Raw genomic sequence first — 144179 nt, 5'->3', positions numbered from 1 at the left:
GAGTGAGGATTTCAATTCATGAGACAATTTGTAGGAAAGCTAGAGTTTTTCCCTAGAAACTAAGGTTTTGATTTTGGGGGTGAAAAATCACAAAATCTTGATGTAAAAACCCTAAACCATAGGAGATTTTGATGTACTTACTTTCAAAAGAGGTAAACTTGGAAATTTGAGGTCAAATTGGTGTTTTGAGATGATTTTTGGCTCTCCCGGGCAAAGCGCAACGCTACCTACAGGAGCACAGTGCCGGCCTGAAAGCGCAACGCCCTTGTATTTTTAAACCACAAAAACTTGCTAGAAGCACAATGCCTGGTTGAAAGCGTAACGCCACCTCTCAGAAGCGTAGCACCACTCCAAAACTCCAAAAACACAACGCTTTGCTCTATTTTCTCAATAACACTTGAAAATCGACCTTTGCTTTCATCTTGGCTCTTTAATATTCAATAATGAAACAATGGGATGAAAAATAGGAGGATGGGTTTATATAGTTTCACCTTTTGATTTTTTGTTTGTGAAAACCCACTTTTATAATGTCTATTTGTCTTTTATAATGCTCTGTTTTTCATGCTTGTTTTCTTTTGCTTGGCAAGTGAACTGATGCTCAAAATCACTTGATTTTTGTAGTGGTAGGTACTTGGCAGCATCACAAGCTTTAGGAGGAGCTTGGGAACAAATATTACATATAGAAACAATAAAATTACATCATGAAGAAAGATAAAAAAACATAATACTCTGTTTTCACCTCAAAACAAGTTTTGAGGTGAGAACTACATTAAGCTTTCAAAATAACAAATTTATCCATCATTATTGGCCTCCTCATGTGCTTGCTGACCATTATTAACATATAATGACTGAATTTGACCATGGAGGAAACGCTGAGACCTAATGAGACCAAACCGTAGGATTTGATGAAATGGATTGCAAAATGAACATGAATCATGACTAAAAAGTATGAAAGAAGATCAACAAGTACATATCATGAGGGAAAAACTAAAGTAAAACCTACCATCAGTGAATCCATGACCTAATGGAATGACTCATCAGTATGGGACTCCTACTATGAAATGCAAAAGAGAGATTTTTGATCACTGATGGTAGTGTGAAGACACTGACACTAACAAATATCAACAAAGATGATGGTTGGAAGTTGAGTAGGAGTTCGATTCTGGCCCTCTCCTTACGATCCTATTGTCTCTTCCCCCTTTATTTTTATTTTTTCCTTCCTCTCCCCTCTCTTTATCCTTCTATTGATTTTATTTAATTCTCTTGCTTCTTAGTTCTTTACATTTTTCTAGCCTATATTACCCCCCTCCTTGTTACCGGGAAAAGTGTCTATTTAGAACTGCTCTATCCCACTAAGGTGTGACAGTTGCCTTAGAAACAAACAGAGAAAAACTACTTTTGTATTTCCTTTATGAATTATAGATAGAGAAGAATAGAAAGAACCAACCTGTGTCTTGCGCTAATCCTTTGATCCAATCCTTCTCTTCTTTGATAGTCTCCAGCTACCTGCTCTCTTGCTTGCCCAGCTTCACAAAGTACCTGTAAGATCACAGAAGAAGAGCACTATACAAAGACATGGATCTATATTCATAAACAACTTAGGATCAGATTTAAGTTAACCATACGAAATGTAACAAGTATCAATGATACGAAAGCATGGAGGAAAGCTCAAATAGTTTTTATTGATAAACAAGAAAAGATCCAGGAGGAGTTACAACCAGTGGTTCCGACCCAGCATCAACCTCCTAGCAAAGAAGCCCCTCTTCACCTCAAACAAAGCATAAATCACCCAACAATCTGATGTTTGTCTCTAGAAACCAACAACAATTCCTTACAATATGCAAAATTCCAGCCTCTGGATCTCTGGGATGAGGGATCCATATATAGATATCTGTAAGGAGGATGAGTCAGCTTGTGATTTGATTAGTGTCTTCTCTCTGTCATTTCTTTCTTCCACTTGGAGACTGAAGGCCTATTACTCATCCTTGGTCGAATTCAGTGGGGCAAGTGTCACAGGAGAAGATTCTGGAAGCTTCCATTGTCTCTCCACCTCGCGGAATAACACTGCCATTTGTCATTTCTCGCCCATCGCACCCCACAGAAGGGACTTCTGAAATGCAATTCACCCTCACAGTGTATTTAGGTGCAATGCAACGCACCTAGCCAATGGAGCAGCTGAAATGATCCTGTTTTGACCAATTCTGAGCAGTTTCTGGTGGAGAACTTCTGGGAGAAGCTATAATCTGTTGACCTTGTTCCTTTAGGGGTTAGAACAACACTTTTAGGGACTTAGGAGCCCTTGGTTTATGGACATTTCATGCTTGGAGTTGTAGGGCACAAAAATGTCTATAACAGTTGCCCCTTAAAGTATGAGGCCGCTAACCTTTTGGTGTCGGGTGAAATGCTTTATTATGAGGATCCAAAGTTCTTTCAATGCTGTGAGGATACCTGTAATAAGATAAAATACAATACATTATCTTCATACTTTTTTCATGATCTAGCTGAGGTGGGCATTCCCATGCTCAGCTTTATAAATTCATTTCCATGTACATAGGACAGACAACCGTCTGAGTGTAGACTGATGATTCTGATAGAGCCATCATCCTTTTGGTAGGATGATTATCTGTGCTGCAATGCTGTACATTCAATGTCTTTATTTCCCTGAATATATATCGCAGCCCGGATGGATGAAACTAGATCCGGGGTCTTCAATCTCGTCCGATCTTCACTCAAAGTACAAGTCGATCGATGTGATAAATGTTCTGAAGTCGAACATGGAAAGAAATCGCTTGATTACCAGTCAATGATGTAAACCGTTAACAAGCGCGAGAGGAATCACCGATAATGATAATGATCCTCAAGGTACTGCCGTACAATTCACGTGGTGTGAATAAAGGACTTGGCGTCGAACACCACGCAAAATCTTTCGATCGAAGGCCATTGATGTAAACCTGTCGCCGGAAGTGAGAAACTTGCCATTGAGGCATGCAAGCTTCAAAGTACTGAATGGGGTGTTCCTAGATCAACTTCTTGGATAATGAGCTGATGTCGACAAGAAGTGATCCATCACTGGAGGGCCTTGATGAATCCCACATCAATGACATGGAACGGAGCAAATGATTTTGATGGAGGTGAAAACGATCTGGTGATATAAGGTTCAGGGCGGTGGTCATGAAAGAATGGAGTATAATGTATGGTAGTGGGTGAGACACAGGTGACTTCTCTGGATGATTTCTCTTGAACATATCGGCGACACTAATGTGATGGATTGGTAGCATTAACCCCAAATGTGGATGGTATGGCGTGACCATGGCGATGTGAACAGTGAATGAAACAACCCAACCCGACTCGGACACGGAGTGGAAGTGTCATGTTCAAGAGCGACTTGCTACCAACAAAGTTTCTTTGAGTTTTCTTCCCAATTTTTCCCCAGTCATTGCTGACTAGTACCTCTTATTTTTGTCAAGCTTGAGGAGGATAACATATGCTTGTTCTATAATTTTCCCTTCGGGCAAACCCATCGCTATGTTTTAACGAGCCTAGCGATAGTGAAACTCGTTCTCGTCTATAGACAAGTTTGTCGCTATTAATCTTTTTAACGAGTTTAACGACAAAGATAACTCGGTCCTTTTCATTTTTAGAGAGTCTGAAAAGGGACATAAAGGTAACTCCAAAATTCCTTTTTGTCATCTAATCCCTTAAGTCCAAAAAATTATAAAACAATACAGAAGGGATGAATTTTCGATAATTTTAACGAGCCGAACAAAACAAGCGCTCGATCGTTTTGTGTAATAATCCCTCAGGTCCAAAAAGATTAAAATCTACAGGAGGGATAGCACTTCCTGTCCCTTTAACGAGCTGGAAAGGCCAAGGACTCGACAATATTTTCATATTTTACGAGTCAGTTGAAAAGAGCTTAAAGGAGACTCGTCTTTTGAGGAACGAGTGATAAAACGGGTAGCAGCTGATTCCAGGTAAGGTTTGGAATTTTCCAATCATGGCAGTGTCACAAGGATGGCTAGTGAAATCACTCTTCGCAGTTGTTCCTCAAAATGGGTAAACAATCAAATGGAGGTGAATGATCGGCCAATGAAAAGTGGAGGTGATGGTGCAAACACGACCAAGGCTTTAATGGCTGAAGTACTACATTCACGATGGTTATTTACCGGGGAATAGTTCATTTTTTAATGAGCTTAAACGCGGGTGGAAACATTTGCTCATGTCTTATGTTTATTTTTTAACGAGCTTGAACTATGTGCTAAAACTGCTCGATTAATCCAGTCGTATGATAAGAATGTCTCATATAAAAATGGAAACTTTTAGAGTTTTGCCCCACATCCTTTCTTTATGCAAGTTAGGAAACGACCAATCCTACGGGTTTAAAGGGTTAGAGGTCCTAAAAATTTTTAAAAATAAATAGTCACTCTTCGCTTGCATTCCAAAAGGTTTGCATGCCCCCAGGTATAAAACAGAGTTTCAAGGTTACCCCTTCTTTAGTTCGTTAAAACATTTTTTTTACCGAGAGAGGCCTACCTCTTACAGGTTACCCAAAGATTGTTCTATTCACAGTGCAAACAAAACACTTCTTCGGCGATGTCTACCGAGATAAACAAAGGTGAGCTGCGGTGCTCGCCGACTCACATAAATTTGACAAGAGAATCTTGTTCCAGTCCAACTCCCTCTTCCAATCACGGACGGGAGTACGGAGGTCATATTCTCTCACGGAAACCTATCCTATACACGAAGTTTTCCTGCTGAAGCAGACCAGGGTGCATGTCCCCTGTGTTTCAGTCATATCCCTCCGAATCACTCGTGCTCATCGGGAGGACGGATTGGAAATTGAGACATTTCTTGCGTGAAAAGACCATTCAGGGATGGTATATGACTATTTTCTCTGTATGATCCGGGAAATGAAAGCTAGTCCACGAGCTTGACCACTCTTCCTTCGTGCGGAAAACACATTACTCTAAAGAGTGAGAAGACAATTGCTCCCATGCAATAAATATATTCTCGTCCAAGGAGTAGATTGTAATCCAGGGGTCCTTGAACTACCATTACGTTCATGTGAACTATTTTCCCTCTCAATGTTATGGGCACATCGGGAAGGATCCCTAACGGTCGACTGGTTCCTTTATCAAAGCCTGTCAGATTTCTCATCTCAGGCAAAAGCGATGGTGAACCAAGCACTTTCCAAGCAGTTGAGGAAAGGATACTCACAGAAGCCCCCTCATCTATGATGGTACCAGCCATAACCATTCTATATATTTGAACAATAATTTGGAATGGTACACTATCTGGTAAACGGGGTCTGCCTAGTTGATTCCAGTCGAAGGAGACAACTAGGTTGCTTGGAGGTGGGACCGAATAGACGACCGGGTATGAATCTGATGAACTTCCTTCCTGCGGTAAAGGAATGGGTAAATTGTCCCCATGTTCATTGGAGTCTGTGCTTATGAAAAGAATTTGGACGGTGTCATCCTTGTTCTCTTCAGTGATTGTATCATCTGAAGATGGAACCTCTGAAGGCAAGACCGGGTCAACTGCCGCCTCGAACTTTTGACTTTCGTCTGGCGTGGATTCAGATGGTTCATCTTCAATGATATATGCTTCGGCCGACCACCTGAGCAGGTCAGCCGGATTTTCAACTAGTGACGGACTCGAAAAGAGTTTTTTATTCCAGGAGGAAGTCATAACGGTGAAACCGGATGATCATCCAAAACTCTTTTAGCTTCGTCTAAGAAGGGACAATGGTGGACGGCATGATCGCCTTCGCACAGTTTATAAGGAAATCTACATTTCCCTTTTTGTCCTGGGGCTTCACTTTCACTAGTTGACGGTGTGTTTTCAACATGATCATCAGAGGTTGACGACACCGGGTTGTGCAAACGAGGAGACCAGTCCCTTAAGATCCGAGGGATGCAAGGACAATCTCTGTGAAAGTGGTCTCCTTTGCAAATGACACATGGTGATTTAGGCCTGGTCAGTGCAGTGTGTGGATTTTCGTTAAATGACACTCGTTTGCCCCCATTCGCTTTTGGCTCCTTCTTCTTCTTCTGTTTCTTCTTCTTTTCCTTCTTCTCCTTAGGCACTTGACTTTTGGCTTTACCAGCCCCATCAAGTGAAGAGGAAGGAGGAGAGGAAGAATTAGAGGAAGTAGAAGGCTGGTGGGCAATTCTGGACTCGTCTAATTGCTGATTCGATTGTTCAGGAATAGTGGTGTTCTGAACAACAGAGGTTGAGAAGAGCCATACAAGCAAACCAATTGTCAGTCCTGGAAGCGACAATGTGGCCATATGGGGTGCACCAACATCTCCCCAAGAGGAGAAGGGACTAGGATTTCCTCCAAGGGGAATTCCTTGGTTGGTTGACTCCATTTTCTCAACCCAAGATCAACATAGGAAAGGGGTAATGAATATTCTGTTTAAAATAAATTTTTATACGCTTTGACACAACTTGTTTTTTCAGTTTTTAAGAGTCGAGAAAAAACAAAAGATGACTCTAGTCTCCTTCGATTTTTAATGAGCCTGAAGTGACAAGTGCTCAGATGGACCTTTTCCGTTAAGGAGTCTGAAAAGGAATGAAAGGGACTACTCTGGAAGTCTAGGTAGAGGGAGTACCAAACCAATCACAAAACTGTAGAATACTTTTTACGGTACGGCAGTCAATCTTCCCGAATGCTGTGTTCAGTGCATTGCAATCGATAGGGCGGCAGACACGGCTTCCTATGGATAAAGGATTTAAGCCTATAGGGGTCTCCCAAAATATACTCGACGGTACGTGGGAGCACAAGTCCGTACTGGCACTTATTGTCTCAAAGTGGAGGAATCACCCAACCATCAGTGAGGACAACAGTTACCAGGCTTTACGACGCCAGAATACGTCTCTAGCCTAGACCTCTAAATGTTGTGCGTTAAGTTCCAAAGCGTTGTTAGATTCATTGAATTTATTTTAAGTTGATCTTGCTTATGAAATTTGCCTTTTGGGTTCACCACGAGATGTAGATGTAATTCCTAAAATGCAATCTAAAGATGATAAACAAACTTTTATCTCTTTTGTGCAATGAAAATCCTAGCTACAAGGGGAAAAGAAAGACACAATCTTTTCACAAAGAGCAAAGAGCACACTGTAAATGCACTTTCCTAAATATGGCCAAACAGACTGTCTATATGCAAATGCACATGCATGTATTTGTTTTCGACTTTCTTAGTATTGATGCTAAAAAGAAAGTTGATGTACAAATCTGAATTTCTTTTCAAGCGACAAATATAAACAAGCTCTTTTTCCGAAATAAAAAACAGAGATGATTACGACACCTTACGATTTTGAAATGAACACTTGTTCTTGACACTAGAAAATCACAAATTCAGACCAAAGGCAATAGTAACAGTATAATCGACCATCAACAGCAATCAAACTTTCTCCTATGATCAAAATCGACACTTACGACAGATCCAAATCAAAGGACGACAGTACGACTATTCTTCTTTTGCAATGGAAAACTGTAAATGACTCAACAAACACACAAAAACATCTACAGTTATTTTGTACAAAGGAGGCGGAATAACAGCAAGGAAAAGAGGTTTCAAACAGACATATACTGATCACAGGCAGCAAAATCCAGGGATAGAACTGGAAAGAATGAAGCACAAGAACCACAGCTGCACAGAGCTAGTCTGATCAGCGCACTTGTAACACAGAGAATCTTAAATGTAGCGTAGGTTGCCCCTTCGGGAAGTGCGCTGAAATTCAAAATCTCTTAACAGTACCTACGCTGGGCCAGAAATGAGACTCTGTCCTGGTTCTGGGTCACAGTTTGCAGTTCAGTCCTTGGTTTTTGGCCGAGTAAAAAGCAATCAGTAATGTAACAATCAGGGGTAGATCTAAGGAGGGTCTAAGAGCTATCACAAGGGCAATCAGATAGTTTGTGAATCAGTTATTTAAATCATAAACAGATCCAGTGAATGGATTGAAGCAGCAGTTATCTACTTTGCATTTGTTATGGCAAATGCAGTTCGAAAGCTACTTATAAGTTTATGAAACAAACAACAAAGAATGATACACAATCAAACTAATTAGACAATCCCCAGCGGAGTCGCCATTTTGTTACCGGGAAAAGTGTCTATTTAGAACTGCTCTATCCCACTAAGGTGTGACAGTTGCCTTAGAAACAAATAGAGAAAAACTACTTTTGTATTTCCTTTATGAATTATAGATAGAGAAGAATAGAAAGAACCAATCTGTGTCTTGTGCTAATCCTTTGATCCAATCCTTCTCTTCTTTGATAGTCTCCAGCTACCTGCTCTCTTACTTGCCCAGCTTCAAAAAGTACCTGTAAGATCACAGAAGAAGAGAACTATACAAAGACATGGATCTATATTCATAAACAACTTAGGATCAGATTTAAGTTAACCATACGAAATATAACAAGCATCAATGATACGAAAGCATGGAGGAAAACTCAAATAGTTTTTATTGATAAACAAGAAAAGATCCAGGAGGAGTTACAACCAATGGTTCCGACCCAGCATCAACCTCCCAGCAAAGAAGCCCCTCTTCACCTTAAACAAAGCATAAATCACCCAACAATCTGATGTTTGTCTCTAGAAACCAATAGCAATTCCTTACAATATGCAAAATTCCAGCCTCTGGATCTCTGGGATGAGGGATCCATATATAGATATCTGTAAGGAGGATGAGTTAGCTTGTGATTTGATTAGTGTCTTCTCTCTATCAGTTCTTGCTTCCACTTGGAGACTGAAGGCCTCTTACTCATCCTTGGTCGAATTCAGTGGGGCAAGTGTCACAGGAGAAGATTCTGGAAGCTTCCATTGTCTCTCCACCTCGCGGAATGACACTACCATTTGTCATTTCTCGCCCATCGCACCCCACAGAAGGGAATTCTGAAATGAAACACACCCTCACAGTGTATTTAGGTGCAATGCAACGCACCTAGCCAGTGGAGCAGCTGAAATGATCTTGTTTTGACCAATTCTGAGCAGTTTCTGGTGGAGAACTTCTGGGAGAAGCTGTAATCTATTGACCTTGTTCCTTTAGGGGTTAGAACAACACTTTTAGGGACTTAGGAGCCCTTGGTTTATGGACATTTCATGCTTGGAGTTGTAGGGCACAAAAATGTCTATAACACTCCTACCCCGACCTTTTTTTTAGTATTTCATATAAAATCCTAGTAGTGGTTTTTACATCTTACTCTAAATCCTCTTATTAATTTATGGATTATTCTTAATAATAATAATTTTTAACTTAAATTTATATTAGTAAATAATATTCTCCCTCATATAATATTTTGAAACTTGTGCTTGACCTCTTTATACCCTTTTCCTTTTAATTATATAACTATGTTTTTAATTCTTATAATTTATAATTTATTATGATTTAGTATTATTTTTAGTAAATCTTATCCTTATTCTCGTTATTAATTTTCTTAACTATATTCTTATTATTCTTATTATTATTATTGGTGCTTAATTTTAACTATAATATTTTATTAAATATAATTTATAACTAATAAATATTAAATAATTCTTTTTTAGGATTTCTGGTTACCTAATCTCCAACAACTAGTCCTCAACAACTAGTTTTAACCTTGGACAATGATGCATCCTTACTATTCAATCATGAAGATTGTATGATTTTTTCCACCTTGTCCTGAGGATGAACCACATTAGTTGGTTTGAAACGTCGACCCAATCCTGAAAATGTGATTAATCCGAAAGACATTCATCTGAATTAATCTTTTATTGATAACACCTGGTGAAGGAGATCTACAGATTGGTCTATAAGTCTGCCTCCATGGGATGGGTCCTTTGATATCCTTGACCCTTAAGAAAATTGGTCCTCTCTCTCAATGTGAAAAACCCAAAACAAATTGAAGAACTCAAAATGGGAGCTCTGAAAAATGACAATAATGTTGACGATGATAATGATCATGGTGAAGAATGAATGAAAAACCTCCTTTATATAGAAAAATATGGATTTAATCTCGAAAATGGAGAATAATATAATATTATTAACCAAATTCAGATCTAACTACTTTCAATACTTTATTATATTTATTAGAGAGGGAAAATGAATTTAAAATTGTTAAATACCTTTATTTATAAATAATTAACAAATAAAATGATTTGCTAATTATTTCGCGAGAAACAAGGAAGGTGTGAAATCAAAACAATTATTAAATAGTGATTTAGTAATTGTTCTAATAATGGAAATAAGGAAATTCAAATAAATAATGATTTATATAATTATTCTCATGGGGTTTTTTATTTAAATAAAAAAATAATTTAATAAAAGTGGTTTAATAAATTATTTTCCATAGTGAAAGCGATTTTACTATGGTAAAATTAAATCTACATGGTGTATTTTGACCCACCTAGTTAGAAATGGCTAGGTGATCATTTTTTGGTGATAATAATAGTTATGACCATAAATAACAGAGAATTAGTGGAGGCTAGAAAATAACGGGAAGGTTGGCAGAGGGGAAAGTGGTTTGTGGGGCGTGTTATATGCCATTTTGTCTCATTAGGTCAATATGGATTCAATTGGATCAATCAACATCCTGTGACCCCTTTTCATCATCCTTGCACAAATCCGTAAGAATGAATCATTCTAATCCCTGAGTTTCTACCTGAAAACAATTTGTTTCAGTCATTATAAGGACCAATACACCCTGGCCCCTTACATGCTAGTGTTGTCTACAAGTTTTCCCTACTCTGCACCTATGATGATCACAAATAGTTTTCTCAGTGTTGGGGGTGCGCCGATTCTATAAATTTAGGAAAAAAAATATCTCGAAGATTCCTCTTATAGAAGCTTCTAGGATCTCTTCTTACCATTCACCTCATATAAAAATCTTGAATCCTATCCTATCCTACCTTCGAGTTTTCATCCCTTATCATTTGAGCTCATTCTTCGATCACGAGTGGATCTCAAGCCCATATTAGTAAAAGGATAAGAATTCATGAACTAAATCCTTCACCTATATATTTACTACCATCCATAGGCAAGGGGTTGGATTTTGGAGAGTGATTTTATCCTTATTTTGTTGTTGTGAGAGATATATTTCCATGCATTAGGGTGATTAGAGGTGCACTTTGTGACAAGGAAAGGAAAAATAAACTTGGAGGAGCTCTTCTGCAGGATCAACACCTATTTTTGGTTGTAATTCACTCCATTTCTATTAATGGAAAGAGTTCTTTTTTCCTATATATGATGTTATTGTTTGATATATTTCAATACCATGTTGATATATTGAATAAAGTGATTAAATAATGTTGCATAGATTCCGTAGATTGTTGGCTTGTGTTAGATGTCTGTGTAGGTTCTAATTATAGCACTTAGAGCTAGGATTGGAGCATTCAAGCCAAGGAAGGAGTGAAGCATATGATAGATTCCAGGTAGGCTTCATCCTGTTATCTATTTAATTTAAGGAAAACATTAGTCCCTTTTTCCTTCTATTGTTCTAGGTCAGTCCACTAGGCCAAGGGAAGATACTTCTGTTCATAGTCATAGATTCTGCATAACAAATTGGCGACCATACTGGGGAGAGGTGTATTCCCTTGGTGGTTTCTTTGTCCATTATGCTTGTCTTACCTCTTCTTTAGACATTTACTGTCTTATTCAATTAAGAACAAACCTAGGAAGGCCTTTCATTGAGTCTTAGTTGTAATTATTGTGTCAGAACTTTGCATCCCTAGACCAATTCACCCTATGGTCTTGTGACAGAGCGTTTCACCCTAGCTGAACCTTCTTTGTGCCTATGTTACACAACACTTTTCCCTCCTTTGCACCTACGTTGGTGCCTATTCATGCACAATTTTTATTTTATGTTGATTTTTCTCTCTGATCATTCTTGTTCCAGTTGCTCTTCCTTGAGTGTTTGAGTGTCTTGTGGTCCTTCTGAAGCCTCCATTTGGTTTGCTTTCATTTTAGTACCTTTGGTAAGGATTTGTTTAAATATTTTCCTTTGTTATTATCATTAGGTCATTTACAAACTGATTTTATTTGATAATTGAGTGCTTAGATGAAATGGTGTTCTAGTCATCGTTTTTAAAAGCTTGTTTGAATAAGTGATTATACTTTGCATCTTAGTTTTCTTCATCTTCGAAAATTAAGTGACTTGAAAAGAAAAAACTTTTCATTGGAATTTAGGGTTTTATGTGTGCATCAAAATTGGGACAATTGCATTTAAAAGGGAGTTACATTTTGCACATTGTTTGTTGCATACTCTTTGTCTCTTCCCTTCCTTAGATTTTCATTGAATGAGAAAGATTTCATTTCCTCATGCTAGTTTGCATTTTAGGATATTCAGGTGACATTCATGGTGAGCCCTAAAATTGAAACTTAATTGAAGATAAACATTAAACTTTATTGAATCAACCTAAGGAGCATTTGTAACATTAACACAAAAATTTAGAGATCTAGGTTAGGGACGTGCTCCAATTTCATTAAACGTAGGAGCTATCGTTGTTTTCCAGTGTTGAATCTCGGGGGTGAAATCTCATTACATGTATGTGAGTGTATGAGATCATTCTCCACATACCTTTAGGTATATTGGATGGTGCTCCACACACGTAAAATATATGGGAATGCTTTCATCAAATGGTTACGCATTAGACAACACTAATACAAACTGCACTTCCACATACCATCAAGTTTATTTTGGAAGTCCCCTATAGGTTTCTATCCTAGCTATAGGTAACCAAGTCAGATGCCTTGTCTACCGTAATACACCGAACATAGCATTGAGGGAGATTTCCTACATATAAATTAAGTACTTTGTTCGCTAAGGTGTATATTACAGTTCACGGTTACTTGGTGTTGGGACAGGGTCATCTAGGGTCAATTTTGGGGCAAAAGCCCAAGTTTTGGGGCAAAAAGGCCAAATTTTCTTGTAATGAATGTAAAGTCTTCGAAAGATGTGGTTTTAGAGCGTGTAGATAGTAAAGTGTCATAAATGGTTTTACCCTTATTTTATGTAAGTTGTGTCGGCTTTAGTAGATCTACCCATGGTCTGCAGAACATGGGATTGTATAAAATGGAGAGTCTTAGAGATTCTAAGGCATAATAGATGTCAATTAAGATGAATGTAATGGGTCAATAGAGGAAACAATGAATAAGTCTCAGAGTAGAAGAGAGGCTCTACAACTATGTTTGCAAAGGCCTAGATTAGAGCCTACAGCTGAGTGCGTAGATCCCTGCAGTTGAGTGAACATGGAAGTCTGGAGTCTGTGAGAAGAATTGAAGTATTAATAAAGAGATTATTCTAGAAATTCCTGTGTTTATCTATTTTCTTTTGTTATGAATGAATGCACTATTATGTTATCATGAATGATGGGTTTATGAATTATTACTGTATTGATACGTGATTTTACCTGATTTATATTATCATATGAATGAAAGTAATAATAATTGTTTACGTGAAGAATATCTTGTTGCATGTTAATGTTATTGAAAACTTAAGTCAATCTGGGTAAATACAGAGTTACGAGTAATCACAAAGGTGCGTAAGTGGTTGATTCACCTATTTAGGGTCCGCAAAAGGTAGTCGTAGACCTTCGTGAAGGTCTAGAGGTGAGTAAACGAAAGTTATATCATTAAGCCTTAAGGGCATATCAATCTGTGCAAAGATAGGTTAAGGGCGTAAACGACATCACACTCATCTATGGGTGTGGAAACTTGGTTCCAACATCCCCCCATACTGCTTCAGCTGAGACTTTAGTCCGCGCTCTACGGGTTGATGCTGAAAGGACCAGTAGTGTAGGGATTTGTTTGGAAAACTTAACTCTGAACCTGGGTCAGGACCCACTAAGCCAACAAATGGTTACATTTCCTGGACATGTATTTGCATAAATAAATGTGTGATGTCGCATTACTCGAATCCAGCAAAGAGAGAAATTGAGGAGTGGTTGGATAGAAAGATCCACGAATTCACAACACAAGGAAACAAAATCCACGATTGATAAAAGAAAAGTAGTTGGACAGGTATTGATGAGCACGAGTATTGCAGCAAGGATGCTGCAATGCCTGGGCTACCAGCTTTACTTATCAACCCAGGCTTCGTACAAACATGGAGGTGACAGTGCTGTATGCACAAGTAAAAGTGATGGTTTTTCTTGTTGTCATTGTTCAGCTGGCGAGAGATCACTAGGGTTCCAAGCCAGACTTCTATGGAGTCAGAAGAAGCTTGATTCTTTGATGGAAGAAAGGTAAATCTACTCGAAGAGAGTTACTCTACTATAGTAATGGAGAAGGCGAACATGTGATGCTAAACCACACCATACCCTAATTAACCATTTAAGAAGCTATGCTAAGCAGAAATTCTAAATCAACATAAAACAAATGCTACTATCTAAGTTGCAGAAGTAAGAAGCATCAAACAATACTAAGGTGTAAGTAAAGAAACCAAACTAAATCTATTTTCATTTTTTTGGTATTTTTATGCAAAATCAAGTATCCAAACTAATTGTTCTTGTGGATGTGACAGGTGGATTAAGGGTGTTTGACGATTGATAGAAGGTTTATGAAGTGTTTGGATGGTGCAGAGGGTCCCTAGGAGGATTTTTGTGACTTCCTAGAGGATTTCACTCAATTTGGCCTCAAAATAGGCCGTTTCAGGAAAACCTATAGGATGTTCTAGAAACCTATAGGATGATCTAGTAGGAATTATAGGAAACCTACCGGATACAGCCGAGAGCTAAATGTGAGGTGTTGGAGGTGATGGGAGGCTTAGGAAAGGTGTTTGATGGGTGGAATGGAGTGTTATAAGGTCTAGGATCATTCAGGAGTCAATATCCAAGATGATAGATGGCTAGATTCACTCAGCGTGTTTGGGAGACTTTTAATGAAAAATGATGAAAAACTAGTGAGGGTGATGGTGAAAACAAGGGATGGCTAAGGTGGATGAAGTGGAAGGCGGTTGCTGGCTATGAATTCTTAGTCTCCTCCTGAAGCACCTGCTCTGCATAAAACATGTGTGTCTTCCAAAAATCTATGCAACAAGATACATTTTCATAAACTAGAAAAGCATAATTAATGAGTCAACTACCTATACTATGTGTGAAGAAAGTTGCTAAAAGGAATGAAAGAATGAGTGAGATCTACTGTAGAATTGGACAATGAAAAATATGACAATGAAATATACCTTGAAACATTAACCAATTACTAAATTAAAGACAACAAACTCCAAAGCTCATAAAAGAACTAGAAATCTGTGATTTTGGGGTTGCTTAAGGGTCCCTTCCTCAAGTCATGGTCCCAGAGGGAGGAAGTGAGGCCGAGAAACCTGCTAACAACCTTGTGGTGATCCTTTTTCTCCTTGCTAACTTTCTACTTGAGATAAGGCACAAATGGAAGCAAAATATCACACAACCAATCTAATCTACACTACTTGTAATGGAAATGCATCTAATAAGCAAATTAACAATTAAGCTATGAATCTACACTAAACATACATGTACAATCAAGAGGACCCTTGGCTGATAGGGTTGGGCCCTAACTAAAGAGCTTTATCCCTTTGAATTAACTCAGTGATGGCTCAAAACAAAACTCATTCTTATTACCAAAACAACAAATTATATCCAAAGAACTATCACAAGTTTTGCAGCTCGAAAATGGAGTAGGGTTTTACAATAAAAAATCCAAATCCTACTGAGGTCCTAGGCCTCTCTACTTATACATATGAAGTCCCCAATGACTTACTTAAAATTAAGGAGACTTGACTCCCAAACTCAAGATAAATTGGTGCTTTGTCTCTCACTTGCTCAGTTACCTTATAGTCCTCATGATTTGGCTATTTACACTCCCAGCTGAAGTGATGAATGGAGTAATATTCGAATGGAGTAGTAAATGAGGAGGATTTATCTCCTATAATCCCTCTCCCTTGTCACATTCGAGTTTTGACCTTCATCTTTGCCCAAATTCCTTGATTTTCTCCTTTAATCCTACATTCAACGCATATTAGACCACAAAGCATAATATCCAACTCTAACTCACCTCATAAACAAAATATAATAAAAAACATGTAATACATTTTGAAAAAAGTTGGTTTGACTAAGCTAGAAAGTGAATTAAGGCCCACATAATTACCCAATGATGAGGCTCATTATCACCCCCTACTAAAAGTGTTGCTCATCCTTTGAGAAACTTAATCAATATACATATCCTTCATGGCTCTAGTGGCCTCTTTGACATCCCATGCCTCTGCTGTGGTCTCCTCTTCTTGTTCATAGAAGCCTGCTTTCTTTTCTACCTCATCCCCCTGCCTCCTTTCTTCTTCTTCTTTTCCCCCTTCTAGCATCCCTAAGAGTAGTGGTGGACTGGGTTTTAGGCATATCCAATTGACCTTCAAACTTTCCATAGATTGCTTATACATAGGTGTCCTATTGAGTCCCTCTCTCAACCTTTGAGGAGAGTGATATTCTCTTATCTTTAAGCTATATGGCAGGGTGTTCCCTCTCCACAGGCAAGCATGTATACTATCATCTCCTAGCAACCTGAACATGTCCTCAAAATGTGAAATTGCTTGCTCTTGGATAGCAAGGTATCTAGGTGCTAGCTGAGGATCATTTGTAGTCAAATTATGGGTACTGATGAGGGCCATGGGATTTGATTGTTTAGCTATGATCAGAAGAGGTTTAGTTTGCTCTCTTGCCAATATCCTTTTCATCTCTGCAGCTCTTGACTCCTCATGTTTCATCCTGTTAGCCTCCTGCTGCAGCAGGTTAATCATCTTTCATGATCGACTTTTTTACATGCCAAATATGTCGTACTATGCATGCTGCAATGCTCCATATTTGCTACAGATGGCCAGAGAAATATCCATGAGAATGTGCTAGTCTAAATGCCACTGTTGTGTTCCATTTTTGATAAGTAATCCATTTTGATTAGTTTTCAGTTAAGGGTAGGCCAAACAGCTTAATCTTGGCCTCCCTAGGTTTCAATTTCCTGTTGTAGAATATAGAGAATGAACAGCTGTCCAAACAGCTTAATTTTGGCAGATTTGTAGATAGGTAGAGAAACAAGGGTGCTCAACAGCTTAATCTGAGCCCCTGGATGCAATAAGTATAGAGTTAGATAGGAGGACAGCAAGAAGAAAAGAAAAAAAACCTGGGTATGCCAGTTCAAGTGCACCCAAACCAAAAAGAAGAGAAAATGCTAGGTGAGTAGGTCGGGTAGGTAGCTTTGTGGTTGCATAATCATGGCTTGTGATCCATTTCATATTGTCAAGTGTTATATCTATCATATCACAAGTTGAAGGCAGTTGTTCAGTTGGAGGACTTCAAGAAATGCATGTCTAACTTCCCCTTCTTCCTCTTTCCCCAAATCACTCATTAATTTCCCCTAAAAGAGGTCAAGATCTGCTTGATACCTTTTAGATTCATCATGTTCCATATCATCTGCCTTGGTGAAGATCTGCTTCACTAAAGGAATGTTCACACTTCTTCTATCAGTCATTTTCCCCATTGATAGCCTAAGACTTCATTCTTAGCGCTTTTTCTAATCACTATCATATTAACTACTAACTTTATTATGTAACTCCCTATCTCTTTTCCCTTCCCCTACTAAAACTATCTCTATAACTCCCCTATATACTTATCCCCTCCCCTTGGTTGAAAAATAACCATATACATCCTTGGGAATTGCTAAGTTTATCTGAAACTCAGCAAGAACCCTCATTGACCCCTCTAACCATCTTCCAAATGCAAAAGGACTCATTCCTTTGCATAGTTTACCTTCATATGTATAAAAATCATCTCTTTGGCCTTGGTTTGCCTTTATAAGGCATGAAACCCTCTTTGGCCACTAAACCCCCCTCAAAACCACATCACTTTCCCCCTAAGTGCCTTTGGACTCCTTCCAAGGCATAAGAATACAAAAACCATGCAAAAACCATGAAAAACCTTCAAAAAGGGATAAAATCCTCCGTTTTGGCTATCGGACCCCTTCCGATGCCTTAGAATCCATGCCAAACTATAAAGGAACCCTTCCGATTTCCCAAAAGACTTGGCAGTTCACAAAAACATGGGTCCGATATAATAAAGTTTCATTTGGACCCCCTCCGATGCGATATCGCTATCGGGAGGGAGCAATCATATGTTTAAAACATCATATATAACCCTGCCGTATCGCTCTTCCATGTCTGCGTCCCGTCATCCATCGGATCCGGGCCCTCCCATCCGACGGTCCTCGGCGATTTCGGACCGCCCCCGATCGCCATCCTTTAGCGCCCGAAAAGTGTCAAAGGGTGACGTAGGGCCTGTGGCGTGTGTCAACTTCTTGTTGTATCGGGCGGCTTCCGACACAAACTGGGCCCGTACCAAAAGTGGTTCGATAAAACCGCTTACAGCCAGTCCCTTTCTGCTGATGGGTCGGACCCGAAATAAAATAAAGAGGGCCTGTATAACTTATCGGGTCTGATAGGTTTCGACGTTTCTATGTGGAAACCCCATGACCCCGCCGATAGCGAATTGCCAAGTTAATCTCAGCCGCCAATTCAGGCCCAGAGATCAACGACCCATATTTAATCGCATCACTCCTATATGGCTTCGACCAGCGGAGCCGAAAAGTAATAAAGCAAAGCATAAAGAATATCGGGTCCGCTTACCCATTTTTACCAAATCCGCCGATATGAAAGCTCCGATGGGCCAGACCCGATCTCCATAAAGAAAGGGCATATAAGCATTTCGGGTCCGTGGCATTTCGGAGATTTTATGTGTTGGGGCCAATGGTCCGCCCCGATTTGATTTAGCGCCAGCCATTGGATCTGCCCTCGCGCGATCCAACGGCCAGGATTTAATCTCCGCTACAGTGCCGCTCCCGCCTATGTTTTTCACGAATTTTACATAGAAATTGGTCTTTTTCTGTGTAAAAGAAAAGGCAGCATTTGTTCATATTTTCACATATATGCCCATGCTCGGCTCCCGATAAGGGAATTCATGCATCCCTAAGCTTTCTCAGATCGCTCCAAAGCCCAGTTTTGCTTCAGATAGCCAGTTTCAGCCTCGGTGCAGTCAGCAGCATACAAATCCTCCTTTTTGCGGCATTTTTTGCAAGGTTTGATGCTATTTTTGATCGGCCAAGCGCCGATAGCATTCCAATGGCCACGGAAGCATTTGCAGTAGTTATTGTGCATTAAAAGGCAGAAGGGGGTGATGGGACAGTTTAAAGAGTATCAGCGGTGAGAAAAGGCCCAGATTTAGTGCCAAAGTGTATCAGAAGCGGCAAAGAGTATCAGTCCAGTTTCCAAAGCAGATGAAAGCAAAGCAAGCCCAGCAAAGTCAACAAAGCATCATTCAGCCATTAAGGCTCACCAAAACTTCTTTTGTTGCTTTAAAAGCCACCTAAAGGCATAGATGAAGGCTTTCAAGGCAGAGTTATTGCAGAGACATTGTTCCTAGTCATATTTTTGGAGCAGCGCTGCTTCCTTAAATGCACAGTTATCACACAGAGGACAACACGTGGCTCAAGGAACTCTTTTAGTCCATTTTTGAAGCTGCAGGACCATGCGCAGCCCTAAAGAGCCATTTTGATGAGGCTGCTCCCTCATGAACACCTGTTTTAGATATTTTATTGCATTTATTTCCAGCACAACTTAGCATTAGAAGCAATTATTGCACAGATCTCTTTTGAATCTATTTTGATAGATATTTTGAGATATTTTCTCCCTTGACACCTGTTCAAGGGATGCTTGTAAACATTTTCTATTTAAACCGCCCTCTGCACTGTTTTAAGGGTTGGTTGGTCGATAACTTCCTCTAGACTTGCATTGTATTTTCTGAGAGTCTCTATAATCAAAGATCACTAGAATGTTTGGGAGATGAACTGACTGTTGTGTTTTGATGTCTGAAGAGTGACTATGGAATCCTAACGCTTCTACATAGCCCAATAAGTGTTTCTTATCTCTGTTTATAGTTTATATGTTTTATGCCATCATGGTTTCACTATCTAAATAGCATAAAGAAAGAATGGTTCAGACCTCACTTAGTTGTATTCTGTTCTCAATTTCTGTGATTTATCTATGTTTTCCTCTGAATTAGTCCTGAATATGAATACATATTTGCTCATATTTATGCTAGTTCCTTCATATATGAATGTTGTTTAGGAATCCTTGACTGCTCCTATATAAATGTTCATTCACCTTCCCTCTGTTAGCACAATGAGAGCTACTTAGTTGCTTTTCATTCACTGACATTCATTCCATCCTTATTCCAGCTAGATATTGTTTTATGTGTAAGCAATCCTGCTCTGTATTCCTCTTGTGACCAAGAAAACGCAACAGCAAGCCTAATCCATGACTCCATGCCCAATGGTTTGAACTTCTCACACTACACATCCCAACTCTGTTTGAAAGAATCCTCCATCCCACCAAACTCAAAAAAAACCCATGTGCATCATATCTAGCCTAAAATCATCCCTTAAACAAAGCTAAATCCTAAAGAGAGAGCCCTCTCTGACTACAGGTAGGCTAGGACCTGCAGTTCAAAGATTGGTTTGTGGTTACCTTGGTTGTATCCCTTTGGGAGTCAAAAGGGACAACCTGAGTGATCACATAATGGCGACTCCGCTGGGGACAAATATCGTTTTCTGGAGAAAGTGCTCCTTTTCTTCAGAACTTTTTCATGTTTAGTTCTGATCTTTGATGGTGGACAAAGATCAGGCACTTCAAAGTTAAGTCATCCACCTGGCAACTCCACATCATTTTCAATCAAGACTCCACTGGAGGAACGAACCTGAAAGAGAAAATCTTTAAGTTTCCTCTGAAACAGTTCAGCAAAGCTATATTCCAACTCCTTCTATTATTTCCTCTTCCATCCCCGCTGTTCCAGCTGTTCTGTTTCTTCCTGCTGTTCCATTTTTCCCGGCAAATATGGCGAATCGTTATACACCTTTACAGTTACCTGCAAATCTAGGGGCTATGCCTCAGGATTACCAAACTAAAATCACTTATTTTGAGGGAACTGGTTCTTACACAGCCCTGCAACATACCAAAAAAATGCAGGACTATTTTGAGATTTATGAAATAGATGATGATGCTATAAGAATGAAGATTTTTGTCCAAAGTCTCAGAGGTGATGTTAGGCCCTGGTTTAGAGCTCTTCCTGCAAATTCCATAGCTGATCCAGAGGCTCTTTACCAAACATTCCTTAACAGATGGGAGAAAAAGAAGGATCCCCTGCACATATTATCAGAATATGATACTATCAAAAGAGGCCCTCAAGAGGCTGTCTTCGACTATTGTGCAAGATTTAATAATGTTTATAATGCAATCCCACAGAACCTCAGACCTCCACCTGATCTTGCTATGTATAAATTCCCAGATGGTTTTGATACCGACATGGCATATCAACTAAGGGAAAGAGCCCCTCAAAGCTTAGCAGACATGCAGAATATAGCTGCTAGTGTGGAGGTAAATCTGATTGCCAAGCGAAACAGAGAAAGAACTGAAAGAAAAACTACTTGCAAAGATGAAACTTCAGTTTCTGAGCAATATATGGATGAATCTCCCAATCTATTGTATGAGGATAATTGCTCTCCTTCTTTCAGTTGTTTGCCCAAGTATCACCAATATGATGAAGATTATGCACCCAATGTCCAAATCAGCCTTGCAGAGGAGTCAGAGCCTATTTTGGCAGAAAGCACAGTTCAGGATCAGCAGCCTGAACCCAGTGGTCAGCTTGCCTGTTTCAGCTATGAAGAGGAGGTGGAAAAAGCAGAGAATTTTGATTTCAGCGAAGGAACTTTACCTTTTTGTTTTGAATCTTTTCAGTTTATCAAGGATAATTATCATGCAGTTTGTAACCAAGTATCATCAAGTGTTGATATTGGCCATCTAGAGGAGAGTCAAATCCTTGCTCCTGATGCATTACCTCTAGATTTGCAGCCCCAGAGTGCCATTGAATGTCAGATTGAAGAAGAAGACTCGGAAGCAGCAGCATGTGATCAAGAAGTCCCAGATGATTCTCTGCCGCTTTGTTTTGAATCATCTGAATTATTTAAAGAAAAGGAGGAGCAGCAAGTGCAAATCTGTCAAGTGCCATCTGAGCCTGTTTGTAATGAGTTGCAAGTATCGCTCCAAGTTTTGTGCAATCCATTAGATGGCAGGCTGAGTGATGAAATAAGTCAGTGCTCTTCTCCATTAGCAGGCTGCAAGGCTCAGTATCAAAATGTTGATGGTTTCCACATTCCAAGGCATGATAACGATCCTAAACCTTTGTACAGTTGTTTATTTCAGCTCAGCACTATTGTATATATGTTGCAGGACCCTTTTGTATAGTCTTTAGGTTCAGCGAAGGAGATCAGTAGCTTCCTAATCTTCTCAAAGATTAACAAAGCCACATCAGATTGCAAAATCTCAGTTTTTCTCACCGGCAAGCACAAGCAGCAAAGCTCACTAATGTCTATTTTGCTTAAATGGTTGCATTGGTTATTTCACTTCACCTAACAGCAAAGTAAGTGCTGGTTAGGGTAGGTAGGTTAGTAGGACCAATAAGGCAGCCAGCTAAGGGAATTTTGCAGAGCACAGCAACAATTGAATACAAGGCAGTCTGACCTGCTGTTCTTGGCTTGTCACAAGGAAAAGCCATCCCCAAGTGGAGCCACTGTTAGCCTCCTGCTGCAGCAGGTTAATCATCTTTCATGATCGACTTTTTTACATGCCAAATATGTCGTACTATTCATGCTGCAATGCTCCATATTTGCTACAGATGGCCAGAGAAATATCCATGAGAATGTGCTAGTCTAAATGCCACTACTGTGTTCCATTTTTGATAAGTAATCCATTTTGATCAGTTTTCAGTTAAGGGTAGGCCAAACAGCTTAATCTTTGCCTCCCTAGGTTTCAATTTCCTGTTGTAGAATATAGATAATGAACATCTGTCCAAACAGCTTAATTTTGGCAGATTTGTAGATAGGTAGAGAAACAAGGGTGCTCAACAGCTTAATCTGAGCCCCTGGATGCAATAAGTATAGAGTTAGATAGGAGGACAGCAAGAAGAAAAGAACAAAAAGCTGGGTATGCTAGTTCAAGTGCACCCAAACCAAAAAGAAGAGAAAATGCTAGGTGAGTAGGTTGGGTAGGTAGCTTTGTGGTTGCAGAATCATGGCTTTTGATCCATTTCATATTGTCAAGTGTTATATCTATCATATCACAAGTTGAAGGCAGTTGTTCAGTTGGAGGACTTCAAGAAATGCATGTCTAACTTCCCCTTCTTCCTCTTTCCCCAAATCACTCATTAATTTCCCCTAAAAGAGGTCAAGATCTGCTTGATACCTTTTAGATTCATCATGTTCCATATCATCTTCCTTGGTGAAGATCTGCTTCACTAAAGGAATGTTCACACTTCTTCTATCAGTCATTTTCCCCATTGATAGCCTAAGACTTCATTCTTAGCATTTTTTCTCATCATTATCATATTAACTACTAACTTTATTATGTAACTCTCTATCTCTTTTCCCTTCCCCTACTAAAACTATCTCTATATCTCCCCTATATACTTATCCCCTCCCCTTGGTTGAAAAATAACCATATACATCCTTGGGAATTGCTAAGTTTATCTGAAACTCAGCAAGAACCCTTATTGACCCCTCTAACCATCTTCCAAATGCAAAAGGACTCATTCCTTTGCATAGTTTACCTTCATATGTATAAAAATCATCTCTTTGGCCTTGGTTTGCCTTTATAAGGCATGAAACCCTCTTTGGCCACTAAACCCCCCTCAAAACCACATCACTTTCCCCCTAAGTGCCTTTGGACTCCTTCCAAGGCATAAGAATACAAAAACCATGAAAAACCTTCAAAAAAGGATAAAATCCTCCCTTTTGGCTATCAGACCCCTTCCGATGCCTTAGAATCCATGCCAAACTATAAAGGAACCCTTCCGATTTCCCAAAAGGCTTGGCAGTTCACAAAAACATGGGTCCGATATAATAAAGTTTCATTTGGACCCCCTCCGATGCGATATCGCTATCGGGAGGGGGCAATCATATGTTTAAAACATCATATATAACCCCGCTGTATCGCTCTGCCATGTCCGCGTCCCGTCATCCGTCGGATCCGGGCCCTCCCATCCGACGGTCATCGGCGATTTCGGACCGCCCCCGATCGCCGTCCTTTAGCGCCCGAAAAGTGTCAGAGGGTGACGTAGGGCCTGTGGCGCATGTCAACTTCTCGTTGTATCGGGCGGCTTCCGACACAAACCGGGCCCGTACCAAAAGCGGTCCGATAAAACCGCTTACAGCCAGTCCCTTTCCGCTGATGGGTCGGACCCGAAATAAAATAAAGAGGGCCTGCATAACTTATCGGGTCATATGGGTTTCGGCGTTTCTATGTGCAACCCCATGACCCCGCCAATAGCGAATTGCCAAGTTAATCTCAGCTGCAAATTTAGGCCTAGAGATCAACGGCCCATATTTAATCGCATCACTCCTATATGGCTCCGACCAGTGGAGCCAAAAAGTAATAAAGCACATCATAAAGAATATCGGGTCCGCTTACCCATTTTTAGCAAATCCGTCGATATGAAAGCTCCGAGGGGCCGGACCCGATCTCCATAAAGAAAGGGCATATAAGAATTTCGGGTCCGCGGCATTTCGGAGATTTTATGTGTTGGGGCCAATGGTCTACCCTAATGCGATTTAGCGCCAGCCGTTGGATCTGCCCTCGCGCGATCCAATGGCCAGGATTTAATCTCTGCTATAGTGCCGCTCCCGCCTATGTTTTTCACGAATTTTACATAGAGATTTGTCTTTTTCTGTGTAAAAGAAAAGGCGGCATTTGTTCATATTTTCACATATATGCCCGCGCCCAGCTCCCGATAAGGGAATTCATGCATCCCTAAGCTTTCTCAGATCGCTCCAAAGCCCATTTTTGCTTCAGATAGCTAGTTTCGGCCTCGGTGCAGTCAGCAGCATACAAATCCTCCTTTTTGCGGCATTTTTTGCAAGGTTTGATGCTATTTTTGATCGGCCAAGCGCCGATAGCATTCCAATGGCCATGGAAGCATTTGCAGCAGTCATTGTGCATTAAAACTCAGAAGGGGGTGATGGGACAGTTTAAAGAGTATCAGCGGTGAGAAAAGGCCTAGATTTAGTGCCAAAGTGTATCAGAAGTGGCAAAGAGTATCAGTCCAATTTCCAAAGCAGATGAAAGCAAAGCAAGCCCAGCAAAGTCAACAAAGCATCATTCAGCCATTAAGGCTCACCAACACTTATTTTGTTGCTTTAAAAGCCACCTAAAGGCATAGATGAAGGCTTTCAAGGCAGAGTTATTGCAGAGACATTGTTCCCAGTCATATTTTTGGAGCAGCGCTGCTTCCTTAAATGTACAGTTATCACACAGAGGACAGCGCATGGCTCAAGGAACTCTTTTAGTCCATTTTTGAAGCTGCAGGACCATGCACAGCCCTAAAGAGCCATTTTGATGAGGCTGCTCCCTCATGAACACCTGTTTTAGATATTTTATTGCATTTATTTCCAGCACAACTTAGCATTAGAAGCAATTATTGCACAGATCTCTTTTGAATCTGTTTTGATAGATATTTTGAGATATTTTTTCCCTTGACACCTGTTCAAGGGATGCTTGCAAATATTTTCTATTTAAACCACCCTCTGCACTGTTTTAAGGGTTGGTTGGTCGATAACTTCCTCTAGACTTGCATTGTATTTTCTGAGAGTCTCTATAATCAAAGATCACTGGAATGTTTGGGAGATGAACTGACTGTTGTGTTTTGATGTCTGAAGAGTGACTATGGAATCCTAATGCTTCTACATAGCCCAATAAGTGTTTCTTATCTCTGTTTACAGTTTATATGTTTTATGCCATCATGGTTTCACTATCTAAATAGCAGAAAGAAAGAATGGTTCAGACCTCATTTAGTTGTATTCTGTTCTCAATTTCTGTGATTTATCTATGTTTTCCTCTGAATTAGTCCTGAATATGAATACAGATTTGCTCATATTTACACTAGTTCCTTCATATATGAATGTTGTTTAGGAATCCTTGACTGCTCCTATATAAATGTTCATTCACCTTCCCTCTATTAGCATAATGAGAGCTACTTAGTTGCCTTTCATTCACTGCCATTCATTCCATCCTTATTCCAGCTAGATATTGTTTTATGTGTAAGCTATCCTACTCTGTATTCCTCTTGTGACCAAGAAAATGCAACAGCAAGCCTAATCCACAACTCCATGCCCAATGGTTTGAACTTCTCACACTATACATCCCAACTCTGTTTGAAAGAATCCTCCATCCCACCAAACTCAAACAAAACCCATGTGCATCATATCTAGCCTAAAATCATCCCTTAAACAAAGCTAAATCCTAAAGAGAGAGCCCTCTCTGATTGCAGGTAGGCTAGGACCTGCAGTCCAAAGATTGGTTTGTGGTTACCTCGGCTGTATCCCTTTGGGAGTCAAAAGGGACAACCTGAGTGATAACACATCCATGATGTCAAAGCCATTACTTTTAGATCTCCTAGCTTGGCATTAGGGTCCCATACATTCATGTCTGTGAGGACCATGTTGTGCAAATAAAACTCAGCCATTTTGGACCTATCCTCTAGTGTAATTTGATCACAAAGATCAATAAACTTCCTGTAGTCCTGAAATGGCATGGTTCCTATATGTGCTAGGGTCTTAATCTGAAACTGCAACCATTGTTCTTTGAGGTAGAGAGCATAGGATTTAGCTGGCATCCTACACTAGATTTCTTCCAAATAGAGACTGGCCATACATGTCAATTGATTCTCTCTTTCCTGTAGCTTTCCCCTCAACCATGCATTTTCTGTCTCTAGTTGATTTCTCATTATATCTTCTCTGTCCCTCAAGCCACTTAGCTCTCTTTCCATCTCCTTGAGTTTCTCTTCCATGTGCCCAATTTCTTCCACCCCCTTTGATTTGGCGATCTACATCCATCGGTGAGTTCTGGCCCACTCCTTCTCAAGCTCAAAGAATAGTGGGATGGAAAAATTTTGAGGTATGACCCTACCTCCTTTAATAAACCACTAATAAGAGTCTAGGTTAGGTTGAGGACTGGGTTATTTTGTCTCTGGGTCCTCTTCTTTAGTTTCTTACTGCTCCCCTACCTTTCTTTCCAATTTATGTGCCTCCTGTAGATTCAACAGAGTATCCTGTAGGACTGTTTTTGATTCCTGTAGATTTTGTTGTGTATCCTATAGGATTTCTTTTCCCTTGGATGAATTGAATCTAGTAGTAGGCCTCCTCACATAGGTGATAGGGGACTTAGGGGAAGGAATTTTATCTTTTTGTGTAGGGGAGTATTCAATCACAATAGGAATTTTGGTTGATGTTTGGGGCTTCCGCTGTCTTATTCTTGTGCTCTTTCTCGTCTTGAAATATAATGGGTTCTGTGTCTGCCTTTTTCCTTTTTTCTTGATTGGGGTGCTAAAAGCAGTGAGGGAAGCTATTGCCTCTCTCTCAATGGCTTCTGGAGATACCCTAGGTGAATCCTCCTTGTTTTCTATCCCCTATTTTCTATTGCCTTCTTCCTCTATGTCCTTCTTGTCTTCTTCTTCTTGTAGATGTTCATCATCTCTATCAGTTTCCTCCTTAATTTCTTCCTCTGTTTCTTCATCATCTTCCTTCTCTTCTCCCTATTCTTCTTCATCTTCATCACATTCCTCTATGTTAGCTCCTTCTTCATCCATCTCATCCCTATCTCCTTCTATATATTCCTCTTCCTATTTTACTTCCTCTTCACTGACAGCAGGACTAACATCATAAGTGAGAGCTTTGATGTCATCCTCTGCTGGCATGTCTCTGAACACTGACCATGTTATAGGAGTTTTGAGGTTTTGGAGGGAATATTATATGAGGATCCTAATCAACCCATGGTGAGATAACTTTTTGGAATTCCCCTCCTTCACTTTGATGCTTGAGTCTATGAGTGATTGAAGCTGGAAGTATGGTATGTTGAGCCTTTGGTGAGGGGGTGTTTCTGGTCCAAATCTTAATTCTTCAATGATCTTGAAATTATAGCCATAGACCACACTATACCTACCCTCACATGAGATGTATTTGATCAGTTGGTAGCCTATCTCATTCCATGGATATGGTAGACATTCCCTCCTTACTCCATTTTTATCCTCAGTGGGTTCCTCACCTTCTAAAAAGAATTTTCTTTTGGCAACCTAGCTATCTCCTTTGTCTTTTTTTCTCCATGGTATTCCTAGGGGGAGTGTGGTGACTCTGTTGATGAGCTCGGGGGTGAGATCTATAGTGAGGCTCTTTATTACAACAATGGAATGAATTCTGGTGAGTGGAGCGAGGGAGAGAGAAAATTCTTGAGCCACCTCATCATCATACCCTCTGAATTTTTCGAAAAACCCCATCCAATTATGTCTTGTGAAGATTTCAAGCACTTGAGGGTGTTGTTGGATTCTCACAGTGTTTGTGGGTTCTCTCCTATTAAACCCTATTGTTATCTTGCTGGAGAAGCTTGAGGAGAAAATGAGAGGGTTGAAACAATTTTTCAAATGTAGAACCAAAACGGAGATGACTGTGTATGTAATTCCCTTCACATAGTTGATAAATTCATTCAAAGTTAGAGGATTGTTGGTTCATTAAATTTCAAAGAGGGATGTAATTATAGAACCTGCCTCTTTAGATTGTTTGTAGTGGCCAACTCCCGTGATATCCCTTCTGAACTCTTCTCTGCCAATCTTGTAGACAGTCTCTGTGTATCCTGTAGGAATTCCTGTGCATTCTCTTGTAGGAATTCCTATGTAGTGAAACGATGGAGTTTTACTTCCAGTGGGTTACTTGGGTATGAGAGTGACTAGAGTGAGGGAGTTTCGAGGAGGTGAAATGCATAAATGCATGTGAACGATGTTTTATTTCCTCTTATGGTGATTCGGGGTGAGGTGGTGTGCTGGCAGCAAAGGTACGTTTCCATTTTTGGACCATTGGTCCCCACTACCACCTCATGATTTCCCACTCCTCATAATCAGCTCCCACCTTATGGATTCATAGTTTTAACCACTTTTTGTCCTACTCCTTCTCTATCTTTGAGTTTACTATAGCCACGTGTGAGAGGACACCCGATTGTGCATGTGTTGACTGAATGAAGGTGGCCAAGTTTACTAGCCACCTTTTCACTTATAAATCAACTATCTTGTAACCCTTAATTTTTTTGATTACATGATGCATATGAGAGAGCGAGCGGGATACTTACCTATGGTTCCAATGCTATGCTGCAGTTGTTGAAGACCATAGGTGCTACTGTGTGTATTTGTTGCATGCTATTCTTCTTCCTCCTCTTGTTGTCTGCTAATGGCTTCATTGTTTTTACAGGTACCTATGGTTGAAGATATGATGGTGCTGCTTTGGAGCTCCTGGATCATCATGGTGAAGACTTGTTGCTAGTGTGATTGGTATTCTGTGGGATAGACTGCTACAGGATTTCCTACAGGATGTCCTGTAGCTGCTTCTCCCCCATAAATCTTTAATCATTTTTATTGCTGGGGCTGTGAGGATGGTGACATGGATGGAAAGAAGGAGAGGGAGTGTGGAGAGCAAGGAATATTCAAGTGATGCTCTTTATTCCTCTTTGTTTCCCTTTTTACGAAGGCTGAAAAAAACCCTTGAAACTGATATTTTTTTATGGTGAGTGCAGGGATGATGATGGTGGACAAGGTGTGGTGATAGATGATGACAAGGGTGAATTTTATGGGCCTAGCAAGTCCATAATTTGCTTTCAGACTACTTCTGTATGATTTCTAGGTCACTGTAATTCCTACAGGATCATCCTATAGGTTTTCAGGGGATCTTGTAGGAATACAGGGGATCATATAGAAAACAAAAATTTTTTATAAATTGAATCAATGGAGTGGAAAAACAATAGAAATCATGGAGGGATGCATGGTAATGAGTAAAAAAAATAAATATGTGAGTGGCAGGGGTCTCCTTGGGATCCTCTTTTTCTCCTTGACCGTCCTTCTTTCCCACCTACAAATGGAAATTTCATGATTAATATATATATATATATATATATATATATATATATATATATATATATATATATATATTCGGAAAACAACTAGGCTGCCTCTAAGAGGTTTTCACCTAGGGATCTTTCTTATTCTTTTTTTCTTCTTTTTTTCTTGTTTTTTTTGTTTTTTGCTTCTTTTTTTTTGGTTTTGACACCACTTAGCCGCCTCAAGAGGTTTTCAACCCAATGATGGGACTTGGGCGCCTCATGGAGGTTTTCACTAGAGTCCTTATTCTTTTTTCTTTTTTCTCAGTGATTTGATGAGGGAGGAGCTGGAACTTGCTCCACTATAATCACTGTTTTATTGATATCTTTAATGAACTCTTATTTTGATAAAGGTCTCTTGTAAATTTTCAATCAGTGTCCATTAACAAGAAAAGGAATGGATTCTTCATCTATGGTTCTGATTTGCAATGAACCATTATCATGGCATCTTTCCACAACATAAGGTTTGAGCCATCTTGTCCTTAACTTGCCCTTGAAGTATTTATACCTAGAATCATATAACAATGCCCACATTCTTGAAATTACTTATTCTTGATATTTTTATCATGCCATATTTTCCTCTGAAGTTGAACTACCTCTGTATGTAGGAGGGCCTGCATTCTAAATTCATCCAAACCATTCAACTGGAACAATATCTCTTTCTGTGCACTGCTAAGATCCAGATCTAGTTGGGTTGCCATCCTTAATGTGTTATATTCAAATTCAACGGAAAACAAGACCTTTTTCCCATAGACCAGCTCATAGGGTGTGAATCCAGTGGTGGTCTTCCATGTTGTATTATAGGCCCATGTGGCCTCAAGTAGCCTTTCTGCCCAATCCTTCCTGCTACTGCTCACCACTTTGGTCAAGATGCCCTCCAGTGCTTTGTTGGTCACCTCCATTTGCCCATTAGCTTGTGGATGATAGGGAGTGGAGGTCTTGTGTTTGATCTTGTGATGGTTGAGCAAGTATTCAATCATGTTGGAGGTAAAATGGATGCCTTGGTCTATGACCATCTCTCTAGGGTACCCAAATTTTTATAATACATTCTCCCTTAGGAACTCAGCCACCTTCTCTTCTGTTGCTGCCTTAATTGCCTTGGGTTTAGCCCACTTAGTCAAATAATTAGTGTGCACAATAATGTACTGTTTTTTCTTTGAAGGAGGGTCAATAAGTCCAATGAAGTCCATGCCCCACTTGTCAAATGGCTCGAAAGTCACTTGAGGCTGCAGAGGCATTTCATCTCTTAGAGTAGGCCTTCCCATCCTCTGGCACATATCACACTAACTAGTGTATTTTTTCACATCCTGATGAAGAGTGGGCCAATAATAGCCTGCTTGTAACACTTTCAATGCTTTCCTCTTTGCTGAAAAGTGACCTCCACAAGGCCCATCATGGCAGGTCATAAGGATGTCAAAGAATTCCTCCTCCCTGACACACCTTCTCAATATTTGATCTTGGCCAAGTTTGAAAATATTGCCCCCAATCCAAGTGAAGGGGGTGCTTTTCCTGACTATCTTGATCTTTTATTTGGAGGACAAGTTTGGTGGGAACTGTGCTAATACCAAATAGTTTTCTATATCAACAAACCACAGAAAAAGAACTGAAATAGAAAATAAGTGCTCGTCTGGTTACTTGTCATCCACCATTCCTTCTTCACCTACAAGCAGATTTACTCTAGAAAAAAAAGTCCACAACAACATTTTCCTTACTAGGCTTATCAACAATGGTTAGATCAAATTGCTGTAATAAAAGTAACCATCTTATAATTCGAGCATTCACATCTGGTTTGTTCATTAAATAATTGATTGTAGCATGGTCAGTATGCACACACGTTTGATAGCCTATAATATAATGACTGAATTTGTTTAATGAATGCACAACAACCAGGAGTTCCTTTCCAGTCACTGTATAATTTAGTTCAACCTTTGATAAATTCTTACTAATAAATAGATAGCATAAGGCAGTTTCATCTATCTAACCTAGGGCTGCTCCTATGGATTTGTGTAAGGCATCATCATGAATATGAATGGGGAGGACCCAATATTACCCTCGGAGAATCAGTGCAGTGGTTAACTTATCCTTTAGGGCGTCTAAGGCCTCTTGACAACTTTTTGACCATATAAAATCAGAGTTTTTGGCCAACAAACCAAATAAAGGAGAGGCCAACCTGCTGAAGTCCTTCATGAACCTTTGGTAGTATCTAGCTGGCTCTAGGAAAATTCTCACATCTCTCTGATTTTGAGGAGGTGGGACCCTTTGGATGATAACTATTTTGTTTGGGTCCACCTACAGTCCCTGCTGACATATTGAATGACCTCGCACGGTCCCTGCAGTCATTAAGAATTCACATTTTTTAGGACCGAGAGATAGGTCCATTTCAATGCATTTGTGCAGTAATTTTCATAGTTTAGATAGGGATTCTTGAAAATCACAACCATAAGGTGTAAAATCATCCATATAAATATCCACCGCATCATGAAATAATTTGGCGAAAATACTCAAGACTGCTCCCTGGAAAGTGGCAGGAGCATTGCATAGGCCAAAAGGAAGGAACCTACAGGCAAAAGTACCCCAAGGACAAGTGAATGTGGTCTTATCTTGGTCTTCTGGGCAGATCTAGATTTGGTTGTACCCACTAAATCCATCTAGGAAAGAGAAAAACCTTTCCCTGGCTAGGGCATCTAGCACTTGGTCAATGAAGGGTAGAGGAAAATGATCCTTCTTTGTGGCTTTGTTCAACTCCTTGTAATCAATACAAATTCTCCACTTACCATTTTTCTTTGAAACTAACACCAAAGAAGACACCCACTCACAGTCGGAGATAGGGTAAATGAATCCTGCATCTAGTAGTTGATGAGCCTCATCATTGAGTAATTATATGGGCCTTAATTGGGCTTAATTCACCTCCTAGCTTAGTCAAACCAACTATTCTCACAACTTATTGCATACTTTTGATTATATTTTGTTTATGAGATGAGTTAGAGTTGGATATTTTTCTTTGTGGTCTAATGTGCATGTAATGTAGGAATAAAGGATAAAAGCAAGGATCTGTGGCAAATACCTTGGTCAAAACTTGAATGGGACAAGGGAGAGGAATTATAGGAGGTAAATCCTCCTCATTTAGCACCCCTCCATTCGAATATTCCTCCATCAGCCCCGAGTGCAGATAGCCAAATCATGAGGACTAAATGATAGCCGATCAAGTGAAAGTGACATAAACCAATTTTTCTTGAGTGGGGAGCCAAGCCTCCCTAATGGGAAGGAAGTTGTTGGAGACTTCAGATGTATAAGTAGAGAGGCTTAGGACCTCAATAGGATTCAGATTCTTATTGTAAAACTCTACTTTATTTCTGAGCTGCAAGACTTGTGACAGTTTGTTATGTAATCCATGGTTTTTATAATAAATATGAGTTTTGTTTTGAGCCAACACTGAGTTAACTCAGAGGGCTGAAGCTCTTGGTTTAGGGCCCAATCCAAGCAGCCAAAGCTCCTCTTTATTGTACATGTATGCTAGCATAGATTTCTGGTTCTATTCATTTTCTTAAGTAGCTCCCTGGTTTTCTGTTCATTTGCTTAAGTAGCTGCATTTCAATTACAACAGTATAACATAGCTTCCTGGTTTTTTGTTCATTTTCTTAAGTAGCTACATTCCCATTATAGTAGTGTAGAGTTGATCGGTTGTGCTCTAGTTTACTTCCATTTGTGTTTTTTTCAAATAGCAGGTTAGCAAGGAGAGGAAGATCATCATAAGGTTGTGTGCAGGTGTCTCGGCCTCACCTCTTCCTCTGGGACCATGACTTGAGGAAGAGACCCTTCCATAACCCCAAAAACATAGGTTTCTCGTTCTCGCATGAGCTTTGGAGTTTTTTGTTTGATGCAGTTACTTGTTTCATTTCATTATCATCATTTTCCCTCACTCTCGGTCCACCCTCACCCTCATTGGTTTTTCTGTCGTTTTCATTAGAAAGCTCCTTCAACACATTCTTCATGCATCGTTTCCTCACTGTCCAATCCACAACAAACTTGACCAATCACTGTCTGAATCATTAGTTTACCCAACGGTCATCGTGCACGAAGTCTTCCACCTACTTTATGTGCTCTAATCTCCACCGTCGATCTATCTCTTGATCCAACGACTATCGTGTCACCTCAATACTTTATGCGCCCCAATCTCCACCATTGATCTATTTAGCTTGATTCGACGGCTATCACGCAATCTCACGTGGATTCTTGCACGACCATTATCCACTTGAGAGCACATGAGAAAGGTGGTTTTCCCCTGCTACGTGTCACCAAGATAGGCTAATCGCGTGAAATTTCAAAATATAGCTTACAACTTTGAGGGAACGTGAGAAATTGCTTACTGCTTTCGAAAACCCACTCTATCATTTCCACACATTTCTTTCGCGATAATATCTCCACTGTTCATCTGCCGATTAACCTTGTTCGTCCATCCATTCACTTAATTCCTCGCGATAAGACGTCCACTATTCATCTGCTTCGTTATCTTGTTTGTTCACCTATTCACTAAATTGGCCACGACAAGATCTCCACCGTTCATCCCATTCATTAACCTTATTCATCCATCTATTCACTTAATCCCCCGCAATAAGATCTCCACCGTCCATCTTCTATTCGTTGATCGATCCAACGGTACCTATGCAGTACTGCATCCTTACATCCTCCTTTCACCAATTTCAATCTCCGACTGCTCTTCCACTTGAAAATAGATTTAATTTAGTTCCTTTGCTTATGCCTTAGTATAGTTTAATGCTTTTTACCTCTGCAACTTAGATAGTAGCATTAGGTTAGTTTTGATTTAGCAATTCTGTTTAGCATAGCTCTTTAGATGGTTAGTTAGGTTATGGTGTGGTTTAGCATTACATGTTGTTTTCTTCATTACTGCAGTAAAGTAGCTCTCTCTTAGAATAGATTTTATCTTCTTCCATTAAAGAATTAAGCTTCTTATGACCCTATAGAAGTCTAGCTTGGAACCCCTGGGGTCTCTTGCCAGATGAGCAGTGGCAACAGGTAGTACCTTCACTTTTACTTGTGCATATAGCACTGTCACGTCCAGGTTTGTACGAACCCCCGGTTGATAAGTAAAGCTGGTATCCCTGGGAGTTGTATCATTCTTGTTGCAATACCTAGGCTCATCACTTTTTGGCACCATTACCGGGGAGGTGTCAAAGTAGAATGTGATTACTACTTTCTTCTATTTCTAGTCTCCAACTTTCTTTTCTTCTACTTCTTATCCTCAATTTTCTTCCATTAGTTTATTTCTACAAAAGTAATCTAGTAGCTTCCTTTCTTTCAGTTGTCATTATCTGCTTTCCTTTCCTTTATACAAGTATAATTTCAATTCAGCAAGTATTTTCTTTGTTAGTAGCTTCCTTTCTTTCATCTGTCATTATCTTCTTTCCTTTCAATTCAGCAAGTAGTTTCTTTGTTAGTGGTTTTCATTCAATCAACAATTTCATTTCTGCAAAGTACTTTCCTGCTAAAAAAGATCTTCCAAAAATCAACCCAAAAACATTTCCTTTCATGCCTCATAGGAATAGGGACAATTTAGGGAAATTCTTGTCAAATACCCCCACTGCATCCAACAATCAACCTTCTCTCTTCTTCGGTGACAGTGAATTGGAAGACCCTTTATGTGACCAACCTTACATATTTGAAGAACCTAAATGGGAAGAATAAGAGGAATAACCCATTCCTATTGAACCAATGGCTAAAAACTAAAATGATAGAGGGAATAGAGAGAGAACTGAGGGTGCCTTCCCCATCAGGGAAACCAATGGGGACACTAAGATGAAGAATGTAAGCTCCTTTGCTCTACCTCATTTCCATGGCTTGACCACAGAGGACCCTGAAACTTTCCTATTTGAGCTTTTTGTCATATGCCGAACCTATGACTATATAGGTGATGAGCAAAAGTTAAAACTATTTCCATCTACCCTCAAGGATGCAGCATTGCGCTGGTTCATGGGTTTACCTGGAGATAGCATCACAAATTAGGCTTAGATGCAATAGGCTTTTAAAAACAAATATAGGGACTACTATAGGTCAAAGGACACTAAATAAGAGATTTTTAGGATGACCATAGGCCAGGATGAATCCTTAGAAGACTATGAAGAAAGATTCCATGTTAATTACAAAAGGGCCAGGTGCACACTTGACCCTGAGTCACTAAAGCTGGTCCTGCTTACAGGAGTAAGGGAGGATCTTCTGGATACCTTACATATGATACTAGGAGGATATATCTACCAATTACCCTATGAGGATATTAAGACTATCTTTAGAAACCATTCTAGGGAAACCGGGAAAAAGGTTAGGGGTAGTCAACCTATGACGAGTACATCATCCTCCAACTCATCCGTCACGGGTGAAATTGGAAATATGCTAGAAGATTTCAAAAGTGATATGCTGCAAACCCTTGCCTTGCAATTGGACACCATGAACATCAAAAGGAAGCAAGAGGAAGCAGAAAGAGACCTGGCCATATTTTGTCCTAGATGCACCAAGAGGCATCCCAGGAACAAATTTCCATTGAACGGTATTAAAATTTGCTCGGTCTGTGAAGAAAACCACTCCAAAGACAAGTGACCTTCTTTACCTGGACTCAAAGCTGTATATCGAGGAGCTGAAGGGCCACTAAGCAGCTTTGTTCATCAACCAAAGGAGACCTCCTAGGCCTAGACCATAGCAGCATGGTATGTAAGGGTCATCCCATGCATATTACAACCCCAACCAAACGACAACTATACCTTCTTAGGGATCCCCTGCTCCTCCTTCCTTGTATACATCCCCTCCTTGGTCCTATACATCTCAGTATCATTCCTAGCCAGCCAGCCAGTCATTTCAACCTTATGTTCAACCACAACATTAGTGGAATACCCCACTCTAGGGGTGGAGGCCCCAATTCAACAATGTTCCAGCCCTATTGCCTCCACCACCTACCCAACCACAACTCCTGCACTCTGCTCCACCAAAGCAACCCTAGATTCCTACCCAGCCAAATCCAAACCCAAACAATAGGCAAGCTCAACAAGTATATGGGGGAGAGACATCATACCTAGCTTGTGCTGTAGAAATCCAAGAGATCAACCTAATATCTGAGAGAATTCTCCTTGACAACCAACCTCCCTCTCCACATAGGGAGGTTGAGGAAGAAAGAGAGGAAAGAAACCTTAAAGTAAAGCCACCCTTTCCTGAGAGATTAGCCCAACCACTCCAGCCTACCCCAAAAGAAATTGAACTTCTGGGAGAATTGAAAAATCTATGTGTAAAGATCCCCCTTCTCTAGGAAATCAAGGATGCTCCCATTTACAATAAGTTGATTAAGGAGAAGTGCTTCAAGCATCCAGGAAGAAGTAAAAGGCACACCCCTACCATTAAAGTCATTGGGAAGTTGTCTGACTTAATGTTGGGGCAGGTAATATATCCAAAATATTTGGACCCTGGAAGCCCTGTAGTAGATGTGCACATCAATGGAACCATTGTCCCACACACTCTGATTGATGTTGGGGCTGCCATTAATGTGATGACCAAGGACACCATTCTCAAACTCAACCTCCAAGGGTCATTGAGGAATACCACAACAATTCTGCAACTTGTAGACCATTCCACAGTCACCCTTGAGGGAATTGTGAAGGATGTGATGGTCTCCATTGACTCCTAGGAGTACCTTGTAGACTTCCTAGTTTTCCAGCCTAAGGTTAAGCTTACTGGTTGCCCTCTCATCCTTGGGAGGCCATGGTTGGCCACAACTGATGCTTACATTAGTTGCAGAGATGGGAACATGACCATCAAGAATGGGCATATGTACAAACAGTTAGTCCTATACCCTCCTTCTCAACCTACCCTAGAGCATTATTTACCTTTATGGTTGGAGGAGGAGGAAGAAGATAAGTTTTATGCTGCCCAACTTTATGCTTTGGAAGCAACCATACGAGGAGGAAAACAAGATGAGGATGACTTAATTGAACACCTGCTCCAAAGTCCAACTCCTAGTTCACTACCATTAGAAGAGGAAGTAAGGGGAACCCAGAAAAATCATCCAAGTGACTTATGCTTGGCCAATTCCAGCCTACTCTGTGTCAAAACCATAGAATTCGGCCCAAAGAAAACTTTGAAAATCAATCCATCTCTTTCTTCTTTAGAAGAGGAAAAACTATGCAACATGTTGAGAGAAAACCTAGAAGTCTTCACTTGGAGTTATAAGGAGATGAAGGGAGTACACCCGTCAATGTGTACTTCCCACATATACATCAAATAAGGTTGCAAGCCAGTCAAGCAACCACAAAGGAGGATGAATCCAACTCTTAAAGACATATTCAAAGAAGAACTGCAAAAACTGCTACATGCAAGATTCATTTACCCTCTCTCAGACAGTGAGTGGGTCTCTCCTTTAGTGTTAGTTCCCAAGAAAAATGGTAAGTGGAGGATTTGTGTTGAAGGGAGTTGAACAAAGTCACAAAGAAGGATCATTTTCCCATACCCTTCATTGACCAAGTGCTAGATGGCCTGGCAAGGAAGAAGTTGTTTTCCTTCCTAAATGGATTCAATGGGTACAACCAAATACAAATCTACCCAAAAGACCAAGAAATGACCACATTCACCTATCCTTAGGGTACTTTTGCCTATAGGGTCCTTCCTTTTGGCCTATGCAATGCTTTTGCCACTTTCCAGAGAGCGGTCTTGAGTATTTTTGTTGAATTAGTACATGATGCTGTGGAAATCTATATGGATGATTTTACACCTTATGGCTGTGATTTTCAAGAAGCCCTGACTGACCTAGGAAAAGTATTGCACAAATGCATGGAAATGAACCTGTCTCTTAGTACAGAAAAATGTGAATTTTTAATGACTGAAGGGATTGTGCTAGGTCATTCAATATCTCAACAAGGACTACAGGTGGACCCAAACAAAATAGAAATCATCCAAAGGGTCCCACCTCCACAAAAGTAGAGAGATGTCAGGAGTTTCTTAGGGTTAGCTGGATACTATCGAAATTTCATAAATGACTTTAGCAAGTTGGCCTCTCCTTTGTTTGCGTTTTTGGTCAAAGATTCTGAGTTTATATGGTTAAAGAGCTATTAAGAGGCCTTAGACATTCTAAACGGTAAGTTAACCACTGCACCAATCCTTAGAGGCCCAAACTGGGCCCTCTATTTTCATATTCATGTTGATGCCTCACACAAAGCCATAGGAGCAGCCTTAGGTCAAGAAGAGGAGAAATTTCCCTATGCCATCTATTTTACCAATAAGAACCTGTCAAAGGCTAAGCTAAACTATACTGTGACCGAAAAGGAACTTCTGGCTGTTGTGCATTCATTAAACAAATTTAGGCATTACATTATAGGCCATCAAACATTTGTACATACTGATCATGTTGCAATCAAATATTTAATGAACAAACCAGATGTGAACGCTAGAATTATAAGATGGTTGCTTTTATTACAATAGTTTGATATAACCATTGTTGACAAGCCTAGGAAATAAAATGTTGTTGCAGACTTTCTAACTAGGATGAATTTGCGTGTAGGTGAAGAGGGAATAGTGGATGGCCAGTTACAAAAATGAGCATTTTTTTCTATTTCAATTCTCTCCCCATGGTTTACTGATATATCAAACTATTTGGTATCAACACAGATCCCACCAAACTTGCCCTCCAAAGGGAAGAGCAAGATAGTTAGGAAAAACACCCCCTTCACCTAGATAGGGGCAATCTATTCAAACTTGGCCTAGATCAAATCTTGAGAAGATGTGTAAGGGAAGAGGAGTTTTTTGACATCCTTTCGACCTATCATGATGGGCCTTGCTGAGTTCACTTTGCAGCAAAGAGGAAAAAATTCAAAGTGTTGCAAGCAGGCTATTATTGGCCTACTCTTCATCAGGATGTGAAAAAGTACATTAGTTAGTGTGATCAGTGCTAGAGGATGGGAAAGCCTATTGCAAGAGATGAAATGCCCCTACACCCTCAAGTGACTTTCAAGCCATTTGACAAGTGGGGCATGGACTTCATTGGGCCTATCAAACCTCCTTCAAAGAAAAAGTAGTACATTATTGTGTGCACTGATTATTTGACTAAGTGGGCTGAAACCAAGGAGATTAAGGCAGAAATAGAAGAGAAGGCGGCTGAGTTCCTAAGGGAGAATGTATTCTATAAATTTGGGTACCCTAGAGAGCTAGTCACAGACCAAGGCAACCAGTTTACCTCCAAAATGATTGAAGAACTACTCAACCATCACAAAATCAAGCATAGGACCTCCAATCCTTATCATCCATAATGTAATAGGCAAGTGGAGGTGACCAACAGGGCATTGGAGAGCATCTTAACCAAGGTAGCGAACAACAATAGGAAGGATTGGGCAGAGAGACTAGTTGAGGCCACCTGGGCCTATAATACAACATGGAAGACCACCACTAGATTTAAAACCTATGAGATGGTCTAGGGGAAAATGGCTTTGCTATCCATTGATAGATTTGGATCTCAGTCATTCACAGAAAGAAAGATTGTTCCATTTGAATGGCTTGGATGAATTTAGAATGTAGGCCCTCCTACATACAGAGATAGTTCAACTTCAGAGGAAGATCTGGCTTGAAAAACATATTAAGGAGACACAATTTCAAGAGGGAGACTGGGCATTGTTATATGATTCTAGGTATAAAGACTTCAAGGGCAAGCTAAGGACAGGATGGCTCGGACCTTATGTGGTGGAAATATGCCATGACAATGGTTCAGTGCAAATTAGAACTATAGATGAAGAATCCATTCCATTGCTAGTTAATGGACATCGATTTAAAATGTACAAGAGGCCTTTATCAAAACAAGAGTTCATTGACAATGTCAATAAGATAGTGATTATGGTGGAGCAAGTTCCAGCTCCTCCCTCATCAGGTCACTGAAAAAGAGAAAAAAAATAAGGATTCAGGTGAAAACCTCCATGAGGCGCCTGAGTCCCATCTTTGGGTTGAAAACCTCGTGAGGCGACCTAAGGATGAGAAAAATGAAAAGAATAAGAAGATCCCTAGGTGAAAACCTTCCTTGAGGCGCCCAGGGAAAATATCTAGGGTGAAAACCTCTATGAGGCAGCCTAGGTGTTTTTCAAAATAATAATAATAATAATAATAAAAGAAAAAAAAAGAAAAAATACATAATTTTTATTTGCAGGTGGGTGAGAAAGACAATCAAGGAGCAATGAGAAGATCTAAAGGGAACCATACCTCACATATATTTGTCTCCTCCACTCCTTACCATGCATCCCTCCATCAATTCCATTTTTTTTTTACTTCATTGCTTCAATTTAAGGTGAAGATTGTGTTTCCTACATGATCCCCTGAATGGTATATTGGTTAGGTCCCCAAAATTCATTCTAGACATGATCTAACCCCTCGCCTCAACCATTACCATCATCCCTACATCCACACACACTCTTACTTCCTCTGACCATTCATTGCAGCATCCACACAGCCCCAACTAGTAACAATACATCAGCTATAGGACATCCTGTAGGAAATCCTGTGGTAGCCTATCCCACAGAATATCAATCATCAACTACAATACTTCACTAGGATGATCCAGGAGCTCCACAACAGTAGCAACATTAGATCTTCAGTCACAGACACCTAAAAAAGCCAATAAACCATTAACAAACAATAGAAAAGGAAGAAGAATGACCATCAACAACACCCCTGATCTTCAACAATTGCAACCTGGCATGAAGACCATAGGTAAGTATCTCGCTCACTCCCTCATATCCATAATTTGATCAAAAGTTGTAAAGGGTACAAGGTAGTTGGTTTATAAGTGAAGAGGTGGAAAAAATTTAAAAATTCAAAAGAGAATGCAAGAGTCTGAAAACAATGACGTAAGGTGGGGCCCTGACCCATATTAAAGTTCGAGCAGTAGCACAAGATTTAAGTAAATGTGGGTTCGAGAGGTAGATAAAGTGCTCTATTGGGGAGCAATGAGCACAAGTTATATCTCAAGCTCAACCCCCGTAGTTGACCATGACGTCACTGTGTTTGACAGAGATCTACGGCTTGATATTACTGTGGGGGTTCAATCCTGATGACCATCTTGTACACTCCCTACCACCACAGTGGGCTACCACCATCGCTCCACTCCATCTCATCTCCTCCATGTCATCCACCACCCTTGTTACACAGTAATTTATCACTGCCTTCCTGTCAGTCACCCTGCTGTGTCCAGAAGTCACAATCACTAAGTGTTTGATCCCTGAACTGGCTTAAAAACCCATTTTTCCAAAGTTTTGTGCATCAGCGCGTCTGTTCCTAAAATAACCGCGATGACCAGCGCCTCACAGTGTATTTCGTGCGCTGCCATCGCGGAAGAACATCACTTTTCCGCGATGACGCACAGCGCGGCTTTCCCGTGTTCTTCCGCGCTGACATGACTTGTTCAGTTATTGTTATGAGCTGACAGCGCGGCAGTCTCCATATAATCCGCGCTGATCCAGTTTGGGCGAATTTGTTCAAACAACCAGCCTTCCAGATCTCTCCAGGCTTGGTTGTTAGCTTTGTGAATATCGACTCCCTTCTATGGCATGTCTGTTCGACCCTTTGCAACTACTCCCCTTGAAGATAAGCTCATCCTTCCACCTTTTTAGGAGACTCCTTCTCCTATATAAACTTCCACCATTACCATGAGCAGCTAGTTAGAAACTAGTGGGAACTAGCTAGACTTAGCTTGGATTGTACAGAGCTTGTAGTGCTCAGATTGCTGCTATAGGTTTGGTGTGTTAAGAGTGGAAGTGATTGATTGCTTGGGGAAGTTTGTTTGTGACATTTGTGTGAGAGAGAGAGAGTTGTTTGTCTTGGGAGAACCATCCTCAAAGGTGAATGCTTGAGATACATGCTGACTGATCCCTCCTGAGAAGTTTATCGACGTCAGAACATTTGGTTGTACTCTTCTCTATTCTGATTAATAATAGATGACTGCTATTATTGTTCCATTCTCGTTTGTTTATGCAATGGATAAATGTGAATTATGTCTTTTCTGACTGGCATATAGTTACTTTTACTAGATTTCACGCTTGCGTTTGCCTTCTCTTCGTGTGTGCAGGTGTCCGTTCGCGGGGATCGCGGAGGACTGTGACCAGCCGAAGCGAAGGGGCGAAGGAGACATCTCTTCGTCCAACGACAGCGCAGGAATCCAAGTAGGTGCTCTTTACTTCTTGTTTAATTGTAACTAGGAACATGCGTGGCAGCATTGTGTGATTGTTGCTAGACCCCTATTGGGCTAGTAGGGATCGCCTCTATCCGTAGAGGGGATTTACCTCTCCAACAATTTGGCGACTCCGCTGGGGAATCAGCCTTTTTGTCTCTTGAGTCCATCTTTGTGTTTGAATTTGATTGCTCTCTTTTTGAAATTGGGGATTAATTATCAGTCGTTTGCATTTCCTGGGTTGATCTGGGAGATGCCCCTATTTGATTGAAAGATTGGTTGTTTTGATTTGGGAGTTTTGATTTGCCTGTCACTATTTTTGAGCTCCATCGCGGATTTAATTTTAACAGTCGCGCTGACATCGCGCTCACCCTTTTGCAACATCCTGTTCATCGCGTAAATACGCCTAACAGTCGCGACGATCCTGGAAAATCGGATCAGCGCGGAAAAGACGTGTATAGTCGCGATGTCAGCGCCACTTGCTAGCTTTCTACCCGCGCTGACCTTGGGTTTCTAGCTTAATTCCGCGATGACTGTGTTTTTCTGAGATCAGCTCGGTTTTTTGGGCAAAAGCCGCGCTGACAGCTCGGGTGGTCTGTGTAAAAGTTGCGCTGACATGGGTTTTTAGTGTAAAACTTGCGCTGACTCCTGAAAAGTTGTTTTTATAACTTTATCTCCTGAATTCATCAATCTTTCTTATCCCCTGTGGTTTCTTGTCCCTCATTAGCTTGTTTTGATTGCTTTTTGGTTAAGGGATGCTCTCTCTTTGATTTCATTCGAGTGACTCTTGTGTTTTTAGACCATGTGACCTAGCCCTTTAGAAGTTTCATCGAGAAACCGTTTGCTTGGGTTACTTGTCTATTCAACATTCATCCACAACCCTCTTATTGATTTGCTTGAGGCTTTTTCACTGCTTGTTGCTGGTTGATTTTTAGTGTCGATTATTGAACCACCTTTTTTATGTTGATTCGATTTCTTCACTACCAAGCATAGATTACGATTGTTTGGATCGATCAGTTCACATTCGCTTCCTCCTTGCTTGCAATCCTTGCTTGTCTTACAGAGCTTAGATTACATAGCTCATGCAGACCTTTGTTTTCCTTTGATTTGGAAGCTTTGGTTGAATGTTTAGGGAACTTTGTGTGCTTTCATTAAGTAGTTTACTTGGTGTTCCGGTTCCTCCAAATTATTTTAGATGCTTTGTGTCACTGAAAGAAAATCAAACTAGTAGCTTTGCTTTTGAAAATTGAAAAGGAAAGAACATTTCATTGATTTGCATCTTCAAAAGAAAAGTTTCCTTTCCTCGCTTTAGTTGCATTAAGTTGCTTGTTTGCTTGTACTTGTTTTGTTTGATAGAAAATTTCTTGCCCTCTCGTAGCTAGAATTCATCGAATAAAACAGAATTCTTTGGCATATAGATTGCATCTAGGTAGTTGTGAGCGAACATACGATAGAGCTTGAAATCGAAACTTAATCTCAAGATCAACTATAAAATGAACCAAATGAATCTAAAAACGCATTGGAACTAAACGCAAATATTTAGAGGTCTAGGTTAGAGACGTGTTCCGGCGTCTTAAAACATAGTCACTGTTGTTTCACATTAGGTTGGGTGATTCCTCCTTCTGTGACTCGATAGTGGTCTAATACGGACTGCGCTCCCACGTACCGTCGAGTATATAGGGAGACCCCACTAGGCTTTTATCCTTTATCCATAGGAAGCCGAGTCGGCCGCCCTACGATTCGCAATGCAGTGAACACAGCATTCACGAAGATTGACCACCCGTACCCTAAAAAGTATTCTGTGGTTTTGCGAAGAGTTTGGCACACCCTCTACCTAGAGTTCCAGAGCAGTCACTTTTGATCCTTTTCGGACTCCCTAAACGAAAAGGTGCCTGTGAGCGTCTTGTCACTTCATGCTCATTAAACATTCGAAGGAGACTGGAGTCATCTTTTGTCCTTTTCTCGACTCCTGAAATATGAAAAGGTCAAGTTTGGTTCTTGCGTCTTAAAATTAATTGGCCACGATAACATCACCCAGTTAGGTCTTGTGTGCGTTAGCTTGAGTAGGTTTCGTTTTCGTCTGCTATGGCAACTTTTCCAGGATTCACCAACCTAGGGTCCCCCTCTGAAGGGAATCCGGGACAATTCCCTCCTCTTGGGAATGTTGGTGCTCCGTATATGGCGACGTTGTCTCTCCCAGGGTTGACTGTCGGGTTGCCTGTGTGGTTGTTTTCAACCTCTTTGGTCTCTACCGTATCGGCTGTTAGTCCATCAGTCCCTCCACCTGAACAACGTCATGTTGATCCAAAGGTGGACCTCTCCCCTTCGACGCCTACTTCTACGTCCTCAGCTTCCGCTTCGCTTGGTGAAAGTCTTGACTCGAGTAACCAGGTGGCTAAGAAGAAGAAGAAGAAGACCAAGAAGAAGAAGTCCCCTCAGGGAGAGCCTACACACACAGTCCCCCTTTCAAGTCCAGCTCCCCCCTCCAGTATACCTGAAGTCGGGTCACCTTCTGCTCCTCCGCGGAAGGTCAAGTTTCCTTGTCGATTATGCAAGGAGGACCATCTCCTTCGTGATTGCCCTGGCATTCCCAGGGTATTAGAAGTTTGGTCTCATGATTTGGCCCGCCCTCCATCGTCCACTGATGATCATGGCGATGCTACCTCATCAGCTAGGAATGGTAAGGAGAAAGGGAAGTTTCGAATCCCCTGTCGACTTTGTGAAGGCAAACATCCCCTTCACCTTTGTCCACTCATGGATACAGCCTCTGCTGTGTTGGAAAGTCTTGCTGCCCCTCCGAATCCACTTCCCGCTGGTTATCAGCGTCTTTCTACAGCTATAAATCGCGCCCCTGTTGACAAAGAGATCACTTCAGATTCCTCTCTTGTCCAGCCCCCTCTTCCCGAAACCGGCTGTTCCCAGCCCATCCCAGACCCGTCATCGGTCGGACAGAGCATTGAATCGAGTTCGCCACTCGCTCACTCTGTTCCAGAAGAGAAAAATTCTCATGTTCTTCTCGTCTCCTCAGATTCTCCTGAGCTTGATAAAGGTTCTCCTGAAACCTCTCCGGAGAATTTAGATTCGGTTCTTTCCGAGCAGGGGGGCAACCATATGGTTCCCCCACCAAGTAGTTCGGTCATTTCCTTTGATTGGAGTCGTTTGACTACCCCTCCCCTTCCATCCCACGTGCCTTTCTGGGTCACCGCCTATGCTTGCAATAAGGCGCTGCCTGGCACTGTGTTAGACGAAGGAGCATCGGTTAGTCTTATGCCCGTTACTACTTGGCGAGCTTTGGGTTCCCCATCGCTTGTACCTGTCGCACCGCATCTCACCGCGTTTGACGGAGGAACGAGTCAGCCATTAGGGATCCTTCCAAAGTTTCCTATTACTTTGGGGGGCAAGACTGTCTATATAGACATCTCAGTTACCCAAGGTTCTTTAGACTTCAGTCTTCTCCTTGGTCGTGATTATGTGTATGCCATGGGAGCCCTTGTTTCTTCACTTTTCCGTGTGGTTTGTTTTCCACACGATGGAAGAATCGTGACATTCGATCAATTATCGTTCGTTCGTCCACAAGCCCCTCCGGCGCACTCCTCCTTCCCTCCTGGTTTTCATCCACAAGTTGCATCTGCCTCACCGCAAATCAACTACGTGGCCACCCAACCCGTGCCCGTACCCAGTGACGACACCATCGTACATAGTGTCCTGGGGGCATTAGGTCCTGATTTCCAAGATGTTGGACTCCCCTCCGGAGCCACTTTCTTGGGGGCCTCCACTTCCCGTTCATTATGATGAAGTCCATTCTGAGCACAGTTCCTTGTCTTGTGTCAAGCTCGCTAAAAAATGAAACACGGCGTTTGGAGCACAGTTCCTTGTCTTGTGTCAAGCTCGCTAAAAAATGAAACACGGCGGCCCGAGGATAGTTTTTACCTGTGTCAACCTCGTTAAAACAATGAAACATAAGCTCGTGCAATTCGAGCGCAATAACCATTTTGTCAACCTTCAACCCATTTTCAATGGCTTGAAGCTTGGGGGGCATGTACCTCGAATTGAGACACGATGCTGGGGGCATGCCCGTTCCTTTCCTATCAAGCATAGTTTGCATGTATATACGTGCCTTTAAGCTTGCATCAAAAATAAAATCCATTGTTCAAAGCATAGTTTGCATACGTGATTATCATGTGTGTTTTCAAGCTTTCATAAAAAAAAAATATGTGCATATTTCACGATGGGTCGTTTGTTATGCAAGTAGATACATCAGATAACATGTGTGTCGAACAGTTGCGTAACATATGAAACACATCATCATATGTAAAAGATCCATCTAAGAATAAGCATACATAAATCATTTCAAGCATAGTTTGCACGTGTGTGTTTTTAAGCTTGCATTAAACATATAAAATCCATGAGTCGAGTGTCGTGCAAATTCATACATAAGATCACAAATTGTACTGAACAAACGCATAACACAAGATAACACATCATCACATGTAACAACGACTCATCCAAAAATCGGTATGTATATATATATATATCGTGTGGCGCACTGAGGCGCTCAAAAATAGAAGTACATGTCCCAAAATCTCAATACATTTGAGTCATAATGTCTCAAAATAAACAGTGGAAATAAAACCTAGGTGACTAATCGGCTGGATGGTGCTCTCTGTAGTACACAGCCGCTCGTGCCACCCACCTCAGAAGGCGGTGCACTCTGGGTTCCACACCCACTGTGTGGATCTGATGCTCCACAGGAACCTCCTCGACCCCCTGGAAGTCCGGCACCCCCTCCAGCAACCCCTCAAGGTTGCGAGCCACAATCTCTGGTGTGTCGGCCCCTGGAGGGGCTAAGGCCAAAGCTCCGGCTCCCGGGCCCTCTCTCCGTGCCGTGGCAGCCAGGCCAATCGGTCTAGTAGGCCCCACATCTGCATGACAAGACATTTATTAGGACATGTACATAAAAAATTTAAAAACAATACAAAACTCAAAAGACAAAAAGTGTCATACCTGCATCATCCCACTGTTCACCCGGAGGCAGCACCAAGTCAGGATCATTGCGGAAATCCATCCCCGCATATGGCCAATCCTGTACGAAGATCTCCTGCTGGTCCAACCAGTCTCTGAAAAATGCCCCCCAGCTATGTGGTCGGCCGCCACCCCCACGTGGCATAATCCGAGCCCATCGTGACGCCCTCGTCTCTCGAGGATCTCTGGGGGCATCCACAGCCATAGACTGCAGTCGCATGGCTGGTACTCGCTCCAGAATGAGCGGGACCAGGATCGATCCATAGCCGAACTGCTTCGTCTCCCCACGACGGCAGTTGCTCAATTGCCTCTTCATGTTGTTGGCCACTGCCGTGCACCAATCAAACACGGTAGGCTCGAGGCACTCGAGAGCTAGTAGGAGATGGGTCTTGGACGCCTCGTGATTCGCCATGCTACCTGCCGCCCGGGTCACCATGAATAGGATGGTGCGCAGCACTATGTCTCTCACTGTGGGGATCGAGCACTTCCCACTCCGCGTTTTCACCGCCCCCGGGCAAACCTCAGCCATCAGGTCATCCAGAGTACCGCCGCTAGGTCGCTGCCCCTCCAAGATGGGCCTCGCACCTCGGCGCGACAACCCGGTCAAGAAAAAGATATCCATGTGGTCAAACTCAATGTCGTGACCACGGATGGTGAATTTTTGGTCCACCGGGTTCCATGCCCTGATCAGCAGCTCCAGCAGATCATGTTGGGCCCTCAGATGCGGCGTAAGGAAGAATTTCATGAATCCGCACGCCCGCATGGCGTTGCAGCAATTTACGTCTCCCCAAGCAGCCACATCCTCTACATCGTGAACTCTCTCTTGCCATTGAAAGGCCATGATGTCCTGCATGAACAATAAAAACCAATCAGAATTGTTTTCATGGAGAAATTTACGTTCATTTATTAAAAAAACAAAACTTTTCCGCGCCATCGCGGCTGTTTTAGGGACAGCCGCGATGACAATGGCGGCTCTGTGTAAAAAATGCGAGGTCAGCGCGGAAGAACACGCCTTTTCCGCGCTGACCCGAAGTTGGTTACATTGGCTATTTTTCGGTCAGCGCGACCCCGTGGGCAATTTCCGCGCTGACCGAGGGCGCACCCATGCAAATAAAAAATGCCCAATTGGGCCCATTCAACCGTTAAAAAACTCCTAAAATGAACCAGAATGCAGGGCAAAGGAATGAGAACCTACCTGGAAGAAGCAGATCTGAAAATGGTCTCTGGATGGGCTGGGAATCGCTCCGTCAACTTTTTAGCTTCTCCACGTTCTTCGCACTCCAAATAGTAAAATGGTAAAAATGACTTATTACCCCCCCTATTTATAGTAAAAACTCCTAAATTACCATATTTTTTGGGTTTTTACCATTTTTAGCCATAAAACTAGCCTTGGTTCTGTTTTCAAGCATGTTTCAATATGTTTTTTACGTATATCGAATGGATTTATGCGGGTAGTGCCCTTGTGCAGGTACAGGTATCGCAGCTTGGTCATGACAGTCCACAATTCATGTGATTCCCAAAGTGTCGTCTCTAAGCTCTTTTCCGACGTTAAACAAGAGAAGATGGCCGAGCTCCCTTTCAGCTCGTTAAAGGGAACGAAAGGCGGTCGTTTTTAAGCTCTTTTTCCGACCGTTAAACCAAAAAGATCGCCGGGTGTTTGTCGTTTCGCACTCGATATTGGCTCTAAAACGACGTGTCTTCGACCACTTTTTTACTTTTTCCGGTCGGAGACACTATTCATGAAAAGTACTCCTCGGTTGTAATGACCGGGCGGTTCTTTCGAGCACAGTTTTATACTTTTTCGGGCTCGAGAGACACAACTGTACGAAAAAGGACCCCCCTGGAGTCTCCTTTTCCGCATTCTTTTCAGACTCTCGAAACAAGAAAAGAAGCCGAGTTTTTCCTTTGTCAGGCTCATTAAACACTCAGTGACATCGGATATTGTCAACATGACACACATCAAGCATATGTTACCCCCGTCAAGCTTGTCATCCAAAAATAATCGGGGTACCTGCCTGCAAAGGTGGGGAAAATGGAACTTTGATTACAGTCGTCTCGGCAGTACGTCACTCTTGAACATGGCACTCCGCTGTTTCGTGTCTGGGTGGGGTCATCTCATCTCGTTTTCACTAGCCTCCATGGGTTTGGGATATCCTATTTGACCTCTCATCTGTTCATTGCCGTCATCATCCTATCCGCTGCTCATTCGATGTCAAGTACTGCCAAATCCGTTACAGTGCCGTTATATGTTCAAGAGAAGTTGTCCTCTGCCACAATGCAACCTCGTTCGCTATCTCATCACAAATTATTATACCTCTGTCTCATGTCGATGATGTGGGAATCATCATGGCCCACCTTCGATCAAGGCCACTTCTCGTCGACTTCAACTCATTATCCGAGAAAGTGACTTAGAGACTCCTTCCAGGTGCCTTGGAGCCTGCATGCCTCAATGGCAGGTTCCTCGTGTTCGACGCAAGGTTTACATCATTGACCTACGATCGAATGATTCCGTGGGTGTTCGACACCAGCTCATTGATTCACACGCCACGGATTGTACCTATAGTACCTTGAGGGCCATTGTCATTATTGGTGGTACCTCTCGCGTCTGTTAACGGTTCTCATCATTGGCCGGTAATCAGACGATGTTCATGCATGTTCGACTCCAACCCCTGTATTCACATGTGTGGATTTGTACTCTGTTCGGGTCGAGATGGAGCGCAAGACCCTGGATCCTTGCTCACTGTGGTCCAGGTTGCGATTTTGTGGATAATCATTACATGACTCATTGATGGATGGCTGCGCCCATACCTGAGTCTTCATGGATGGCTACGACCATACCTTGTCATTTTTATGGTCTCTTTAGCTGGGTGGCTGCGTCCATACCATAGACCAGTCTCGCATGTCTTTTGGATGGCTGCGCCCATGCCTAGACTGCATGTATATGATTGTCAAAGATTTTTCGGTACTTCCTGGCGGTATTCCAGTTCGGCGTGTGTTGTAAAGCATTTCACCCCTCCCACTCTCTCGGTCTTCATGCTTTAGGGGGCATCTGTTACACAGTAATTTATCACTGCCTTCCTGTCAGTCACCCTGCTGTGTCCAGAAGTCACAATCACTAAGTGTTTGATCCCTGAACTGGCTTAAAAACCCATTTTTCCAAAGTTTTGTGCATCAGCGCGTCTGTTCCTAAAATAACCGCGATGACCAGCGCCTCACAGTGTATTTCGTGCGCTGCCATCGCGGAAGAACATCACTTTTCCGCGATGACGCACAGCGCGGCTTTCCCATGTTCTTCCGCGCTGACATGACTTGTTCAGTTATTGTTATGAGCTGACAGCGCGGCAGTCTCCATATAATCCGCGCTGATCCAGTTTGGGCGAATTTGTTCAAACAACCAGCCTTCCAGATCTCTCCAGGCTTGGTTGTTAGCTTTGTGAATATCGACTCCCTTCTATGGCATGTCTGTTCGACCCTTTGCAACTACTCCCCTTGAAGATAAGCTCATCCTTCCACCTTTTTAGGAGACTCCTTCTCCTATATAAACTTCCACCATTACCATGAGCAGCTAGTTAGAAACTAGTGGGAACTAGCTAGACTTAGCTTGGATTGTACAGAGCTTGTAGTGCTCAGATTGCTGCTATAGGTTTGGTGTGTTAAGAGTGGAAGTGATTGATTGCTTGGGGAAGTTTGTTTGTGACATTTGTGTGAGAGAGAGAGAGTTGTTTGTCTTGGGAGAACCATCCTCAAAGGTGAATGTTTGAGATACATGCTGACTGATCCCTCCTGAGAAGTTTATCGACGTCAGAACATTTGGTTGTACTCTTCTCTATTCTGATTAATAATAGATGACTGCTATTATTGTTCCATTCTCGTTTGTTTATGCAATGGATAAATGTGAATTATGTCTTTTCTGACTGGCATATAGTTACTTTTACTAGATTTCACGCTTGCGTTTGCCTTCTCTTCGTGTGTGCAGGTGTCCGTTCGCGGGGATCGCGGAGGACTGTGACCAGCCGAAGCGAAGGGGCGAAGGAGACATCTCTTCGTCCAACGAAAGCGCAGGAATCCAAGTAGGTGCTCTTTACTTCTTGTTTAATTGTAACTAGGAACATGCGTGGCAGCATTGTGTGATTGTTGCTAGACCCCTATTGGGCTAGTAGGGATCGCCTCTATCCGTAGAGGGGATTTACCTCTCCAACAACCCTCATTCATTACTGTCCACCTATTCACCATACCTTGTCACCTCATCTTCCATTCCATAGATATAGTGTTTTTTATGGCTACGATTTTAGGATGCTTGAAGAACTAAGATTTGGGGTAGAAACCCCAGTTCACCAAAGACTCAACGTACCCTATTCCTTGATGAAATCACTCATAGAATCCAGTAAAAAAGTAAAGGAAGGGAATTCCCAACAGTTGGCTCATCGTGGTTTGATCAGAATCCTCATTGAGGATGCCCTCCAAAACCTCAGGATCCCTATAAAATGGTCCATCTTCAGAGACTTACTAGTAGACAATGACATCAAAACCCTCATCTATGATGTTAGTTCTTCTGTTAGAAAGGAAGAAGGCATTGAAAGAGAAGGGGAAGAACACAAGGAGGAGTCACCTAGGGTGTCTCCAGAGGCCCCTGAGAGGACAACTATAGGAAAAGAAAAACCAACTAGCATGTATGGTCAGCCTCTCCTTGGAGGCCATCCAGTGTAGGATGTCAGCTAGATCCTATGCTCTTTACCTCAGAGAACAATGGCTACAATTTTAGATTAAAACACTAGCACAAAGGGGCACCATTCCATTTCAGGACTGCAGACAGTTTATTGATCTTTCTGATCAAAGTGCACTAGATTATAGGGTCAAAATGGTTGATTTTTACTTACACAATATGGCCCTCATAGACATGAATATTTGGACCCTAATGTAGAGCTAGGAGATCTACAATTAATGGCTTTGGCATCATCGATGAGCCATGAGAAGTAAAGGGCTACATAGATGAAAATAATATTAGACAGAGAGCAAAATGAACCTCTTTTCATTAGAGTTGAACAATCAAATCCCATGGCCCTAGTTAGCACCCACAATCTAATTGCAAATGATCCTTTGCTAGCACCTAGATATCTTGCTGCCCAAGAGCAAGAAATTTCAAATTTTGAGGATATGTTTAGGCTGCTAAGAGATGATAATATACATGCCTACTAAAGGAGATGGAAAACACTGCCACACAGCTTGAAGATAAGAGAATATCACTCCCCTCAAAGGTTGAGAGAGGCACTCAATAGGACACCTATGTATAAGAAATCAATGCAAAGGTTGAAGGTCAATTGGATAGGCCTAAAACTCAATCCACCACTACTCTTAGGGATGCTAGAAGGGAGAAAAGAAGGATAGGAAAAGAGGTAGTGGGAAGAAGTAGAAAGGAAATAAGGTTTCTATAAACAAGAAGAAGAGACCAGAGCAGAAGCATGGGATGTCAGAGAGGTTACCCGAGCCATGAAGGACATGGACATTGAATAAGTTGCTCAGAGGATGAGCAACACCTTCAGTAGGGGGGTGTCGATAAGGCTCATCATTGGGTAATTATATGGGCCTTAATCGGCCTTAATTCACCTCCTAGCTTAGTCAAACCAACTATTCTGACAACTTATTGCATACTTTTGATTATATTTTGTTTATGAGATGAGTTAGAGTTGGATATTTTGCTTTGTGGTCTAATGTGCATGTAACGCAAGAATAAAGGATAAAAGCAAGGAAAAATGTAGGAATAAAGTATAAAAGCAAGGAAATATGGCAAATACCTTACTCAAAACTCGAATGGGACAAGGGAGAGTAATTATAGGAGGTAAATCCTCCTCATTTACTACCTCTCCATTTGAATATTCCTCCATTAGCTCGGAGTGCAAATAGCCAAATCCTGAGAACTAAAAGACAGCCAAGCAAGTCAAAGTGATAGAAACTAGTTTATCTTGAGTGGGGAGCCAAGCCTCCCTAATGGGAAGGAAGTCATTCGAGACTTCAGATGTATAAGTAGAGAGGCTTAGGACCTCAGTAGGATTCAGATTCTTATTGTAAAAATTTACTTTATTTTTGAGCTGCAAGACTTGTGATAGTTTGTTATGTAATCCATGGTTTTAATAATAAAGATGAGTTCTATTTTGAGCCAGAACTGAGTTAACTTGGAGGGTTGAAGCCCTTGGGTTAGGGCCCAAACCGAGCAGCCAAAGCTCCTCTTTATTATACATGTATGCTAGCATAGATTTTTGGTTCTGTTAATTTGCTTAAGTAGCTTCCTGGTTTCTGTTCATTTTCTTAAGTAGCTACATTTCCATTACAGTAGTATAGCATCGCTTCCTGGTTTTCTATTCATTTGATTAAGTAGCTGCATTCCCATTACAATAGTGTAGATTAGATCGATTGTGCTATAGTTTACTTCCATTTGTGTTTTTTTCAATTAGCAGGTTAGCTAGGAGAAGAAGATCACCATAAGGTTGTGCGCAGGTGTCTTGGCCTCACCTCCTCCTCTAGGACCATGACTTGAGGAAGAGACCCTTCCGCAACCCCAAAAACACAGGTTTCTAGTTATTGCAAGAGATTTGGAGTTTGTTGTTTGATGGAGTTACTTGTTTCATTTCATTATCATCATTTTCCCTCACTCTCAGTCCACCCTCACCCTCACCGGTTTTTCTGTCCTTTTCATTGGAAACCTCCTTCAACACGTTCTTCATGCATCGTTTTCTCACCATCCGATCCACAACAAACCTGACCAATCACTGTTCGATTCATTCATTTATCCAACAAGGATCACACGCGAAGTATTCCACCTACTTTATGTGCTCTAATCTCCACCGTTTATCTGTCTCATGATCCAACGACTATTGCGTCACCTCAATACTTTATGCACCCCAATCTCGACTGTCAATATGTCTAGCCTGATCCGACGGCTATTGCACAATCTCATGCGGATTCTTGCATGACCATTATCCACCTGAGAGCATGCGAGAAAAGTGGTTTTCCCATGCTACGTGTCACCCAGTTAGGCTAATCGTATGAAATTTCAAAATACAGCTTACAACTTTGAGGGCACATGAGAAACTGGTTACAACCTCCGAAAGCCCACTTCATCATTTCCGAACGTTTCTTTTGCGATAAGATCTCCATTGTTCATCTTTCAATCAACCCTATTCTTCCATCCATTCACTTAATTCCTCACGATAAGACCTTCGCCGTTCATATGCTTCGCTACCCTATTCATTCACCTATTCACTAAATTGGCCATGATAATATCTCTGCCATTCATCCTGTTTGTTAACCCTGTTCATCCATTGTTGGGAATGGAATCCCCCCACAGCATGTTTTGGGGCTCAAAGCCCAAGTTTTCATTAAAGGTTTTGTAAGTCTCTGCAAATTGCGGGTGCGGAGCGCGAAATATAGGTTAAGTGATAGGGTTGTCCACCCTAAAGTAATGTAATGTAATGTAAAGTCATGTCAACCTAACCATGGTCCGCGGACCATGGGATTGTATAAATAGAGTGAGGCTCTAAGTTGTGAAGATAGCTAAGGAAGAAAAGAGAGAAGAATAGGAATGGTTTGAGCTTAGAGTAGGAGTCTAAGGGTATTGGGTCGTAGTAGTAGGAAGAGGCTCTGCAGCTGAGTGCGCAAACCCCTACAGCTGAGTGCGCAGGGCGGTGTCGAATCTATGATCTAGATTGAAGATTAATAAAGAGAAGTTGATTCCTATTTTTGTGTATATGTTGTGCATTTTCTTCTTTACATTTATACTATTTTATTTATCACGCACACTGATATGATTGCTGAATATGTTGTAATAATCATTAGTCTTACATAAACAAGTTAAGTAATCGACTAATAACATATTAAATAGCAAGGAACTTGGGTATTATATAGGTTGAACCACGAGTAGTGCTATGTGGAAGCAGCATCGCAGGTTGTGAAGGGATAGTAAGTGCACGTAGCAATGGGTCAAACCGTGGACCTCCAGAAGCTCATCAGACATCCCCAGGGTGCAGAAACCTAGTTCTAGCACCCTCCCATACTACTTCGGATGAGACCTCAGTTTTCGCTCCACAGACAGTTGCCGAAAGGGCTAATAGTACCAGGATTTGCTTGGGTAAATCACCTCTGAATCTGGCTCAGGCCCATACAAGCCAAAAAATGGTTACGTTTCTAGGACTGGGATCTGTATAAGGGATGTATGATGTCGTGCCACTGGAATCCAACAAAGAAAGAAATTGAAGAGTGGTTGGACAAGAATATTCACGAGTTCGTGGCATAGGAAAACAAAAATCTGTGAGTATCTAAGGAGCAGTGGTTGGAGCACTACTTGTATGCAGAAATCCATGAAATTTTATTTGCATCCTTTCCTTCTAAGCTGTGTGAGTGGATCGCAGAGTTAGCAAACAACCAGGGAAGGTGTAGGCTCGACAAACCAATAGTGTGGACTTTGGAATTAGTGCGTAGATTAGAAGCATTAGGAGATAAGATAGCGTGAGCTATGGACCATTGGCTCGACTGAATAATAGGAGGATTTATCACTGAGTTTATGGTAGACACAACCATCAGCTATAGTGAGGCAGAGCGACGTTTTCTCAAAGTACCGTGAGGTAAGTATATTAAATATTTGAACATTTGGATTAATATTCTATTGTGTGAAAAGTGGGTTATGCGAATAAATTAATGCTTGGGACTACAGAAAGAGGGAAGATTTACAGAAGCAGAAGTAGTGAAGAATTGGAAACTAGTCCCTTAATTTCACCCTCGCGGGAAAGCGAAGAAGAGCTTGTGAAAGTTTCTTCGAGAAGCGTGGTCAATCTGATAAGGAAACTTATTCCACATTTACCACCTCCACCCACATGACCACCCATCTCACCCTCCTCACGTCCATCTCCACCCACCCCACCTCTGCCACCACCGCAGTTCAGTATGGTGATTGCGATCAAACTATTTGTATTTAGAGGAGTGGGAGATGAAGATTCGGACCAATTCTGGTTTGTGGTAAGAGTAGTATGGGAAGCACAGGGTGTTGTGGATGACAATATTAAAAAGGATATGCTAGTGAGCATGCTACAGGATTTCACATTAACATGGTATATCAAGCATTCTAATGATCACCCGAACACAGGAATCACAGAGATCTAGGCCGCATTGAACATGGAATTTAGCAGGCCAAAATCTGAAGTGTAATCAATCATCGAATTTAATGAGATCACGATGCTCCCAGGTGAGACCCCTTGGGATCTGGACCAAAGGCTGAAGAGTATGATCTACGAAGCCAATATGACATTAACATATGCACATCATCGCGCATGGTTTGCGGCCTCACTTACGCCACACTTAAGGACAATGTTGTCACAGTAGAAACTTTCCACCCAGGCCAAAGCATTGGAGATGGCAATGATATTACATGAGACTCCTATACAAGACCCTAGGTTGGGAGTCCAACAAATCCACGTGCAACTGCAAAATCTATGTCTGGAAATGCAAAGTTTGAAACAGGATAGGGCACCTTGGCCGGAGGTGCGCGAGGAATTATGGTGCATAAAATGCAAAGGCCAAGGGCACGACAAGGGCCACTGTCCAGTGTTCATGAACTACCTAGCAGGAGGAGGGCCAATGCCTTAAAGACCGGAAGCATAGGAAGGGACGAGCACGACATCTGCACTATGGTGTGCGATCTTCCAGATAGGAGGGAAACACACTATGGACAATTGCCATCTGTTGCAGAAGTATACATAGATGTCCCAACAATTGTTTTGTAATTTCTGCAGGTCGGTAGGCCATGATGAACGCACCTTCCGAAGCTACGAACTAGTGATGGATTAGACTCCTACCTACAGGGTGCAAACTAAAGCACGAGCCCTTGACCCAAATGCAGGGATGGCGCACGCTGGTTTTCAGGGGCGCGGTCGAGGTTGAGGTAGAATGGGACTAGGATGGGGTCACAGACAACTAATTTGTTACAATTGCGGAGGGCTAGGGAATTATGCCCATGATTATACAAACTCGACAAGGACATCATGTTGGTACTGTACAAAATTTGATCATGAGGCAAAATACTGCCTTTTGCTGATATCGAGGATGCGCAAAAAGAACGTACTCCAGCCCCCTCCAACTCAGAATTTATAGATGATGAGGTCTGAACCACGTGAAGAAGACCTGAATGTAAACATGATGCTCAGGAATGGTATGACTTGGGAGATGATAAAGGGAAGTAGCTAGAAGAAAGTGTGTGGGTTTGCAAGGCTCCTACAAAGGAACCTGATAATGATTTAGAACGCGTGAAGGAGACATTCATGGAAGCTAAGAAGAGCTTCACGGAGGCCTCCACTTTAGGTAGTAAGGATCAACTAGAACTAGGGATGGATCCTTCAATGCTCACTACCGTTCTGGAGACATGCATGAAACTACTGCATGACAACAAGGCAGTTAAAGTACTACAGAACTTATCACTAGGTGTGCGGGGTCAGGAGAACCACGCATGGTCTGGAAACTGGGAAAGCATGCATTACGCACAGGAAGGGAAATGAGGTTGACTGCACAAATTGGTGAGTATGAAATGGATCATAATCTTGGATTTGGATTCGGACATGAATGTGCTACCAAAGTAAACATGGGAACACATGGGTAGACTCGTGTTATAATGGTCCCCTATTCAGTTACGAATGGAAAACCAACAAAAGATTTTTCCCATGGGAATATTGCAAGGGGAAATAATAGATATTGAAGGTGCAAGCGTGCGGGAGGATTTTAAAGTGATAGAGATTGTCGATGATAGTAATCCCTATCTTGTGCTACTAGGAATAGACTAGGCCACCGATATGAACGGAATCATAAATCTGAATAAGCGCAAAATAATCTTTGAGAAAAAGTCACTACGCGTAATAGTACTGCTAGATCCAGCCGAAGGAGCGCGATAAACTGAACCAGTCTACGACGATGATAGTGATGACGATCTCGACTATATTTACAAGATAACTACGCGAGAAGAGGATTGGGTGAATCCGGTTGTAGATGGAAGGATTTCGTGGGAGCATGAAAGCTCCTGCACTTCAGATTCAGATGAAGAGATAGAGCAATGGCAGAATCAGCTGCACGAAGTAACAATGTTGAACTGCAACATGATGATCAGATCATTGCATTACGTGACAATAGAGGCAAGGGAGCTACCGACATATGTTGTATTTTCAGCGATGGATGGATTCATGAGAAAATTTGAAATCACAGTACTAGAAAAGAAGCAGTTCGATGCGTTGAAGTGGGCACTGCGCGCAACACCTGGAAGATGGTGGGGTACGCATCAAGGAAATTTTTAGGACTGGCGCAACTGTATAAGAATGATGCGAATACGATTTGGGAAACCACAAATATGGCTAGTAGACAGATATGATGGATGAAATGATCCACGCATGCACCTCATGAAATGGACCAAGGTCTACAAGGAAGAGCCACAGCCTGAATGGGTACATTTATTCTATCATACCCTAGAGGTCATACCCATGAATTGGTATACTGAGACAGAGCTCCACCATGGTACGCATGAATGGGATGTCTTACGCAAGGGATTTTTGTTAACGTTCACATTTGAAGATCATTGATAGGATATTGTTGACGATGTGCTGCAAGAAGTAAAATCTGCTATCTTCAAAATACCACAGGAGCCAATGGGAGTACTTCAGCCAGAATGGGTGACATAGTTAAGAAGTGGATTGGAGTGTTATAATGTAAATGTTGAAGAGGATGATGAGGACCCATGAAACCTTGACATTTCAGAAATGGAAGGCTCCTGTGAGATTCATGGACAATCACATTAAGACCCTGACATCACCATGCCACAAAAAACGAAGCAGGTCAACATTGGAACAGAGGTAGAGCCGAAGTACACAATGCTTGGGGACTATTGGGATGATGCCGCAGTTTATTAGGTCACTGAGTTACTCTGCGAATACCAAGACTTGTTCCCAACCAAAATTACAGACTTAAAAGGGATCGTTGGTGATTTAGGAATGATGAAGATCACCCTGAAACCCGACGTGAAGCCAGGTAAGCAACGACCTTACCACTTGAATCCAAAGTACAAAGAAAAGGTCCACAATGAATTAGACAAAATGCTCGCAGCCAGAATTATTGAACAAGTGGAAGAATCTGATTGGTTGGGTCCTATGGTGGTACAAGAGAAAAAATAGAAGGGTGAAATAAGAATATGCGTAGACCTCATGAAGCTGCACAATGCCTGTGTACACAATGCATTCCCAACACCATTCACAGATGAAGTGCTGGAGAATGTTGGCGGTCAGGAAGCATACTCGTTCACGGATGGGTTCTCAAGGTACCATCAGATCAAGATCGCACTGAAAGATAGGAGAAAATTGACCTTCGCTATAGAATGGGGCTGCTTTCAATACATCGTTATGCCATTTGGACTGAGGAATGCGCCAGCTATATTTTCACACATCGTTGTAGTCGCATTCAAAAAATACATCCACAAGTTTTTGGAAGTTTATCTGGATGATTGGACTGTCTTTGGATTAGATAAGCACCATGTAGTGAGCTTACGCTTGATGCTGGTGTTATAGACATTTTTGTGCCCTACAACTCCAAGCATGAAATGTACATAAACCAAGAGCTCTTAAGTCCCTAAAAGTGTTGTTCTAACACCTAAAGGAACAAGGTCAACATATTACAGCTTCTCCCAAAAGTTCTCCATGAAAAACTACTCAAAATTGGTCAAAACAGGATCATTGCAGCTGCTCCACTGGCTAGGTGCGATGCATCTCACCCAAATGCACTGTGAGAGTGTGTTGCATTTAAAAACTCCCTTCTATGGGGTGTGATGGGTGAGAAATGACAAATGGTAGTGTCATTTCGCGAGGTGGAGAGGCAATGGAAGCTTCCAGAATCTTCTCCTGTGACACTTGCTTCACTGAATTCGACCAAGGATGAGTAAGAGGCCCTTAGTCTCCAAGTGGAAGCAAGAACTGATAGAGAGAAGACACTAATAAAATCACAAGCTGACTCATCCTCCTTACAGATATCTATATATGGATCCCTCATCCCAGAGATCCAGAGGCTGGAATTTTGCATATTGTAAGGAATTGCTGTTGGTTTTTGAGACAAACATCAGATTGTTGGGTGATCTATGCTTTGTTTGAGGTGAAGAGGGGCTTCTTTGCTGGGAGGTTGATGCTGGGTCAGAACCACCAGTTGTAACTCCTCCTGGATCTTTTCTTGTTTTTATCAATAAAAGCTATTTGAGTTTTCCTCCATGCTTTTGTATCATTGATGCTTGTTACATTTGTATGGTTAATTTAAATCTGATCCTAAGTTGTTTATTAATATAGATCCATGTCTTTTTATAGTTCTATGCTTCTGTGATCTTACAGGTACTTTGTGAAGCTGGGCGTGCAAGGGAGCAAGTAGCTGGAAACTATCAAAGAAGAGAGGGATCGAATCAAAGGATTAGCGCAAGACATAGGTTGGTTCTTTCTATTCCTCTCTATCTATAATTCATAAAGGAAATGCAAAAGTAGCTTTTCTCTATTTGTTTCTAAGGTAACTATCACACCTTAGTGGGATAGAGCAGTTCTATATAGACACTTTTCCCTGTAACAAAATGGTGACCATACTGGGGAGATAATTAGTTTGTTTGTTTATCATTCTTTGTTGTTTGTTTCATAAACTTACAAGTAGCATTCGAACTGCATTTGCCATAACAAATGCAAAGTAGATAACTGCTGCTTCAATCCATCCACTGGATCTGTTTATGATTTAAACAGCTGATTCACAAACTATCTGATTGCCCTTGTGATAGCTCTTCAATCCTCCTTAGATCTACCCATGATTGTTGCATTACTGATTGCTTTTTACTTGGCCAAAAACCAAGAACTGAACTGCAAACTGTGACCCGGAACCCGAACAGAGTCTCGTTTCTGGCCCAGTGCAGGTACTGTTCAGAGATTCTTAATTCTAGCGCACTTCCAGAAGGGACAACCTGTGCTGCATTTCAGATTCTCTGTGTTACAGGTGCGTTGATCAGACTAGCTCTGTGGAGCTGTGGCTTCTGTGCTTCATTCTTTCCAGTTCTATTCTTGAATTTTGCTGCCTGTGATCAGTATATGTCTGTTTGAAACCCCTTTTCCTTACGGTTATTTCGCCTCCTTTGTACAAAAGAACTGTAGATGTTTTTGTGTGTTTGTTGAGTCATTTATAGTTTTCCTTTGCAAAAGTAGCATAGTTGTACTGTCGTCCTTTGATTTGAATCTGTTGCAAGTGTCGATTTCGATCATAGGAGAAATTTTGATTGCTATTGATGGTCGATTATCCTATTATTATTGCTTTTGGTCTAAATTTGTGATTTTCTAGTGTCAAAAACAAGTATTCATTTCAAAATCGTAAGGTGTTGTAATCATCTCTATTTTTTATTTCGAAAAGAAGCTTGTTTATGTTTGTCGCTTGAAAAGAAATTCAGATTTGTACATCAACTTTCTTTTTTAAGCATCTATATATTAAGAAAGTCGGAAAAAAAATACATGCATGTGCATTTGCATATAGACAGTCTATTTGGTTTGATTTAGGAAAGTGAATTTACAGTGTGCTCTTTTCTCTTTGTGAAAAGATTTTGTCTTTCTTTTCCCTAGTAGCGAGGATTTTCATTGCACAAAAGAGATAAAAAGTTTGTTTATCATCTTTAGATTTCATTTTAGGAATTACATCTACATCTCGTGGTGAACCCGAAAGGCAAACTTCATAAACAAGATCAACTTAAAATAAATTCAATGAATCTAACAACGCTTTGGAACTTAATGCACAACATTTAGAGGTCTAGGCTAGAGACGTATTCTGGCATCGTAAAGCGTGGTAACTGTTGTTCTCACTGATGGTTGGGTGATTCCTCCACTTTGAGACGATAAGTGCCAGTACGGACTTGTGCTCCCACATACCGTCGAGTATATTTTGGGAGACCCCTATAGGCTTAAATCCTTTATCCATAGGAAGCCGTGTCTGCCGCCCTATCGATCGCAATGCACGGAACACAGCATTCGGGAAGATTGACTGCCGTACCGTAAAAAGTATTCTGCAGTTTTGCAATTGGTTTGGTACTCCCTCTACCTAGACTTCCAGAGCAGTCCCTTTCATTCCTTTTCAGACTCCTTAATGGAAAAGGTCCATCTGAGCACTTGTCACTTCAGGCTCATTAAAAATCGAAGGCGACTAGAGTCATCTTTTGTTTTTTCTCGACTCTTAAAAATTGGAAAAACAAGTTGTGTCAAAGCGTCTAAAAATTTATTTTAAACGGAATATTCATTACCCCTTTCCTACGTTGATCTTGGGTTGAGAAAATGGAACCCACCAACCAAGGAATTCCCCTTGGAGGAAATCCTAGTCCCTTCTCCTCTTGGGGAGATGTTGGTGCACCCCATATGGCCACATTGTCGCTTCCAGGACTGACAATTGGTTTGCCTGTATGGCTCTTCTCAACCTCTGTCGTTCAGAACACCACAATTCCTAAACAATCGAATCAACAATTAGACGAGTCTAGAGTTACCCGCCAACCTTCTACTTCCTCTAATTCTTCCTCTCCTCCTTCCTCTTCGCTTGATGGGGCTGGTAAAGCCAAAAGTCAAGTACCTAAGGAGAAGAAAGAAAAGAAGAAGAAAGAGAAGAAGAAGAAGGAGCCAAAAGTGAATGGGGGCAAACGAGTGTCGTCTAACGAAAATCCACACACTGCACCGACCAGGCCTAAATCACCATGTGTCATTTGCAAGGGAGACCACTATGACAGAGATTGTCCTTGCATCCCGCGGATCTTAAGGGACTGGTCTCCTCGTTTGCACAACCCGGTGTCATCAACCTCTGATAATCATGTTGAAAACACACCGTCAACTAGTGAAAGTGAAGCCCTAGGAGAAAAAGGAAAATATAGATTTCCTTGTAAACTGTGCGAAGGCAATCATGCCGTCCACTGTTGTCCCTTCTTAGATGAAGCTAAAAGAGTTTTGGATGATTGTCCAGTTTCACCATTACGACTTCCTCCTAGATATAAAAAACTCTTGCCGAGTCCGTCACTAGTTGAAAATCCGGCTGGCCCGCTCAGGTGGTCGGCGAAACATCTGTCATTGAAGATAAACCATCTGAATCCATACCAGATGAAAGTCAAAAGGTCGAGGTGGCAGCTGACCCGGTTTGGCCTTCAGAGTTTCCATCTTCAGATGATACAATCACTGAAGAGAACAAGGATGACACCGTCCAAATTCTTTTCATAATCACAGACTCCAATGAACAGGGGGGAAATTTACCCGTTCCTTTACCGCAAGAAGGAAGTTCGTCAGAGTCGTACCCGGCCGTCTATTCGGTCCCACCTCCAAGCAACCTAGTTGTCTCCTTTGAATGGAATCAACTAGGCAGACCCTGTTTACCAGCTAGTGTACCATTCCGAATTATTGTTCAAATATATAGAATGGTTATGGCCGGTACCATCATAGATGAGGGGGCTTCTGTGAGTATCCTTTCCTCAACTGCTTGGAAAGTGCTTGGTTCGCCATCGCTTTTACCTGAGATGAGAAATTTGACAGGCTTTGATAAAGGAACCAGTCGACCATTAGGGATCCTTCCCGATGTGCCCATAACATTGAGAGGGAAAACTGTTCACATGAACATAATGGTAGTTCAAGGACCCCTAGATTACAATCTACTCCTTGGACGAGACTATATTTATTGCATGAGAGCCATTGTCTCATCACTCTTTAGAGTGATGTTTTTTCCGCACGAAGGAAGAGTGGTCAAGCTCGTGGACCAGCTTTCATTTCCCGGATCACGCATAGCAAATAGTCATATACCATCCCTAAATGGTCTTTTCACACAAGAAATGTCTCAATCTCCAGTCCATCCTCTCGATGAGCGCGAGTGATTCAGAGGGATATGACTGAAACCCAGGGGGCATGCACCCTGGTCTGCTTTGGCAGGAAAACTTCAGTTATAGGGTAGGTTTCCGTGGGAGAATATGACTAGTCTGTACCCTCGTCCATGATTGGAAGAGGGGGTTATTCTAGAACAATATTCTTGTCAAAGTTATGTGAGTTGGCGGGCATCGCCGCACACCTTTCTTTATTTCGGTAGACATCGCCAGAGAAGTGTTTTGTTTACATCGTAAATAGAACTATCTTTGGTAACCTGTAAGAGGTAGGCCTCTCTCGGTAAAACAAATGTTTTAATGGACTAAAGAAGGGGTAACCTTGAAACTCTGTTTTATACCTGGGGGCATGCGAACCTTTGGAGTGCAAGCGAAGAGCGGCTATTTATTTTTTAAATTTATAGAACCTCTAACCCTTTAAACTCGTAGGATTGGTCATTTCCTTACTTGCATAAAGAAAGGATGTGGGGCAAATCTCTAAAAGTTGTCGTTTTTATATGAGACATTCTTATCACATGACTGGATTAATCGAGCAGTTTTAGCACATAGTTCAAGCTCGTTAAAAAATAAACATAAGACATGAGCAAATGTTTCCACCCGCGTTTAAACTCGTTAAAAAATGAACTATTCCCCGGTAAATAACCATCGTGAATGTAGTACTTCAGCCATTAAAGCCTTGGTCGTGTTTGCACCGTCACCTCCACTTTTTCATTGGCCGATCATTCACCTCCATTTCATTGTTTACCCATTTTGAGGAACAATTGCGAAGAGTGATTTCACTAGCCATCCTTGTGACACTGCCATGATTGGAAAATTCCAAACCTTACCTGGAGTCAGCTGCTACCCGTTTTATCACTCGTTCCTCAAAAGACGAGTCTCCTTTAAGCTCTTTTCAACTAACTCATAAAATATGAAAAGATTGCCGAGCCATTGGCCTCTCCAGCTCGTTAAAGGGGCAGGAAGTGCTATCCCTCCTCTAGATTTTAATCTTTTTGGACCTGAGGGATTATTACACAAAAAGATCGAGCGCTTGTTTTGTTCGGCTCGTTAAAACTATCGAAAATTCATCCCTTCTGTATTGTTTTATACTTTTTTGGACTTAAGGGATTAGATGATGAAAAAGGAATTTTGGAGTTACCTTTACGTTCCTTTTCAGACTCTCTAAAATTGAAAATGACCGAGTTATCTTTGTCGTTAAACTCGTTAAAAAAATTAATAGCGACAAACTTATCTATAGACGAGAACGAGTTTCACTATCACTAGGCTCGTTAAAACATAGCGATGGGTTTGCCGGAAGGGAAAATTATAGAACAAGCATATGTTATCCTCCTCAAGCTTGACAAAAATAAAGAGGTACTGGTCAGCAATGACTGGGGAAAAATTGGGAAGAAAACTCAAAGAAACTTTGTTGGTAGCAAGTCGCTCTTGAACATGACACTTCTGCTTCGTGTCAGAGTCGGGTTGGGTTGTTTCATTCACCGGTCACATCACCATGGTCACGCCATACCATCCACATTTGGGGTTAATGCTACCAATCCATCACATCAGTGTCGCCGATATGTTCAAGAGAAGTCATCCAGAGAAGTCACCCGCGTCTCACCCACTACCATACATTATACTCCATTCTTTCATGACCGCCACCCTGAACCTTATATCACCAGATTGTTTTCACCTCCATCAAAATCATTTTCTCCATTCCATGTCATTGATGTGGGATTCATTAAGGCCCTCCTGTGACAGATCACTTCTTGTCGACATCAGCTCATTATCCAAGAAGTTGATCTAGGAACACCCCATTCAGTACTTTGAAGCTTGCATGCCTCAATGGCAAGTTTCTCACTTCCGGCGACAGGTTTACATCAATGGCCCTCGACCGAAAGATTTTGCATGGTGTTCGACGCCAAGTCCTTTATTCACACCACGTGAATTGTACTGCAGTACCTTGAGGGTCATTATCATTATCGGTGATTCCTCTCGCACTTGTTAACAGTTTACATCATTGACTGGTAATCAAGCGATGTCTTTCCATGTTCGACTTCAGAACATTTCTCACATGGATCGACTTGTAGTTCGAGTGAAGATTGGACGAGATTGAAGACCCCAGATCTAGTTTCATCCATCCGGGCTGTGATATATATTCAGGGAAATAAAGACATTAAATGTACAGCATTGCAACACAGATAATCATCCTACCAAAAGGATGATGGCTCTATCAGAATCATCAGTCTACACTCAGATGGTTGTCTGTCCTATGTACATGAAAATGAATTTATAAAGCTGAGCATGGGAATTCCCGCCTCAGCTAGATCATGAAAATATTATGAAGATACTGTATTGTATTGTATCTTATTACAGGTCGCCTCCCAGCATTGAAAGAACTTCGGATCCTCATAATAAAGCATTTCACCCGACACCAAAAGGTTAACGGCCTCATACTTTAGGGGGCAACTATTATAGACATTTTTGTGCCCTACAACTCCAAGCATGAAATGTCCATAAACCAAGGGCTCCTAAGTCCCTAAAAGTGTTGTTCTAACCCTTAAAGGAACAAGGTCAACATATTACAGCTTCTCCCAAAAGTTCTCCATGAAAAACTACTCAAAATTGGTCAAAACAGGATCATTGTAGCTGCTCCACTGGCTAGGTGCGTTGCATCTCACCCAAATGCACTGTGAGAGTGCGTTGCATTTCAAAAATCCCTTCTGTGGGGTGCGATGGGTGAGAAATGACAAATGGCAGTGTAATTCTGCGAGGTGGAGAGGCAATGGAAGCTTCCAGAATCTTCTCCTGTGACACTTGCCTCACTGAATTCGACCAAGGATGAGTAAGAGGCCCTCAGTCTCCAAGTGGAAGCAAGAACTGACAGAGAGAAGACACTAATCAAATCACAAGCTGACTCATCCTCCTTACAGATATCTATATATGGATCCCTCATCCCAGAGATCCAGAGGCTGGAATTTTGCATATTGTAAGGAATTGCTGTTGGTTTTTGAGACAAACATCAGATTGTTGGGTGATCTATGCTTTGTTTGAGGTGAAGAGGGGCTTCTTTGCTGGGAGGTTGATGCTGGGTCAGAACCACTGGTTGTAACTCCTCCTGGATCTTTTCTTGTTTTATCAATAAAAGCTATTTGAGTTTTCCTCCATGCTTTTGTATCATTGATGCTTGTTACATTTGTATGGTCAATTTAAATCTGATCCTAAGTTGTTTATGAATATAGATCCATGTCTTTGTATAGTTCTATGCTTCTGTGATCTTACAGGTACTTTGTGAAGCTGGGCGTGCAAGGGAGCAAGTAGCTGGAGACTATCAAAGAAGAGAGGGATCGAATCAAAGGATTAGCGCAAGACATAGGTTGGTTCTTTCTATTCCTCTCTATCTATAATTCATAAAGGAAATACAAAAGTAGCTTTTCTCTGTTTGTTTCTAAGGTAACTGTCACACCTTAGTGGGATAGAGCAGTTCTATATAGACACTTTTCCCTGTAACAGCTGGATACTTGGCGCTGACACCAGATTGTGGTGAACCTGAAGAAGTGCACATTCCTCATTCCTTTTGGAAACCTGTTGGGACATGTGGTTTGCAAACAAGGCCTAATGGTGGACCCTGCAAAGATTTCCATTATCCTAAATTTGGAAGCATGGTGAAGTGTTAAATAACTACGTGCTACCTTGGGACACACTGGATACTATAGGAAGTTCATCAAAAGTTATGCCCAAATAACCTCACCGATGGAAAAGTTATTGAAAAAAGATGTTACATATTGCTGGAATGATGATTGCATGAAGAGTTTGGATGTCTTGAAGGGGAAACTGGCCTCCGCTCCAATCCTAGTCTTTCACAAGTCGAAGATTGTCCAAAAAAGATAAGAACTCCTCTACCACTGAGCGTGAGGGGTTGACAATGGTGTATGCGCTCCAAAAGTACCGACACTATTTACTTGGAGGACATTTCAAGATGTATACTGATCATTCTGTGTTGAAATACCTGGTGAACAAGCTTATGTTGTGGGGGCGAATATGCAGATGGATTTTACTGTTTCAAGAATATGATTTTGAGGTCATAGTTAAGCCGGGATGCTTAGATGTAGGACCAGACAACTTGTCACAAATTGAGACAGGCGAGGAACCAAAAAATTTGGAGGAGGGACTATCTGATTCATAGCTCTTTGTAGTACACGTCACGGATGGACACTTCGAAGATATAATCCATTTTCTAACAATAGGGACTGCACCGAAGGAATAGTCAATCCAACATAAGAAGGAATTGGTGGTGTGCGTAGTGGACTTTTCTGTCATCGCGGGTCACCTATACAAGATGGGCAATGATGAGATATTATGAAGATACGTACCTGAATTTGAATGAGGTCAGATCCTCACGGAGGGACATGGGGGTGCTACAGGAGGACTCTATGCAGGACGTGTGACCGCACAGAAGATTCTTCGCATAGGGTTATGGTGGCTAAACCTGCACCAGGATTCGAAAGAGAATTGTAAGGCTTGCGATATATGTCAAAGGATGGGAAAACCATCATGAAGGGATGAGATGCCACTTAATCCACAAATGACACTGTAGCCGTTTGAGAAATGGGCAATCAAATTTGTGGGCCTAATCAAACCTTAGGGAAATACGGGTGCGCGTTGCATCATCACTGTGATGGAGTACCTGACACAATGGGTGGAAGCACAGCCGGTCAAGGACTTCACAACCACTACGACTGCGAAGTTTTTGTTCGGAAACGTGTTGACACGAATTGGCTGTCAAAAAATATTAATGAGTGATTACGGAACACATTTCCTGAATGAAACCATCAGCGCACTCATAGAAGAGTTATATGTATATCATCAGAAAAGCACACCATACCACCCACAAGCTAAAATACTGGAGACTACGCTGACCAAAGTATGTAATGCGCAGCGGAACAACTGGGACCTGCGGGTACCCGTAGTGTTATGGGTTTACAAGACAACGTGCAAGAAATTGATGGGATAGAAACCCTTTCGGTTGGTCTATAGTACAGAAGCTGTCATGCTAATGGAATACGTCATACCTAGTCAGTGAATAGCAGCAGCCACAAGCATGACGGACTGTGAAGCTCTGGAAGAAAGGCTCGCGCAAGTTAGAAGAACTCGAGGAAGAATAGTTTCTGGCTGGATTTCATCAGTAGGTAAAGAAGCAACGTGAAAAGGCCTGGCACGACCACCATATCAAGCTACACACCTTCAAGGTAAATGACTTAGTACTACTAAATGACGGTAAGTTATAATTTTTTTTAGGAAAATCCGGAATGCACTGGCTAGGACCATATGTGGTAAAGGAGGTCACAGATGAAGGCATGGTCTAGCTAGCGAAACTCAATGGAGAACCATTCCCAAGAAAAGTAAATGACAGCCACTTGAAACCCTACATGGGTGGGTTGGCCCTCTGACTAACCGGCCGAAGCACAGTCTTCACAACCCAAGGAGCCAGACAAGGGAATAGGACTATAAACACATGCACCAGATGCCGGTACCAAGGAAAGGACATTATTCAAACGTAGATGATTCAGAAGCAAGAATGAAGTAGGTCCAACAAACTGTAGAACAATGCATTGCGGAACTCCGAGCAGTATGGGACCAGTTGGAGGGGCTTCGCGCCAAGTTCGCCGCATCAACAAAGTGACTTGGGACGAGTCATGATGATTGTGTTGGTGGCCTTGTTGGGCATAGAATCCCCCCACAACATGTTTTGGGGCTCAAAGCCCAAGTTTTCGTCAAAGGTTTTGTAAGACTCTGTGAATTGCGGGCGTGGAGCGTGAAGTATAGGTTAAGTCATAGGGTTGTCCACCCTAAAGTAATGTAATGTAATGTAAAGTCATGTCGACCTACCCATGGTCCGTGAACCATGGGATTGTATAAACAGAGTGAGGCTCTAAGTTGTAAAGATAGCTAAGGAAGAAAATAGAGAATAATAGGAATGGTTAGAGCTTAGAGTAGGAGTCTAAGGGTATTGGGTCGTCGTAGTAGGAAGAGGCTCTGTAGCTGAGTGCGCAGAGGCCTAGTAGAGTCCGCAACTGAGTGCACGAACCCCTGTAGCTGAGTGCACAGGGTAGTTGGTGAGCTCCAGTATTGCAGCAATGATGCTGCAACTCCTGGGACTCCCTACTTTACTTTTATCAACCTGATAGTTCATAACAAACTTGGAAGCCACAGTGCTATATGCATAAGTACTAGCTCTTACTGCATGCTGTCACTTGATCAGCTGGCACAAGTTCACTAGGAGCTTAAGCCAAATTTCATTAATTCTTAGAAGAAGCTTTTAACTGTGATGGATTGAAGCTAACTCAAAAGAGACTAGTCTACTTACAGAAAGAATGATGAAAGCTGAGAGGAAATGCAAACCTTAGCAAACCCTAGTTTTATCGACTAACTCTACTGTTATAGCTCCAAATCTCACTCTTATGGTTTGTGATGCTGCACTTATGGCCTAGGGCAACCCCTCCTTCCAGACCTGGTCCAAAAATTTAAAAAACAGTGTTTTATTCCCTATACGCGACTTTGCCCTGTGTTAAACGCGTGTACACGCGGGTCTGTCATACCCAACCCGCGTGTATCTATTAAAACACTTAAAAAAATATAATTTCCTCTTTTTCGGGCGGTGATCGCGGGTTTACCTGCTGGATCACCTGTTAGTGCCCGTGGCCCAACTGTTCCCAACCAACTCCTAACTAAAAAACTACTTTGGAGAGGGTATAAAAAGACATCAAAGGGAAGGCCAAGGGGAGAGAGAAAGGAGAGCAAGATTATTATGCTGAGATTTTTCCCTTAGACCAAGTCTGAAGTCCTTGGTGCATTCTGCACTTCCCCCATTTTGCATAGGAAACCCTTGTTTCCATGTGTATTGGTGATCATTCATCCTTGACATCATCATTGAGTAAGACTTGGAAGGAGCTCTTGTTGGAGGCTTGAGGCTGGAACGAATCCGGGAGGAAGCTTGCTTGGAGCCTGCTGAAGGTGTTCAGGTGATATCTTTCCGATATATGTACTTTATTTGCCTTTATATATAAAGAAACACGTCTTTGTTCCCGAATAATCTTTCTTTATGCTTATGAGATTCTTGTGTTGAATTCTTATGAAAGTGGTTACTTAAAGATTTTTTTATAACTAACTTTATAGCATAAAGATGATTTATATATAAACTTCTATACATGTACTGTTGTGTTCTTTGATTTGTTTGTCTTGCAGGTCAAAGAAAGAAGAAGGGAACTCCAAGAAGGGTTTGCACCCTAACGGTCTTCTCGAACGTAGGACCTTAGGTATGTAACCTAAACATTAGAATTTGCTTAAAAGTAAAAAAGATGGCTGTGTGTGTGTGTTTCTTTGAATAAGCGATTTTCAGTCTGGTAGAGTCTTAGCCCAAAGGACCCTAGGGGTACTTTCCCTTCAACCAGAATTGGCGACTCCGCTGGGGACAACACTCTTGTTGTTCCTAGTTTGGGTAGTCCTCAAGCCAATCAAGGCTCAGTCCCTCTGTTTGTTGGTTCTGACTGTCTGATATTTTCTTGAACTCCAAGCTTTTCCAGTTTTTCAGTTTGTGTTTTTTTTATTTTTCTTGAAAGACTTCAGATACGCACTTTTTCTGGATTACAGAAGCGTATATACACAAGTTGCACTAAGTAAACCCGCGTATACGCAGGTTTCCTTAGTTACAGTCGCGTATACACGCATTCTGCAAATAATTGCAGGCGCGTATATCATATAATTTTCAAGATTTATAATTTTTCTTTTGCTGAATGTTTGTCTAGTGGTTTGGGTCAGTTTAAAACAGTCAATTTCCAGTGACAGTTCTCTGTTTAACAGGGGGCATCTTGTTTCGAACTCTCTCTAGTTATAAGGAGTGCTAGTCTTGTTTTTCGTTGATTGCAAGCGTCATTGATTTTTGACACACAAGATTTCTGTTTAAGAATCTTGATTGCTCTGTTTCGGCAGAGTGGGAAGATTGTCTTCAAATCTTTGTGTCCATTTTGTTTTCACGACATTTGTGTTTGCTTAACGAAATCATTTTTATGACCATTTACTCCTTTGTTTCGGGAAATTTGTTTGTTACCAGTTTCTTGAAACTTGTCTTTTGATATTTTGGACTTTCATTGCTGCTTTTGATTGTCAAAAGCGTTTTCGAACACATTTTATTTTTGTTGAGTTTTCATCATTTGAAAGGTGTCAATTCACAAAAGTGTTTGGTGGCTTGTTTATCAATCATTAGTGTCAGTATTTTTGAGAGTTTTCCTTTGAAAAAGACTTTTTGGTTTGATTGAAAGAAAATCTTTTGAAAGTTTTTGAGTTTCGCTTTCTTAAACTTGCTTCTCATTTGATTTCCTTTTTTGCGAAGTGAAAGTGCTTTGTTTTTATCTTAAAACTTGTTTTTATTGTTTGGACGAAATGATTAGTAACAAATCATCTTCTATCTAAGCATTTCAGTGGCAAGACAAAATTTGGTAAAGCAGCAACTTTCCTTCTTTGTTTTTAGAGTAGTCTTTGAATCGTGCATCCACATTTAGTTCTTGCATTAGGGTAAGATTTGCTTTTTTTTTTTTAGGCATATTTAGTTTTGTTAGTTTTTGTGAGTGTGGGGTCTGAAAAGAAAAAGAAAATTTGTTTATATTACAAGTGTCTCTGAACCTCATAGAAATTGCTATTCATCGAAAACAAAAGTGCATATGCATGTAGCTAAGTTTTATTAATTTCTTTTGCGTCCATAAAACACCACAAGTTTCACCTCCATTACCTTTGACTTAAAGAACAGCCTAATAAAATCAAGTGCTTAATTAAAATCCACTAGAACTTTTTGTTTTAGTTATTACACCAACAAGTTTAGGATTTTAGGGCCTTGGATTAGGCGAGTGGAGAGTTAACTCTCCAAGGCCACACAAAACGTCAAACATAAGAGTCTGATTAAAGAGAGTAAATCCAATAGCGTTAGGAAGACCAGGAAAGCTCCGGATCTGGGAGTTAAGCACGAGGGTCTGTGAAGACAGGGAAGAGAGATACCCCCTCTCCTACTTGTCCGAACTTACCTCACGACTGTTCCGCCTGGCTTCTGCAACGAGTTGGTACCCATAGTTGCCTCTCCTAGGGATCTGCATAGGTGGCTGCGGAGGGGAATCCCGTGGCACCTGAGGTCGATGTTGTATCACTCTCGACAGTACTTCCGGAGGGCACCCTTGCGAAGCTTGGGGGCTTGCACCGGCGCAGGCTGTTGTTAGGAGGTCAGCGTAACTTCCTCTGATACCTTCGCTGATAGGACTGGGCCGTCATCATCCCAGACTATCCTCGGAAGGCCCTTTGATTCACTTTCTCGTATTTTGGTGTCCGGTCTCAATCACCCGGAGCGGAAATACTTGAAAGTTGTTTGACTGGCTGTATCTTTAGGAACTTTATACTGTGTGCTCTGTGCTCCTAGTCGGCTTAGCTTTTAATTTTTTGAGTCTTTAGTTAGATCTTAACAAAAAAATTCAAAGTGGCTGACCGGTCTCCAAGACGGTCTCGAAGACTTCGTGGTCTCTCGCCACCTAGTTTAGAGCCTTCTCCTAGAAGGCGCAGAGGGAATACTACCGGTGGGGTCCGTCCCACGCCGGTTGACGCATCGGGGATTGATCCTCCTCTCGGGGATATTAGCGGCCAAGCAAGGCCTGGTACTTTTGAACAAGAAAGGGACACTCCAGTCTTTTCTCAAGTTCGCTTTCAAGCGGAGAATAACGTAGAGGTAGAAGAACTTTCAGAATCATTAGTGATTCCAAATTCTCCACTACCATCTAGTTATCCAGACGTATTGCAATACGTTGGGCCTCCATTATATAGACCAGCGAGTCCAGGTTACGCTACGCGCTTACCATTTATGATCACTACTGGAAGCATGGCTTCCACGAGTGCTACGACTATGCAAACCCCAACATCGGTGCAAGGGGGAGGAACCATTTCCATCCCCTCTGCTTCCTTGTTCGGATCGTTTGCTAGCACATCTTTGGTTGGGTCTACCTCCATTCCGTCCACGAGTGGAAATGCCCAAACCAATGCTTTTAGTACTGGTTCCTTCCTTTTTGGCACCCAATCACAGGGTATTCCGTCAGTTCCGTTCAGTGCCGCTACGTCCATGATGGGCGGATCGGCTTCATTTCAGGGTTTTCCTTTTGGAAGTGGTCATATCCCACATTCCAACCCAACGGTAGGATCCATGCCTTTTTCTTCAATAGGACAAAGCAGCAATCCTTTCCAAGGTTGGAATAACCCTGGGGTTAGTAACGCAGGAACTGCGAATCCATTCATTGGCCAACAAGGAAGTAGGCCGTATTCCACGGTTATCATGTTTCAAAGTATTCCTCCCCTCGCTTCGGCTTGGAACCCATATCAGGGGTTATCGACTCCTTACAATTCTTTAGGAGGAAAGTTTGCAAGCTATGGAGCTTATACGGCAGGAGTTGGTCAAACTCTGAATTTTGCTGGACCACAAGGCTTGCCTTTTGGTTCAGCTGGTTCTACTAGTCACTTGGGGCAGCCTGGTGCCTCTCAAATCCCAGGACAATCTTTTCAGAACTTTAGGAGTTCTGCCCAGTCTGGGTGGAATCCCCTAGGTCCTCCTAGGCTTCCATTTCTGGCAACGTTAAACTTGCCAGATCTCACTAAGCTAACGAACGACCCTATCAGATACAATCCGGCCTGGCCTCCGGTCCCAACCAAACTCCCTTTGGACATCCCAAAATTCGAAGGGAAGAGTGGTGAAGATCCGGGCGATCATGTAACCACATTCCATTTGTGGTGCTCATCTAACTCCCTCATCGAAGATTCGGTTAGGTTGAGACTCTTTCAGCGCACCTTGACTGGTAATGCGGCTAAATGGTACATAGAGTTGCCAGGGGGCAGCTTTACATCGTTCGCTGACTTAGCCAATATCTTCTTGAATCACTTCCAGTTGCCTGTCCGCTATGATGCCGGAACTGAACTTCTGGCTACCTTTCGTCAGGATAAGGCAACCCACATTTCTGATCACATACAGGAATGGAGACGGAGAAAAAGGCTCATTAAAGTCGAAATCCCTCCGGAGTACCGTCTAGAGTGGTTTTTGAAGTCTTTGCAACCTGAGATCTCCAAGGATGTCTCCATGTCTGGGGTCTATTCTGAGGAGCAAGCCATTTTCAGGGCCCAGCAATTAGAACTGATCTACTCTCAGTCTGGGATCCTCCAAAAGTACTTGCCAGATGCTCCTGGATCTAAGGTTGATTTAGCTAAGCCAAAGCCAGGTCCTCACGCGGATGATATCGTGGGGTCAGTAGACTCGACTACAGTGAACTTGTTGAATCAATTGCAGCAGTTGTCATTACAAACTGCTCCTAACAACCAAGTCACAATGTCTAATCCTCCCGCTTCCCAAAATTCTTCCATTAACGCCGTCCAATCCGATAACCCCAAAGGAAATCAAAATTCCAATGGGAAAAAGAAAGGACGTGGTAAAAAGAAGAACTCGGATGGGAAGCCCGATGCAAATAAATCCGGCAACAACGCTGGTGGTGGTAAGGGTGGGTCGAGAAAGAAAGTTAAGTTTCCTTGCAAGTTATGCAGTGGGGACCATCTAACTCATCTTTGCCCTAGAATCGAAGACGCTCAGCGCTTGTTAGGACAGCAAGGGACTTCTAGTTCGCAAGCTGTGTTGACTAACCCGTTTCCCCAAGGGCAACAACTTCTTGCTGGCGCAAATTCGAATCCTGGGACCTCCTCGGGGGGCAACCAGGAAGGGGAAAAAGCATCAAATGTTTTTATGATGGGTTCAAACGTTAACGTGACTACTCGGTCACGTGATTATGGTGAAGCCGAAACATCTAAGGATAAAACGGTTCCCGGAAGTAATGACCTTCATATTGAGCGACCTCCTGTTGAGACTATACCTAGGATACCGAAAGGTTCCGCCAAACGCGCGACAATTAACCCCAATGCTAGAGCTGCTCAAAATTACTCCATTGTGGAGGATTTGGCTCAAAGCCCATGTGCTATGTCCGCTTTGGAAGTTCTCCAGTCGTGTCCGTCTCAGAGAAGTGCTTTACTCTCCGCCATTGGAGCAGTCGATCCAGCTAACTCTCTAGTGCTCTCTTTTGACATGTCAAATGTCAAAAAGAGACTCCCTCATCATATGGCTTTTCAGGTAAAGTCAACATACCGGAAAATCAATATTTTTCGCACCGTTATAGATGAAGGAGCTTCCACATGCGTCATGTCCATGTCATGTTGGAAGGCTATTGGTTCACCTTCGGCTGTTCCTTCACCAACCGTCTTAACTGCATTTGATGGCCATTCTCACAAGCCGCATGGGATTATCCCGGCCTTTCCTATATGTGTTGGAGGGAAGGTCGTTAATATCGAAGTTGAAGTCGTAGATGCTAACCTAGACTATAATCTCCTATTAGGAAGGAACTGGGTGTACGAGATGGAAGCCGTTGTTTCGACTCTGTTTCGTGTCATTTGCTTTCCTCATGAGGGGAAAATCGTTAAGGTTGATCAATTGGACTATGCTCCAATCGATCCTCAAGCAACCTCCGACTCTACTGTTCCTTTGGTGGATAACCCTCGCCCGCCGACTGAGAATTTAGGAGTAGGGATGTATTCCTCATTGATGGGTACGTTTGATCTTCCCTCTCCTTTTGCAAGAATCAATGCTATTTCATCATCCAAGGAATCTTCTCGAGAGGAGTTCTTCCGAACTCATCATTTTTCTGACCCTTGGACCTTGCCTTCACCTACGACCACATTAGTTGAAGGGAAAGTTAATGGAATGGCGTTTCCTATATCTGCAGCTGAGCTTAAATATCAGGCTATCGTAGACTCTGCAGATAACCATTCTACTCCTTTTTCCGAAGAGGAGTTAGATGGTCATGTGGCCCCCGCTTGGAGCTTTGATTCTAACTCTGCCTTGGACTGCTTAGATTCGGTTCTACCTTCTGAAGAAGCAATCCTCGAAATTATGATGGGTATAGATCGAGCTTGGGAAGACTTACACCATCGCTCATATTTTCTTCCTCCATTGCAGGAAGTAGAATCTAGATTCTCCGAGCTCGTTGGTAATGATGTTTGTATGGTGTCGAACCCTTTGGCTCCAACACACGTGCGTGCCGAAGGTAATATGTCGGTAATCTCAAAAACGATACCTATAAACATCTCTAAGGATCCTAACATCATCGAGAATATCTTCATCGGAAGTGAGTGTTCCCCTGAAGAAATTCAAATTTACACCGACCTATTCAAGGAATACCGTGATGTATTTGCTTGGTCTTATGAGGAAATGCCCGGCATTGATCCTTCTATAGTCCAACATGAGATCAAGACGTATGAAAACGCAAAACCGATTCGTCAAAGGCTTCAGCCGGTTAACCCTAGGAAAGCAGCGGCTATCAAAGCTGAGGTTGAGAAGCTGCTAAGGGCGGGTTTTATATACCCTGTTCCTCTTACGGATTGGGTTTCGAATCCAGTCCCTGTGGACAAAAAGCAAGGAACAATCCGTGTATGCATCGATTTTAGGGACTTGAACAAGGCTTGTCCAAAAGACAATTACCCCACGCCATTCATTGACCAGATTATTGACGAGTGTGCGGGTAATGAAATTTTTTCCTTCATGGACGGTTTTTCGGGTTATAATCAGATCTCCATTCGTCCTGAGGATCAGCATAAGACTGCCTTCATATGTCCCTGGGGTACCTTTGCATATCGAAAGATGCCCTTTGGTCTTAAAAATGCTGGAGCCACCTTTCAGCGGGCCATGTCTTACGCTTTCCACGACATCAAACATATCATCGAAGCATACTTAGATGATCTCGCTGCTCGTTCTCGAAAGAGGACTGATCATCCTAGTCATCTTCAATTAGTCTTTGAGCGATGTCGTTTCTATAAAATCCGGTTGAATCCCAATAAGTGCGTTTTCGCGGTTACATTCGGTCGGTTGTTAGGGTTTATTGTGTCTAATGAAGGGATTCGGGTTGATCCCTTCAAGGTTGAGGCAATAGTTCAGTTGCCTCCCCCGTCTTCAATTCGTCAACTTCAAAGTCTTCAAGGGAAGGCCAATTTCTTAAGAAGGTTTATATCAAACTATGCCGAGATCACTAAAGGGTTCATGCGTTTGCTACGGAAAGGAGTTCCATTCCTGTGGGACGACTTTGCGCAGCGGTCGTTTGATGCTTTGAAAAAGGCATTAGTCTCTGCCCCGCTTTTGAGTCCACCGGATTATGGTAGAGACTTCCTTTTATATCTCGCTGCAGCAGAATCTACCATTGGTATGGTTCTAGTTCAGGAAGATGATGCTCTTGTCGAGCACGTGATTTATTATTTGAGCCGAGGCTTGATAGGCCCTGAACTCCGCTATTCTCCAGTTGAGAAGTTGGCCTTGGCAGCAGTACATGCTGTCCAGAGGCTCCGTCATTACATTTTGCTACGCAAAACTTTTGTCTTAGCAGCGGTTAACCCATTTCAATTTGTCCTCAGTAGGCGAGTGATTGGGGGCAAATATAATAGATGGATAGTCATTTTACAAGAATTCGACCTCGAGTTCTTGTCCGCCAAGTCTAAGAAATCTATGGTCTTCGCGGAGCTAATTTCTGAGCTTCCTTGTGGAGAGGATATTGTTTATGAGGAAAGTTTACCCGACGAACATATATTCCTCATCTCTTCACAAGACCCTTGGTATGGAGATATCATTGTTTATCTCCAGACTTCGAAGTTTCCCTCTACTTTCTCCAAGGATGAACGTCGCAAGTTACGTCACCTGGCTAAAAACTATGTTATCATTGGTGACACCTTATATCGTCGAGGGGTTGATTCAATTCTTCGACGTTGTTTAACCTTAGAGGAAGCAGACTCTGTTCTAAATGACTGCCACGGTGGAGCTTGTGGTGGTCATCTATCAGGGCTTGCTACAGCCCAGCGCATCTTACGTGCCGGCTACTTTTGGCCTTCACTCTTTAAGGACTGTGTGGAAGCGGTCAAACGCTGTCACCCATGTCAAATTTTTACTCGCAAGATGCGTGCGCATCCAGCTCCCCTTTTTCCCGTTGTCACCGTCGGTCCCTTTACTAAGTGGGGTATTGATTTTACGACTTGTAATCCGCCTTCAGTGGCAAATCACAAGTACATTATCGTGGCTGTAGACTACTTCACGAAGTGGGCTGAAGCCATGCCTACTTATAAGAACGACAGTGACACGGCAGCTTTGTTTCTTTTTAATCAAGTTATCTCAAGATTCGGTATCCCAAGAGAGATTGTCACTGACCATGGCAGTCATTTCCAAAATCAGCTAATGTCCGAATTGGCTTTTAAATTAGGTTTCCGTCAAGAGCATTCGTCTCCTTACTATCCTCAGGCCAATGGACAGGTCGAGGCGGTCAATAAAACTCTTAAGACGATACTCCAACGGACAATCGATAAAAATCGGTCCAATTGGCACATTATGTTGTATCCGGCTCTTTGGGCATACCGAACCTTCGTTAAAACGGCTACTGGTTTTACTCCTTTTCGGTTAGTTTACGGGATGCAATCTATCTTTCCGGTCGAATGTGAAATTCCATCTCTGAAATTGGCTGTCGAGCTTCTTCCTGAGACTTCGAGTCTCGAGGAGCGCCTAGTTCACCTGGAACATCTCGATGAGTAGCGTCGAGATGCCGCCACGACGAATGAGGCCCATAAGAAAAGGGTCAAAAATCAGTATGATAAGTCTGTCTGACCTCGTGTCTTTTCTGAAGGTGACCTTGTCTTGGTCTATGACCAAGATAAGGACGCCTTGGGGGCAGGCAAATTCAAGCCTATGTGGTACGGTCCTTTCATTATCAAACGAGTCTTAGAAAAAGGATCGTATGAGTTAATTGATTTCGAAGGAAACAAGCTGGCGGAGCCCCGAAATGGGCTCTATTTAAAGAAGTATTTTGCTTAGTTTTACCAGGCAATGGCTTCTTTGTATTTTATGTATATTTGTACATATCTTATCGAGCGTTTTCTGATATCAGCACTTTTTGGTCTGCTTTAGCAGGTGTTGATGGATGATTTGGTTTATTTTGGATTCGCCGATGGTGCTAGTCGGCACACTCGGAATCTTGCTTCCGCAGCTTGGGTACTTTATTACCCAACTGGTCAGTTGATGACATCGAGAGGCGTGTGTATCGGTCCTGCTTCAAACAATATGGCCGAGTATACAGCTGTTATCAATTTACTATCCGAGGCAATCTCTTATGGGATCGACTCGTTGGTAGTGTATCTTGATTCTCAATTGATAGTGTCTCAGTTAAATAACATTTATCGGGTTAGAGATCCATCATTATATCGCCAATATTTAAGGGTGAGGTTGTTGCAAAGATCATTTACTTACATTAATTATTTGCACATTCCAAGATCTCAAAATTGGTTAGCTGATTCTATCGCTAATCAAGCATTATACTGGCATATCAATCATTCATCATCATAAAATCATGCATCAAAAAGTCAAATTGTATATATATATATATATATCGCAAAGCGTCTCGAGTGTACATATGTGTGTCCAAAATATACAAAATTGGGACTCAAATGCCCATAATCATGTCAGGCATATCTAATGCCTCGGCTCTGGATGAGCAGCTAAATAACTAACTATAGCAGTGGCCACGCGCCGAAAGACGCGAACCCAGTCACGTGGCATCCCAACCACATGACGCTGCATATCTGGAGGAAGGTCCTCTATCTCAGCCATCGGTACTTGGTAGCTCAATCTCGCCAAGTGTCGCTGGACGTTGTTGAGGGTCCTTTCCGCATTCACAGCCTCCTCTTCGGCTCCTCGGCCACGCCGTCCATGCCGCGGGAATCCATCTGGTCGCACGGGCCCAATGTCTGGAACATGATCATCATATCAGTCATTTGAATCTCATCAAAAAAAAATATATTTTTCAAAGTTCATCATTATACTTGAAAAATCCTAAAAATCATAAAATCATAAAAATCAAAAAAAATCTTACCGATCTCGCCCCATGCTGCATCTGGTGGTAACACTAGGTCAGGATCTCCTCGGAAATCTAGTCCATCATAGGGGTAGTCGTCTATGGCGATGATCTGTTGCTCCCACCAAGCAAAAAAGTCGTCGTCGAATGCATTCCTGGGCACTTCCCCACCCCCCAGACGTTTCATCAAGTCAGCCCACCGGCCCATGCGTGGATCACGTGGACTACTGATGGGAACTGCTACCCTGGGGCGGAGTGCGGGAACCTTCTCGAAGAAAAAAGTGCATAAAATGGTTCCGTACCCAAAGTTCTTCGTTTGTCCCCTCCTGATAGAAGCAAGCTGCTCCTTCATGTTGGCAAGTAGAGGAGTACACCAGTCAAACACCGTGGTGAGACAGTCCACTGCTACGCTCATGTTTACCCGTGATGCCTGATGTAGCGAAGATGATCCGTTCACTCGAGCTATGGTGAACAAGATTATCCGCAGTGACAAACTCACCACGTGTGGGATCGAGATCTGACTCCCGACCTTCCGATGACCTGGGCAGTAAAGTTGTACATAGTCGTCTACACTGAGACTATTCCGGGTCCTGCCCCGGGAGTGTACTACCTCTCCCCTTCGGGAAAGGCCCGTGATGAAATATATATCTTCCACTTCTATCCTGAGTGGCATCTGATCAATCATAAAAGCTTCTTCCTCGACATCCCAACAATCAATAAGTCTCTCGAGCAGACGCACATTTGCTTTCATATTCGGCAACTTGAAGAATTTTAACAATCCGCATCCCCGTAAGGCATCTAATGCCTCATCATTGTCCATGACTTCATTATCTACAGCTGAGTGCTCTCTTTCACGCCATGTGAGAGTCATCCTGGAAGAAAAAATCATTTTCATCCATTAGTTTTATGTATAAAAATTTTTCGCTACGCACACGCGGTTTTCCCTATACACAGTCGCGTGTAGGGCCGTCGTATACACGATTTATATACATCCAACCCGCGTGTACGCCGCAGAATGATTTTTTGCAAAAATCTAACGGTGAAACACTAATTAAACTTCCTAAAAACTATCACAATTGATTGCAAGACAAGTTTAGTGCTTACCTGGAATTTTTCGGCAAGTTTGAACGGTTGAATAAGTCACGGGGAAAGTTTGCTCCTTTTGCTCCACAATTTGCTCTCCAAGTCAAACGGTGAAAATGGTAAGTATAAAATTTCTTTTTATAAGTTTTGAAAATGCAAAATTTTTTCAAAATTTTATTTTGTTTGGTTTCATGTCACTTTTAACTTGGGAGCTTGGAATGTCGAGATTGAGTTGTTTTTCAGGACATTTTGGACATTTTTCGATGGTTCGAGATGGTTCCATGACTGCTGACCCGTCATGGCAGGTATCGTGTTCTCACTGGCATATAGGTTAGGGACACCATTTTTCCATTGCATTATGCATACTAGCCTCCATTTGACCGATACATCTGCCGTAGGGTCGACCCCATCATGTTATGGTTCGCAAGCCATTTTCACTCGCCGATTCTTTAAATCATGACATGATGGTAGAGCCATCCTTTTACATGGGCATCCTAGTTAGCACCTCACTGACATTTGTTGCCCATGCTGCTTCGTTTTGAGTAGGCTCGGGAGTCCTCTGTAGTCCCGCCATGACTTATGCGTTGAAGACTCATTCTTCTTTGCTTCTTCGTTTCATTCTGGCCTTATACCCTAGAGGCTCCTATGTGTGTTGAGTTGTACTTCTGCATTGCATGTTGACCATTTGCACCTTTTGGCCTATAGCCGGCTTCACTTGGACTCGTGTTTAAGCCCACTTTTGACCATGACGTCTGCAAAAATCAACCTTGCATACCCTTGACCTCTGCAGCTTGACATACCCAGACCCGTGGAAGGGACATACCTCTGAGTGTCACTGACCAGTTTTTCACCTCCCTGCATTGAGCATAGGAACGTTCCTTTCCCAGGAACTAGATCATCTGTTTCACCGACACTCGTTCTTTCCACTGTACCATAGCATTCTTTTATTCTTTTTCCGGCTTATCAGAAAAAGACAAAAAAAATTAAATATTCCAAAAAGAGCGGGAACAGGGACATTATTTCCATTTATTGTTGGCAGCTAGAGTCAGTCGTGTCGCCCTTGAACAAAGCACTCAAAACAAAGTCTCCTCCGCATGGGTGGGATTTAGTTTGACTTAGGTAAGCCATAACCTTGTTATCGAGTCAGTTCTCCCCCGATTGGTTATCTCTTCCAATCATATGGAGGGTTCGTTCGTGCCTCCTGCATGACGAACTTATACAGATTCATTATATGCTGCCACATAGTCACATTGAGTCGTGCTTTTGTTCAAGGGAAGTTAGCCTGAGTCGGCCTTTCTGCGGTGTCTCTTGACTCATTTTTCAGTCGGCCATCCCTGGTTGTCAGTGTCATGTCTATCATCACATCAGTTATATTGGTCCTTCACTCGTGCCGGTTTGAGAAGGTCCCCATTGACTTCTTGCTGGCGGGTCTTGTCCTTATCGACGACGACACATTGCTCTGAGGGCAGACCTAGAGACCGCACCCTGGCCCTATTTTCATTATTGATAGGTCACCTTGTGCTCAGCATCGATCAGTATCATGGGTCTTTGACTGAGTGGTTTCCCTTGTGTTCGACATCAGCATAAATTATCACACATTGGGATTCGTGCAGTACCTTGGTTTCCATTTGACCCTATTGGTGGATACCTCGCCTCTGTGTCAGCTTTCATTATTGGTTGGTTCAGAGGGTTTCTGCCGTGCGCTAGCCACATCTTGTGTACGCCGGAAACGTACTTCGGTTGGGTTACTACATCTTTTTCGTCCGATTCCTTCCACATTATTGGCCTACGGGTTACACTCGCGCTAGATTGATGGAGGATGCCTTAATGCCTTCCTTCTAGCGGATCTTTCCCTATCGACTCCGACTCATTGCTCTGGGGCAAAGATCTAGAGTCCATTTGGCAGTACCTTGGGGTTTGCAGTCATTAGTGGCAGATTCCTCGCTATCGACAGTGGGAAACCATCATTGTCTCCTGATTGATAGATTCTTACAGGTGTTCGACTTCAGCTCATCTATTCACACTTGTTAGATTGTACTGGGTACCTTGACGCTCATTATCATTATCGGTGAGTAGTCTCGCGTTTGTTAACGGTATACATCAATGACCGGTAATCAAACGATTTCTCACATGGTCGACTTCAGATCATTTATTCCCATGGTGTAGAAATGTACCACGGTGGTCGGTGAAGACCTCAGGTTGTATCAGCATTCATTGGTTCACTTGACAGTTGCTCCTGTTGCTGCTAGTTGATACCACTCCACCTTATATGTTGCAGTCAGTCATGGCGACATTTTATATGCTGGCACCTGAGTTTGCAGTGTAGTACCATCCTATTCCATCATGTTCAGTTGGTACCTTATGGGATCAGTCTTTGATGTCAGTGATCCGTTGCATCTTTCAGCATCATTGACAGTTTTATATGTGATGTTCAGACATGTACTTACTCATTATGATCAGATGATCCATTATGTATTTTACAGTCATTTATACTTGTATACTTAGTGGATCCGCTTGTACTTGATATGCGGACATGCTTTACTTTTCCTGAGCATGGGTATGCCCGCCTCAGACAGTGTTTCTTTCTGATCTCATTTCGGTGGCTTGGCAGGCTGAATTCTGGTGAAGTCCTCCTCGGTTTTTCGGCAGAGTTCCTTTCCTTGTACTTACTTAATATATTTCGGCCATCATGTTCCCCTTCTGACCTCATACATTAGGGGGCATCTGTTATAGCTCCAAATCTCACTCTTATGGTTTGTGATGCTGCACTTATGGCCTAGGGCAACCCCTCCTTCCAGACCTGGTCCAAAAATTTTAAAAACAGTGTTTTATTCCCTATACGCGACTTTGCCCTGTGTTAAACGCGTGTACACACGGGTCTGTCATACCCAACCCGCGTGTATCTATTAAAACACTTAAAAAAATATAATTTCCTCTTTTTCGGGCGGTGATCGCGGGTTTACCTGCTGGATCACCTGTTAGTGCCCGTGGCCCAACTGTTCCCAACCAACTCCTAACTAAAAAACTACTTTGGAGAGGGTATAAAAAGACATCAAAGGGAAGGCCAAGGGGAGAGAGAAAGGAGAGCAAGATTATTATGCTGAGATTTTTCCCTTAGACCAAGTCTGAAGTCCTTGGTGCATTCTGCACTTCCCCCATTTTGCATAGGAAACCCTTGTTTCCATGTGTATTGGTGATCATTCATCCTTGACATCATCATTGAGTAAGACTTGGAAGGAGCTCTTGTTGGAGGCTTGAGGCTGGAACGAATCCGGGAGGAAGCTTGCTTGGAGCCTGCTGAAGGTGTTCAGGTGATATCTTTTCGATATATGTACTTTATTTGCCTTTATATATAAAGAAACACGTCTTTGTTCCCGAATAATCTTTCTTTATGCTTATGAGATTCTTGTGTTGAATTCTTATGAAAGTGGTTACTTAAATATTTTTTTATAACTAACTTTATAGCATAAAGATGATTTATATATAAACTTCTATACATGTACTGTTGTGTTCTTTGATTTGTTTGTCTTGCAGGTCAAAGAAAGAAGAAGGGAACTCCAAGAAGGGTTTGCACCCTAACGGTCTTCTCGAACGTAGGACCTTAGGTATGTACCCTAAACATTATAATTTGCTTAAAAGTAAAAAAGATGGCTGTGTGTGTGTGTTTCTTTGAATAAGCGATTTTCAGTCTGGTAGAGTCTTAGCCCAAAGGACCCTAGGGGTACTTTCCCTTCAACCAGAAAAGAGACGTACAACTAAAGAGACGTACAACTACTGAAATGGATTCCATGGACTATTGCAGAGGTAAAATACATGTGTTTAAGCGAATTCTAAAGGAAAACATGGAAAAATCATCGTTTTGTATTTTTGAGCAATTTTATGCAGAATTATTATGCATGTGTTTTAACTATTTTTGACTATGCAGAGGTTTATTGGCGAAAGGAAATAGAGTGGGTATTTGCAGGAGGTTGGGAAGGTGTGGAGAGGATCTAAGGGGTCCCTAGAACCTTTATAGAGATTTCCACTGTGCTCAGATCTCAAAAAATCGCTCGCGTTGTCTTCTACAGGAGGCTGCAGGGGATCTACAGGAAATTCTACAGGAAGTTCTACAGGAACAGGCCGAAAGTGGTTTTTAGAGGATTGATGGTGGAAAAATGGTGGGGAAGTGGAAATGAAGGATGGATAAGGATGCTAAGAGGTGTAGGACTGATCTGAATTTGAAACTACTTGAAATTTTTTTGCAAGGTATTCAATTCAGAATTAAACATGTTTAAAAGATTTCCATGTCTTGCAGAAAGAAAACACATGAAATTTTCAGCTGTTCATGACCCATTTAAGCATAGTAGAGTTATTTCCTTTTACTGTTTAACACATTAAAATGAATTTGATCTGCAAAATAAATCAACCACAAATGCAAAAGAAGTTGATAAAGCAGTTCACCCCCTCCAGGGCTACGTCTGCTAGGTCCAAAGCTCCCAACCGGGCTTGTCCTTGTTTTTATTAAATGCTCAAATTGAAAATACAGCTGAATAGAAGCATCTACAGGAGAAATATATGGTAAAAATGGATTCAAAACACTTGAATCCTTCAGGATTGACTATTAGATCACCTCCAATGGATACCTGCAACCCTATACAGTCTTCACAAAACTGGGCCCTGGTGGCTCCTAGAACTTTCACGGCTCCAAAACCTCTACAAATGACCTCAGATGGCTGTAAGACCTGCACCAATGGATTTAGAAGGTTGAAAACACCCAAAATCAAAAACAAATTCGTCCAAAATCGACTTTCCTAGCCAAAGTTATGGCCATTTAAAGTTTCTCCAGTTTGCCCCTAGAAAAACTCTAGCTAACTTTAGTTAACTCCAGTTAGCTCTGCCAATTATGGTGGGTCCGCCAAATTTGGTGCTCCTGCCAAAATTCCGCCAACTTAACTGCAATTACATTTAATGTTTGGTGGTTGCCTCGGATTTCGTGCAAGGCGGAATATTCCTTTTTTAATTTTTTTTTTGAAAAAAAAAAATTTCTATTGTTATGGACAAATTCTTCTTTTTGCCATAACTTCCTCATATGACGACCGCTTTTCGAACCGTTTGCAGCACCGGAATCGGGAAGATGAGCAATTTCCAGTCATTCAACTTTGAACCAGTTCTAAGCACTTTAAATTTTGAGAACTTTACGACACTTAGGACATGAGCACCTGATCGCGCCTCCCCATTGGGAAGCTTTTGGACCCCAAAAGCCTTCAACTACCTGTTAAAGAGGTGAGGGTACAGCTCCCTCACTCTGTCCACCTCCATCCACTTTGCCTTGTTCGGTTTGCTGCCTTTGAAACCAACCCGAACATAATCTACACTGCCCCTTCTTGAAGTGCGTATCCTTCTGTCAAGGATTGTATCTTCTTTTAGCTCATCTAAGAATTCTAGCGAGAAATCTTCTATAGATGGCAGCTGAACAACACTTTCATGATCAGCAATCAAAGGAGGTTCATACAAACGTAAGTTCTCCACATTGACAACAGAATACATTTGCATGTAGGAAGGAAAATCTAATTGAAAAGCATTATTTCCAACCTTCTTGAGGATTTTGAATGGACCATAACGAATAGGCTTTAGCTTTTTACCTTCTCCTTGCATCCTTTCCTTACTAATGTACAGCCATACCTCATCTCCTTCTTGAAACTTGTGATCGACTCTATGCTTGTCGTGTCTTTCCTTGTACTTGCCTTGACTCTTCTCAAGCTGTTCTTGAATTTGCTGATGTATTTGCTGAATTCTTTCAATGAATGAACGAGCTTTGTCAATGTCACTATGTCCCTCAATGGCAACATCTTTCTCAAGAATGAAATCAAGAGGTGATTTTGGAAAATAACCAAAACAAGCTTCAAATGGTGAGGTGTTTGTGGAAGAGTGCTTGGCACGATTGTAAGCATGTTGTATGTAGTGCAAATGTTCATCCCAAAGCTTGGGATGCTTGCTGCAATAACCTCTCAAGAGGTGCACAATGGTTCTGTTCACAACTTTGGTTTGTCCATCTGTTTGAGGATGGAAAGCAGTACTTTTCTTCAACTTTGTGTCCATCATCTCCCATAGGTTGGACCAAAAATTCCCCACAAATCTGGAATCCCTGTCACTAATAATGGAAGTAGGCAAACCAAAGTGAATCCATACATGATGAAAAATAATTCAGCAGTTTGTTCAGCAGTTATAGTTTTCTTACAAGGCATAAGTATACACATTTTGCTGAAACGATCAACTACTACATATAAATAATCATGCTGCTTTCTAGATTTTGGCAAACCTCCTACAAAATCCATAGAGATTCTCTCCCATGGTCTAGAAGGTACCGGCAAAGGAGTATACAAACCAAGCTTCCTATTGCTAGGCTTGCTTGTAGCACATAATGAACAACCTCTTATGAACCTTGAAACAGAATCTACCATGCGAGGCCAATAGCGATACCTCTGTAGATGTGCAACTGTTTTGCTCACACCAAAATGGCCAGCAATAAGAGAAGAATGAGCTTCTCTTATGACATTTATCCTCTCCCCCTGTGGTATACACAACTTTCCCAAATGAAACAGCAAATTGTTATGCATGTGATAGTCATTTTCCTCTACATGATTCCCTTTACTCAAGTTAGCATACACATCTTTAAAGTCATCATCAAATGCATATTGTTCTATGTAACTATCATGTACAATGGAATCATTCTTAAGTAAAATAACAACACCAATAATAGGCCTTGAAAGCATATCAACAACCTTATTCAAAGTACCTTTCTTATACCTTATTACCAAATGGAACTGTTGCAAGAAGCCCATCCATCTGAAGTGTCGTGACTGTTGTAACTTGCTTTGTGATTGCAAGTACTGTAAGGGCTGATGGTCGGTATGTATAACAGTTTCTTTGCCCATCAAGTAGTTTTTCCACTTTTTGATGCTTTGTACCAATGCATACAACTCCTTATCATATATAGGATAATTTACAACAGCACCATTAAAAGTTTCAGAATGAAAAGCAATAGGCTTACCATGTTGTAGAAGAACTGCACCCATAGCATAATCACTAGCATCAGTTTGTATCTCAAATGGCTGTCTCAAATCTGGTAATACAAGGACTGGAGCTGAACTAATCTTCTCTTTCAAAGATTTGAAAGCTTTTTGCTGCTTGCCTCCCCATTGGAAAGCATGCTTCACACTTGTCACTGCATGCATAGGAGCTGCTATAGAAGAGAAGTTAGAGATAAACTTCCTCCAATATTGAGCTGCACCCAAAAAACTTCTTACCTCTGTTATGGATTTGGGAGTAGGCCACTTCACAATAGCCTCAATCTTAGCAGGATCAATTCTCAAAGCACCTCCTCCTACTATGTGTCCCAAATAAACCAAAGAAGTCTTTCCAAATTCACACTTTGACATTTTAAGAAATAACTTATTCTTTTTCAAAACATCAAGTACTTTTCTAACATGCATGACATGATCTTCTCTAGACTTGCTGAAAATTAAGATGTCATCTAAGTAGACAATAACAAAATCATCAAGAAAAGGACGCAAGACATCATCCATTACCTGCATGAAAGTTGCAGGTGCATTGCACAAACCAAACGGCATCACAAGCCACTCAAAGAGTCCTTGTTTGGTTTTAAAGGTTGTCTTCCAAATGTCACTTTCTTCAATTCTTACTTGATGATATCCACTGCGCAAGTCTAGCTTAGTGAAATATCGAGCATCTTTTAGCTGGTCTAGCAAATCATCTATCCTTGGGAGTGGGTAATGATTCTTTACCGTTATCTTGTTCAAGGCCCTGAAATCAACACACATACGCCAAGTGCCATCTTTCTTTGGAATCAATACAATCGGTGACCCACATGGTGAAGTACTTGGCCTTATGAAACCCTTGTCCAACAAGTCCTTGATTTTCTTCTTTATTTCAGCATTCTCCATAATAGACATGCGGTACATGCCTATGTTTGGAAGAGGACAATCTGGATGCAAATGGATTTCATGCTGAATCTCCCTCTTAGGAGGCAAACCTGTAGGCTCCTAAAACATCTCATGATATGCATCAACTACATCATACAGATCTGATTTAAGTTTTGGATCAAAATTGTCAAATGACTCATGATTCACATCAACCTTGGGCTTAATCATAAGAAGAACAAAATTCTTACTTGAATTGACCAGCCTTTTTACCTGTCCTGCATTCACCATCGCTATATTTATCTTCTTGCGATGAGCTCTAACAATGAACTCCTTTCCATCTTTGAACAGATGATATTTTTTTTCATGGCAATGAAAGATAGCTTTCCTGTCAAACAAGTAAGGACTTCCCAAAACAATTCCTGCTATATCAAAAGGTACCACATCAAGTTCAACTGTGTCAATAAAATGTGCAGTAATTGCAAAGCGCAATGTGCACTTTCTTGAAACTGGTAAATTTGCATCCTTGCAAATCCATCCAAGTGGATGTGGCTTCGAATGTGGAATGGTCTCAAGTTTAAGCTGCTTGACCAAGTCCTCTGATATAAGGTTTGCTTGTGACCCACTATCAAAAAGTGTGTCAATTTTAGTATGTTTTCAAATCATCCTCACATGAAACAGTTCAATTCTTTCTTCCTCATTAGGAGCTTGTACATGGCAGTTTGAGGTACTAGTGTTGGCTTGAGTTTCAATTTCTTTTCCCTTCAAGTTTTTCAAACCCGTGGCTACAATTTTGGTTTCATCACCTGAATCTTCCCCTAAATCTTGTGGTGTAGATGTAGTAGCAGCAGTTTTCTGTTTCCCTTTGGATTTGTTAAATTGAGGTCTTTTTTCAGGATATAATTTCCAACAGTTTTTCTCCACATGGCCTGGTTTAGAATAGTGTTTACAGATCACTTTCTCACTCTCCTGTTTGACAGATGCATTCTTTTTTCCCTTTCCCTTGGAGGTTTTCTCTTCGTTTTTCCCCTTGGGGGGCTTGTTTCTACCCTCTTCAAATGTGTTTTTTCCCCTTGCCTCTAAATGGGTAGCTTGGACACAAACCTCGTCCAGGCTAGTAGGGTTAAACATCAAGATGGTGTGTCTAAGGTAGCTATGCAAGCCACCAATGTATTTCAGCAAGGTTTCTTGGGTTTGTAAATCTACCCCTAACAAGAGAGCTCTTCTCCTGAATTCTTGGGTGTAGTCTTGGACACTGTGACCCTTAAGTTGTCTGAAATTTTTCCAATTCATAATGGCTTTCTGCATGTGAGCAAGAGGATAAAACTATTTTTTAATGGCTAACAGAAATTCAGGCCATGTTAAGGTAACCTTACCAAATTTTTTGATCTCCTCTTTAGTCTTGGCCTCCCACCAGACCAGTGCTGCTCCATCCATTCTCAAAGAAGCCAACTGAATCTTTGTGGCATCATCATGCATATTTTGGATCCTCAAGTAAACTTCCAACTGCCTAATCCAGTTGTCAAGCTTTTCTGCATTCACTTCACCATTAAACATAGGTAATTTGAATTTTACATCAAGCTTCAAAAAAGGACTTTTTCCAGAGGATCTATGCTTATGAACAGAAGAAGACGAAGATGAAGAGGAAGAAGGTGAAGATGGGGGTGGTGGATCACCATTTCCTCCATGTCCTTTCTTGGAATGATCATCATCCTTCTTACCTCCTGAAGAGCCCTCTCCTTCATGTGGATGTTTAGACCCTTCTCCAGCCAATTTCTCATTTTTTTCTTGGTACAATATCCTCACCATTTCAGTGAGGTCCAAAAAAGCCTTTCTAAAAACTCTTTCTTCTTCTCTTGGATCTGTTTCTATAGGAATTTCTCCTTCATGTTCATACATCCTTGAAGCTTCTGCTGAGACTCTTGAGGGTGAAATTGAAGGTGGAGGTGATGGCTCCCTGGCCTTCCTTGACTGAGGATTCACTCGTTCTCTAGTCAACTGTCCTTCCCCTCTTTTGAGTTTCAACTTGGTAAGCATCAATAATTTGCAAGACAGTTAGAAGATCTTTGCACAAAAACCCTGAGCTCTGATACCAACTTGATCTAAATTTAAAACTACTTGAAATTTGTTTGCAAGGTATTCAATTCAAAATTAAACATGTTTAAAAGATTTCCATGTCTTGCAGAAAGAAAACACATGAAATTTTCAGCTGTTCATGACCCATTTAAGCATAGCAGAGTTATTTCCTTTTACTGTTTAACACATTAAAACAAATTTGATTTGCAAAATAAATCAACCACAAATGCAAAAGAAGTTGATAAAGCAGTTCACCCCCTCCAGGGCTACGTCTGCTGGGTCCAAAGCTCCCAACCGGGCTTGTCCTTGTTTTTATTAAATTCTCAAATTGAAAATACAGCTGAATAGAAGCATCTACAGGAGAAATAGATGGTAAAAATGGATTCAGAACACTTGAATCATTTAGGATTGAGTATTGGATCACCTTCAATGGATACTTGCAACCCTATACAGTCTTCACAAAACTGGGCCCTGGTGGCTCCTAGAACTTTCATGGCTCCAAAACCTCTGCAAATGAGCTCATATGGCTGTAAGACCTGCACCAATGGCTTCAGAAGGTCGAAAATACCCAAAATCAAAGACAAATTCGTCCAAAACCGACTTTCCTAGCCAAAGTTATGGCCATTTAAAGTTTCTCCAGTTTGCCCCTAGAAAAACTCCAGCTAACTTTAGTTAACTCCAGTTACCTCCGCCAATTATGGCAGGTCCACCAAATTTGGCACTCCTGCCAAAATTCCGCCAACTTAACTGCAGTTACATTTAATGTTTGGTGGTTGCCTCGAATTTTGTGCCAGGCGGAGTATTCCTTTTTTAATTTTTTTTTGAAAAAATAAAATTTCTAATGTTATGGACAAATTCTTCTTTTTGCCATAACTTCCTCATACGGCGACCATTTTTTGAACCGTTTGCGGCACCAGAATCGGGAAGACGAGCACTTTCCAGTCATTCAACTTTGAACCAGTTCTAAGCACTTTAAATTTTGAGCAATTTACGACACTTAGGACATGAGCACCTGATCAAGGACCTGGTAAATGAAGTTAAGGAGTGATGAAGATGGTTGGATTTGTTCAAGGATGGAGAAAGCAATGTTGCACAAAAATGTAGAAATTAGGGCAAGTTGGGAAAGTGTGGCAAATGAAGGGAAGAAATCTTGTGTTAGGGATTGGAACAGGTTGTATGATGGAGGAAGGGTAGGTAGGAATGTATTACAGGTGCTCTGCACACTACTTTCCAAAACTGATCAAAAAAAGACTGAAAAGAACAGAGATCTATCTATTTTGACCTAATCTACCCTTAAGAACCAGAAATATGATAAAAAAAAGTTTATAGACATAAAATCATGTAATATAGCTATGGAAATTGAGAAAGAATAGATATAAACATGGAAACACAACTGATATCAACTTCTTCAACTCAAAATCTAACACTAGCAATTGCATTGGAAGGAAAAAACTGTGTTTTTGTGCTAGCAAGTGTACCTTGGTCTCAATTCATGTTCCCAAGGAGGGAGAAATGAGATCAAGGACTACTTAGTAGCCTTTTTATGGATCTTTTCTGTTACCAAACTGTCAAATCAACCTAAAGCATGAACATCTATCTTAATCATCAAAAACAACCTAAGTACTAAAGCAAGATTTTAACCTAAATAACATAAATTATTCTAGGAATGCAAGGAAAACACATAAAAGTATAAAAATGATGTACTAGTGCTTGGGTTGGACCCAACCCCAAGAGCTACAGCCTCCTAAGAAAGATCAGAGCTGGTGCAAAGCTGGATTCATCTTCATTGATAAAAGATATAATAGTTACATCCCACAAACTGTCTACAAGAAGAAGCTCGAAAATGTGTTGATACAGGGCTACACTAAAGTGCGAAAATGGACTAAAAAAATGATCAAACTAACAAGGCTTGAAGCCTTCCTACTTATGCAAACAAGGACCCCCAACAATCCTCCTTAACTTTAGGAGCCTAGCTGCCCAAAACTATAGTTAATCAGCCACATCACTAGATCTACTCAGCTTCCCCTTGAAATCACCTTTGGTGGGTTGTAAAACTCTGAGCTGATGGTGGAGAACCCGAGGAAGGGGTCATTTAGTGTAGGAAACACCCCTCCTACAAATCCTCAGCCTTGTTTCTTTGTATTTGGCTACTAATCTGCTCATAAATGCCTGATCTTGGTCCAAAAATCTACAATAACCCCGTGTTAGACCTTGTGGTAAAGTGACTATTCCCTTTCACACAATTAACATAAATATATTCAAAAGGATGCATAAAACCATGGAGAATGGTGGATTAAATGAGAATATTAGGCAAAATGAGCCCATATAGTTACCCATTTCCAGGGCTCATCATCACCCCCCTGCTAAATGTGTTGCTCATCATCTGAGCAACTGATCCAGTTCATCATCCTAGATTTCTTTGACTGCCTCTCTGACATCCCAGGTCTCTGAGGTGATGTCCTCTTCCCTATCATGAAATTCTGCCTTTCTGTCTACCTCCTCCCATTGTCTTTGCTCCTCTTCTTTCTTGACCCCTTCTAATAGCCCTAGCAGTAGTGGAGGGTTGAACTTAAGGCCAATCCAATTGGCTTTCAAGTTCTGCATTGATTGTTTGTATAGGGGTACCCTTCTCATAACTTCCCTCATTCTGGTTGGGGAGTGGTATTCTCTTATTTTCAGACTATGGGACAAAGTGTTCCATCTCCTTGTGCAAGCATGGATGCAATTATCACCAAACAGGCTTTCCATGTCTTCAAAGTGAGCAATGGCCCGAGCTTTCCTTTCAACATAGTCAGGTGTGATGTGAGGGTTGTCTGTAAGGTACCAATGGGAATATATAAGAGTTGAGAGATCTTTTGGTTCTACCCTGATCATAAGTGGCTCATTTAGTTCCCTAGCCATAATCTTCTGAATCTCTACTCCCCTCTTTTCCTCATGGCTTAACCAAGAAGCCATGGCCATGAGTTGCAGATCTCCTAATATAGTGTTTGGGTCCCATAGATTCATGTTAGGAAGTGCCAAGTTGTGTAAATAGAATTCTGCTAACTTGGCCTTGTCTTCAGCTGAGCTACTGTTACACAATTGTAGAAATTGATTGTAATTCTAAAATGGAGTGGTGCCCCTTTGGGCCAATGTGTTAATTTGAAATTGCAACCATTGGTCTTTAAGATATAATGCATAGGATTTAGCAGGTTGCCTACATTGTAAGGCTTCTATTGCCCAACTGGCCATGTAGGCCATTTGGGCTTCTTTTTCTTGCAACTGCTGTTTTAAAACTTGTATTTCTTTCACTACTTGAGATTCCTATTCTTGCAGCAGTTTCGTTAGCATCTCCACATTAGCTTGTAGCTCTCCCTATTTCTACTGTTTCTCAGTTGTGTCCTTCTCTGCTGGAGGTCCTTGTTGCTGTTGCCCTCCCAAAATGGACAACATATCTTCCTTATGGACTTCCTATAACTGTTTTTTCAGCAACTCATTCTCCTCCTGTAGCTGGGCTCTTTTGCAACTTTCTACGTGCCTAACCATGGCCAATTCTCCCCTTAATTATTTTAACTTATCCTCCATGTGGCCTTTGTCCTCAACTCCCTTAGACTTGGAGATTTGCATCCATGTGTGTGTTCTGATCCTCTCTTTCTCTAATTCGAAAAATAATGTTACAACAAATTTCTATGGGATGATTTTCCCACCCTCTAACAGATTGTAATATGAGCCCAAATCATGTTGAGGGGTAGGTTCAGGTATTTCTTCAGTTTTTCTCTCCCCTTGTGATTTTTTAGCTTCCTTCTCCTCTAATTTCTCAGTCTCTTTTAACTTGGCTAGAGTTTCTTGTAAAGATGTTGCAGCTTCTTGTAGAACTACCTTGAGTCCATCAACTTAATTTTCTCTTTCCATGTAGAGGTTTTTGGGCTTCCTCTTTCATAGGTGATGGATATCTTGGAAGGAGACTCTTCCTTCTTTTTAGTGGGTGAGTCCTCAATGACAATCGGTTCCTTGGACGGTGGCTGAGGTTTGCCTACTTTGATCCTTGTGCTTTTTCTGGCTTTAAAGTACATGGAGGTCTACCTTTTTCTTTTTCCTTTTTGTTTTGTAGGTGTGCTTAATGCAGCAAGCACAACTGCTGCCTCCCTTGCCAACATTTCAGGGGATTTCTCTTTCTGCTATTCTTTTTCTTCACTTCCTGTAGAAATCTCTATGCCCCCTGTTTTTTCTTGTGTCCCTGATATCTTAGGGTGTGTCTCTTCTTTCTTTTGCTGGGTGCCTACCTTGGCTGTGGCACCCTTCTTTTGGGGCCTTCTTAGCCTTTTTCTTTCCAAGCTTTATCTTTTTTCCTTTATCTATTTTTGTTGTTTTCTCCCTTTCTATCTTAGGTTCAGTAGTCTTGTCAAATTCCTCTTTTTCCTTCTGTTCTTCCTCTGTTTTGCCCTCTGCTTGAGTGTCCTGTACTCCCTCATCAATGTTCTTCTCAATTTCTTCAGTTTGCTCCCCCTCATCACTGCTGGATGGATTGATGTTCTCAGCCAAAGTTCTGATGTTATCATCATTGGACATATTTTTAAAGATTTCCCAAGATATGGGGACAATATAGGTGTGTAAAGCATCTTCCACCAATAGTTTGATGAATCCATGGTGGGCTAAGTGATATAGGACTCCTACATTTAGTTTTGTACCACATTCAATTAAAGACCGAAGGAGGAAATATGAGATGCTCAGTTTCTTAGCTGGTAGCAAGTCCATCCCATACCTCAATTCATGTAGCAACCTAAAATGATAACCATAAATGATGCTAAACCTCGATTCACATGTGATATACTTCATGATTTGATAACTAACTTCACTCCAGAGAGGAGGCAAGATTGTCCTTCTGCCCCCATTTTTGTCTTCTACAAGGTGTTCCTTAGGCAGAAAAAATGTTTTCTTAGCCACTTGTCCCAATGACTTCTCCTCTTTGCTCCAAGGGAGCCCCAATGGTAAACCGATGATTATACTGATGAAATCAGGGGTAACTTCTAGGGTCAAACCCCTAAAACTGACTGTGGCATGTGTCTTCGAATGTGGTCTCAAGGATATTAAATACTCTTCAGTCACCTCCTCATCATAACCCTAAATTCTGTCAAAGAAGGATATCTAGTTTGCCCTGGTGAAAAGGTCCACCACCTCAGGGTTCTCATACAATTTGCTAGCATTTAAGGGTTCCTTCCTCATGAATCCTCTTGGCATGGTGTTGAGTTTGGGTTTTAACCAGAAAAGAAAATGCTTAGGTGGAAAAAAAAACAGTCAATCACTGAGACAGAGGATAGCTGAATTCGGTTTTTTCTGAACCCAAGAAGGAATTTCTCGTGTGCTCCTTACAATATCGAATGGCAATAATTCCCTTGTTTGAAACTGCTATCACCTAGAATTTGACTGTCTGTGTATGAAAGAAATTTTTTTCTTTTACAGAACAGAGCATAAGGACACATGGTCTCTTCTCAGTGCATAGATAGATAAGTAGATTTGTGTTTTTTCACACACAGGATAGCCTCTACTGCTACAGGTATCTTCCTTACAAGAGAAATCGAAAAATGATGAGGAGATTTTGGATGCAGAGAAAAGCTGGGTAAACTAAGTGAAATATGCAAGCAGACATTCACTTTTTTCTCAATGCACAAGCAGACTTTTATTCTTGTTTTTCAACGTAATGCCGTGTTTAATTCACCTCCTTGCACAAACAAATCATGCACAGAGAAGTTTTCCTGAGCATACCTCATTTTGAGCTTGAAATTCAATGAAAGTTCCGGGTTTTCTTTCTGCAGAGAAGTTCTCTGCTTTTCTTGTAGAACCCTTCCTGTAGAAGTCACCCGTCTCCTATAGAATGAAACTGTGCTTCCTGTAGAATCTGATGGACGGGAGATTTTTGAAAAACAGGCAGAAATCTGGCGAAGGATGACTGGTTAGCTGCTCTAGAAGTGGTAGATGTGTACTGCAGTCGAAAATGTCGTGAGTGCAGAATGAGCAAAGGGTGGTGAATGTCTTCACTGAGTTGTTTTTTTATCCGCGGGCGTGATTCATGGTGAGGTGGTGAGGTGGCTAGACCAGACCGTTGATCCTACATCATAGCCATAATGTTCCTGCATTTCATCTGATCGCCATCACCTCCCTTACTCCCGTTATCCACCGCCACCACTACTAGTCCCGAATATGTTGTCTTGAATGGACATCCCACACGTGCTGGTTGCGTATCTGGTCAACAGTTTTGAATTTGATGGGAGCTCATTTGGATTCCACGAGGATGTGTAATTGATCGAGGGTGGCCACTAACTGGCTACCAATTCCATTAAAATTGAATCATTCCCATAGTCACACAGCCTTGAAATATAATTCATGTAATTGCGGAATAGGTTTAGGCACTTACCTATGCAGTCGCGACCGTGTTATGCACATTTCGGATTTTGGAACCCATTTATTCATTGTTGTTGTTGCTTGCATTCTGCATGCTCGACCTCAAATTGTTGTTGATGTTTACATGCTCAATCAAAGGTCATGCATGTTTTATAGGCTATACTTTGTTGTCCCTGGCTCTATAGTATGTTTTTTAGGGGGATCAGCTGCTATAGGAATCCTGTAGGATTTCCTATAGCTGCTTCTCCTTCTGAGATTCAAGCTAAAATGAGTAGGGCTACAACTACTGATGAGGGTCTTTGTTGGCAAGGAATCTCAGATGGAGGGTAGCAGGTATGGTGAGTGAAAAAAACTGCTATTTTGATTTGTCATTAAAATTTGTTTGCAACATGAAAAACAAGATTTTTGTGTGACTGTGCAGGGACATGAAAACGAGTGGAATGGAGGTGTACAGAGATGGAAAAGGATGACATATGGTGAGGGATGGAGGCAGGGAGGTTTATAGGCCTCATAGATAGATCTCAAACCCTCGGGTCCTCTTCTGAGACCGATTTTGGCTTGTCTGTAGTTTCTACAGGATCCTCCTGTAGAAGATACAGAGCTTCCTGTAGGATGTGGAATTTCGGACCAAATGAGACCAGATCTTGGGAAAAGGTAACGATGATGGAGGAATGGATTGTGAGGGATGCATGCATCCTGGTCATGTCCTCTGTCTTTGACTTGCGCGATTCTCCCAAAACCTGTAATGACCTTCCTGCAACCTGCAATTTATTCAACAGAAATTAGATTTATTTTTCTTTTTTCTCTTTTTTTTTTGTCTGAGACAGCTGGGGCGCCTCCAAGAGGTTTTCACCCAAGGATATTTTATTCTTTTGTCTTTTTTCTGTGTTTTTTGTTTTTGCTTTTGTTTTTCTCATGATGTAAGTAGAGTGGAGATAGGGACCTACTCCATTACCAATACTGATTTGCCAAGAGTCTCAATGAACTCCTGCTTAGAAAGGGGCTTCTTGTAGATTTTCAATCTATGCCCATTGATGAGCATGGGGATGGCTTCTTCATCAATGGTTCGAATAAGGTCTAAACCATTTTCATTGCATGTTTCCACTACATATGGTCCCAGCCATCTTGTCCTTAGCTTGCTCTTGAAATCCTTATACCTTGAATCATATAACAGCGCCCAATCCCCTGGCTGAAATTTCTTTTCTTTGAGGTGCCGATCATGCCTTATCTTTCTCTATAGTTGGATTATCTTTGAGTGGATAAGGGCCTGCATTCTTTGTCCATCTAATCCATTCAGCTGAAGCAATATTTCCTATTGTGCATGGCTAAGATCTAGGTCTAGTTGAGCTGCCAACCTCAATGTGTTATATTCAAATTCTACAGACAGTAAAGCCTTCTTCCCGTAGACCAGCTCATAGGGTGTGAAACCTGTTGTAGTTTTCCAAGTAGTGTTATAGGCCTAGGTGGCCTCAACCAAGCGATCTACCCAATCTTTTCTGCTGCTGCTCACTACCTTAGTCAAAATCCCTTCCAAAGCTCTGTTAGTAACTTCCACCTGTCCATTTTCTTGCGGATGATAAGGGGTGGAAGTTCTGTGCTTAATCTTGTGATGAGTGAGCAGGTCTTCAATTAGGTTAGAGGTAAACTACCTTCCTTAATCTGTGACTAATTCTCTTGGGTAGCCAAACTTGTAGAAGATATTTTCCCTCAAAATCTCAGCTACTTTTTCTTCTGTTGCTACTTTGATTGCCTTTGTTTCCACCCACTTTGTCAGGTAATCTGTGCACACAATGATGTAGGACTTCTATCTTGAAGGAGGGTTGATAAGACCCACAAAGTCCATGCCCCACTTCTCAAATGGCTCGAAAGTCACCTGAGGCTACAAGGGCATTTCATCCTTTGGAGTAGGTTTCCACATCCTTTGACATCTGTCACATTGGTTGATGTATCTCTTGACATCTTTACGAAGAGTGGGCCAACAGTATCCTGCCTGCAGAATTTTGAAGGTGGTTCTCTTTGCTGCAAAGTGGTCTCCACAGGGCCCATCATGACATGTTAGGAGGATGTCAAAAACTTCCTCCTCCCTGACACACCACTTCAAAATCTGATCTAGGCCAAGTTTAGAAAGATTGCCCCCAATCCAAGTGAATGGGGCACTTTTCCTCATGATCTTGCTCTTCTCTTTTGAGGATAGGTATGGTGGAAACTGTGTTGAAAACAAATAATTTGCTATATCAGAAAACCATGGAGAGAGTACTGAAATAGCAAACAGTGTTCATTTGGCATTTGATCGTCCACCATCCCTTCTTCACCTATAGGCAAATCTAGTCTAGACAGAAAATCAGCAACAACATTTTCCTTACCTGGCTTGTGAACAATGGTCAAATCAAATTGCTACAATAAAAGTAACCATCTAATGATACAAGCATTTACATCAGGTTTTTTCATCAAATACCTAATTGTAGCATGATCAGTATGCACGACTGTTTGATAGACAGTGATGTAGTGTCTAAACTTGTTGAGGAAATGGACTACAGCCAGGAGCTCTTTCTCGGCTATAGTATAGATTAACTCTGCCTTGGATAAGTTTTTACTAATAAAATATATACCGTATGGTAGCTTCTCCTCAACTTGTCCTAAGGCTGCTCCTAAGTCTTTATTCAAGGCATTGGTGTGAATGTGGGAAGGTAGGGCCCAATTTGGACCTCTCAAGATTAGGGTAGTTATCAGCTTACCTTTCAAAGCATCCAGAGCCTCTTGACAGTTGTCAGTCCATGTGAACTCAACATATTTTCCCGAAAAGACCAAACAATGGAGAGGCTAGCTTACTAAAATCTTTAATGACTCTTCTGTAATTTCCTGTGAAGCCTAGAAAACTCTGAACATCTCTTACTTTTTGAGGAGGTGGGACCCTTTAGATGATAGCAATCTTGTTGGGATCCACCTATAAACCTTGCTGAGAAATTGTATGACCTAGCACGGTCCCTTCAGTCATTAGGAATTCACATTTATCAGGACTGAGGGACAGGTTCATCTCAATACACTTGGCTAAAATTTCCTCAGGTTAGTCAGAGCTTCTTGGAAGTTATAAGCATAAGGGGTAAAGTTGTCCATATAGATCTCCACTAAATCATGAACCAGCTCAGCGAATATACTCAGTACTACTCTCCTGAAAGTGGCAAGACTGTTGCATAACCCAAAGGGAAGGACCTGGTAGGCAAAGATACCCCATGGACAAGTGAAAGTGGTCTTATCTTGGTCTTCTGGGCTGATTTGGATCTGATTGTACCTGCTGAACCCATCTAGGAAGGAAAAGAACTTCCTCCCTGCTAGGCCATCTAACACTTGATATATGGAAGGCAAAGAGAAATGGTCCTTCTTGGTGGCTTTGTTAAGTTCTCGATAATCTACACAGATTCTCCACTTCTTGTTTTTCTTAGGCACAAGAACCAAAGGAGAAACCTACTCGCTATCAGAGATGGGGTAGATGAATCCTTCATCCAACAGCTTCTGCAATTCTTCTTTGACAATGTCGTTAAGGGCTAGATTCATCCTCCTTTGAGGCTGTCTGACTGGTTTACAATCCTCTTTAATGTAGATGTGATGGGTACAGACTGAAAGATGGACTCCTTTCATCTCCTTATAGCTCCAAGTGAAAGCATCCAAATGGTTGTTCAGTAAGCTACACAGCTAATTCTCCTGAGAGGTGGAAAGGGATGAGTTGATCTTCAAGGTTCTTTCAAGGCCAAATTCCACATTCTTAACTCAGAGAGAGGTCAGATCAACCACACAAAGATCAACTAAAGTATTGGCTTGGGTTTCTTCCACCAACTCTTCTAATGGCAACACACTGGGGGTGGATTTTGAATCAAATTCTCAATAAGATCATCCTCGGTTTGAGGACCTCCCCTGGTGGCTTCCACTGTGCACAATGGGGCAAAGTAGACTTCACCTTCTTCTTCCTCCTCCCACCAGAGAGGTAAGTCATGTTCTAGTAGGGGTTGGGCAGGAGGATATAGGACTAGCTATTTGGACATGTTATCACTCAAGTTGTTCCCTTTGACTCCCAAGGGAATACGGCCGAGGTAACCACAAACCAATCTTTGGGCTGCAGGTTCTAGCCCACCTACAATCAGAGAGGGCTCTCTCTTTATAATTTAGCTTTGTTGGTGATGATTTTAGGCTAGTTATTGAGTTCAAGGGGTTTTGTTTGAGTTTTGGTGGGAAGGATGAAACTTTCAAGTAGAGAGGAAATGCATACTATGATAAGTTCAAACCATTGGGTGTGGAGTCATGGAGTAGGACTGTTGGTGCGTTTTCTTGGTCACAAGAGGAATATGGAGCAAGATATATGCACATGAAACAACTTTCAAGCTAAATGGAGATGGATTGAAGGCTAAGGAATGAGAGGCAATTAAGAATCTCTCTTTCAGCTTAACAGAGGGAAGATGAATGAACGCTATCAAGGAGCAGTAAAGAATCCCTAGATAACTGTCAAACATGGGTGAATTAGGGGAAATATGAGCCAAAGGGAATTCATATTTATTACCAATTCAGAGGAAAACATAAATAAACAACAGAAATTGAGCATAGAGTGCAATCAAGGAATTTCTAAGCTAATCTTTTAATCTGCTATTTAGATTGGCGACATATGTATGATATGAGCATGTATCAACGGAAAACAGAGGTAGAAATCACTTATTGAGTCGTGTTGCAGCACAAGAATTCCATATTCATTCTTTAAAACATTAATAACACAGCAGACAGTCCATCCTCCAAGCTTTCTAGCAGTCTTCGATTAATGAAAACATCAAGTATATAGAGCGAGTCTCTCTTGGAGCAAATCAACCAACCAACAATTTAAACAATGAATTAGGGTGGTTTTATAAGCAAAATATCTACAAGAATCAGATCTCAGACATATTTGCTGTAATAAGTGTCTTTAACCTAACATATGCCTGAAATAAATGCAAGAAAATATCTTCGAGCTGCACTGGGGGCAGCTGTATCAAAAAGAGTTAATGTGTTGTCTTTATGGATCTGTGCTGATCATTTAGTCATAACTGTGCTTTGGGTTTTGATCCCCTGCCCTTGAGTAGTTTTGATGTGCATTAACTGTGATTTGAAAGTTTTGAAATAGCTTCACCGCTTTCTTTGACTTTGCTTGGGGGCCTTCAATGTCTGCCTGCTTTGGAAATATGGATTTCCACCAAAAATGCTAACTAATAGTCTTCGCCGCTTCCTCTGATACACTTTCACTGAACCTGGGCTCCTTCTTGTCTTCTGACTACCTTAAACCTTCCCATCGACATTTTATGGTTGCTGCTCGGCCCTTTGTTTGCCTTTAGAACTGTCTTCACCCCTTTTCCAAACCTCTGCGAAGAAATTCATGTGAATTTTGTGAATTTCGGGCCTGCTGGTAGCCGAGCCATGAGGGGGCTTCCATTTTGGCCTATTTCCCTTAGCGATGCATGATTAGCACTAAGCGCTAATCGCGCATCAAAAATTGCCTCGGTTTTTCATTCCGAGCATCCGTTGCTGCAGATTTCGCGTTTCACGCTCTTTTTGATGATGACATCAGCATGACGTCAGCAGTGGGTCCCAGTACGGTGGTGATGTGGTAGGGTGACGTCAGCAGGATGACATCAACAGTACGGCCGGGTGACGTGGTGGTATGGTAGGGATGGTGATGTGGCAGCACGATTGCAGCGATGTGGCAATGACGTGGCAAGGACACGGTGGCAAGAGGCCGACGCAGGATGATGATGTCATGATGACGTGGTGCTGACGTAGGAGGGCGGAAGGCGGTATCCGGTTTTCTCCCGCACCACCTTTCGGCATAGGCAGTATTAGGGGAGGGGCCTCCGAACACACCGGGAGGCTGACACGTGGCGGGGGTACGACGGGGAAACCGCCCATCCCCTGGACGTTAACCTCCGACGGATCAGCATATGAGAACACCCACCCACCGTTGGATTTGATACGCTGGGCATCGGACGGCTGGCGGGTTGATTGGGGTGGTGCACAACTTTGGAGCGGGGCCCGTGCGAATATAAAAATAATATTATGCCGCGGGGGGTTCAAAACTTTATAAAATGTGGGTTCTGCGGGTTAATTTAATGTTTAACCAAACTATTAAACATTAGACATTGGGGAAATGACTGTGGAGGTAGAGTTATAAGGTTCTTTTAAGGGTAAAGGGGTGTATATAGGTTATTGGTCTAACCAGAGGTTTAGACCAATCCCAGAGTTATGACACGGATGGGTTCATAATAGTCCCAGGTGGACTATTATATCCCAGAACTGTATGTGCATAGCTATAGTGCTATAGGGGGGATATGTAATATTTTTGGGGTTTTTTATATAGTTTTTTGTGTAATAGGGGATAAGGAGATGATCTAGGGAGCTAGATATTAGAGTTAGAAGTTAATATGAGTTTGTGAAATGGAAATGTAAGAGGAATGATGCCAAGTTTATGATCTGAAACTTAGACATGAGACTTAAATGGGACATGGAGGAATGATTTTACACAAGAAATGTGGCTTCTTTTCATTTGAGAAAGCCAAAACTTGACTTGGTATTTTACAAAAATGAAGTGATAATAGGACTGGTTGGGCAGATCCCAAGGTCCTCAAGGGGATGTTAGTGAGTGATTTGGAGATTCTTTAGAAGAAAGGGGAATTAAACATGCCTCGCTTGAGCTCCTCCAAAGGGAAATTGCCTTGTACCTGTGATCTGAAATAGATATAACACTTGAAAACATGAAATGGATCACATAGCTTGATTCTGCAACCACAAAACTACTTACCCAGCCTACTTACCTAGCATTTTTTCTTCTTTTTGCATGGGTGCACTTGGACTTTCAGACCCTGATTATCCTTTTTTCTTATGACTTCCCTCATATCTAAATGTACCCTTATATCATCCAGGAGCTCAGATTAAGCTGTTGAGCACCCTTGTTTCTCTACCTACCTACAAATCTGCCAAGATTAAACTGTTTGGACAGATTTTCATTCTCTACATTCTAGAACAAGAAATTGAAACCTAGGGAAGGCAAGATTAAGCTTTTTGGCCTTCCCTTAACAGAAAATTCTTCAGAAAGGAATAACTCATCAAAATCGGAATACAACAGTAGCATTTAGGCTGGCACACTTTCATGTCCTTTTCTTTGGCCTCTTTTGGAAATATGGAGCTTTGCAGCGTGCAAATTATGACATATTTGGCACTTTCAACTGTCAATTATGAAAGATGAACACCTGTTGCAATAGGAGGCTAACAGTGGCTCCACTTGGGGATGGCTTTTCCTTTTTGAAAAGCCAAGAACAACAAGTCAGACTGCCTTGATCTTCTATTGTTGCTATAGACTGAAACTTCTCTTGTGCTCGCTGTCAAATGATTGAAACTTTGAAACCTGAACACAACATTCTCACCAACTAAATTTTTATACCATAGCAGCATCGCCTGCTTTCTTCTGTGTGCTATATTATTACATGCACCTATGCCTGAGAACCTGCCTTTGAAATAAACACAACATAGGGGAACAAAACTGGAGCACTTCCCTTGATTCTGTCTTGAAAAAGGGTGCTGATGTAAATTGAAAATCCTCTTCTCTTTTCATACCATTGTCGGAAGGAACTGCCTGCTCTTTTGCTGTGATTAATGAAATGACAGAGATCTGGATGGAGGACTTGCTTTGGTTCTACCTTTAAAAAAAACTCTGCTGCATTGTTCCATTATTCGGCCTGCTAAAAAAAACAAAGTGTTGAAAATACAAGCATTTATGTACAAATATAATACAACTGTGTTGTGTTCAACAACAGGGATCACAATAATTCTTTAGCATTCGGCCATTGACAGGGCCTTCTTCAGTTATGCTATCCTCCACAGATTTAAGGAAATATGTGTTATTGCCCTGTACAACACTGATAACAAATGGACCTTTCCATAAAAAATCAAAGTTTGCATGTTTGCTCTTGTCCTCTCTTCGTGAATCCCACCTTAGAACTTTGTTGCCAACACAAAAATCTTCAGCCTTAGCTCTCTTATCAAACATCTTTTTGAGCTTCTCTTGCAAAGTTTGAGCTCTTTTATAGACCTGTTCTCTTGTTTGTTGAAGATGAATGGTCTGGTTTATTCTTCGTTGAATATCATTTGGTTCAGCCTGAACCTCTTGTAACAGCTTCGTAATGGAAATGCCCAAAGAATATGGAAATATGACCTCCATGCCATACACCTGCTCATAAGGGCTCATCCCAATGGATTTCTTTGTTGGAAGTCTGTCTGCCCATAGGGCATTTGTGAGCTTTTTATGCCAGTTCTTCTTGTTTTCTTCTAGCACTTTCTTTATGATGTTGATGAGGCTTTTGCTGGATGATTTGGCCAAGCCATTACCTTGAGGGTAATAGGCTGTGGAGTGACCCAAGGTAATGTGAAATTTATGGCAAAAATTGATCATCTTTTTGGATTTGAAGGCAGCAGCATTGTCAGTAATGATCTTCTTAGGGCATCCAAATCTAGAAATGATGTTGGTCTCAAGGAATTGGATAATGATGGAGTCATTGGCCTGTCTACATGGGATGGCTTCAATCCATTTAGTGAAATAGTCGGTGGCTGTTAGAATCCACTTATGCTGGCTTGAGGAAGAGGGGTGGATTTCTCTAATGAAGTCAAGACCCCATTGTTGAAAAGGCTTCTCGGTTGAGATGGGCTTAAGAGGCAAAGGTAACAGCTTTCTTTTGCCCTCAAAAATCTGGCATTTATGACATGAGATAGCAAACTTCTTTACATCTGCAAACAAAGAGGGCCAATAGAAACCAGCCCTTAAAATTTTATTAGCAGTGGACTTCCAATACAAATGTCCTCCACAGTCCCCTGCATGGAATTCTTTCATGACATTGTTAGTTTCATTCATGGTTAAACAATTAAGTAGTATGTCTTCATGATTTTTCCAAAATAAAGCACCATCAATGACACAAAACTTTGAAGCTTTCATCTTTAAAAACCTTTTCTTGGTTCTGGACAATCCTGGGGGAGCAAACAAGTTTAACAATACAAAGCATATATCAGCATACCATGGGGATTGCAAAAAGGTTTCACTGATCTGTGGAGTCGCCAGCTCCTGTTCATTGTCTAGTTGGTTAATGTCTAAGGCTTGGAAGTTTGTTTCAAACATCAGTTTGGCTAAACCTTGTCCCTTTATGAGCTTGGTTGGTTTTGTTTCTATGTCATACTCAAGGATGTTAGCAATCCACTTGCCTCTTTTTCCCTCTAACCCTTCTTGGGTTAATATGTTTTTTACAACAGCATTTGGGACATAGGCAATCACATGTGAATATAAAATGTAAACTCAGAAATCTTTGATTTCTTTAACAAGGGCATAGGCCTGCTTCTCCATGATTTGGTACTTCAAAGGGGCATCTCTTAAGGCTTGGCTGAAAAATGCAATTGGCTTTTCAGCTCCTTGATCATCCTTTTGCAAAAGGACAACATCTATGGTGTGCTCAGATGCAAATGAGAATATGATGAAGTCCTTATCAAATTGAGGACTTGTGAGGACCGGAGCTTGGGTTAAGGCAGATTTGATACTCTCAAAGGCTTTCTTGGTTTCAAGAGACCATTTTATCTTGGCATCATTTTTTAACATGTTGCTTAATAGTCTTATCAGCTCGGCTAGATTTGGGATAAATCTCCTTAGGAAATTGATCTTTCCAAGGAATACTTGCAACTCTTTTATATTTCTTGGAAATGGGATTTGAAGGATGGCTTGAATTCTTTCAGGATCAATTCTAATTCCATCTTTTGAGATGATATGGCCTAGTAATTTACCTTCTTCAAGGCCAAAGAGAGACTTCTTGGGGTTCAAGGAAATGCCATATTTCCTACATGTCATGAATATTTGCCTCAAATGTTTTAGGTGCTCTTGATCAGATTTGGAGAAAGGGGTTAAGTCATCGAGGTAGACAACTAGGAAATCATGTATTTCCTTGGCAAATGCAATATCCATTGCCCTTTGAAAGGTAGCACCAGCGTTTTTAAGTCCGAAAGGCATCTTCACATATTTAAATGTTCCCCACGGTGTGGTAAAGGCTGTCTTGTCTTGGTCATCCGGGTGAACCAGTATTTGATTGAAACCTAAAAAGCCATCTAGCAAAGAGATTCTAGATGACCCCACTACTCTTTGTAGAATGTGGTCCATTTTTGGCAATGGGTAGTGGTCTTTTAGGGAGACTTGGTTTAAATTTCTTAGATATACACATAGCCTAATCTCACCTGTATTCTTTCTTGTGGGAACAAGATTGGATACCCATTCAGAAAATCTGATGGGCACTATGATACCTGCTTCAAACATTCTTTTCACTTCCTTTTCAATCAAAGGGAGAAGCACATGATTGATTCTCCTTAGTTTCTGTTTGAAGGGCTTTTGATTTGGTTTTAAGGGAATGGTGTGTTGGATCACTGAGGTGTCATAGGACTTCAAGTCCTCATAACTCCAAGAAAATACATCTTGGAATTCTTTAAACAAATCAACATATTTGGGCTTTTGATCGTGTGGCAAAGATTGAGATAGTTTGACCATTTTGGGCTTCTCTGCTATCCCAATGTTGTGTTCTTCTATAGCAGCATTTAAGGGCTGCATTTTTGGCTTTTTGGGAACATCATTTGCATCAAACATATCTTCTAACGGAGTGAGGCCAGCAGGGAGAAAGTTATCTTTTAGATCAACGATCTCGGCCTCTGTTTCAGCTATTTCCTCCAAATGCATCTGTTTCAGCTCTTCTATGTTTTCATTGTCAAAAACAGTTGGGTTTAACATTTGTTTGGTTGTTACAGATGTTACAGCCTGTTGATTTTCATTTGTTTGCTGTTGTTCATCCGTCATAGCATCCATGTCAATGTTAATATTTGAAAACTCATGCTCAAGAGTGAGGAAATTGTTAATCTGAGTATCATTTTCAAACACTTGCCAATCTTTAACATTATTTGGGATAGCAGGCCTATGTTTTATCTCAGTAGTAAAATGGTGATTTGGCTCAAAGGGCAGCTTGCATGTACTAGCAAAAGTGGCTAGGTTGTGTGCATGAATGTTATGATCTCTTGAGATCTTGGCGAGCTTGGATTCAGTGAATGCATTGATTATATTAGTGGCAGCAGTCCTATAGGCCCTCATTCTATTGTCATTAGTAACAAAGTTTCCTTTCATTTGTTGTATGACTAAATCTGAGTCACCTAGAATGGACACTTTCATAGCTCCTAGAGCTTTGAGTAGTTTAAGGCCTAAAAGGAGAGCCTCATACTCTGCCATGTTATTGGTGCATTTGAATTTCACTCTATAGGCATGGCCTTCTGCATGATTGTTATGTGTATTGTGAATCCATACACCTGCCCCTGCTCCTAGCTTGTTAACAGAGCCATCAAACTCTAAATACCATGTGATTTCTTGCTTGTGGTTAGTATTAAGAGTTTCAGTCATTCTTGCAGTGGCCAGATTTGAATTTTCTATTTGGGGAATTTCTTCTTGTATGCTGGTTGCCTTGATTGTTTTGATAATTTCATCAGTATGGGCAACTGATTCTTCATTGATGTGCGTGTCCAGTTCTAAAGCCAACGGCTTATCATTAGTGGGAGGACTTGTTTCCTCATTAAATAAAATAAAAGAATCCATATCAGAATGGATTGAATAAATAGGAAAATTTTGGGGCTTGTCCTCACTAGTTACCACATATTTCATCAGTGTTTCTCTATACAGTCTCTTTGGTTGCCCAAAGACAGATATAGTGGCATAAGAGAGGTCTAGTTGGAGAGATCCTTGGAGTTTTTCTCCCTAAGATCTTGACAATAGCATGCCATACTTTGGTGGAATGTCAGCAACCACCACATCCATGAGGATTGTCTTGTTGGGATGTTGGACTAAGGAGACACATAAGTCTTTGATTAAGCCTAAACACTTGACCTGACTTGAGTCAAAGGAAAATAAGTCTTTGTAGGGTCTTATAACATCAAGGTTTAGCTTCTCCATTATAGCTTTGGGCATAAGGTTGTGTGAGGCACCTGAGTCAAACATAGCATTATGCAATACTTTATCATGAATGTGCAAACTGACATAGAATGGTAACACAGCTCCATGTCCTGTTTTACCATTGACTTCAGGACCGAAAAGGAGCTCAGGTTGATCATCTAATACATTCACATCATCCCTATTTTCTGGCATTTGCAGCGATCTTTTGATTTTCTGCCTATAGATATCATGTTTGGCAAGTTCAGATAAAGGGATGGATATCTTCAGTTTACCTATTTCTGCCTCTAAATCAAAAGGTTTTTCTGACTGTGATTTAGTATTGTGACTGGCAGATTTTCCCTTTTCAATTGCACTTTCAACGATTTTTTCTTGTTCTTCGTTGATTTCTTGCACTATTTCTGACTTGGAAAGTTTTTTAGGATAGCTGTTCAAATCTTCTTTTGAGGAAGAAGGTGGCAGAGGTTGATCATTAGAGGGCTGCATGTCTGTGACATCCTCTATGGTGACATCCTTTGGATTTGGAATTGTTTTATCAGCAGTTTCTATGAGGGCAGCCTTTTCTTTGATCTTGTTAGGCTGTTTGGTATCATTTGGTTTAACCTTTTCGGGCACATCTATGGTTCTTGTCCTCAGCTTATACTGTTTGTGGACCTCATAAACAGTTGAATCATAACCCTGTTTAAAGTCAAAAGACTCACCAGACTTAGTTTGAAATTGATTAAAGTCATGCTCATCTTGGTCTGCTTGGGTTAGGAAAATTTGTTGCTCAGCCTTCAAATCCATTAAGTTCATGTGAGTGTCCTCTGTGGGCTCACTAGATGTAGATGCTTCAGCATAATTTTCATGAAAAGGAGGCCTTACATCATGGTTTGGGCTAGACCTACCAGCATTTGTGTTCTGAGTTTTCCGAAAATTTGGGTTCCTTATGGTATTAGGTTGTTGTCCTTCCCATGATGATTTCCTCTCAACGCTTTCCACTCTATCTCCCAGCCTGTGCATGCCAATGATAATAGCATCCAACTTTTGGTCTAAGGCTGAGGGTTCTTCCTTAAAGGTGGTTCTTCTCTCAATTCTAGCTCTGTTTCTTTTGGCAATTAGATTTTCCTCTACGCTAACAGCAACGTTTTTCATGTCTGCAAGGGTTTGAGGGGCTCTTTCCCTTAACTGATAAGCCATGTCAGTATCAAAACCTGTTGGCATTTTGGCACAGGTGTGGCCCTATGGTACAGGTGTTGTCCTTGATGGCAACTCACTTTGGTGTCAGACCTCAGTTCAGGCGCTCAGAATGAAGGCAATCTTGTATACGCAGGTTCACCTTGCCGAAGACGCGTATACACGCAGGTTATACGTTCAGAAGTCACGTATGTGTATACACACACTTTTATACACAGAAAAGCATGTACATGGTGGGAAACTTATTTTTGGTCCATGGTTGTTAGTCCTTGGAATTTGAACCTATGGTTTTGGACCAAGGTATCTCGTCAGAAGTGTTGACCCCAGGTTTTGGGCCCTTGGTATTGGTTTATTATGGTTTTGGACCGTGGTATTGTGGAAGGCCTAAAACTATAAAAGAGGAAGGAGATCATGTGACAAGGCATCATCGGAATTATTATTGAATATATGATAATGTACGAGATCTGAAATATTGGTGATTAGCATTGTGGAGCAGATCTGGATCTGAATGAAGGAGGAACCTTAGCGAAAAGAAGGATAAGTTCTATTGATGGGTCATAATCTCTTAGCTTGAATGATAATATCTTTGCATGATTTTGATCTGTTATATCTGGCACATGCGTGATCTATAAATCTGATAATCTGGGTTAATCAGTGCCTGAATACTTGAAAGAGTGAATTATGTTTGTAGATCTGTACGCAAGTTCAGTTTAGCTAAGGCGCGTATATACGCAGGTTCAGTGAAGGAAAACAACGTATACGCAGGTTGTTCCATACGCAGAAGCGTATGCACGCAGGTTTCAGGCCATTAAAGTAGCGTATACATTTTGAGTTGTGTTTTTGCTGCTTCTATTTATTGCTGCAGTGTTCTGGGTTCAGTCTTGGTGTGTGGTACTGTTACTGTGATCTAGGTACAGTCGTCAGAGAGGTGCTTATGTTGATTTAGTTTTTGGTGAAAAGGTGATTGGTTGATGCAGAAATTCTTGATGGTTGATTGATGTTATTTGTAGATCCAGTCTGAAAATTCATGAAACATGGTCCTTGAAAGAAAGAGAAGGTTGTAGCCTTCTATAGGCCAGCACCTACGTACTAGTATCTTGGCTAGTGCAAGAGCTAAGGGGGTTGTAGCTCCCTTCCAGGAGAAGCTGGAAAACGAGAGAGAGTTGTAGCTCTCTGCAGGTTGTAGCCTGCGTACTGGTAAAAGGACTGCACCAGTACATTTGTAAAAAGAAGCTTCTAATTAAAGAAAAGATAGAGACGAATTGCAGCAGGTGGTTTTCACCCACATTGGGTTTCCACCTTATATCTTGTGTTCTTGTGTGCGATTGTATTTCTGCTTTGCTTTACTGTTTCTGGTTACTAGTTATTTGCTTCTGAATCACAGATTAAAAATCAACATCAGAAAGATAAAGTAAATTAAAAGTTTGCATTGTACACGCGGGTTTTCTTCTGCATTATTGCGTATATACGCAAGTTTAATTAACTGAAGTAGCGTATAGCAGTTGATTTTGAAAAAGGAATATTTGACTTAATAATACTGATTCACCCCCTCCCCCCTCTCAGTATTATTTCCAAGAAAACCATCAGGGAATTTATACAAAGCAAGATCAGGTGGAGGTCTTAAGTTCTGTGGTATTGCATTATAAACATTATTGAATCTTGCACAATAGGCCAAGACAAACTCTTGAGGGCCTCTTTTGATGGTGTTATATTCAGATAATATATGCAAGGGGTCTTTCTTTTTCTCCCATCTGTTGATAAATGACTGGTATAAGGCTTCTGGGTCTGCTATGGAATTGGCTGTGAGTGCTCTAAGCCAAGTCCTGACATCACCTGTCAAACTTTGGACAAAAATCTTCATTCTCATGCTATCATCATCTATCTCATAGTTCTCAAAATAGTCTTACATCTTCTTGGTATGCTGGAGGGCTGTGCAAGAACCAGTTCCATCAAAATATGTGATTTTAGTTTGATAATCCTGAGGCATAGACCCAGGATTTTCAGGTAATTGCAGGGGTGCATATCTATTGGCCATGTTTACAGGGATAAGTGGAACAATAGGAATAGCCAGAACAGCTGTAACAACAGTGGTGGTAATGGTAGTATGTGCAGTGAATGGAGGTGTGGAAGGAGTGCTTTGAGAGGTGGATGATGAGCAAGGGGAAGTAGGGGTTGAACGAAATAAAACTTTGATAGGGGTTGGAACACAGCTTGGCTGAACTGTTTCAGGGCTAGAATCAACAAAATATTCTCTTTGCTCTAGCTTCCTGAGGTTCCTTGGGATTAAATTCAGATTTTCAAAAGCAGCTGGGGGGTTTGGGTCTGGATTTGAACTTGTATAACGTGAGTTCCTTTTGGGAGCCAGATTCTGAACTTGTTTTGGTATTTTCTGTGAATGTTTTTAGAATTAGCAAGGAACTGATCAAATTTTGGAATAGCTGTCTACAACTTAAAACTAGCATGAAGATTGAGTGAAGCAGCTTTTATTTACTCCTGTAAATGCAAATCAAGAATAATTTCAAAGGCTCCCTGGCTGACATACAGGCTTCATCTGTAGTTTTAAGGAATATACAACAATTAGAAAATTCATTGGTTCCCCAGTGGAGTCGCCATTATGTTATCACTCAGGTTGTTCCCTTCGACTCCCAAGGGAATACGGCCGAGGTAACCACAAACCAATCTTTGGACTGCAGGTTCTAGCGCACCTGCAATCAGAGAGGGCTCTCTCTTTATAATTTAGCTTTGTTGATGATGATTTTAGGCTAGTTATTGAGTTCAAGCGGTTTTGTTTGAGTTTTGGTGGGAAGGATGAAACTTTCAAGTAGAGAGGAAATGCATAGTATGATAAGTTCAAACCATTGGGTTTGGAGTCATGGAGTAGGACTGCCGGTGCATTTTCTTGGTCACAAGAGGAATATGGAGCAAGATAGATGCACATGAAACAACTTTCAAGCTAAATGGAGATGGATTGAAGGCTAAGGAATGAGAGGAAATTAAGAATCTCTCTTTCAGCTTAACAGAGGGAAGATGAATGAACTCTATCTAGGAGCAGTAAAGAATCCCTAGATAACTGTCAAACATGGGTGAATTAGGGGAAATATGAGCCAAAGGGAATTCATATTTATTACCAATTCAGAGGAAAACATAAAGAAACGGCAGAAATTGAGCATAGAGTGCAATCAAGCAATTTATAAGCTAATCTTTTAATCTGCTATTTAGATTGGCGACATATGTATGATATGAGCATATATCAATGGAAAACAGAGGTAAAAATCACTTATTGAATCGTGTTGCAGCACAAGAATTCCATATTCATTCTTTAAAACATTAATAACACAACAGACAGTCCATCCTCCAAGCTTTTCAGTAGTCTTTGATTAATGAAAACATCAAGTATACAGAGCGAGTCTCTCTTGGAGAAAATCAACCAACCAACCCTTTAAACAGTGAATTAGGGTGGTTTTATAAGAAAAATATCTACAAGAATCAGATGTTAGACAGATCTGCTGTAATAAGTGTCTTTAACCTAACATATGCCTGAAATAAATGCAAGAAAATATCTTCGAGTTGCGCTGGGGGCAGTTGTATGAAAAAGAGTTAATGCGTTGTCTTTATGGCTCTGTGCTGATCATTTAGTCATAACTGTGCTTTGGGTTTTGATCCCCTGCCCTTGAGTAGTTTTGAGGTGCATTAACTGTGATTTGAGAGTTTTGAAATAGCTTCACCACTTTCTTTGACTTTTCTTGGGGGCCTTCAATGTCTGCCTGCTTTGGAAATACAGATTTCCACCAAAAATGCTAATTGATAGTCTTCGCTGCTTCCTCTGAGACACTTTCACTGAACCTGGGCTCCTTGTTGTCTTTTGACTACCTTAAACCGTCCCATCGATATTTTATGGATGCTTCTCGGCCCTCTGTTTGCCTTTAGAACTCTCTTCGCCCCTTTTCCGAACCTCTGCGAAGGAATTCATGTGAATTTTGGGCCTGCTGGTAGCCGAGCCATGAGGGGGCTTCCATTCTGGCCTATTTCCCTTAGCGATGCGCGATTAGTGCTGAGCGGTGCTAATCGCGCATCAAAAACTGCCTCGGTTTTTCATTTCGGGCATCCATTGCTGCATATTTCGCGCTTTGTGCTCTTTTTGATGATGACGTCAGCATGACATTAGCAGTGGGTCCCAGTACGATGGTGATGTGGTAGGGTGACGTCAGTAGTACGACCGGGTGACGTGGCGGTACGGCAAGGGTGATAACATGGCATCACGATGGCAGCGATGTGGAAATGACATGGCAAGGACACGGTGGCAGGAGGCCGACGCAGGATGATGACGTCATGATGACGTGGTGTTGACGTAGGAGGGTGGAAGGCAGTATTCAGTTTTCTCCCGCACCACCTTTCGGCACAGGCAGTATTGGGGGAGGGGCCTCTGAACACACCGGGAGGCTGACACGTGGTGTGGGTACGACAGGGAAACCGCCCATCCCCCGGACGTTAACCTCCGGTGGATTGGCATATGAGAACACCCGCCCACTATTGGATCTAATACGCTGGGCATCGGACGGCTGGCGGGTTGATTGGGGTGGCATGCAACTTTGGAGCAGGGCCCGTGTCAATATAAAAATAATATTATGCCGCGGGGGGTTCAAAACTTTAGAAAATGTGGGTTCTATGGGTTAATTTAATGCTTAACCAAACTATTAAACATTAGACATTGGGGAAATGACTGCGGAGGTAGAGTTATAAGGTTCTTTTAAGGGTAAAGGGGTGTATATAGGTTATTGGTCTAACCAGAGGTTTAGACCAATCTCAAAGCTATGACACGGATGGATTCATAATAGTCCCAGGTGGACTATTATATCCCAGAACTGTATGTGCATAGCTATAGTGCTATAGGGGGGATATGTAATATTTTTGGGGTTTTTTATATAGTTTTCTGTGTAATAGGGGATAAGGAGATGATCTAGGGAGCTAGATAGTAGAGTTAGGAGTTAATATGAGTTTGTGAAATGGAAATGTAAGGGGAATGATGCCAAGTTTATGATCTGAAACTTAGACATGAGACTTAAATGGGACATGGAGGAATGATTTTACACAAGAAATGTGGCTTCTTTTCATTTGAGAAAGCCAAAACTTGACTTGGTATTTTACAAAAATGAAGTGATAACAGGACTGGTTGGGCAGATCCCAACGTCCTCAAGGGGATGTTAGTGAGTGATTTGGAGATTCTTTAGAAGAAAGGGGAATTAGACATGCCTCGCTTGAGCTCCTCCAAAGGGAAATTGCCTTGTACCTGTGATCTGAAATAGATATAATACTTGAAAACATGAAATGGATCACATAGCTTGATTCTGCAACCACAAAACTACTTACCCAGCCTACTTACCTAGAATTTTTTCTTCTTTTTGCATGGGTGCACTTGGACTTTCAGACCCTGATTATCCTTTTTTCTTTTGACTGCCCTCCTATCTAAATGTACCCTTATATCATCCAGGGGCTCAGATTAAGCTGTTGAGCACCCTTGTTTCTCTACCTACCTAGAAATCTGCCAAGATTAAACTGTTTGGACAGATTTTCATTCTCTACATTCTAGAACAAGAAATTGAAACCTAGGGAAGCCAAGATTAAGCTGTTTGGCCTTCCCTTAACAGAAAATTCTTCAAAAATGAATAACTCATCAAAATTGGAATACAACAGTAGCATTTAGACTGGCACATTTTCATGGCCTTTTCTTTGGCCTCTTTTGGAAATATGGAGCTTTGCAGCATGCAAAGTATGACATATTTGTCACTTTCAACTGTCAATCATGAAAGATGAACACCTGTTGCAACAAGAGGCTAACAAAACATATGCCCATTCTTGATGGTCATGCTCCCAGCTCGACAGCTGATGTAAGCATCTGCAGTAGCTAACCAAGGCCTTCCCAAGATGGGGGGATACTAGTGAGTTTTTCCTTTGGCTGAAGGACCAAGAATCAATGGAGACCATGGCATCTTCCACAATCCCCTTAGAAGTCACAGTGGAGCAGTCTGCCAACTGCAGTACTGTTGAGGTCTTTCTTAAGGAACTCTGAAAGTTAAGTTTGAGCATAGTGTCCCTGGTCATTACATTAATGGCATCCCCTAGATCAATCAAGGTGTGGGGGATTATAGTGCCATTTATGTGGACATCAACTACAGGACTCCCAGGGTCCAGATATAACAGATTACCTGTCACAACATCAGGTCAGACAATTGTCCTATAACATTGATAGTTGGGGCATCCCTCTTGTGCTTGCCTGGGTGCTTGAAACACTTCTCTTTGATCAACTTATTGTAGATTGATACATCTTTTATGGCCTGGAGAAGTGGTATTTTCACACATAACTATTTAAGTTCTCCCAGAAGTTCAGTTTCTTCTGGGTTTGGTTGCGTGGTTCCAGTTAGTCTCTCAGGAAAGGGTGGAATGGCTTCGGGTTAACTTTCTCGTTTCTCTTCCTTGTCCTCCTTAGGAGGAGGTTGGCTATCTGGGAGGACCTTCCCAAATCGTAGGTTGATCTCTTGAATCTCCACAACATAGGTAGGGCATGTGGTTTCTCCATTATATACTTGTTGGGCCTGTCTATTATTGGGGTTCAGGTTCACTTGAGTAGGTATCTGGGGTTTCCTTGGAGGAGCAGGAGGTAATGGTTGTGGTTGAGCAGGTGGTGGAGGCAAAAGAGTGGGAGGAGAGTTGTATTGGGGCCTCCACCCCTGATGAGGTGCATTCCACTGAAGTTGTGGTTGAGTGTGAGAATGAAATAAGTGAGTAGCTGGTTGAGTATGGTATTGAGGAGGATATGACCAAGGAGGGGGTGTGGACCAGGAAGGATGAGTAGGGGGACCCCAAGAAGGCATGGAAGTGGCTTTATTGGGGTTGTAATAAGTCTGGGATGTCCCTTGCGTTCCCTGCTGGTAAGGTCTGGGTCCATGTGGTCCCCTTTGGTTCATGAAGTAGAGTGGTTCAGTGGCTCCTTCATCCCCTTGGTACATAGCTTTAAATCCGGGCAAGGAAGGGCACTAATTTGTAGGATGGTATTCTTCACAGACAAAACACACTTCTACAGAGTGCAATGGACATTCATTCCTAGGATGCTTTCTGGTGCACCTGGGATAGAATATGGCCAAAGCCGTCTCGGCTTCCTCTTGCTTCTTTTGGATTCACAAGGTATCTATTTGCATGGCAATGGTCTTCCTCATCTCGCTTTTTAAATCTTCCATTTGATTTGCAAACTCATTTTTAAGGAATGAAATAGATAAGGGGGTATTGGCTAAGAGTTGACTTCCCTTACCTCTCTTTCTCGCTGCCCTAGAATGGTTTCTAAATACAGTCTTTATGTCATCATAAGGTAGCTGGTAGATGTCTCCCCTGGCTAGAAAATGCAGGGTATCTAGAAGGTCTTCAGGGACTCCTCTGAGTAGAACCAACTTCAAAGATTCGGGGTAAAGTGTACACCTGGCCCTTTTATAACTGAGTTGAAATCACTCTTCATAGTCTTCTAAAGATTCATCACTTCCCATGGTCATTCGAAAGATTTCTTCCTTTGTATCCTTTGATCTACAGTAGTCTCGGTATTTGTTGTTAAAGGCTTGCTGCATTTGAGCCCAAGTTGTGACACTATTTCCAGGTAGCCCCATGAACCAGCAGAGTGCTGCATCCTTGAGGGTAGCAGGAAAGAGTTTCAACTTTTTCTTGTCTTCTGCATAGTCATAAGTTTGAAAAAGGACAACAAACTCAAACAAAAAGGTATCAGGGTCTTCAGTAGTCAATCCATGGAAATGAGGTAAGGCTGAGGGACTGATGTTTTTCATTTTTGTGTCCCCATTGGTCTCTCGGATGGGAAAGGTACCTTCTACTCTCTCCCCATTTCCTCTACCGTTTCTGTTTTCAGCGATGGTCTCAGGAGGAATGGTTTCTTTCTCTTCTTCTATTATAGGATCTTCGTATATCTCTAGAGGTTCATCTATAGGCTCTTTAGGATCACTGCCACCAAAGAAGAGAGAAGGGTGACTCAGTGATGTGGTGGGGGTGTTGGGTAGGAATTTTCCTGAATTGTCTCTGTTCCTATGAGGCATGAAATGAAATCTTTTTGGTTGATTTTTTTTGCTTGTACCCACAAAAATGAAATTGATTGAACAACAAATTGCAACTAACTAAAATCTATCTTGCTGAAATGAAAATGCAGAATTGAAATGAAAGCAGGAAAGGACTAATCTATTTTGCTGAAATGAAATTGCAGAATTGAAATGAAAGCAGGAAATAGCTAATCTATGCTTGCTGAAATGAAATTGCGGAATTGAAATGAAAGCAGGAAATGTCTAATCTATGCTTGCTGAAATGAAATTTCAGAATTGAAATGAAAGCAAGAAATAGCTAATCTACGCTTGCTGAAATGAAAATTGCAGAATTTGAAATGAAATAAACTACTTAGCAGAATGTTGCAGAAAAAAATAGAAGAAACTAGTAATCACAAAGTACTCTGATGCTTCCCCAGTAACGGAGCCAAAAATATGGTGAGCTCCAGTATTGCAGCAATGATGCTGCAACTCCTGGGACTCCCTACTTCACTTTTATCAACCCGATAGTTCGTAACAAACTTGGAAGCGACGGTGCTATATGCATAAGTACTAGCTCTTACTGTCGGCTGTCACTTGATTAGCTGGCACAAGTTTGCTAGGAGCTTAAGCCAACTTCTATGAGTTCTTAGAAGAAGATTTTAACTGTGATGGATGGAAGATAACTCAAAAGAGGCTAGTCTACTTACAGAAAGAAAGGTGAAAGCTGAGAGGAAATGCAAATCCTAGTTTTACCGACTAACCCTACTTGTGCAAGAAAAGAGATGTACAGCTACTGAAATGGATGCCATGGACTATTTCAGAGGTAAAATATATGTGTTTAAGCTACTTCTGAAGGAAAACATGGAAAAATAATCTTTTTGTATTTTTGAGCAATTTTATGTAGAATTATTATGCATGTGTTTTAACTATTTTTGATTGTGCAGCGATTTATTGGTGAAAGGAAATGGAGTGGGAATTTGCAAGAGGTTGGGAATGTGTGGAGAGGATCTAAGGGGTCCCTAGCACCCTTATAGATATTTCCACCATGCTCAGATCTTGAAAAATCGCTCACGTTGTCTTCTATAGGAGGTTGCAGGGGATCTACTGGAAATTCTACAGGAAGTTCTACAGGAACAGGTCGGAAGTGGTTTTTAGAGGATTGATGGCGGAAAAACGATGGGAAAGTGGAAATGAAGGATGGATAAGGATTTTAAGAGGTGTAGGACCTGGTAAGTGAAGCTAAGGAGTGATGAAGATGGTTGAATTTGTTCAAGGATGGAGAAAGAAATGTTGCACAAAAATGTAGAAATTAGGGCAAGTTGGGAAAGGGTGGAAAATGAAGGGAATAAATTTTGAGTTAGGGACTAGAACAGGTTGTATGATGGAGGAAGGGTAGGTAGAAATATATTACAAGTGCTCTGTACACTACTTTCCAAACTGATCAAACAAAGATTGAAAAAAATAGAGATCTATCTATTTTGACCTAATCTGCCCTTAAAAACCAGAAATATGATGAACAGAAGTTTATAGACATAAAATCATGCAAGAGAGTTATGGAAACTAAGCAAGAATAGATCTAAACATGTAAACACAATTGATATCAACTTCTCCAACTCAAAATCTAACACTAGGAATTGCATTGGAAGGCAAAAACAATGTCTTTGTGGCAGTGTACCTTGGTCTCAATTCATGATCCCAAGGAGGGAGAAATGAGATCAAGGACTTCTTGGTAGCCTTTTTATGGATCTTTTATACTATCAAACTGTCAAATCCACCTGAAGCATGAACAACTATCTTAATCATCAAAAACAACCTAAGTACTAAAGCAAGATTTTAACCTAAATAATAGAAATTATTCTAGGAATGGAAGGAAAACACATAAAAGTACACAAAGGAGGTAGTAGCACTTGGGTTGGGCCCAACACCAAGAGCTACAACCTCCTAAGAAATATTAGAGTTGGTGCAAAGCTAGATTCATCTTCATCGATCAAAAAATAATAGTTACATCCCACAAACTGTTTACAAGAAGAAGCTCGAAAATGTGCTGATATAGGGCTGCACTAAAGTGCGAAAATGGACTAACAAAATGACTAAAATACCAAGTCTTGAAGCCTTCGTACTTATGCAAACGAGGACTCCCAACAGTCGTCCTTAACTTTAGGAGATTGGCTACTCAAAACTGCAGTTAATCAACGACTTCACTAGATGCTTGACTGCCCCTTGAAATCATCTTTGGTGGGCTGTAGAACTCTGAGCTAATGGTGGAGAACTCAAGGAAGGGGTCATTTAGTGTAGGAGACACCTCTCCTACAAATAATCAGCTTTGTTTCTTCGTATTTGGCTGCCAATCTGCTCATAAATTCCTGATCGTGGTCCAAAAATGTCCAAAAATCTGTAATAACCACGTGTTAGACCTTGTGGTAAAGTGAGTATTCCCATTCACACAATTAACATAAATATATTCAAAAGAATGCATAAAACCATGGAGAATGGTGGATTAAATGAGAATATTAGGCAAAATGAGCCCATATAGTTACCCATTTCTGGGGCTCATCAGCAGTGTCGACTCTGTAATCTGGATTGAAGATTAATAAAGAGAAGTTGATTCCTATTTCTGTGTATCTACTGTGCATTGCCTTCTTTACGTTTATACTATTTTATTTATCATGCGCAATGATATGATTCCTGAATATGCTGTGATAATCATTAGTATTACATAAACAAGTCAATTAATCATATAATAACAGATTAAATAGCAAGGAACTTCAGTATTATACGGGTTGCGCCTCGAGTAGGGCTGTGTGGAAGCAGCACCACAGGTTGTGAAGGGATAGTAAATGTGTGTAGCAACAAGTCAAACTGTGGACCTCCAGAAGCTCGTCAGACATCCTCGGGGTGTGGAAACCTAGTTCTAGCACCTTCCCATACTACTTTGGGTGAAACCTCAGTCCACGCTCCACGGACTGTTATTGAAAGGGCCAGTAGTACCAGGATTTTCTTGGCTAAATCAGCTCTGAACCTAGGTCAGGCCCATACAAGCCAACAAATCACCTCTGAACTTGGTTTTCCCATGCTACGTGTCACCTAGTTAGGCTAATCATGTGAAGTTTCAAAATATAGCTTACAGCTTTGAGGGTGCACCAGAAACTGCTTACAACCTCTGAAAACCCACTCCATCATTTCCGCACGTTTCTTTTGCGATAAGATCTCTGCCATTCATCTACCAATTAACCCTGTTCATCCATCCATTCACTTAATTCATCACGATAAGGCCTCCACCATTCATATGCTTCGTTACCTTGTTTGTTCACCTATTCACTAAATCGGTCGCGATAAGATCTCTGTCGTTCATCCTGTTCGTTAACCCTGTTCATCCATCTATTCACTTAAGCCCCTGCAATAAGATCTCTGCCATCCATATTCTGTTCATTGATTGATCGAATGGTCCCTATGCACTACTGCGTCCTTACGTCCTCCTTTCACCAATTTCGATCTTCGACTGCTCTTCCACATGAAAACAAATTTAGTTTAGTTCCTTTTCCTACACCTTAGTATAGTTTAGTGCTATTTACATCTGTAACTTAGATAACAACATTAGGTTAGTGTTGATTTAGAAATTTTGTTTAGCATAGCTGTTTCGATGGTTAGTTAGGTTATGGTGTGGTTTAGCATTACATGCTATTTTCTTCATTACTGCAGTAGAGTATGTTGGGTCCCTATAATACTAGTGATTACCCCATTACTATTGTAGTTATACCCCTTATTAATATTGTTATGCCCCTATTGCCCCCATATTGTTATTACTGTGCCCCATAGAATCCCTCTATGGTTATTTTTGTGGCTTTATATTATTATTGTTAGGTCGACTGGATTATATTGTGACTCCTTAGACTCCTATATATAGAAATGAGGTTTTGTCATTTGAATCATCCAAGAATTGTTCATTTATGTAATGTAAAGGAGGTTTCCCCCTCGAAGAGGCTGAATTATAAGGCATTGATCTAACTTTTCTATCTTTTCTTGAGCTAGTTTCATAACATTTGGTATTAGAGCTTTGGATTCTAGGGTTTCGCTACTCCAAACAGGTCATCGTGGCACTTTCGCTATAACCTTTTTTCTGTGATGTTTCAGAAGTTGCAAAAAAAACCCATTTGAGGAGAAATCGTGCTGAACCTCGAGTCTAAATTTTAGAGCATTTCGCGCTATATGTGAGGAGATATGACTTGAGGAAGTTGGTATTTTTGCAGACTCCTGAATTACATTCCAAACAGGTGATGTGGGGAAAATCGTCATAACTTTCTCTTTGGGGATCAGATTGAAATTTTGTAAGAAGGTACAGAAATAAGATGGAATATAGTTTCTTGTATGCAATTTTTGGATCCAAAGTTCGAAACAGTGACTCGTGGCACGTCCTACAAGTTCGCTCTACTGAACTAGTCTATAATCAAGTCACTGTGGGAGATTTCGCATAACTCTTTCTTGGAGAATCCAATTTGGGTCAGACTTACGGAATTGGAAAGAGAACACAGAAGGATATTACAGGTCACAATTTTAGAACTGAAGGACCTGAATTTATAGAGATACATCAAATTCAATATCAGGCTTCTACAAAGTGAAAAAAGGTGTGTAGTTTTTTTTTTAAATTTTTGCGTAAAATTGGTTTGAAGGAATTCAAAGGGCATAGTAAAGCATTATTATCAATAACTAATGCCCCGAGGAAAGAAAATTCAAACACCTAGTAAGGAACCTGAAAGCTCTAGCATGACTCATGAAGAAGAGGAAGAAATGCTACATGATATATCAAAATTACAAGAACAAGTGCAACAAATGTCACGCTCACAAAAGCTAACAGAAGGTAAGATAAATGGCGTGGAATCTAAGATAAATGGAATGGAATCTAAGATAAAGGGCATGGAAGCTAAGATGGATGATTCGAAGACAGATTTGAAGAGAGACATGGCAGATTTGAAGACAGATTTGACAAATTTTCTACAAGAAATACTTACTAATGGTGAAAAGGTTGTAAAGGAAACACATGATATGAACAAAAGAAATGTTAATGATGATTCCATAGACTCTAATGTTTGATCGAAGACCCAACATATTCCAAAAATCGATATGAGGAAGTTTGATGGCAAGGATCCCGCCACATGGATATTACAGATGGAGCAATTCTTTGATCTCAATAATGTGAAAAACACACAAAAGGTATGTATGGCAACTTTATATTTGGAACCAAATCAGTTTGTATGGTATCAATGGCTTTGCTTTCATAAACAATTTATCACTTGGGCAATTTTTACGGAAGAATTGATAGCACATTATGAGGATACAAAAAGCAACACTTTTTTTAGCCAATTGATAAGTCTCAAACAAAAGGGTTCAATAATGGAGCACATTGAGGAATTCCAAAAATTGAACATAAGGGTAAACGGTATTCCAAAGGAGCATAGGATTGATGTGTTCATAGGGTCTTTAAAGGATAATATCCAACATGATGTTCGCCTTTGGGAACTTGATTCATTAGAGAAGGCATTCAGGTTAGCAAGAAAAATGGAAAGCAAAATTATGGCAACCAGGAAGCATACCACTCAAAACTATAAAGACGGAAGTGTTGTTGCCCCTAGTCTTCCACAACCTATAAGGTTGACACCACAACAATTGGAAGAAAAAAGAGCAAAAGGGCTTTGTTATAGTTGTGATAGCAAATATACTAAAAGTAATAAGTGTGCTGAGAAGAAATTATTCTACATAGATTGTGAAGAGGAAGAAGAAAAGGAGAAATAAAGGTCAAAAGAAGAGGATATACTCCAGGAACAAAGCCTAGATGAAGAAAAAATAAATCCAACCATATCTTGTAATGCATTGGTGGGAATTACCACTCCTCAAACCATCAAAATAGAAGGACAAATCAAGAAGAAAAAGGTAATATTGTTGATTGATTCAGGAAGCACCCACAATTTTATTCATTGTAAGGTAGCAAAAGAATTGAATTGCTTCCTATATCTAGCACCAGAGTGTCAAGTGATGATTGCAAATGGAGGAACAATAAATTGCTCTAGAAAGTGCCATAATATCAAGCTATCCATGGGAGAATATGTATTGACAAGCCCAATGCTTTTCATTCCAATTGGAGGTGCTGATGTTGTATTAGGAGTCCAATGGCTACAATCCTTGGGTACAATAGCTTTTAATTTTCAAGAAATTTTCATCAAATTTTCTATGGAAGGAAAGGAAGTTGAATTAAGGGGTATTGCAGGGAAACCAGGAAAAATAATCAGCTCTAATGGTATGACAAAGCTTCTAAAAAAGGAGCAATGAGGTGTAATTTCACAATTATGTTCGCTAGATGTTTCCACATTGGAATCGTCCATTTCTCCAGATCTCTAAAAAGCCCTGGACAATCATTCCAAGGTATTTGAGACTCCCAAAACTCTCCCACCTAGGCGTGATCATGATCATGCTATTCATCTGATTTCAGGAAGTGTTCCTCCAAACATCAGGCCGTATAGATATCCCTATATCCAAAAGAGTGAAATTGAACGTATGGTTGCAGAAATGCTAGAGGCTGGTATAATTCAACCGAGTCAAAGTTCTTTCTCTGCTCCAGTAGTATTGGTGCACAAGAAGGATGGATCATGGCGCATGTGTCCGGATTATAGGGAGCTCAACAAGCTCACTATTAAAGATAAGTTCCCCATTCCTGTCATTGATGAATTACTGGATGAATTGCATGGATCAATTTACTTCACCAAGTTGGATCTTCGTTCAGGATATCATCAAATCAGAATGAATACTGAAGACATTCCGAAAACAACATTTAGAACTCATGAGGGTCATTATGAATTTTTGGTCATGCCTTTTGGCCTTACCAATGCACCTTCAACATTTCAAGGTTTGATGAATTCAATTTTCAAACCATTCCTTAGAAAATTTGTGTTAGTATTTTTTGATGATATACTAATCTATAGCAAGTCTTGGAAGGATCATGTTGACAGGGTGCTACAACTATTGGAGGAGAAACAATTATATGCAAAAAGATCCAAATGTTTCTTTGGAGTCCAGGAGGTGGAATATCTGGGTCATATTGTATCTCATGAAGGAGTTAAGGTAGACCCTAGCAAAATTAAAGCCATTAAGGAATGGAAAATCCCCACATCCATAAAGCATCTGCGAGGATTTCTTAGGTTGACAGGGTATTATCACAAGTTTGTTAAGAATTATGGGAGAATAGCAACACCTATAACAACATTATTGAAGAAAGATGCATTTTCATGGACTCCAGAAGCAACAAAGGCCTTTGAACATCTTAAAGAGGCAATGTGCCAAGCACCAGTCTTAGCTACACCGGACTTCACAAAAACCTTTATTGTGGAATGTGATGCTTCAGGAAATGGAATTGGTGTTGTTCTAATGCAAGATGAAAGACCCATTGCTTTTGAAAGTCGTCCAATCAAGGGAAAGTTTTTAAGCAAAGCTATTTATGAGAAGGAAATGTTGGCAATACTCCATGCACTTAAGAAATGACAACCCTACCTAATGGGAAGACACTTCAAGGTAAAAACAGATCATGATAGCCTTAAATACTTTTTAGAACAAAGATTATCCTCTGAAGAGCAACAAAAGTGGGTTACAAATATGTTGGGTTATGACTTTGAAATCATCGACAAAAAAGGGAAGCAAAATGTGGTGGCAGATGCACTCTCAAGAAAGGATGAGGATGTGGAAGCATTGTTGTGCGCCACTTCTATTATCCAACCAGATTGGATAAATGAAGCAAGGGAGGAATGGAAGAATGACGAAAAAGTGTGGGCACTTATTCGAAAGTTACAACAAGATTCGAGTACGTCTGATACATTTAGCTGGAAAAATGATTCGTTATGGTACAAAGATCGCTTATACCTCTGTAACAATTCCTAGCTAAAACAAAAGATTCTTATGGAATTGCACACTTCTCCCTTAGGAGGCAACTCAGGACTTTTAAAAACTTACCACAGGGTTAAGAATGAATTTTTTTGGGATGGCCTTAAATCAGATATTCAAAAGTTTGTGGTGGAATGTTTGGTTTGCCAACAAAATAAAGTTGAAACAATTAAGACACCGGATCTATTACAACCTTTATCCATTCCAAGCCAACGTTGGGAGGAGGTTTCAATGGATTTTATCACAGGTTTACCCAAGTCTGAGGGAAAGAGTGTCATCATGGTGGTAGTTGACAGACTTACCAAGTATGCACACTTTTGTGCATTATGACATCCATTTAAAGCCAGCACAGTTTCTACCGCATTTATGGAAACAATTCAAAAGCTACATGGAAACCCAAAGATTATTGTAAGTGATAGAGATCCCATTTTCACGGGAAATTTTTGGACAGAATCACTTTCTTGTCTTGGTACTCAGTTAGCTCATAGCTCATCTTATCATCCTCAATCTGATGGGCAAATTGAGATAGTAAACAAATGTTTGGAAGGATATCTTCGTTGCTTTGTATCTGATAAACTGGTCAAATGGTTGCCTCTAGCTGAATGGTGGTATAACACTTCCTTCCATACAACAAAAAAAATGACCCCATTTATGGCACTTTATGGGTATCAACCACCATCCATCACATCATATTTAAGAGAAAATTCTAAGGTTCAAGCAGTGGAACATCACATTGAACATCAACAACAAGTCCTCCAACTCTTAAAGGATAACCTCATGTTGGCACAGAATAGAATGAAAAAATAGGTAGATCAACATCGCAGTGAAAGAAGTTTTGATGTAGGTGATTGGGTATTCCTACGGCTACAACCATGTAAGCAAATGTCCCTCAAGCAAGCTAAGAAGGATAATAAATTATCACCAAAGTATTATGGTCCGTACAAGGTGTTGCAAAAGATTGGTACTATGGCATACAAATTGGAGCTTCCTGTAGCTTCTCGATTACACCCAGTTTTCCATGTTTCATGTTTAAAGAAGGTTATAGGCGACAAGCTCCCAGTTCAAACAATATTGCTAGAACTTGACGAGGAAGGAAAAATTATATTGGAACTGGAAGCAGTCACAAAAACAAGAACTCGACACCTACGAAATCGATAAATTTCAGAGTATCTTATCAAGTGGAAGAACTTATCCGCTGAAGATTCCACATGGGAGGATGAGAATTTTATGTGGAAGTATCCAGAACTACTCAAGTGTTGAGGACAACACTTTTTTGAAGGAAAGGGGCATGTTGGGTCACTATAATACTAGTGATTACCCCATTACTATTGTAGTTATACCCCTTATTAATTGTTGTGCCCCTATTGCCCCCATATTGTTATTATTGTGCCCCATAGAATCCCTCTATGGTTATTTTTTTGGCTTTATATTATTATTGTTAGGTCGGCTGGATTATGTTGTGACTCCTTAGAATCATATATATATAAAGGAGGTTTTTTCATTTGAATCATCCAAGAATTGTTCATTTATGTAATGTAAAGGAGGTTGCCCCCTCGAAGAGGCTGAATTCTAAGGCGTTGATCTATCTTTTCTATCTTCTCTTGAGCTGGTTTCATAACAGAGTAGCTCTCTCTTAGTATAGATTTGCTCTTCTTCCATCAAAGAATTAAGCTTCTTTTGAACCTATAGAAGTCTGGCTTAGAACCCCTGGGGTCTATTGCTAGATGAGAAGTGACAATAGGTAGGACCTTAACTTTTACTTGTGCATATAGCACTGTCACCTCCAGGTTTGTACGAACCTTGGGTTGATAATTAAAGCTGGTAGCCCTGGGAGTTGCAGCATTCTTGTTGTAATACCTATGCTCATCAACAGTTTTTGTAGTTCTTCTTTGACTATATCTTTTAGATCTGGATTCATCCTCCTTTGTGGTTACCGGATTGGCTTGTAACCTTGTTTGATGTATATGTGGTGAGTACACATTGAGAGGTGTACTCCCTTCATTTCCTTGTAACTCCAAGCGAAGGCTTCTAGATTTTCCTTTAACATGTTGCATAGCTTCTCTTCTTTGAGAGCAGAAAGAGATGGATTGATTTTCAAGGTTCTCTCTGGGCCGAATTCTATGGTTTTGACATGGAGTGGGTTGGAATCGGCCAAGCATAAGTCAATTGGATGATTGTTCTGGGTTTCCTTTACTGCTTCTTCTAAGGGTAATGAACTAGGAGTTGGACTTTGGAGTAGGTGTTCAATCAAGTCATCCTCATCTTGCTGTCCTCCTCCCATGGTTGCTTCTAAAGCATAAAGTTGGGCAGAATAAACTTCATCTTCTTCCTCCTCCTCCAACCATAAAGGTAAGTCATGCTTTAGAGAAGGTTGAGCAAGAGGGTATAGGACTAACTTCTTGGACATATGCCCATTCTTGATGGTCATATTCCCAGCTCTGTTGATGGTCATATTCCCAGCTCTGCAGCTAATGTAAGCATTGGTAGTGGCCAACCATGGCCTCCCACGGATGAGAGGGTAACTAGTAAGTTTAGCCTTAGGCTAGGGAACTAGGAAATCTCTAGGGTACTCCCAAGAGTCAATAGAGACAATCACATCCTCCATAATTCCCTTAGGGGTTACTGTGGAATGGTCTACAAGTTGCAGAATTGTTGTGGTCTTCCATAATGAATCTTGGAGGTTGAGCTTGAGCATGGTGTCCTTGGTCATCACATTAATGGAAGCTCCAATATCGATCAGAGTGTGTGGGACAATGGTGCCATTGATGTGCACATCTACTACAGGGCTTCCAGGGTCCAAATATTTTGGACAGATTACCTGCCATAACATTAAGTCAAACAACTACCCAATGACATTAATGGTAGGGTCATCCCTATTTCGCCTCCTTGGATGCTTGAAGCACTTCTCCTTAGTCAACTTATTGTAATTAGGAACATCCTTTATTGCCTAGAGAAGTGGGATCTTTACACATAGATTTTTCAATTCTCCTAGAAGTTCAGTCTCTTCTAGGGTAGGATGGAGTGGTTGGGCTAATCTCTCAGAAAAGGGTGGATTTACTTTAAGGTTGCTTTCCTCTCTTTCTTCCTCAACCTCCCTAGGTGGAGGTGGAGGTTACTTATCTGGGAGAACTCTCCGAGATCTCAGGTTAATCTCTTGGATTTCCACAACATAAGATGGATATGATGTCTCTCCAATATATACTTGCTGAGCCTACCTGTTGTCCGGGTTTGGATTTTGCTCAATAGGCATCTGGGGTTGCTTGGGTTGAGTAGAGTGTAGGAGTTGTTTTTGGGCAGGTGGTGGAGGCAATAGATCTAGAGAATTGTTGTATTGGAGCCTCCACCCTGAAGTGGTGTATTCCACTAAGGTTGTGGCGTAGCATAAGTTTGAAATGACTTGCTGGCAAGTTGGGAGTGATACTGAGATGCATAGGACCAAGGAGGGGGTGTAGACCAGGAAGGATGAGCAGGGGGTCTCAAAGAAGGTATGGTTGTGGTTTGGTTGGGGTTGTAATATGCATGGGATGACCCTTCCATGCCTTGCTAGTATGGTCTAGGCCTAGGAGGTCTCCTTTGGTTAATGTAGAAAAGCTGCTCAGTGACCCCTTCATCTCCTTGATATACAAATTTGAGTCTGAGTAAAGAAGGGAACTTGTTTGTGGAGTGGTTTTCTTCATAGACAGAGTAAATTTCAATAGAGTTCAATGGACATTCATTCCTGGGACGCCTCTTGGTGCATATAGGACAAAAAATGGCCAAGGCTCTCTCTACTTTGTCCTGCTTCCTCTTAATGTTCATGGTGTCCGTTTGAAAGGCAAGGGTTTGTAACATCTCATTTTTGAAATATTCCAGCATTTTCCCAATTTCACCCTTGATGGATGAGTTGGAAGATGATGAACTGGACATAGTTTGACTACCCCTACCCTTTTTCTTGGCTTCCTTTGAATGGATTCTAAATACAATCTTGATATACTCATAGGGAAATTGGTAGATATCTCCTCCTGCTAACAAATGTAAGGTATCCAGAAGATCCTCTCTTACTCCCCTAAGTAGGACCAACTTTAGTGACTCAGAGTCAAGTGTGCACCTGGCCCTTTTACAACTAAGATGGAATCTTTCTTCGTAATCCTATAAGGATTCATCATTGCCTATGGTCATCCTGAAAATTTCTTCTTTGGTATCATTTGACTGACAGTAGTCTTGATATTTGTTGTTAAAGGCCTACTGCATCTTATCCCAATTTTTGATGCTATCTCCAGGTAAACCCATGAACCAGTACAATGATGCATCCTTGAGTGTAGATGGAAATAGTTTTGAGTTTTTCTCATCATCTGTATAGTCATAGGTTCAGCATATAACAACAAACTCAAATAGGAAATTGTCAGGGTCCTCTTTGGTTAGGCCATGGAAATGAGGTAGGGTAGAGGGGCTTATAGTTTTCATCTTAGTGTCCCCACAAGTTTCCCTAATGGGGAAGGTACCCTCACCTCTCTCTTTATTGCCTCTGTCATTTTGGTTTTCAGCCATTGGTTTAGTAGGAATGGGTTCCTCTTCTTCTTCTTCCCCTGTAGGATCTTCAAATACGTCAGGTTTCTCACCTAAGGGTTCCTCCAGTTCACAACCACTGAAGAAGAGAGAAGGTTGGTTGTTGGATGCAGTGGGTGTATTTGGAAAAAATTTCCCTAAGTTGTCCCTATTCCTACGAGGCATGAAAGGAAATATTTTTGGTTTGGTTTTGTATTTTTTTTTTCAAACTTGGAAACTACTTGTAGAATTGAAATTACTGATTGAATGAAGATTACTGAGATAATGGAAAAGCTATTTGCTGAGTTGAAATATTAGTTGCAAAAATGGAAAAGATGCAAAATTAAAGAAAGGAAACAAGTAGATTACTTTTGTAGAAATAAATTAATGGCAGAATATTGAAGACAAGAAATAGAAGAAAAGAAAGTAGTAATCACATTCTACTCAGACACCTCCCCGATAATGACACCAAAAGGTGATGAGCGCCAATATTGTAGTAAGGATGTTGCAAGTCTTGGGCTACCAGCTTTACTTATCAACCAGGGGTTCGTACAAACTTGGAGGTGACAGTGTTGTATGCACAAGTAAAAGTGATGGTTTTGCCTGTTGTCACTATTTAGTTGGCGAGAGACCACTGGGGTTCCAAGCCAGACTTCTATGGAGTCAGAAGAATCTTGATTCTTTGATGGAAGAAAGGTAAATCTACTCTAAGAGAGTTACTCTACTGCAGTAATGGAGAAGGCCAACATGTAATGCTAAACCACACCATACCCTAATTAACCATTTAAGAAGCTATGCTAAGCAAAAATTCTAAATCGACATAAAACAAATGCTACTATCTAAGTTGCAGAAGTAAGAAGCATAAAAAAATACTAATGTGCAATTAAAGAAACTAAACTAAATTTTTTTTCACGTTTTTGGTCTTTTTATGCAAAATCAAGTATGCAAGCTAATTGTCTTTGTGGATGTGACAAGTGGATTAAGGGCGTTTGAGGATGGCTAGAAGGTTTATGAAGTGGTTGTATGATGCCAAGGGTCCCTAGGAGGCTTTTTGTGACTTACTAGAGGCTTTCCATCAATTTGGCCTCAAAACATGCCGTTTCAGGAAACCTACAGGATGTACTAGGAACCTATAGGATGACCCTGTAGGAATTACAGGAAACCTACAGGATACAACCGAGAGCTAAATGTGAGTTTTTGGAGGTGATGGGAGGCTTAGGAAAGGTGTGTGATGGGTGGAATTGAGTGTTAAAAGGTCTAGGATCATTCAGTAGTCAATATCCAAGATGATAGATGGCTAGATTCACTCAATGTGTTTGTGAAACTTTCAATGAAAAATGATGAAAAAATAGTGAGGGTGATAGTGAAAACAAGGGATGGCTAAGGTGGATGAAGTGGAAGGTGGATGTTGGCTATGAAGAATTAGTCTCCTCTTGAAGCACCTGTTCTGCATAAAACATGTGTGTCTTCCAAAAAGATATGCAACAAGATACATTTTCATAAACTAGAAAAGCATAATTAATGAATCAACTGCCTATGCTATGCATGAAGAAAGTTGTTGAAAGGAATGAAAGCATGAGTGAGATCTACTACAGAATTGGAGATGAAAAAGATGATAATGAAATCTACCTTGCAACATTAACCAAATAATAAATTAAAGACAAAAAACTCCAAAGCTCATAAATGAACTAGAAATCTGTGTTTTTGGGGTTGCTTAAGGGTCCCTTCCTCAAGTCATAGTCCCAGAGGGAGGAAGTGAGGCCGAGACACCTTCTAACAACCTTGTGGTGATCTGTTTTCTCCTTGCTAACTTGCTACTTGAAATAAGGCACAAATGGAAGCAAACTATCACACAACCAATCTAATCTACACTACTTGTAATGGAAATGCATCTAATAAGAAAATCAACAATTAAGCTATGAATCTACACTAAACATACATGTAAAATCAAGAGGAGACTTGGCTGCTAGGGTTGGGCCCTAACCAAAGACCTTCAGCCCTCTGAGTTAACTCAGTGTTGGCTAAAAAACAACTCATTCTTATTACCAAAACAACAAATTACATCAAAAGAACTGTCACAAGTTTTGTAGCTCGAAAAGAGAGTAGAGTTTTACAATAAAAAATATGAATCCTACTAAGCTCCTAGGCCTTTCTACTTATACATCTAAAGTCCCCAATGACTTCCTTAAAATTAGCGACGCTCAATTCCAAACTGGAGATAAACTGGTGCTTTGTCTCTCACTTGCTCGGCTAGTCCTCATGATTTGGTTGTTTGCACTCCGAGCTGATTTGATGAATGGAGGAATAGTCAAATGGAGGAGTAGTAAATGAGGAGGATTTATCTCTTGTAATCCCTCTCCCTTGCCACATTCAAGTTTTGACATTGGTCTTCGCCAAAAGTCCTTTATTTTCTCCTTTAATCCTATATTCAATGCATATTAGACCACAAAGCATAATCTCCAACTCTAACTCACCTCATAAACAAAATATAATAAAAGACATGTAATAAGTTATGAGAAAAGTTGGTTTGACTAAGTTAGGAGGTGAATTAAGGCTGATATAATTACCCAATGATGAGGCTCATTAGGTATCTGTACACAGAGATACACAAAATTTTCTTTTGTTCCTTCCCAATCGAGCTATACGAGTGGATCGCTAAATTGACAAATGACTAGGGAAGGTGCAGGCTTGACTGTCCAATAGTGTGGACCCCAGAGTTAGTGCATATGTTGGAAGCCTCTGAAGATATGATCGTGTGCTTTATCGATCACTGGATTGATCGTGTCATAGGAGGATTTGTGACAGAGTTCGTGGTCAATACTTCGGTCAGCTACAACGAAGCATAATGATGCTTCTTCAAGGGACCGCGAGGTAAGTATTTAAGATCTTTGAATACTTGGATTAAAATGATCTTGTGTGAAAAGTGATTTAAGCAAATACCTTGATGTTTGGAGCTACGTGAAGCAGAAATTTATTTAGGGATAGAGGGAGAACGAACCCTGAATATAGCCTGTTGATTGAGCCTCCTCGGAGAAATGATGAAGGAGCAAAACAAGCTTCACCACAGAGAATTTTCTAGTTAATAAGCCAAGGGTTCCCATGAATAACCCATTCGACCACACCACCTCCACCTTCACCTCCATAGCATACACTTTCATCCATGCCACCTCCACCTCTGCCATTGTTGTAGGGAAAAGTATCCGATTCGGATGACCCTATCCCACTCTAAGGGTGATAGTACCTCAGCAACAACTGTAAAGAAAACTACTTAAGGTTTACTTCTTTATGAAAGCAAGAGAGAATGAAGAAATGCACTAACCGTTGTCTTGCGCTTAATGTCGAATCCAAACTCTTCTCTTTGCTTGCTTGCTCCCAGCTCCTTGCTCTTTTGCTGGCCTAGCTACAATGAGATCCTGCAAGATAACAAAGAAGGAAACTACAAGAAGCATGCAATCATAACTGATTCAAGGATTAGCATAAATCAAATATACAATTATCACAATACATCATTGAAACAAGTGCATATAGAAGAACCTCAATAGCTTTTATTAATGGAAGAAGTAAAGTTCTGAGAGTGTTACAACCATTGAAGGCCCCAATCCAGCAACACCTCCCAGCAGAAAGAATTTCTCCTCTTCACCTCCTTCAAGCAATCACTCAATAGCTCTATAGTGAAACCAACAACATATCATTACTTTGCACAAAATTCCAGCCTCCTGAGCTCATGGGAGAGAGCTCAATATATAGATGAATTGAGAAAGGATGAGTCAGCTTGCAACTGATGTGTAGCTGCCTTGTGTCCTCTCTATCTTCAGTTGATCTTCAGTTCTTGAGTCCACTTGGAGAACCTTGCTTCCACTTGGAGAAACAGAGCCTCTGACTCATCACAAGGCGAAATCCCTGATCCAAGTGTCATTTTTGGAAGATTCCAGAGAAATGACTCAGTGTGCCACTTGTCCCATCTCGCTCAGCGCAGGTGGCCTTTGTTCTACCTGCTTTGCAACGCAGGTACACCATGGAGGAGTTGAGTTTCAGCGCAGAAGCCTAGTGGAGCACCTGCTTTGATTTCAGGATTGCTTGTTTTTGAGTGTTTTCAGGTGGAGAACTGATCTGAGAGCTGTTGGTTTGCTGACCTTGTTCCTCTAGGGGTAGGAACATCATGTTTAGGGACTTTGGATCCCTTGGATTATTGACAATTCATGCCTGATGCTGCAAGGCAAAAAATTGTCTATAACAGATGCCCCCTAAAGTATGAGGTCGTTTATCGGGTGAAATGCTTTATTAGGAGGATCCGAAGTTCATTCAATCTGCTGAGAAGTGTCCTGTAATAAGATACAATACAATACATTATTTTTTCATACTTTTTCATGATCTAGCTGAGGCGGGCATTCCCATGCTCAGCTTTATAAATTCATTTCGGTACATAGAACAGACGATCGTCTGATGGTAGACTGATAATTCTCTGCTGAAATTATCATCCTTTGAGAAGGATGATCATCTGCTGCAATGATGTACACATCAAATGTCTTTATATCCTGAATATATATCGCAGCCCGGATGGATGAAACTAGATCCGGGGTCTTCAATCTCTTCCGATCTTCACTCGATGTACAAGTCGATCCATGTGAGAATTTCTTGAAGTCGAACATGGAAAGACATCGCTTGATTACCGGTCAATGATGTAAACCGTTAACAAGCGCGAGAGGAATCACCGATAAGGATGATGACCCTCAAGGTACAACAGTACAATTCACATGGTGGGAATAAAGGACTTGGCGTCGACCACCATGCAAAATCCTTTGGTCGAAGGTCATTGATGTATACCTGTCGCCGGAAGTGAGAAACTTGCCATTGAGGCATGCAAGCTTCAAAGTACTGAAGGGGTTGTTCCTAGATCAACTTCTTGGATAATGAGCTGATGTCGACAAGGAGCGATCCGTCAAAGGAGGGCCTTAATGAATCCCACATCATTGACACGGAACGGAGCTAGTGATTGTGATGAGGTGAAAACAAACTGTGATGTATGATTCAGGGTGGCGGTCATGAAATGGATGAAGGACAATGTATGGCAGTGGATGGGACACGGTTGACTCTTTGCAGAACAACATCTCTTGAACATATAACGACACTGATGTGATGGATTGGTAGCATTACCCCAAATGTGGATGGTGTGGCGAGGACCATGGTGATGAGACCGGTGAATGAAACAACCCAACCCGATGTGATACGGAGGACAAAGTGTCATGTTCAAGAGCGACTTGCTACCATTAAAGCTGTGAGGTTCTTCCAATTTTTCCCCAGTCATTGCTGACCAGTACCTCTTTATTTTTATCAAGCTTGAGGAGGATAACATATGCTTGTTCTATAACCTGCCCTTCGGGCAAGCCCATCGCTATGTTTTAACGAGCCTAGCGATAGGGAAACTCGTTCTCGTCTAAAGACAAGTTTGTCGCTATTTAATAATTTTAACGAGTCTAACGACAAGGATAACTCGGTCCTTTTCATTTTTAGAGAGTCTGAAAAGGTACATAAAGTCAACTCCAGAATTCCTTTTTCGTCATCTAATCCCTTAAGTCCGAAAAGGTATAAAACAATACAAAAGGGATGAATTTTCGATTGCTTTAACGAGCCGAACAAAACAAGCGCTCGATCTTTTTGTGCAATAATCCCTCAGGTCCAAAAAGATTAAAATCTAGAGGAGGGATAGCTCTTCCGGTCGTTTAACGAGCTGGAATGCCAAAACTCGGCAAACGTTTCATATTTTACGAGTCAGGAGAAAAGAGCTCAAAGAAGACTCGTCTTTTGAGGAACGAGTGATAAACAGGGATAGCAGCAGATTCCAGGTACAGGTTGGAATATTCCAATCACGGCAGTGTCACAAGGATGGCTAAGTGAAATCACTCTTCGCAGCTGTTCCTCAAAATGGGTAAACAAACATATGGAGATGAATGATTGGCCAAATGAACGGATGGAGGTGAGACTGCAAGAACATGACCAAGGGCTTTTAATATGGCTGTCAAAGGTTACATTTACCAAGGTTATTTACCGGGCTGGGTTCGTTTTTTAATGAGCTTGAACACTGCTCAACCTTATGTTTATTTTTTAACGAGCATGAACTATGTGCTAAAACTGCTCGGAGATATGGTTTACTTTTGATTTTTTACCATAACTAGCTTCTCTTTTTCACTGATAGCACTGCATTCTCAAATTGCTGCAACAAACTAGTTAGAAATGAGTAATATTTACTTGAAAATGAGATTAACACATTAATATTTACCTTGAATTACGTAAGAAAGCAAATAAAAAGGGTTTTTACCTCTCACTTTACCATGTCATTTGCATTTTGCTTGTTGGAGCTTTGGAGGAGCCTCTTTCCCCTCGATTTTCATCAGCTGATTCCGGGAGATTCTGCGGACGATTTTCGGCGCCGTTTGGACCAGGTAGGAGCTAAACCTTAGCTCTTCATTTTCATGGTTTCATTTTCATGTTTTATGCCTGTTTTGCTGTTCTATTGAGCCTGTGGGGTTTTGCCAGGGCGCCCTCTGATCAACGTAGGTTCCCCATTCGAAAACTGCGTTGGGATCCAAGCTGCTTGAAGGCAGCTTGTCTCCCAACGCAGGTAGTACACTGGGCACCTGCTTTGGGGCATAAAAGCAACAATTGTTTTACAGATTTTGATGAAATTTTCGCCAGTTTTTCATCAATTTCAGGAGCTGACTCATTCTCTTGTTTGTTTTGCAGGGATTCTTGATCAAGACGGCCCTAACATGGCGAGAACGAGAACATGAAGAAGAAGATATGATTTCCCTTCATGATCCTGTTACGGTGGGCGCATTACGAGACTGTGGTTTACTGAAGTTTTTCCGTATCTCTAGTATGAGAGCACAGATTTCTCTACTGCAGTATATGCTTGATGCTTGGGATCCTGTTAACCAAGTGTTCCAGATCAGGAACAAACCTATTCCATTGACCGTGACAGATATTTATTTCTTGACTGGCTTGTCAAGGCGAGGACAACCATAATTCCAAGGGCTTTCGCCTTGTAGGGAAAAGTATCCGATTCGGATGACCCTATCCCACTCTAAGGGTGATAGTACCTCAGCAATAACTGTAAAGAAAACTACTTAAGGTTTACTTCTTTATGAAAGCAAGAGAGAATGAAGAGATGCACTAACCGTTGTCTTGCGCTTAATGTCGAATCCAAACTCTTCTCTTTGCTTGCTTGCTCCCAGCTCCTTGCTCTTTTGCTGGCCTAGCTACAATGAGATCCTCCAAGATAACAAAGAAGGAAACTACAAGAAGCATGAAATCATAACTGATTCAAGGATTAGCATAAATCAAATATACAATTATCACAATACATCATTGAAACAAGTGCATATAGAAGAACCTCAATAGCTTTTATTAATGGAAGAAGTAAAGTTCTGAGAGTGTTACAACCATTGAAGGCCCCAATCCAGCAACACCTCCCAGCAGAAAGAATTTCTCCTCTTCACCTCCTTCAAGCAATCACTCAATAGCTCTATAGTGAAACCAACAGCATATCATTACTTTGCACAAAATTCCAGCCTCCTGAGCTCATGGGAGAGAGCTCAATATATAGATGAATTGAGAAAGGATGAGTCAGCTTGCAACTGATGTGTAGCTGCCTTGTGTCCTCTCTCTCTTCAGTTGATCTTCAGTTCTTGAGTCCACTTGGAGAACCTTGCTTCCACTTGGAGAAACAGAGCCTCTGACTCATCACAAGGCGAAATCCCTGATCCAAGTGTCATTTTTGGAAGATTCCAGAGCAATGACTCAGTGTGCCACTTGTCCCATCTCGCTCAGCGCAGGTGGCCTTTGTTCTACCTGCTTTGCAACGCAGGTACACCATGGAGGAGTTGAGTTTCAGCGCAGAAGCCTAGTGGAGCACCTGCTTTGCAACGCAGGTACACCATGGAGGAGTTGAGTTTCAGCGCAGAAGCCTAGTGGAGCACCTGCTTTGATTTCAGGATTGCTTGTTTTTGAGTGTTTTCAGGTGGAGAACTGATTTGAGAGCTGTTGGTTTGCTGACCTTGTTCCTCTAGGGGTAGGAACATCATGTTTAGGGACTTTGGATCCCTTGGATTATTGACAATTCATGCCTGATGCTGCAAGGCACAAAATTGTCTATAACAACCATCATTCAGTATGGTGAATGCAGTGAAATTGCCCATTTTCAAGGGCTTGGGAAATGAGGACCCAGACCAATTCTAGTTCATTGTGAAGGCTGTGTGGACAACCCAGAATATTACAGATGATTAGATGAAGAAATCAATGTTGGTTACTACTTTATAGGATCGTGCACTAACATGGTACATTAAGTATTGCACTGATAACCCGACAACTGCGTTGGCAGACATCTAGACTACGCTGAATAAGGAATTCATTAGGCCCCAATCTGAAGCGCAATCAATCATTGGGTTCAAGGAAATCATGATGAGGCCTGATGAAATGCCATGGGAACTGGATCCAAGTTTGAAATTCTAGATTCGAGAAGCTAACATGAATCTTACGGATGGACAACACCGTAAATGGTTTGTGGCTTTGCTCTTGCCTCACTTAAGGGTTGCTTTATCACAACAAAATATTGAGACCCATGTAGAAGCCCTGGAAATTGCGATGAGACTGCATGAAACACTGATTCCACACACTGCTTTGGGAGTTTAGCAGATTCATGTAGAATTGCAGAATCTTTACCTAGAGTTTCAAAGTTTGAAAAAAGATAGAGCGACTCGGCCGAAGGTGTGCGAAAAAGTTTTGTGCCTAAAGTGTAGAAGTGAGAGGCATGATAAATATCACTGCCCTATATTTGCGAATTATGTTGCAGGAGGAGGGTCAATGCCTCTGAGACTAGAAGTTCAAGCAGGGCCAAGTACAGGGCCCATGCTATGGTGTGCTATCTGTCAAGTAGCTGGAAAACATGTAACAGGCAATTGCCACTTGCTGCAGAAATTTGTGGAGACATTGCAACAACTCTTCTACAACTTCTATAAATCGGTGGGGCACGATGAGTGCAACCACTGTAGCTATGAGTTAATGATGGAGAGAACGCCTACGTATCAGATGCATACAGAGACTCAACCTTCGGTTCAAGGCATTGGGGGAGTACGAGGAGGATATTAGTGGTGCGAGCGAGGCCGAGGCAGAGGAGGACCTGCGAGAGGTCGAGGACAAGTTATTTGCTACAATTGTGGAGTGTAGGACACTACACATGGGAGTGTACAAACCTGGCATGCTTGTTGTGTTGATATTGTACTTAGTTGGACCACACGATAGAAGACTTTCATGTATCAATAGCTAGGATGTGGGAAAAGGGGATGCAACCTCAACAACCTACCTAGAACCTATAGATGATGAGGGTTGAACCTCGCAAAGAGGATCCTATATTGTACTGCGAAGTGAAATGACGACTTGCGAAGATAAGGGAAAATAGCCTGAAGAGAGTGAATGGGTCCACAAAGCTCTAGAAAAAGAGGTTGGATTTTATTTGGAGCATGCGAAAGAAACTTTCATGGAAGTGGAGAAAAGCTTTGCTGAAGCCTCCAACTCAGGAATTCGGGATCAACTGTTTGAAGAAATGGACCCCTCCATGCTTACTACCTTTTTGGAGACTTGTATGAAGTTGCTACATGATAGCAAGACCATGAAAGGGTTATAGGAGTTGATAAATAATGGTGTCGGTAAAGAAATTTCCCTTGAAGGACCTTGCATAGTTAGAAAACTTGGTAAGCATAAGGCAAGAACAAGGTGCGAGATGAGGCTCACTGTGCAAATAGGGGAGTATGAAATGGATCAAGTTATTTTGGTTTTGGGGTCGATGCGAATTTTTTTCCGAAACAAACATGGGAGAGAATGGGGAGACCTACACTATAGTGGTCTCTGATTCAATCGAGGATGGAAAATTACAGGTAGTGATAGTAGATATTGAAGGTGTGAGCGCGTTGGCTGATTTGGAGGTGATAGAGATTGTCGATGACAACAATCCCTACCTTGCACTCCTTGGGATTGACTGGGCTATTGACATGAATGGGGTGATCAATTTGAAGAAGCGAACACTATCATTTGAGAGGAAATTGTAGTGGTACCTTTGGACCCTGCAGAAGGATCGCATTATATTGGTCAGTCCACGATTATGATAGTGACGATGATTTGGACTAGATCTACAAAATAACAGCACAAGACCAAGATTGGGTGAATCCGACGACAGATGGACACATTTCATGGGACCGTGAAAGTTCATGTACCTCAAATTCAGATGAAGAGCTGGGATACTAGTATAACAGGTTGCATGGAGTATCTACGCTGCCCTATAACATGATGACCAAATCATTGCACTATAACATGATGGCCAAATCAATACATTGTGTATCATTGGAGGTAAGGAGTTTTCCTTATTATGATGGTCCAACTGATGTAGATAAATTTCTGTATATATTTGAAAGGGAAGTACCAGAGAAGCATCATTTCCAAGCCTTGGATTTGGTACTACATGCTACGCCCACAAGATGGTGGGGTATGCACAAAGACAGTTTTCATGGATGGTGCGAGTATAGAAAAATGATGAGGTTGCGGTTTGGTTGCCCAAAAATATGACTGACAGAGAAATATGATGGGAGAAGTGACCCATGTGATTACTTATCAAAATGGATTGGTGCTTATGGAATAGAGCCGCAACCAGAGTGGGTGCATTTGGATGTAATATCGATGAATTGGTACTTGGAAACAAAGCTCCACCACGGCACTAATGAGTGGGACATTTTGAGACAAGGATTCATGTTGACATTCAGCTTTGAGGATGGATTCTAATGCACTGATGAAACATTGTAGGAGGTCAAAGAAACGATCTTCAGAATCGCACAGGATCCCTTGGATTTGATTC

The 144179-nt window shown here is 41.3% G+C and overlaps 1 protein-coding gene across 1 annotated transcript; it reads right to left on the bottom strand.

Moving 5' to 3' along the window:
• Nucleotides 1-46071: 46071 nt before the first annotated feature.
• On the bottom strand, nucleotides 46072-48654 carry LOC149160678 (uncharacterized). Its single transcript, XM_089434683.1, has 3 exons — nucleotides 48210-48654; nucleotides 47988-48127; nucleotides 46072-46188 (listed from the first exon to the last, which is right to left on the bottom strand). Exons 1-3 carry the CDS (start codon nucleotides 48637-48639, stop codon nucleotides 46072-46074), a joined length of 687 nt encoding a protein of 228 aa, XP_089290809.1. The 5' UTR covers nucleotides 48640-48654.
• Between the last annotated feature and the right edge of the window lie 95525 nt (nucleotides 48655-144179).

Source organism: Pinus tabuliformis, chromosome 5_2 (assembly GCF_031772625.1).
Source record: "Pinus tabuliformis cultivar Carrire ecotype Pingquan chromosome 5_2, CPIR1, whole genome shotgun sequence".
In the NCBI taxonomy this organism is placed as follows: Eukaryota; Viridiplantae; Streptophyta; class Pinopsida; order Pinales; family Pinaceae; genus Pinus; species Pinus tabuliformis.
The sequence above is the reverse complement of the archived record's forward strand: the minus strand, read 5'-3'. Positions and strand labels throughout refer to the sequence as shown.

Coding starts and splice junctions, on each gene's coding strand:
- LOC149160678 (XM_089434683.1), bottom strand. CDS start 48,639: ATGGCGAATCACGAGGCGTCCAAGACCCATCTCCTACTAGCTCTCGAG. Junction 48,128..48,209: donor TGAACAGTGGGATGATGCAG/GTATGACACTTT, acceptor CTTGTCATGCAG/ATGTGGGGCCTACTAGACCG. Junction 46,189..47,987: donor TTGAGGGGTTGCTGGAGGGG/GTGCCGGACTTC, acceptor CTTCTGGAACAG/AGTGAGCGAGTGGCGAACTC.